A 126,991-nucleotide genomic window follows, 5' to 3' on the forward strand; every position below is an offset into this window, starting at 1 on the left:
ATATAATTTCATATCCAAGATATTAGCATATTATCAATTAATTAGTCGAAGGTACTACAATTTTAAACTGATCAAGTAGCAAATTATGTGATTGTTATGAAGTGATAAATCAGTTAATTTTCTAATTTTAATACCTCCACAGATTTCTATTAGATGTATCTTGTACAAATATATATTAAAATATATTCTTATACTGCCAACCAAGAGATGTATAATATTTAGAAAGTTTTAAAACATACTGCAATAATCTGCAAAGCTAATTACTGGGGTAAGCTGTAGTTACAAATCATGTTGCCTGCTCTACTCAATGTTGGCCAAAAACATTTTTGAAAATATCAAGCCATTTATTCGTTTAGATTGGTTTTTGGAAACTGAAACCCATGAATAACATAATTTATAGCTTGGGTTACTTATTATTCTATTTAAGCAGAAACTCAAGCTCTGGAGAAACAAGTTTGTGGTTGAGATTTTCTTGTTTAAGCGGATAAACTTACAAGGAGCTAGACTACCCGAGGTGTAACTCACCGATTTTCTTTAAATTCAGGGATTAAGTAGACCTTCACGTAACTTAAGAAACCCCAAAGGGAAAAAATGCGATAATATATAAATATTCTATGTAAATTAACATAGGAAAATTGAAGATTCCTAAATTATTCAATTTTTTTTAAACAAAGGTGGTTAATTGTGGGTATAAATATCAAATTTGATATTTACCCAAAATTAACCAAATTGGTTTAAAAAAAAATTGAATAATTTCGATTTTCCTATGTTAATTTACATAGAGAAATATAATATTTTAGTTGTCAAAAACGTTTTCGGTTGCCATGGTAAAACTAAAGCCCATCGCATTTTTTCCCTTTGGGGTTTTTTAAGTTACGTGAAGGTCTACTTAATCCCTGAATTTAAACAAAATCGGTGAGTTACACCTCGGGTAGTCTCCTTGTTAGTGTCTTAAATTACTTTGATTGCTCTGTTTAACCAACTAATTATTCTTGAGTTTAGGTGTAATGGAACCATTTTAATAAAATACAAATTATTTTTTTTGGAGAACAAATTAGGGTTTCTAAAATCCATTTTCTAGTAAGTTAATTTACCGAGTTAGCAACTTCCATGTTTCATGCAGTCAGTGGCGGACTGGGTCTAATATTTTGGGCTGTCAGAAGACAAACGGCTCCAGCTTTAACAACTATGAGGCTATCATGTTTGAGGGGCCCACTTCATGAACGATCCGTGGGGCCCACCTGCCATCGGGCAGGTTCACTCTACGGCCCGTCCGCCACTGCATGCAGTGTGGATATTTCTTAGCAACTAGCCAATACACTTTTAAAGAAATTGATGTGAAATACTTCAATGGTTCAAGAGTATAGTCCATTCAGTTAGGAAGGGATAATCTTAGTTTCTAAGAAAAATGCAAAGCAATATTGCTGAACCACATAGCGCGATTTAACTTCTTGGAGCTTAAATGAATGTCAAACAGAAAAGAGTGTGATATCATTGTGTCACACGCTATTTATTAAACAACCTACCTATTGAATTATGCCATTTTCATGCCTTTATTTGTCTATGAATCTGAAAATTTGTGTCATAATTTAAGCAGCGCCTGTTTCTTTGGGTTCATTTGTATCACAGTGAAAACGGAAACCTTATGCATTCCATGTGTATAGTTTAAGTGAGAGTGCCTGTGATGAGTGCCAGAGGCATAACAACCTGGGTTCAGGGGTTACAAATTGAACTCTGCGCCAACCTAGCTGTCTTTCATGTAGGCGTGTCAAAAACCGGTCAATAAAATATCAGTAAATTGATTTTAATTAAAAAAAATTATTAAAGCTATCTATATAGTGGGCCCCATTACAGAGATGTGTAATCCATGAAAATTTTATCCATCAAAAGCTTTGTCATCACAAAGCGAAGGACTTTCTGATAAAGCCTTCATTCCAAGGAAAATTAAATATGTAAGATGTGAATTAAATAAAATGAAAACCAAAGTGAGGGATAAAAATCAGAGATATTCATCTTTTTCACAAAACATTTTATATACAAGGTGGAGATTAAATATTTTGTATAGACTATCTACAGAAATATGAATTTATAACTTGAACCTTTTTGCACATCATTATGCTAAACTCAAATGATATTAAATGTAAAATGGACTACACTCAAATGATATTGAATGTAAAATGGACTACACTCAAATGATATTGAATGTAAAATGGATATGTCAGAGTTGCTATAATTCTAAAAACAGTGAAATATTATCCATAAGCAAATTTAAATTTTCTTATCTAAATTTCCTAGTTATACTCCACGTAACTATACATCCCAAAATAAATTTCATAAAATCATTTTTTTTCTGCAAATAACTATTTGTTGAAATAGAAGAAATAGCATCAAAGTTCTCAAAGCCATATCATAACAATGTAATTAAATGAAATTTAAAAGAAATTATTTGGATGGTGGACCAATGAATTGCGTGTACTTTCTAGTAGCATTGGCGAGATCAACTTTCAGGATGAAAAAGACTAGGGAGCTTTCATCCTACTGATGCAGAATACCATATAGCCTATTTTGAAATAGTACCCTTACCAAAAATTAAGTGGTCTAGGAACTTGGTTTTAAGTTTGTATTTGGGACAAATACCAACTAAAACCATACATAAAAACAACTTATTACCAACTAAAACCATACTGCCAACTTAATATCCACTTATTACCCCTTTAACTAGTTTATTGAAAAATGCTGACAACTTAAAACCAACTTAATACCAACTAAAATGTGTATACCAACTAAATACAAACTAAAAGCCAACTTATTTTTTGGTATGGGTAGCCTGCTTGAACGAACAAATACATAATTTAAAATTGAGTTTTTGCACAATGTTTATACCTGGAGTTGAACTTCTCGTGTTATAGTTACAGTTTTCCTCGGATAACTTTCTCCAAGTTGACATATATAGTCTGCTCCTCAAAATGCATCAATACAAGAATGATGCTCTTTCCTATCAAAAATATGGAAATGCCTGGGACTCTTTTTTTTTTAGAGCTTAGACATATTTTAATGTTGGTTTCAAGTGTGAAAATGTTTGGATCAAAATAAAATGTTAAACAAATAATTTTCATTAATAAAAAGTCATTAATATAGTTTACTACAACATGCTTGTTAATTTGGATTTTTGATGAATTTTATACTAGGTTTAAGGATAGGCTGCTAGTAAAATCTAAAATAACAAGAAAATTGTTTGCACATTTTGCAAAATCAACTTTCCAATGAAGAATATCTGGTATCTTATTACTATTATTAGTAGGGGGTTGGGTTAGGCCCAGCCTAGCACTTCGACCAAAGGTCTGTTGTGCAGCCCCAGACTATTAGGAATGGAAAAGCCCAGTCTCTGAAACGGAGCGCATGATCTGCTTCGCCGTGATATTGGAAAGATCTCTCATTTCCAACCTGTACATACCAAGATGCTCAAACCTTTGAGTCGCATAACAATCGCAGAAACAAAGGACATGGGAGGAAGTTTCTTCTTCTGCAAGGCAAGCCCTGCATATAAGACTCTCATTGATGCTAATTTATCCAGCAGTGACCTAGAAGTAAGCCCCAAACCAACCTAATACTACTCCTAGAGGGAGAGAGCAACTCAGTTGGCCCAAGGATAAACTCCTTAACCTGCATGGTATCCTTCAAAGAGGGATTAGTTATGAAGAACTTTGTTTCAATTGTAGTTCCTAAAAATATATTTTGTACGAATTTGTACTCAAGCTTAATTCAAACTTTATCATTATTATTATCATTAACTTTGCCAATTCGCGCAGCTGTACCTTTTTCTGAAGATTTAATTCAAATTTTAAAACCATCAATCTCTGGTGTAAATTTTTTAAAAAAAACCTTAAATGTGTGCCCTTCCTAATGAAAGTGTCATTTTTTATACAAAATTATAGTTCACGTGAATGATGATAATTGAAGTTATTCATTATTCTGGAAAACCCTTTGGAAAAATAATCCAAATCCATCAGACAAGTCATCAGAGAAGGAATTTGAGGATGAATTATCCTTTTCTCCTTCTATTCCAAAAAGAAGAGAGTGAGGCTGTTTTGAAGCAGACAAAATGACAAGAAAAGCGGAATGTTGTATCAAAATATTTAATAGCCATCCCAAACTTTTTTTATGCTGGTAAATTGTAATAATTCTGTAGTTTACATACTAGTGTCGCCTAATGCGGGGCCCTAGGCGGTTGCCTCGCTCGCCTTGTCGTAGCGCCGGGCCTGAATGGCATCCTAGTCTTTGATATTGCTATCAGGTGAAATTTAAGTTCAAAAGAATGTAATTTAAAATATATTAGTATCCTTAATTATAACGACCATAATCCATGAAATTAAGCATGTCAATTTTTGTTAAAACCACTGCAGAGATCTTTAAATACAAAAACTTGGGATATTTTATGTAAGTCTGTAATTATACCAGTTCAAATGTATGGAGCCACTTTTGATTTTTCAGCCAATATAAAACTAAAAAACTGCTTTATTTACCATTATAAAGGATGTACTTTAAGCTTTATTTAGACTGGATACCTTGGGATAAATTATACTCTGTTGGCATTACTGTAGTTTATATTAGAAGTGTAACACTCCAATCAACCAGATTATTTATTTAAACTTTTTCCAAATTCTTATCTAATTTTGTGTAATAAGAGCATTAAAGAAAATGGTATTAAGTTATGGCATGGATTATTAAAAACTGTCAAAAATTAAACGTCTTTAATAAAGGTGTAATTAACCTGTAAATTGAACATAAATATCACATATTGACTATATATAATACTGTACTCTATTTGATAATTTAAATAGAGACTCTTCTGTAAATCAGTGTATTGCACTGAAAAGGATATATCTTAATAAAGCCATCTTTTTATAATTATAAGGCAGCAGAGTGGTTAGCACTCTTGCCTCGCAGCAATAAGAGCCCTGGTTCAATCCCAGCTTGTGGCACTGGGTGAAATCTGAGAACCCCTCCTTTGGCGGTGAGTTTGTAAGTTCACTCCCAGCCATTAAAGGGGGAATATGACTTAATAATTATTTGAAAAGGGTTATACGCTTAATGTTATTCATTATATGAATAACATAATCTTAAATTCCTCCTTGCATCTTAGAATCTGGGGATATATTCTTATGAGCATTATATAAGCTGAAATAAGCTAATATCACTACGATTTTTATTTCCAAAAAGAGACATTTACAATAAAAATTCCAATTTTATTTACAAAAAAATTAGTGATGATGTTCAAGAAATTCCATGAAATTGTCCATATTGCATTTTTCTAACATTTCTATTGTCAGCTGAAAAAAAAAATCATTAATAGTGGTGTATTTAAAATCAAACCACGATATTTCTTAAGCATGTCTCTCACCCGGCAAGCATTAAATTGTACTATCTTTTAAAAGTTTTACTAGCTCTTTTAAAAATTTAACAATTTATTCTTGAAATGAGTGTTAGCCCAATTCTTTTTACAGATGTTTATATTTTATTACTAAGCGCATCTTGTTATATGGTTTTTACTTTATGGTCTCCTAAAAAATTATATTAATAGTAAGTATTTAAATTGTGCAATTATTAAGCATTTTCTAGCCATCTATCTAAAGAAATTATAGAAATGATCGTTAAACCAATTGTTTTTCTGAATGGGTATATTTTTTCATCAGTCAAACCAAACCAGACTACTTTGTACAATTACATTGGGTCAACCAGGAATAAATTAAAATAACTAAGAATATACACTCGTCACGTTTGAACAATATTCTCCGCCTGCAGAGAAATCATGCGATTGTGTGCGAGAGTTGCATCATCCCCTCTTAGCTATCTCCCCCTGTAGTTGGGAAAAATTAGATAAGACTTTCTGATTTTGATGAGGGAAACAGGGTGTGTACTTCTTGCTATCGATGTAAATACATTCTAGAAATGAGGGTAATTCCTTTGTTTTTCTGAATGGGCATATTTTTTCACCAGTAACAACAAATTATTATATTATAATTTCCTTGAACAGGGTGAGGGTCCCAGCTCCAAGCTTGCTTTACTTTCCTAGAGTTTTAGAGATGGTTGCCAGCACTAAGAAAGCTAATTTCTTGTAGATTAAGGGTGTTCTTATAAGTTATCCCATCTAAATAATGAGTTAATTTGATTTTTAAAGATTACTTTAAAAATAAATTTGACAAGTTTAAGTAGTAATTACCATATTGGCATTTGAACTTAGGAAGTCTAAACAAACACATTCACATGCCTGGTGGATATCTTTAAGGCTCCACTATCACAGTGGTGGCGCCTGGATGTTTTTCATTTGGATCCCCCTATATGAGCTTGTGCCCTTTCTTCCCTTACGAAAAACTAAGAAATTTATGCCATTTATTTAACAATTCATAAAAAATAATATGGTTTAAAACAAAAACAAAAAACCTATTAAAAGGATAAAATTATTTAAAAAGATCTTTTTGCATATATTGGAGCCGTTAAACTTTTAGGTGAAATTTCGTGAACATGTTATGCGTAAAATTAACCCCTGTGAAGAAAAAGTGCTGCATTTTTTTTGAAGGGAGTTAGAGGGCAAAATTTTTTTTGCATTATTAGAACCGAAGCTATAGCCATTTTTTAGTTGAGGTGCAAGGGATATATGGAAAAAACGAAAATAAACAAAAACATTTTTCAGCTCTTTTACTTTACATGGGTTAGTTTTACGCATAACTACACCTGTTGACCAAATTTAAAAAAAATTGTTAACTTAAGTGGTATGAACATGGTTGATTTGACCTGGAATGACTCATTGATCACAATTAAAATACTATCTAGCAATCACTTTGGCGCCCGCTTTCTAGAATTTTACGCAGCTCCTTAAATTTTGAGCTAGTATACTTAGTTTGAATGGAATGCTGCCAACTCAACTATTACTTCTGCCCTGCATCATTCCCTCTTGCCTGGGAAAAGATTTAGACGGGTCGCTTTTTTTACTGATTGTGATGAGGGAAAAGGGTGTTTCATTCTTGCCATCCATCTAGAAATGAGGATTAAAACCAATTTGCGAGTTTCAATTGCACCTCCTATATCTATCTCTGCCTATATATATATATATATAGGCAGAGATAGATATAGAAGGAGGTTGATATCTATATATATCTATATCTATAACTATATATCTATAACTATATATCTATAACTATATATCTATAACTATATATCTATAACTATATATCTATAACTATATATCTATATATATATATCTATATATATATATCTATATATATATATCTATATATATATATCTATATATATATATCTATATATATATATATATATATATATATATATATATATATATATATATAAATATCTCTATACTTATATATATATATATATATATAAATATCTCTATACCTATATATATATCTATATCTCTCTATATATATAATAATAATAATAATAATAATAATAATAATCAGCTAGGCTAATACCCAAGGCACCACTTTAGGCCTAAGTCATCAAGCGACTTTTGAAGCCATTAATTCAGGTGGCCGGGTTACAATGCGTAGGAGGGTGGTGACAAGCCCTGCATGCCACGCGTTCGAGCCAACAGCTCCCTACCCTAACTATTACCATCAACCTCAACAAGTTTATATGGAAGGGGAAACCGAAGATCTCAGGGGAAAACTATATATGTATATCTCTCTCTCTCTATATATCTCCCTCTTTAAATATAAATATATATATATATATATATATATATATATATATATCTCTCTCTCTCTCTCTCTCTCTCTCTCTCTATCTACACATACATAGAGGGGAAAATACCCCCCAGTAGCTTTATTACAGTGGCCTCCCTTAATATTCCCAATACTTTACCTAACAAGTAATTTAATACCTATAACAAATCCACTGATTATAATGGGGGCCCCCTAACAACTTTCATGGGCAGGCCCTGGAGACCTACGTTACACCACTGCTTATTTCCTAGTGTTCCATTTCATCACATCCGTCACATAGGTTACAGTTTTGTTTCAAAGGATGGGAGTTATATACTTAGAGAGTCACGACCTGCTTTTATTGGCCCATAATTAGATAAAATGTTCGTGAACTGGTTCCAACAACTCTCCTTTCCTAGAATTTTAGATCGTTTGCTAATAAAGCTGAAATTTCTTGAAGGTGAGGTGTGTTCTTATAAGCCATATACCATCAAAATAATTAAATAATTTTTTTAATAACCTGAAAATAGATTGGACAAGTTTAAAGTGTTAATTGACATCTTGGTATGAACCTAGGAAGTCCAAAAAAAAACTTAAAACATTCACATGCCACCTTTAAGGTACCACAGTGATTCAAGATTAGATTATAGGCCTACTTTATATAATTACATTGATTTAACCAAGAATGAATTAACATTAACTGGGAATATGCAAACACAACTACAACTTCTGCCCTTGTTATATTCGAAAAGTATTTTCTGCCTGCAGAGAAAACCTACGACTGTGAGCACTATTCGATTGTGCATGATGCGGGAAATGACCGTGTTACCATTATACAAGGTGTGGCAGTTAAATAACCAGACTGGTGCTGCTACTGGCAAACAGCGCGTGCACTGCGGCAGGTTTGAACATGTCTGTGAGTGTTTATGCTTCTCCCACCCTGAGCTCGGTTGTACATCGCTCAGTCTAGCTATAGCAATCGCCCACTCAAGTCCTTGCGCTAATGTCTTGTCGAAAAAATGCAGTGTTCAGATCGAGCAATGAGTTAACCTCAAGTTTCTTGTGAAACTGGGGAAATCTGCTACAGAAGCTCATACCATGTTAAATGAAGTGTATGGAAGTGAATGTTTACCGCGCACACAAATTTTTGAGTGGCTCAAAAGGTTTAAAAAGAGACATGAAATGATCGAAGATGATCCGCGCCCTGGACGACCCTCAACATCAACAACAGACAACAACATGCATCCAGAAAATTTGTAAATTAGTATGTGACAATCGTTGTCTGAGTGTCCGAGCTCTTGCTGAGATTTTAGGAATTAACGAAGAAAGTGTCAGTCAGATTTTGCATGAATCATTCAACATGCACAAAGTTCGCCCAAAAATGGTGTCAAAACTTCACTCCAGAACAAAGGAATCGAAAATTAACATTTGTGCTGACCTTTTAAACAACATTGAGAATGATCCAGAATTGTTAGAGAGTGATTACTCATGTTTTTTTACCTATGATCCTGAAACAAAGCACCGATCAATGCATTGGAAGAGCCCAAACTATCACCACGGCAAAAAAAGCGAAAATGAGCAAATCAAAATTCAAAGCCATTATGATGGTTTTTTTGGCAAGTGTGGAGTTGTCTACGTTCACTTGGTCCCCGAAGGTCAGACTGTCAATCAACATTATTACGTTGGTCGAGGTTCCTTCATGAACTGGATGCTTCAAGACAATGCGCCAGCCCATTCCGTCTTGTCTGTGATGGCCTTCTTTGCAAAATATGGCATCACCATGTTGAACCACCCACAGTACTCACCCGACTTGGCTCCTAGCTGTGACTTTTTATTTCCCAAGGTTAAATCTGAGCTTAAGGGGACAAGATTTGACAGTGTGGAAGCGGTGTAAGCAAAAGCGATGGAGGTCCCCAACAAGCTAACAGAAGCGGATTTCCAGCACTGCTTTGAACAATGGAAAATTCGTATGGAGCTTTGAAGGAATCGCCAAGGAGAGTACATTGAAGGCGATAAACTTTCTTATATAATTGGTGATCAACAAAATGTTTTGTAGCACCAGTCCGGTTATTTAATTTCCAAACCTGGAATTCTCAGTTTAACTGTTTTAGATTTAATTGGAAAATGGAAAAACAGTCCCTTGTTTCTTTGTGGTAGCCTCTCCTACTACTAGAATTACGCTTCAAAGTTTAGTTTTAAAATCTATCAAAATGAAAGAGTTAAAATTTTAGTTCAAGCTCTGTAGAAAAACAAACAAGCTTATTTTAGTTACACTAAATAAAATTTATTTTAAGCAAAGAAAAAAATTAAAACCTCAGAATCGGTTTCCTTGAAGTGCCGTCTGGCACTTTCATAAATGTCTTGCAGCATTTCATGGGACCATTTCCCTGTTTTTCCATCAACATTGTCTGAATATGTTTAAAATAATATTAGGTTACTCTTCAAAAATAATTTTGGATGTGTAAAACAGAGATGGATATTAAAAATATTTTTTTTTAAATTTTGATAATTTATACAATCCACTTTTTTATCTCTCTTAAGCCACATTGTATCATTTTTTAACGCAATAAAGGAAACGCCAGTTAAAGCTCTACTTGCACAATATTTCAAAACAGCAATCTAATTCTTTCTAAATTACCATCAGGTTATAAGAAATTAATAAACGAACTCCTTTTGATAAATATAATTTAAAGTAATTAGTGAAGTTAAAAAATTTATTGACCCGTTGAAAAGCTACTTAGAAAAATTGTCGCCAAACATGATGTACGGCATAATAGCCACAATAATTTGAATTTACAATAACGTGACAATTACTTTCCCTCCGGTTTTTGTATATTATTTTCAAGTGCTTTAATTAGTAGTTGCCAATTATACATTCTGGGTATCAATGAAAAGACTGAATATTTCGCTATAAATTTTTTAAGTAAAAATGGTTTTGCATTTTCTTATTGCAAAGAAACAATTTGATTACATATTGTAATTAAAACCCTATTATCGGACACGTCTTATACCAATTTTCTGATTGTCTGTCAGACATCTATCATGCCTATTAGGATTTAACATAAAAAAAATATGAACAAGGGAAAATAAACGAGGAAGCGATTCATTAAATTAAGTTAAATAAGGGGGAGGGGGGACATTTTCCAAATTCAGAGGGGTGAAACCCCCCAGATAATGACCACCCTCTAGAATATTTGGTCTTTGTTTAACTTTAGGACACTACCACGAGAGATATTGAAATTCACGAAAAACCTTAACTATTCATGTGGTATAGCTCTTTTATGGGGTCACTGAATAACGAAAATACAATGACCTTGAACCAAGTAGCCAAGGTCATAAAAAATTATTACTAGAACGATTAGATTAGTTACAATTAGAGAAGTGTGAACCAGATCATTTCACATCGAAATACCTGTAATCCAAGGTGAATTAATGAGACTCGATGGATGTCTAGGGGCCAAAATATAGGACCAATGCTTTCTAGAGCCCGTAACAAGGTTTGATGCTATCTGGGGCCCGTAAAAAGGTTTGATGCTATCTGGGGCCCGTAAAAAGGTTTGATGCTATCTGGGGCCCGTAAAAAGGTTTGATGCTATCTGGGGCCTGTAAAAAGGTTTGATGCTATCTGGGGCCATAAAAAGGTTTGATGCTATCTGGGGCCCGTAATGAGGTTTGATGCTATCTGGGGCCCGCAAAAAGGTTTGATGCTATCTGGGGCCCGTAATGAGGTTTGATGCTATCTGGGGCCCGTAACGAGGTTTGATGCTATCTGGGGCCCGTAACGAGGTTTAATCAAGGTTCGCTGAAATCTGGGGCCTGCAACGATGCTCAAAGCTTTCTAGGGCCCGTAGCGAGGTTTGATGACATCAGGGGCCCATAAAACGTTCTGATGATACCGGGGCTCGTAACGAGTTCCCATGATATCGGTATGAAGAGCTATTATTAATAGGGCCCGCAGAGAAGCCAGATGATGTACAGGGTCTTAAAGAAGGTCAATTATTAAAAGGGCCCGCAATGAAACCCAGTGATGTCTAGGACCAGTATCGAAGCTCTATTATTAACAGGGCCCGCAACACGCTCGATGAAGTCAGAACCAGATGAAATGTAGAAAATGTCTGGTTTTAAGGGCCCTTTGTCCGGTTGAAAGGCACCGGTGTCCGAAACTTAAGTTAGTGTGTATGGTTCTTAACTCCTAGTGTCCGAACTGAAGGTACATCGTCCGATAAAAGGACCAGTGATATTTGATTCATTATCCAAATGTCTGATAATAGGTACTCGTACTAGCCAATTAATTTTTCAATTTAGCACTAATTTACATTTTTTTTAAAAAACAATTTCGAAAGCATGGTCAATAATTTTCCATATTCCATAGTTCTGATGTTTAAAAAAGGCTCTCTGCTGTTTACCTTAGTTTATATATGAATTTTCTATAAGTTGTCCGATAACAGGGGGACTGACCCTATATTGTAAATATCTTATTGAATGGTTTACAACTTTGAAAATATTGGGTTGTTTCTCAAAAAACAATGTATAATTGTAAATTACAAATTATTATTTAATTATACTTCAATTTTCAGTTAAATTTTTCAAAAAGGAATTGACATCATGTGGGAACTAGCCTGATATAACTATCAAATGGTTTAAACAAATAGAACTGTTGTGGTTTTTGACATGGAACTATTTTTAATAAAAGCATTTTTTACATAGATAATTTTTTTTAAATTTAAGCACTTTACAATTAAACTTGGAGTCTGTATAACACAGTGGTGGGAAAATATTTTAAATGGCAGGCTAAATAATAATATATATAATAAAATCACCTTTTATAAAAAAATATTTTTTTACTAAACTTAATAGTTATAGATTCTAATCATGCCCCTAAATATTTTTTTAAATCAGGATTATCTGGAAAATTAACCATACTGGCCTACACTTCTAAAGCCATGATGATTCACAGTCACACACAACTGAATATTTTACTAGTTTTACTGGCAAAGTTGTTTGTTGTAAGCGCCATTACCCCGATTGGCAGCTCAAGGAGGTTTTGCCAGGTAGTTCTTTTGCAAAAAGCAATTTCTTGGTATTTTTGGGATTAGCCAGTGTACACTGAGAAGTGTGTGACTCGATGATAGTGTCACATTTGACCTTTGATTATCTTAACTTGAATTAATTTTGTTAGTTACTGATAAAAAATAACTCAAAAGACAATCATAACACTATCTGTTGATGGTTACAACTGAAGCAGATAAAAAATTACTTTCTGTATAATTATTTAAAAAGTAGAAGTGATGATACATAATTGTGGACTAACCTTAACCAAGATAACTCTGAAATGTATTATCAGGAATATGACGCAGGTCAACCAAAGCACAGCGCTAATGTTAAAGTTTTTACTCAACGCGGGTCATATACTAGCAGGCGGCCCACTATTTGGGCATCAGTGGTATAGTACTTAATATTTAAAGCCATTTCAAAAAGTTTATGACTTACATCAAATATATTTATCATTAAATTTAAATATTAGATTTCCAAAATAGATTTAAAGTTAGTGATATATATATAAAAAAATATAATATTTTCTGGGGTAAAAATATTTATTTCAAATGGGAGAAGACTTAATTTCTGTTGAAGTACCAAAATTTCAAAAATCTGTTACTGCTATGACATATTTTATTGAAATATTTATACCATCTTAATTTGCTGTCATAAATGTTAAATTCAAGAAGGCAATAAATCCAAGTATTCTTTTTGCTCCAATAATCAACCTTTATAACACTTGAAAAAATACTTACATTCATTATTTACACTTGCAAAAGCAATATCTTTCGGCCACCATTCTGGCTTTTCAATTGCTTTGTAACATTCATGTTTTAAAACTACAATATATATAAAAAAAATTAAAGCTACAATCTAATAACTTTACGCAACTAACTTCATAGCATTGTATACAAAAAAGGAAGCAACTTTATTTAATGACAAACTTGAAATACAGTTAATGTGTTCAATCGTTTTAAGTTTTTTTTTAGATTTTATTTAATTAAAGAGATAATCTGGTTAAAAGAATTAGTGTATGACGTAATCATGCAATACCCAGTCTACATGTCTAGTAGCTTTCATAACCACTTCCTACAGAAGTTGGGTTGGAAATAGCTACCTTACAAACCACTGGATTTGTTGTATGAAATATAGCCAACATCAAATATTGCTTAAGAATTAAAATAATAATACAAAGCAAAATGTAAACGTGCACGTTTAAATTTCAGTTAGACTTACTTTCAAATGGTCGTTCGGCATAAAGTTCATCACATGATGAGTGACAAAAGATGTTAAGTTTTTAAGTATGTAAATGGATTAGTAAGTTATAAAGTGATAAAGGTTATTCATGAAAACAGGGATCCATAATAGTAACTTGAAATTATTATCCTGTCATATACCTATGGTAAGATGTCACGGGTAGCATCAGAAAAATTACCGATTAAATCATGTCCTCCTCCTTCCCACACCAAATGTGGTGGCGACCCCTAGAGGGCAATAAGCTAATAAAAGAGTAGGCACAGCCTGGCTTAAGAGCAGTTACTGTAGGATCATATGTTGGAGAAGGTATTGCTCTAGTATTCATGCTAATAAATTAATATTTGACATTAACTAGTGTGTATACTTAACTGACTTTTTCACATATCCGCACGTTTAAATGGTTAGTTTGAACCTTTAGCCTTCGGAGAAAAGGTTCATTACAATGCTTCAATTAAAAATGATTAATTAATTTTTCGTCTGCGTATTTTATTTCAGTAGTGGGTACGGCAAACTAGTCAGATCAAATATTTTGGGGTAAGACAACTCTTTCACTTAAAGAATTTAATTATAATAATATAATAATAATAATAATACTAATAATAATATCATAATGGGAATTTTAGACCCGAGTTGCATTTAAGCCATTCCAAAAGAAATATCACTAAACCATTTTCCTACTGATTTATCCTCCATAATATGATTTTTAAATTCAGTACAACTATACTCACGCAGTGGTTTCATTATGAATGTAATCACTTCCCGCAGTTGAGCAGTATATAACGTCTCCCCATCAGGTAAGTTTGACAATTTTGTTCCACCTTAAAAAATTATCCGATAGAAGCAGATTCCTTCTTACAACATATACTATTTTATAATAACACCCGTATATAAATTATATCCTAAGTATCATACATTTAAGATTAAAATTTTACTCTAGTTACAATTATGTCATAAAAATGATTGCTACCTAAAATTTGTACATCACCGGATGACGAAGAAATAATGCCATTTAAAAATCCATCGGAAATTTTAGACTTAAAGTTATTATCCAATGTGCATCCATAAACTGAAAAAAATTTATAATTTATCTTAGATTACAATTTTCAGTGAAATTACTACCATCCCTAATAGAAAATTATTTTTGAATTTTTATAATTTGATAAACCCAAGTACCAGCAAAAGTGACATAGTTACCAAAAGTGTGACAATCCCTGTACTTTCATACGTTAAACGTTTAATGAATGCTCGACTCTAGACCAACCACATAAAAGACTTAATTATTGTCGCCTTCAGGATCTTTTTTAGTCTATGGTATTATATCCTAGGTAGATGGTGATAGCGTCTCCACAGAACGACGAAAAATCAAAAATACACTAACTTTGACCATTGCTACTTAGTTCCTCCGTTCCTCACTACGAGGCGTTATTTGTTGGTTTTCACTTCCCTCCCTAAGGCATACTTCCCTTCTCCCCTCCCAACTTGAATTTCGCTAGTAAAATTCATTAAAAAATAGGTTCGATTGGCACACTTCTGGTAATTATGTCACTTTTGGTACCAGGAAATACATTTAATTTTACAAAAATATATAGCTATAAAACCTACAAAAGTTGAAATTTCTGAAAACAATTCTCATTCTTATAGGAAAAATTTGCTAAGCTAGAAATAACCAAAGAAAATATAGGAGAGCAAATGTAGCCTTCAAGGGGCATTAACGCTTTGCCAAACAAACCTCCATTTCCTAATTTATCTAAAGTCGAGGCTTACTTTGAAATAAACAAAACAAAAGAGTTATCTGAGGTTAGCTTTAACCAGTGCCTTAAAATGGTGAAAAAAATCAAAAAATCGTCGAAAAAGATTAAGCGTTTGTTTTAGTAAAATTTAGCTACACCCACTTCTGAAATGTAGATGAATCACCAATCACTTATTCAATTTTAACAATTTTTATAATATTAGAATAGACTGCTATAACTGATCAAAGATATATAAAATCCATTTAATTGTTATGGTGGTCAGGGTTTCTTTCAGGCAACTCTACGGGGGAGCTTCGAGAAAATCTAATCTAACCCAAATTAGAAAAATACTGGACACCCACCAAGATAAAATATTCCGAAAGGAACACTGGTCCTTAAAATTTATAGCCATAGAAAGATCATTTCAAGAGTTTTTTGATAAATTGAAATTTAAGGACATGAATTTTGCAACTCAAGGTAAGCTTGTTGACAAGAATAATGACAAGGCAATATAACAATTTTTTCCCACATTGTTACCAACAAAATTACCCAATAAATTTTCCAAAAGTTTTTAATCAAATTGGTAGCCATGGAGCATGTCAGCGACTTAAAATAGTTCTAGAAAATTGATCTTGCACTATATGTGACATGTCAAATGATAAATCAGATGAAAACCAATGTGTTTCAAGTCATAGGAGGCAAGTTAAGAAACCTCGATCTTCAATGCTTTTAACAATCTCTAATATCAGAAGTAAATGAACCAAAGTTATCGAAATAGCGCTCAGAATCAGAGGGCGTTTTCCTTATGAAAATGATGAGACAATGGAGTAAAAAAGGCTAATTTCCATCCCCGTCCTTTTACGTGATAAATTGCACTTGGAATTGTTGTTATAGCTATTTCTATGTATACAAAATGGTTTCATTTGGCCTAGGAGCGCACAAAATTTCAAATTTGAGGCAAAATTGTAACTTCTAAAGGAAAACGCCTCCAACATGGGGATAGTCTGATAACTTTGGTTCATTTACTTCTTTTAATATCTCATTCTGAATGAGTTACATTAACTCCTCTGGTAATTCTAACTTATGATGGTAATCATTGAAACAATATATTTTTGAATATCAAACAATGAATAAATGAAAATTTGTTTGCAACAGACTATCAACACTTTTATCACATATTTCTTATTCTAACAATACACAATCTATTGTTTGACACAGTTTTTAATGTTTCAATATACAATTAATGAAAAGAAGGATAATTTTCTACCACATCTTGAAAAAAAAGTTGATTCATAAGACTGACCCGTTTCAAAATAAGGTATTATTTATTTGGCATTTAATTGTTTATCTCTATGTTTGACTAATATAACTTTCATGTTGACCATAAATATAAAAAAGAAAACTCACCTTCCATGCACACTTCTTTATCATAGTATACAAAAATGCTTGGTGTCTTGGTATTTTGAAACAGTTCCTTCTGCTATAAAATTAAATTGGTCATTACCAAGAAAAAAAAATATATATTTAAAGATTTAAAAACTAAATTGTTAGGCTGTATGATATGTGCATACATATCAAACTAACAAGCCTACGTAACCCAACAACAGCCAAATCTTAACTATTTACTGTGACTTGAGACATAAAAGTAAAATTTTATTATGTTAATTAAGTAATTGCTAATGTATGCCCCAATTATACAATTATAATATTAGAGAGCCAAGAGGTAAAGTATACCTTTATATAAAACTGAAGGTAAATTGACATAGGTAGCAAAGAACTTACTTTCTTACACATGGTTCTTATCCGTCTTCTTCCTTCAGCTTTTATTTCAGCTGGGGTATGTGCTATAAGCAATTGAACAAACTATTAATACTTTTAAGTTACAACATTATTTCATTTTTAATCATTTCACTATAGATATGTCACTGCACCACAAAGAGGTGCCCCGTATATTGAATTAGTAGCACCTACACAAGTAATTTAATAAAGTCTAGTGGAGAATTAACATCCCCCTTTTTATATGAATATACTTATGTGCTATAGTTAGTCAATTGAGAGCTAGGGACTAACCACTTCTTAAACATTTGTACATCAAATACAGGCCTTTGACAATGCTAAATCTGTAATCAGTTTCGTAATAACTTAAATACAGTCAAAGCTACCGTATTGTACTCCTTGGTTCGTTGTGGAATTTTGCAAATTATGAAATAAACTTACTATCTTTTCTTTTTGTGCTGTAAAATTTCACGATGTTGTCCTATTAATATTTAAATATTGCATTAAAATAAAATTTTTGTAATTTATAGTGGGAATTAAAGCACAAATTTTGCAACCTATATTCAATGAGGATTTATTAAAGCACTTCCTAAACCTAAATTGACCAATTTTGAGGCTTAGCAGCAGTGGCGTAACTAGGAACTCCGGTCCCCCCCCCCCAAAAAAAACGACTCTGGGCCCTTTTAAATAACACTGATTTTAATCATACACGTTTGGGGGCCATTGCTTAGCAGATTAAAATGAAATCATTCAATATCGAAAATATATTCCCATGAATTTCATCTTGGGAATTCACTGACTAGGTCACTACTTAATGTAGCTAAGCCACGTGAAATAAATTAATAAATCTAAATTCCTATCTAATGTCATTCTCCTTCAACAAGGTTCAAATTAAGTTTTTGGTCTAGAACTACTTTAAAAGAGCAGCTAAGGCTACTTGTCTTTTGCTCTTATAGTCTAAGAGCCCAGGATAAAATAAGTTAATAGTACATGGCTGAAACATTGGACATATGGTGGGAAAATGTGTCAGATGGATAAAATGAGGCCATACTGTCATGTCATATATCAAACTGATGATGTCACCGACTGAGAGACACTTTAAGCGAGTTATAAGTACAAAGCTGGAATAGGTCTTGACTGATAGACCTGAACTCTGACAACCAAAGTGGGTCCAAATGGTCAATCTGCCTTTTTTAGTCAGACCCCACCCACTAATTTCCATTTAGCTGTATGTTAAATGGAAATAAGAGGGTTGGGTCTGACATAATCAGAAAAATTCGCCGTTTGGGCCCACTTTGGTTGTCAGATTGATAATGTTTTTAAAGTATACATCCACACCTATCGAACAAGACCATTTCCAGCTTTGTATTTATAACTTACTTAAAGGGCCCTTTAGACAGTGACATCATCAGTCTGATACATGATGTATGCAGTAGCGTTGCTAGGATTACAAGTATGGGGGTTTTCCAATGGATAAATTGTTGCAAATTTCTATATAGGTGATTCATAACTTGCATCTAGGGTTAAAATAAGTCTCTTGACTTTGGAAATGTAAGATTTTCTATTTAGAGAAGAAGCAGATATCTACATAAGCGGCTGCTTTAGGGGGTGCTTCGAAAAAAATTTCAGGTGTTTTTAAGCGGCACCAACAATACCATGGCAATGTCACTCGACGTACGATGATTTAAATCCTATATCATTTCAATGTATTTGTGAAAATGTCCAATAATAGTTTTTGTAGCAATAGTAATTCAGAGAAAAATGAATTGCAGTTACTTCTATGTTGATAAAAAATGACCATGCATGTTTTAATTTGTATTTGGTATAAAGTCAGTGTCTGGAATATAAGTTGTTTATATTCCAGACACTGACATGTAATTGCTGGACACCAGTTTCTAATTAATAATAATAGTAACAATAATATTTATTTCACAAAAAAAACTTTGCAGGCAACCACTGAGGCAATACCTAAACAGGGTGGTTAATTGACAGAGGATTTTTGTATTTCAAGTATACTTTAAAAAACAATTAAACATCATTGTATGTATTTCTTACAAAATGAAAACAGATTTAGGTAATAATACAGAATACAAGGCTACTAGCTTAAGAAAAAGGCCATTTCTACATATATCTTGGGTGCTTTTCGCTCAAAATAAGCTGACTCTCAAAAGCACAAACTACTAGACACACTAGGAAAAATGTCGAAATGTGTTATTTCAAACAACAAAAATCTCAAATACAGTACACTACTAGAGTTCTATAAAAAAAAGGAAATTTTTGCAAGCGAAGGATTTTACGATATTTCATTAAGTACAAACTCACCATGATTGTGAAAATGTTAATATAATTAACTTCCAACCTGTAAAAAAATTATCTTTAGTTACTTTAAAAAATAATAATCCATTTAAAATAGCATTGCAACAAGCTACAGTGAGACGTATTTCTTAACAATAAAGCCAAAATATGTTATAAAAAATTATGACTCCAATTTGCACACTTCAATTCAATTTTACCAGTAAACACAGAAAAAATGGTGAAAAAAGGGGGATTTTTTAAAAATCCTAAAAATTTTTAGATATGACTTTTTTGTCTGGGGGCAATATGCTTACGGGTCCTACAAAAATTTTTAGTGACAAGATCAACGGTGTTTATTTGAATAAAAGGCAAAGGAGCAGACAAACAGACTTTCAAATCTATATATTAGATTATATATTTAGCTATAATTTTCATACGCATCGTTTTTATTAAAAAACTTAATTGAAATATTAATCTTTCCCACAATTATTAATGCAATTTTCTTCGTCAGTTAATGCCCGAAATCTCGTCAACTGTTCGTCAAGTGTGTGAAGGAAAAGGAAAATAGTTTCCCTAAACTCAAACCAAAAACTACACTCACCAGCAAAGTGTAAATAGTCCTTAACGATGTATATAGGAGTGACAGTCAACTGACTACAGGTGTGTTCAGAAATGTCTCGTAGATCACCTCTGACATTCGTTGGTTTTAAAAATAAAAACATTTTTTAAATTAAGTTATCATACGAAACCACTAATTAATGAAGTTATCATATGAAACCACTAATTAAGTAAGTTATCATATGAATTAATAATTTTTCATATGAAACTACTTAATAAATTTTCATATGAAACTACTTAATAAATTTTCATATGAAACTACTACTTAATAAATTTTCATATGAAACTACTACTTAATAAATTTATAATATGAAACCACTAATTAATGAAGTTATCATATGAAACCACTAATTAATGAAGTTATCATATGAAACCACTAATTAATGAAGTTATCATATGAAACCACTAATTAATGAAGTTATCATATGAAACCACTAATTAATGAAGTTATCATATGAAACCACTAATTAATGAAGTTATCATATGAAACCACTAATTAATGAAGTTATCATATGAATTAATAATTTTCCATATGGAACTACTGGGTCATTACATACGATTTCGGCCAATCATGTCACCATGGGTCAATTGATTTTTTTTAAATATTAAACACTTGATAGATTTGCCTAAAAAAAGGTGATATCCAAGGTTTTAGCTGAAAATATTAGGTAGTTTTAGAATCAACACAGTTTAACCGAAACCCCACATTTTTTGGTATATCGTATCTCGATTTAATAATAATAATAATAATAATAATCAGCTAGGCTAATACCCAAGGCACCACCTTAGGCCTAAGTCATCAGGCGACTTTTGAAGCCCTTAATTCAGGTGGCCGGGTTACAATGCGTAGGAGGGTGGTGGCAAGCCCTGCATGCCACGAGATCGAGCCAACAGCTCCCTACACTAACTATTACCGTTAACCTAGACAAGTTTTTACCCTTTCGCTTTAAGTTTAATAACTTTTTATAAATATATTTTATTTTAGCAAAATAACACAATCTTACACATTTCGACAAGGCCAATTCAATGGTGTGGTTTATATAGCCCTAACTGGAATTGATACCAGGTTATTGGATGTCAAAATGTACATTTTTATTTTTGGGGGGGTCTCAATCGAGGGGTTAAAGGGTCATGTGGGCGATTGAAAACAAGAAATATAAATACACTATTAGATAGCTCTAGAAAAGAGCTTTAAAATAAACTATTAAAAAACGGCTATTTTCCTTGTTTTTATTTAATAAATCAATATCTATTTTCTTGAAATTCAACACTTTTGAAATTTTATATTTTTTATATCATACAAAAAATGGTTTAAATCTTTTAGAAATTATTAATACGTATTTAACGATGTGTGATAAATAATGCTCGAATATTTTCTAAATCATTATCTTTAAGAATAAAGGATCTAGCTCTGGAAGTAGTCGCTGTAGGCGTTGATATCAGTCGCAAAATCAAGTTAAGAGGTATATGGCATTTGTCGTCCCGTTTAGGCCATGACAGACTGTTAACTTATGTATATATTTTTCAACCCTTAATTTTGAGTAGTAAATTGCTAAAATATTAATATGAAAATAATTGTGTGTTAAATAGAGGCATTGAACTTTTTACTGTCGCCTGTAATGTTTGTTGTAACTGAAAACTAAACCTAATCTATAAATATGTAGAAAAAACCTGGTCGAGGCTGCCCCCTAAGAAAGTTAAATTGAACCTACCACACATTATAGATGATATAAAATGAATCTTTTGCAAGTGTTGATACTTTTGGGAGCTTGGAATTACAAAAGGTAAAAATAAAATTCGGAAGCATTTATTGTACCATGTGTTTCTTAATGTATTTTCTAAGCTAACCAAAATGGTGGATTACAAAACTTTAATACTTAACAGTATAAAATTCTAGGTATTTATAGATTAGGTTTAGTTTTCAGTTACAACAAACATTACAGGCGACACTAAAAAGTTCAATGCCTCTATTTAACACACAATTATTTTCAATTTAATATTTTAGCAATTTACTACTCAAAATTAAGGGTTAAAAAATATATACATAAGTTAAGTCTGTCATGGCCTAAACGGGACGACAAATGCCATATACCTCTTAACTTGATTTTGCGATTGATATCAACGCCTACAGCGACTGCTTCCAGAGCTAGATCCTTTATTCTTAAAGATAATGATTTAGAAAATATTCGAGCATTATTTATCACACATCGTTAAATACGTATTAATAATTTCTAAAAGATTTAAACCATTTTTGGATGATATCAAAAATATAAAATTTCAAAAGTGTTGAATTTCAAGAAAATAGTTATTGATTTATTAAATAAAAACAAGGAAAAAACCCTTTTTTTTAAGAGCTTATTTTAAAGCACTTTTCTACAGCTATCTAATAGTGTATTTATATTTATTGTTTTTTAATCGCCCACATGACCCTTTAACCCCTCTCGATTGAGACCCCCCAAAAATAAAAATGTACATTTTGACATCCAATAACATGGTATCAATTCCAGTTAGGACTATATAAACCACACCATTGAATTGGCCTTGTCGAAATGTGTAAGATTGTGTTATTTTGTTAAAATAAAATATATTTATAAAAAGTTATTAAACTTAAAGCGAAAGGGTACTGAAATCGAGATACGATATACCAAAAAATGTGGGGTTTTGGTTAAACTGTGTTTATTCTAAAACTTCTTAATATTTTCAGCTAAAACCTTGGATATCACCGTTTTTTAGGCAATCTATCAGTGTTTAAAATTTAAAAAAAATCGATTGACCCATGGTGACATGATTGGTCGAAATCGTATGGAATGACCCTACTAATAAATAAATTTTTCATGTGAAACTACTAAATAATAAATTTTTAATATGAAACTAATAATTAAGAAATTTTTAATATGAAACTGCTAATGAATAAATTTATCACATGAAACTGCTAATGAATAAATTTATCACATGAAACTGCTAATGAATAAATTTATCACATGAAACTGCTAATGAATAAATTTATCACATGAAACTGCTAATGAATAAATTTATCACATGAAACTGCTAATTAAGTTATCACGTGAAACTGCTAATTAAGTTATCACGTGAAACTGCTAATTAAGTTATCACGTGAAACTGCTAATTAAGTTATCACGTGAAACTGCTAATTAAGTTATCACGTGAAACTGCTAATTAAGTTATCACGTGAAACTGCTAATTAAGTTATCACGTGAAACTGCTAATTAAGTTATCACGTGAAACTGCTAATTAAGTTATCACGTGAAACTGCTAATTAAGTTATCACGTGAAACTGCTAATTAAGTTATCACGTGAAACTGCTAATTAAGTTATCACGTGAAACTGCTAATTAAGTTATCACGTGAAACTGCTAATTAAGTTATCACGTGAAACTGCTAATTAAGTTATCACGTGAAACTGCTAATTAAGTTATCACGTGAAACTGCTAATTAAGTTATCGCGTGAAACTGCTAATTAAGTTATCGCGTGAAACTGCTAATTAAGTTATCGCGTGAAACTGCTAATTAAGTTATCGCGTGAAATTGCTAATTAAGTTATCGCGTGAAACTGCTAATTAAGTTATCGCGTGAAACTGCTAATTAAGTTATCGCGTGAAACTGCTAATTAAGTTATCGCGTGAAACTGCTAATTAAGTTATCGCGTGAAACTGCTAATTAAGTTATCGCGTGAAACTGCTAATTAAGTTATCGCGTGAAACTGCTAATTAAGTTATCGCGTGAAACTGCTAATTAAGTTATCGCGTGAAACTGCTAATTAAGTTATCGCGTGAAACTACCAATTAAGTTATCGCGTGAAACTACCAATTAAGTTATCGCGTGAAACTACCAATTAAGTTATCGCGTGAAACTACCAATTAAGTTATCGCGTGAAACTACCAATTAAGTTATCGCGTGAAACTACCAATTAAATTATCGCGTGAAACTACCAATTAAATTATCGCGTGAAACTACCAATTAAGTTATCGCGTGAAACTACCAATTCAGTTATCGCGTGAAACTACCAATTAAGTTATCGCGTGAAACTACCAATTAAGTTATCGCATTAAACTACCAATTAAGTTATCGCATTAAACTACCAATTAAGTTATCGCATTAAACTACCAATTAAGTTATCGCATTAAACTACCAATTAAGTTATCGCATTAAACTACCAATTAAGTTATCGCATTAAACTACCAATTAGGTTATCGCATTAAACTACCAATTAAGTTATCGCATTAAACTACCAATTAAGTTATCGCATTAAACTACCAATTAAGTTATCGCATTAAACTACCAATTAAGTTATCGCATTAAACTACCAATTAAGTTATCGCATTAAACTACCAATTAAGTTATCGCATTAAACTACCAATTAAGTTATCGCATGAAACTACCAATTAAGTTATCGCATGAAACTACCAATTAAGTTATCGCATGAAACTACCAATTAAGTTATCGCATTAAACTACCAATTAAGTTATAGCATTAAACTACCAATTAAGTTATCGCATTAAACTACCAATTAAGTTATCGCATTAAACTACCAATTAAGTTATAGCATTAAACTACCAATTAAGTTATCGCATTAAACTACTAATTAAGTTATCGCATTAAACTACTAATTAAGTTATCGCATTAAACTACTAATTAAGTAATCGCATTAAACTACTAATTAAGTAATCGCATAAGACTACTAATTAAGTTATCGAATTAGACTACTAATTAAGTTATCGCATTAGACTACTAATTAAGTTATCGTTCGGTCAAGAAGGTTTAGATTTAGCTCAGGCCATTGGCCGTCGTTGAAAGGACGTCACCGGTGAGCCGCATTCGGTTCAGTTCCTTCTCCAACGAATCGCGATCGCGATTCAGCTGGGCAACGCGGCATCAATTTTAAACACCTTTCCTCCAGGGCTTCCCTAAAGGATTACCTCTATTCTTTGTACATATTTACGAAATAAAGTATAAAATAGTTATCACATTAATGTGATAACTTAATTCGTAGTTTAAACTACTAATTGACCGATTTCAAAATTATGTTTTTACACGTGACAGAACCTTTACATTGTAAGGTATAGCAGGTTTTTTACCTGCTTTTATACCCTAACATGGCGGTGTATTTCCACGCGCAAAATTAATTTTAAGATCCCTTAATTAAGTTATAATATTAAACCATGGTGAAACACTTTTCCTTCATGTTCCTCTCTGGAGAATGCGCTGCATAAACTACCGTAATTTGTTAACCTAGATGTATCTATTTCTGTTAATGAAATATGCTTGATTAATAACCATGTTTTAAAAATAGGGTTTGCAGATAGAATCAAAAACCGTTTCTAATTTTTACAGACTACTTACTTATCTAGTTCTAGTACCAATTTATATCTTTTAAGCCTTGGTTCACGAACGATTGCTAATTTACTATCGACAACCCGGCCGAGTTCGAGATTAAAATATAATTAATACAAATCATTTTAATTCAAAGTTAATTTTTTAATTAATTATTTAGTATAAATTTATAATTAAGTTTATAATCAAAGATAATAATTAAAACATAACTAAAATATAAAATAACTTACTTGCGTAAACGGTAGAAGCTCGTGTAGAAGTAAAAGCAGACGCTTGAAAGCTTCCCTAAAAACTCATTTAAAAAGAATACATATATACTAAGTTTGACTTACCCATCCTTGCTTTAGCTACTAACTATACTTTTTCATAATCCTGATTATCGAAAGTTTTCTTCGGCTGACATTCCTCCTAATGGATGAGACCGATCCTCGTTATATTTGTAAACATTTAAGTTTACAAGAACAAATCTTGTTTAAAAAAGACGTTTTACCCAAACATAAATCTAGATTTTAATTTGAGGCATTAAGTAGTAAAGTACAATGATTAGAATATTTATCAGGCGTGATGATTGTTTTAACAATATTATTTATAGCAAAGATTAGGTATTTACATTTGAAATTTACGCTAACACTAAACAACTTAAGCCAGCGTCGTAGCCAGGATTGGATTTCGGAGGGGGATGTGCCCCCCTCCCGTATGTATGGCAACATTGTCTCGAGTAGCGGCTCTGCTACACGAATTCCTACATTTACACGGGATTAATTCTCCATCTAATATATTGACCATATCAAAAGGCATATTTTCCATTTTATCGACTCGCCAACCAATATCAAAACGTGGGACAGATCTGATAATATTTCTAGAAAACCCGTCACGCGACTGCTATGGGTTTTACTCAAAAATACCACGTTACCGATATGACCCTTTCGAAGTTTGGAACAAAGACTATATAAGCTATCGCTTTATATAGTCTTTGGTTTGGAATGAACTCAAGTGGAAACATTTGGAATTTCCCAATCCCAGGAAATTCCCTTTTTACAGGCCCTCCGTAGTGAAAGGTTGGGACCCCTCACTACTTCGTGTCTTTTTTATTTCATTACCCTTAAAAGGGGGAAACGAAATTATTATTTCCCTCTGAAATGGGTGTTGGTGATAGGATCATGGATTAATTAATGAGTTAATTAATCCATGATAGGATTACCTCGATGTGTTCGTAAAGGCGCGAGCTTGGTGGAGGATGCGCTTGAGGCTGTGTAATATTGTTTTTGGTTTTTATCCGTGGAAGTACGATTATAGCTCACTTCATTTGAAACAGGTTGTTTGTTTTTATAGTTTTAGTAGATTGATTAAATAAGTCATTTACGTTGTAATATTGTTTTTGGATTTGTCTTAATTTTTTATTCGTATTTCTATAACATTTTGATTTTTAATTTGTATTTTTATGAAATTAAATTTATATTTCTGATGAGCTTTCTTAGGATATTGAGCTTTACTAGGGAATATTTTTGAATTTGTTTTTCAATGAAATATTTTATTTTTGATAATTGTTGTTTTGAGGTATATTTTCTTATTTTTTTTATGAATTTTTTATTTCTTGATTGGAGTACTATTTTATTGTGTTGTCAGCCACTTACCAGGACCAGTTTCGGTGCCATGCTGCGAGTGTCTATAAAAGTTATATTTATTGAACGCCTTTCTTCCAGGGGCTTCCCCTTTCGCTTTGTAAACAAGTGTAAAGTGTTATTTTTCAATAAAATTAATTATTATTTTACCAAAGTAAGCCTTATTTACTCCATTGAAAGCGCAATTCTATTTTTTATATTTTTATAAAATAAAATCAATACGGAGGATTTCACCTATGCAGGGCTTGCCACCACCCTCCTACGCATTGTAACCCGGCCACCTGAATTAATGGCTTCAAAAGTCGCTTGATGACTTAGGCCTAAGGTGGTGCCTTGTGCATTAGCCTAGCTGATTATTATTATTACTTACGAAATTATCAGCACCGCAATGGACGCTTCAATAAAAGATACTCGGTTTTTACTCCCCTCTCCAAATTCATCTGGGAAGGAGCTATTTCCGGTCGGTCGGTTAAACGGTTATAATGGCTAGCCAAAAAGTCATTTTTAAGCCAATTATAGACGCGTTTTTGCCCTCATGAGAATTTTACGTCAGATAAGAAATGCGTCGACTAATGTTAATTTTCGATAATTTATTTTAAGGTAAAATATATAATGTTACTAAAACTAAATATAAGAAGATAATATTATTATTATCATCCTCTTATGGTATAAATAATTAAAATTATACGGAATATTTTTATATTACCGGGCAATTTTAAGGCTTCTCATGGAGGCAGAGTTAATTAATTTCGTATAAAATTATCTTTCGGAAAAAGATGAAAACTAATTCCTTTAGAATTAAACGTATTGCTTTTGCAGTACGGTATGCAACAAGTGTTTCCTTTTAACCAGGTAACTTTTTTGGCATGTTAAGGCTTAGCAAAAAACCGATGTTATGTTCGAGAAAAGGGGTACGTTCAGTAACTTGTAACAAATTCAACGGTTTAAGATTTAGAAACCGGTTTTTTACTGTACGATTTTTTAAACTTCCGGTATGACGTTACGCTGCTCAACCGATTGAAACCATTTCAATCGTCTGGGCGAGCCGGTTTATTTGCAGCGTGACGTCACAACGTTAAGGAAAGTAATGGCGTTTAACCGATTGCGTGAGTACAGAAAAGCGTTCAGTAGCTCTTGACGTAACGCTGCAAACGATATACAACGGTTCAGAACCGCTGCAGGGGGGCGATTCTGTAAAAATTCAAATGGGAATTCGATCTCGATACTCTATACCATGTCGAGATCGACTTCGACAATTTGCATTGATTTATGCTTATTAGAAATCTTTACCGAATACCATTCGACGACATCTCGAAGTTCGAAATGTAGTTTTTTATCGAAAATTGGATTTCGAATATTTACAGAATAGGCCCCCAGGTCCGATTACTCTTACTGAACGCAGCCAAGTTTCCAGCTTTCTAATATTTCAACAAGCACTATATAAATAGTAACTTATGAGTCCTGGCTGTCGGAAATATTACTTCTTGGCAATAGGCGATATAATAAAGTAACGTGGCCTTCTTGTTTTGATGGGAAAGGCCACCTTCCACTATGCTTCCATTAGCTTTCCTACCAAAGAGCCTATGAATTCATCCGTAGGCTTTAACTGTACTATTTCGTTATCCCATTTTAACAAGTTGAGCAAGCATATCTGACTTTATAATATCGCTTATTTCTGGGAAGATGTTTTATTTAAGCTCCTATTTTTTTCTCCGTTTCTGGTGCGCATGGTGTGATGGCCTACAGCTAAATACACTAACCAAGGAAGATTAAAGAAACCTTTCACATCCAGTTATTATCCCCCCACCCCATACCTCATTCCTGTGATGGAACCTTTAGCAGTTTATTTCTGCAAATACAGCATAAATTCATATTGTTCTCAACCAAACAAAAACAAAATAATGTAAAGTTCATTTGACTGCCACAGATAGCGCCACGTCATTCGTAACTCAATACCAGATTCGGTGCAATAGGTTAGTTTTAAATTAAAATAGATGGCGCTAGGGATTCCTTAAGTTTCAGTCCATCTCAACAAAATACAGGTAACTCGTGAGTCTTGGAGACTGGAACCAAATGACCCGTTGGCTTCCGACTGTGTTGAGCAAGAAGAACTAAATAATACTATGACTAGTCCATAAGTTCTTATGATGCATAACCTTTGAAATCTCCAATGTTTACGTTTTCGAATTCAACTGCTGGGTTACTGTGTCCGGCTGGTTGTAGCCAAGGCCTATTTGCTTACCGTTTTTCCGTTAATAACAAAAAAGGGGGCATTTAGCCAGTAATAAGTCCAGTTGCTTGTCTGAATTTCAAGTGGATTGATGCAGCATAGTTCTCCACTATGTTTTCAACTCCTACAAAAAAAAATAACGTAGTACAAAAGTATGTAAAGTAGTTTCATTTTGATACTTTTCACCATGAATTTTAATATATTGTTACTATTATTAATCTTAGTGTAACTACTCCCAAACGTCCTTTGCGGAGGAATAGTATATCTCCATATAGTCCAAATTGTAATTCAGAATCAAGTCGGTCCCCACAGAGATCTCCAAGGGCTAAAAGAGCTAGTCTTTTCTCCTCAAAATCCAAAACCACTGAAACGTCGATAAAAACAAAAACGTTTTATAAGCCAAATAAGAAGTATATTAATCCAGTAGACAGAATGGCTTTGGGAAAGCCTAAGATAAAGATACCAACAGTGAGCCAACTGAAAAAGAGTCAAGCAAAAAAGAAAAACCAAACTAAACCGAAAATTAAAGGTAAAACAAAGAACATTAAGAAAAAAGTTTCTAGCAAAAAAGGAACAACGAAGGGTAAAAAAACAAAAATTGCAAAAGTTGTTACAAAAAAATCAAGTATTAAAACATTTCTTAATATAAAACCAAATGTTAACAAGAAGAAAAATTTAACTGTTTTAAAGTCTGTTAAAAGAATATCAAGCTCACCCAGTAAAAATCCTAGGGATATTGAAAAATCATCGAAAAAATCTCAGAGTCCTCAAAAAGGAAAATCATCAGCGAAGAAGAGCTTACTGTCTCCCATTAAAAAAGTGCTGTCACCTAAAAAGGTCATATCATCACCCAAGAAAGCCTTATCAACACCTAGGAAAGCAAGGAAGACATTGTCACCCAAGAAGACTTTATCGTCACCCAAGAAGGCATTATCATCACCTAGGAAGACATTGTCACCCAAGAAGGCTTTATCATCACCTAGGAAGACATTGTCCCCCAAGAAGGCTTTAACATCACCTAGGAAGAAATTGTCACCCAAGAAGGCTTTATCACCACCTAGGAAGGCATTGTCACCCAAGAAGGCTTTATCATCACCTAAGAAGACATTGTCAACCAAGACCATATCGTTGCCTAGGAAGACATTGTCACTGAAGAAGACCGTATCGTCGCCTAGGAAGACATTGTCACCGAAGAAGACCATATTGTCGCCTACGAAGACATTATCACCCAAGAGGACCTTATCATCACCTAGGAAGTCATTGTCACCTAAGAAGAACTTATTGTCATCTAGGAAGACCTTGTCACTCAAGATGACCCTATCATCACCTAAGAAGACTTTGTCACCCAAGAAGAACTTATCTTCACCTAGGAAGACATTGTCACCCAAGAAGAACAAACCCAGTACCCCGAGAAAGGGGATGGATAGCCCTTCAAAAAAGCATACAAATATGCTAACCCCAAGGAAGAATAATACATCTCCACTGAAAATTGCAACAAACTGCGTTGTTTCCCCTCGTCGTACTAGCAGAGTGATAGTTCCGCCTTCATGCGCTGGTTGTAGTGGATGCAATATAGAAATTGCAAGGAAAAAAGCACCTAGCACGCCTACTAAATCAGTAGGAACTACATCACCTAAAAAATCAGTTGTATCAACTCCAGAGAAAACCCCATCGAAGAAGACTGTTACGCGGAAATTTTTCAAAAACCGTCCTCAGATAAAAAATAAGATGGAGTCTAAGAAATGGGTTGCGAACCTTTCAAAAAAATTGACAAAAGCCAAATCAAAAGTGCGAAAAACTGTGACTAAATCAAAAACAGGAACTTCAAGTCGTAAAAGGAAAGCCACGGTTCTAGGAACTCCAACAACAAGTAACGTGCCTCTGAAAAAAGTGAAAATTTTAATGGAAACTGACAATATCAGGCAAGATGAAAAAGATGTTGAACTAGTGGATGTTTCTGAAAGTTTGGACGAGAATATACTCCCAACAACTGAAGTGCCTTTGAAGGAAAGTAACAGTCCTCGACCTGAGAAGAAAGAAAGAAAAACAGGTGCAATTGAAAAGTCCAGAATGCTATTCCCTAAAAAGTATTACAATTTAACCTTTGCTTTCAGCCACTCCAACAAACACTGTCATTAAGTTAATCGCGATGGACATTGATATACCAGAGCCTTTACCAGAAATGGATGAAAATCCAACAAATGAACAGTTGTTGTCAAAAGAGAACAGCATTCCGGAGACTGTATCAGACAAAGTTGAGGAATCTCCCAATTCAGTGAAATTATTCCCAATATTCAATAAAAATCTGAAGACACCTAAAGTAGCCAAAAAGTAAATATAAAAATAATACTCATTATAGTATGTAAAATGTCTTAACGTTTGCAGAAACGATGGATCTAATAGCCTGGTTAGTCCTACTAAGCAACGTTTAAAAATGCTGAAAAAATTCAGCTCTAAAGACAACGCTGGAAATCAAACAATAATTGACGCTGGTCAAAACGAGATCGGAGGAAAAATGTGTCCCACTTGTAACATGATATTTACTATTGGGGTGCTCGCTGATGAGGAACTTCATGCCCGCTACCACAACAAGTTCCAACAGTGCTTGAGATTCATTGTAAAAAAGCTACCAAACCTAATAATAAATTGTACTCTGATATTTAAATACTAAATTTTCCATAACAGGGCTGGAAAACAGAAAAGGTTGTTGGCGAATTTAGCGATGGCAGAATTATTATGGTTTCACCTGAAGATTCAAATTATAAGCTCAGAAAAATAGAAGAAATAAGCTCCTTTGTTGATGAGTAATAATAACGCTATATCGTACAACACCAAATTAAATTTTACTAAAATATTTCACTTTAGGTGTTTAGGATATCCTAGCTGCGCAATACCAGATGAAACCTCCGTTTATCTTTTGTATATTTGTAAACAAAAAGTTGTGGGTTGCCTTATTGCTCAAAGTATAAAACTGGTTTGTTCTCCCAATTATAATATCCAAACAAACGGGGAAAACTGTAATAGTATAGAAAAGTGATAAATACTTCTTGTATTTAACTAGGCTTACCGTGTTCTTCCGCCAAAGGAAGATCAGCCCGAAATGAGTTATGAGAATATGCTTTGTAGTACGGATGCAGTTCCGGCTCTTTGCGGTATCAGTCGTATTTGGACGGCTCCAAAGTTTCGAAGGAAAAGAATTGCAACGCGCATGCTGGATAGTTTGAGGTATGCATATTTAATGTACCCATAACAATTTACCATAACGATACCTTTTTTCATTTCTACAGATGCAATTTACCATAACGATACATTTTTTCATTTCCACAGATGCATTTTACCATTACGCTACCTTTTTTCATTTCCAGATGTATTTTACCACAACGATGCCTTTTTTCATTTCAAGATGTATTTTACCATAACGATACCTTTTTTCATTTCCACAGATGCATTTTACCACAACGCTACCTTTTTTCATTTCCACAGATGCAATTGACCACAACGATACTTTTTTTCATTTCCACAGATGCAATTTACCATAACGATACTTTTTTTCATTTCCACAGATGCAATTTTGTCTACGGACACTACTTGGCAATAAACGATATAGCGTTTTCTGATCCCTCTCCAGCTGGTAGATCATTCGCTGCAAACTACATGAAATGCAACACTTTTCTCGTTTATAAATGATGGTTGTACTTTTTAATGACGGGAAATTGTTTACCTAATGTTTGCAATGTTTTTAAAGTTTTATAACGTTGCACTTGTTTCTTTTTAACATTAAACTACTTTTTCCTTACGAGTGTAAAATAATGCTTTGAGAAAAATAAAGTATTTTATCACATGATTATGTATTTGTTTTTTATTAAATAGAAATTATGTGATAATGATTAAATTTGGTTGGAATTCTTAACGCTTAAAGGTCCACAGAACTTCGGGTAGCTCCTCCCCTTCTGCAATTGTTTAAATTTTGGGGGTGGGGCTACAGAATCACGCGTTTTGGAAAACGGAAATGTTTAGCCCCAGCCCCAAAATTCAAACAATTCAGTGGTCCTTTAAAGGGAGTAGAAACTAAATCGTAAAACCGTTTACTAACACATACCATGATTTGTTTTTAACTACTAACAAGCGCCAATTATCCCCCAGCTTCTGTTATAAATGGTGGCAGAAATTAAATATACCATAATTATTGAAGTTTCATACTCACCCGGACTTGGAACCTAACTTAAGTAGTATATTATCTACCTTGGTGGTAGTAAATTTCGCCTTGGGCAAATTTAGACACTAAAGCGTGGAACACATAAGTAAAAATGTCACGAAAACGTAAACCTAAATTTTTTAACTTTTTCCGCCGTAAAATATCTTACGCGTTTTTATCGCGATGCGCTCTTCTTTTCAAATCGTTAGTGACACCTATTTTTGGCCGCCATTTTTTAAATTTGACATTTCGATGTGTGTCAAAACACGAAACAAAAACGGATACGTAACATAATTTTATTTTAAGTTTCGGAGACATTTCTATGTATGTGTTCCACCAGAAATACATGTATTTCTGGTTCCACGCATAAGAGGCTGTGTGCCGTACTCTGACCGAGTCAACGCCTTTATTGACCAGCTCTCCAAGGGCTCCTCAGAAGTCCTTATGGTAGGTGATTTCAACTACAAATCTATCGACTGGAACTCGCTTCACTCCCCCAACGCAGTCGCCTCCACATTTCTCCACACAATTCTCTCGTGTAACCTCACGCAACACGTCTTCAGTGCCACCCGTTCTACGGTCAAGTGCCAAAGTGTCCTGGACCTAGTTCTTTCCTCCCACGCAGGTTTGGTCGGAGCCGTGACGCACCGCCCGGGCCTTGGGGATCACGACTTCCTGCAATTTTCCATCCCGAGTCTCCCCTCGCCTCCGCGACCTTCTCCTCGTACATGTGTTGCAGACATAGACGCTATAACTGTTGACATAAGTTCGCTGACCCTATCGGCTCACTCCAGTATGGCCGACATGTGGGACGCGTTTCGGACCAGACTATCTTCGGCTGTCTCTCGCCACACGCCAACCCGAACCATCTCATCTCGTTTCGGCGTCCCTTGGGTCACCCCTGCTATAAAATGGCTGATCCGAAAAACACAGCGCCGCTATCGGCGCAATAAACTTTACCCAAACGCGGCTAATGCCGCTGAGTTCCGGTGCCATCGAGCTGCCGTTAAATTTGCCCTCCGCTCCGGCCGCACGAGCTACCTCGAATCCGCTTTAGCCAATTTCGAGGACAACAAGCGCTCGTTTTACCGAGCGATCAGCAGCAAGTCCAAACAATCTCAAGTTCCCGACCTCAGTCTGGGGACGCGCGTATTCTCCTCCCCTGGGGACAAGGCTCAGCTGTTAGCGGATACTTTCCGTCGTGCGTACACAGACCCTGTCCTCTGTGATGTCCCTCTACTCCCACTGGTCTGCCCTCCTATGGCTGACATTGTCGTCAACTCCCAAGGAATACATACTCTTCTAAAGCACATCAACCCACATAAAACACATGGGCCAGACGGTATTCACCCGGCTATCCTCAAGCGATGCACTTCTGTATTGGCTGTACCTGTCGCGGTGCTTATTGAGTGCTCCCTGACTACGGCTACTCTTCCGCACGACTGGAATGTGACGCCAGTCCCAAAAGGTGGCCGGCCTGACGACCCGGAGGAATATCGCCAAATCTCGCTGCTGGCGCAGCTCCTAAAGGTGACCGAGCACGTAGTTGCCTCCAATGTCACGGCGCACCTCGAGAGGCACCATGCTATCACTCCCGCGCAGCACGGTTTCCGTTGCGGCTATAGCACGGAAACTCAACTCCTCGCAAGTGTCGACGCATGGTCCGCTGGCTTGGACTCCGCTCCCCAAGTAGACGTAATATTTCTCGACTTCAGGAAAGCTTTCGATACCGTTCCTCACCAGCTCCTCCTCGCCAAACTCCGCAGCTACGGAGTTCGCGGAGCAACTCTGTCGTGGGTTGCTGCCTATTTGGAGGATCGTGAATTTCGCGTGGTCTTGCCTGGAGCTGAATCCGATTGGTATCCTGTTACCTCTGGTGTCCCGCAGGGTTCGGTCCTCGGCCCGCTGCTGTTTACGGTCTACGTCAACGACATCGGGCACGGAGTTGTCTCACGGCTCTCAATCTATGCCGACGACGTCGCGCTATCCCGGGTCATCCTCTCCCCAAATGACCACATCACTCTCCAGGCGGACCTAACTCAAATCACTAGTTGGGGCTCCCGGTGAAAACTCCAGCTAAACGCCAAAAATTACAAGGTTCTTAGCCTGCACCGGCCAGGCATTACGCCAACTTGTCACGCCTACCAGGTCGACGGTGTTAGCCTCGACCACGTCTCAAACTTCAAATACCTGGGCGTCACTATCTCTTCCACGCTCTCCTGGGACGCTCATGTCTCGAACATCGTCACCCAGGCCCATCGCGCGCTCGGCTTCCTTCGACGCCACCTCTATGGGTGCTCTTTCCCCACCAAGTTCTCTGCCGTCAAATCCTATGTACTGCCAATACTAGAATACTGCTCCTCAGTGTGGTCTCCGTCCACGGCCGCCGGTTCGCACAAACTGGAGATGGTCCAAAGAAAGGCCATTCGGTTCGCGACCTCTGTGGGCTACTCCTGGGACGTTAGTATAACCCGGGTTCTCCAGAATGTCCGCTGGCCAACTCTAACGTCGCGTCGGATGGTCAAGCGTCTTACGGCAATAAACTCGGTGATCCATAAGTCGGGTGGGGCGTACTCCGAGCTCAGCGCTTCGGTCTCCCTTTTACGAGGACGTCAGTCCGGAGAAACTCATTTGTGCCATCTTCAGTAAAGGACTGGAACTCGCTACCAGATCACTTAAAGTGTATCCCGCTTCGGCCAAAATTCTCCAAAGAACTAAAACTGTATTTAGGCTTAGATTACTAAACCTATTGCTGTTACTATTATCCTGTAGTTTCTTTCTGTAAATACTCTACTTCTGGCGTGATGGGCTTTGCCTTTTGCCAGCTCAATAAACTTTAGAACTTTAGAACTAAACCTTGATTACATAACTCAGTAACTCAGTTCAGTTATTTTTTTTTCTAATTGTAATATTTATTGGCATTACTGTCACCAAAGGGCAACACCGGCGTTTGATATTTGCTACCACTTGCTAAATTCGGCCCGGTGTGGCCCTTTAAGGAGAATAATTCTTTTTATAAAGTTACGTGGCCTTATTGTTTTAATGTGGCTCTTACGTCACAGTTTCTTACTTTTACAAGTCTTCGAGCGCGCGCTACAGTCGCCAGAGGAATATAGCCCTCTATTGAACTTTAAAACTATATTTAGAAAATTGTCAAATTATAGGAAGACAATCGAAATATAGGAAAAAAATTAAAAATATAGTAAGTGTGGTCACCGTGATTTTATGATGTTATGTAGGAAAAAAAGCATGTTCAATTCCAAAGGCATCTCAAATTATTTATTGCATTTGTATTCTGTGCTAGAAATAAACCCAATGGAATGTACAAATGATTCTATCTACTTGTGTATGACTAGGTTTCTTTCACCTTATCAACTATTTACAAAAACTTCTAAGGCACTTGGCATTACATATAGGATTTTTTCATAAAAACTAAATTTCATAGGAGGGTTAGCAAATTGTTAAAAAACATTGTTTTCTTTGCTTTGAGCCACTTTTTTGAACGTTACTTTATACAATATTATTGAACTTTTATACTGAATGAATGGGGTTTTGTGTTTAGAAATGATAATGTATTAAAAATTCAATTAAATTTAAGCAAACACGCAAGACTAACCATTTTTCGCAAGAAATTTGGTGTAACGAGAGATACAAAACCTAAAAGAAGACAGTTCCACTTGACATTTTTTTTTAAGTAACCAGATAGCGTGGTAAATAATGAAGGCTTTAAAAACACATTTTTGATAGACCTTGGTGAAATTATAAATGATAAACCTATTGCTTCCTAAAAGATACTACCGTCTCAATCGCACATTAAAAAATTTTGAATTTTTTTTCTCATTTTATTATCAGAGTAACTCCATTATAAACAACTACTAGTAGAGAGCAAAAGTTGACAATCGTTATCAATTAGGACATAAGGATTTAATTTCATATAAAAACGAATGTTTCTTTATCTACAATTACGAAGTTACGAGAGCCTTCCTTAAACTGATATCATAGTTGATATTTACGGTCTTCGAAATTTACCCGTAGATTTGAAAAATTTGTACCGAATAAACAGCCAATAAAACAAGTGGTTCAAAGCAAATAGATCATTACCAAAAATTTCAGACAAAAATTGATTTTTAAAAATTGAATAATTTCGATACACAAAAAAAAGGTCAAAGCAAATAAAATCATAAATTCAAATATAAGGGAGAAAAAACCCATGATTATAAATTGCGTAAATTATTCGCGCTACAACGAAAGAAGATTTACGAATCCATTGAGCAAAAATAAATGATATGTAGCATTCTCTAATCGAGGCGGCGTTATAGCCCACCTTTTTTTCTCGTTTTGTTAAACAAACAAAAACACGCGACATAGGTTTGAAAAAAAAAAAGTCTTAAAAACTACAAAAGTATTTCTCATTTAAACCATTTCACAATTCCATTTCCCATAATTTCGATAATTATATCGAGAGTAAATTCATTTTTCGAGACGATACAATAAAAACTATTTGACACAAACGCGCGCGCGGCGAGGGGGTGGGGAGATAATCCACTAAATTATTTTAAACAAGTATAAAATTGCCACTGCCATCCCCCCTAACGGTTTTCAGAATAATAATTATATTTAAATATCACTTGAGGACCAGTCTCACAATTTTTTTTTAAAAGGAGGGTTAGAAATGTTATTACATAATATTTTTTTGTTAATCTTTCTATATCCATTTTTGTTATTTCTAAACCCAATTAATTTTTTTAGCTTTTTTCGGTATTATTTAGGACAAATTTGGTTTTTGCAAAAAAAATGGGTGTAAAATCACATTGGATATAGTATCTAGGTTAAATAATCCATAAAGGTTAGTTTTCTATAGCGCTTTACGCAACTCTGTTACCCGAAAGACCTTGGTTCCGAAATAAAAACCGTTTCAAACTCCATAAATTAAAACCCAACTACCGATATCCTAAGGTCATTTCTGTTTTGCTACAAGCTACATTTCCGACGTTACAGCTATCATTATTTTATCAACGATTTGTTTCCTTAAAATTTGTCATAAACTTTTATTATAATACAACTGGACATTTCTTTGACATTTCATTTTTACGTCTAGCTACGCGGCGTTTTTGGCAACAACAATTGTCAATTTAACTTCTTTAGGCTTAATTTTTTTTTAAAGTATAAAATGGTGTGTAGAGATACAACCTAACACGTAAAAATTTACTCGTTACCAAAAAAAAATAGCTAAAATATTTCAATTCAGAGCTTCTGCCGCTATCAAGTTTTCAAGTATTCGATAAAACTTGTAGCTTTTGCCGTAATTAGCCTTAGCTAACACTACCGTCATTTAAAAAAGTCTTTCCGCCAAAAAAAATAATAATATTTTGAATATTGTTCGAACTAAATCGAATATATAATTTGAGGCGACAATGAATTTTGGCTGACATAATGGATGACTTTTCTTTTTTACAATAAAATATAACGCGATTAGCTTTAAGATTTGTTGATAATGTGTGGTACGACATTCAATAAAAAGGACGGAAAATTAACCAATCAAACGTTTAGTTTGATTTTCTTGAATCTATTTTCTCCCTATATTTTTTTTGACTCCAATGAATTCTGATTTGTTTTTGTACTGATTTGGATTACCTCCGGGCAGGGGGGGGGGGATTTTATGTTTTTAAACTGTCAATAAAGTTCTTTAGAGAAAACAAACAAAAATAAATGAAAGTTGATGAATTTGTTTTCTTTGAAATAAAATGCGAAGAGCTGTACCGAAGTTGCAATTTATATTATTTCGTTTTTCGGCGTTTGTTGTCGTGATAAAAGGCATCGATATTAAAACTAAAAGAATGGGGAGCTCGATGCTCTTGTTAATGGAAGTTGAGAGGGTGTGTGTGTTATTAGTTAAGGTCACTATTTTATGATAATTCGTTAAAAAAAATTAAAACGAAAATGAAGGTATGGAACGAGAATCCTGTCTCTAATACGCTGTTTTGGGAAGTCCACGAAGGGAATAGGGTAAGAATTCGACGAGGTGAACTGATCAAAATTGGGTGTCGATTATCCAAGGCACTTGGGGGGATGATGACGATTGGGTTGAATGACGTCATAAAGCCGCCGTTTCTTGCGAGGCGACGGTGGCCAAAATGTAGAGGTAACTGAAGTCCTCCTTGGGGGTCGTGTCCATCTCTTCGCCGGAAGGAGGCGTGGGGGGAGGGGTCTGGGTGGACGACACCAACTCGTTGTTTACCTCGACGCTCACCACTTTCTCCAAGAGTTCTTGTTCGTGATTTCGAGCCCATCGGCGGGTCAGTTTCATGGGTGAGCTGTCGGTGGAGCCGCGACCGGAAGTGGCCGAGCTGGCGTCGGAATCGTCGTCGTCGTCTTCGTCCTCGCTGTCCGCGTCACTTTCGTCCGTCGTCGGGAGCAGGTGGTTCCTTTGGCCCAACGGCGTCGGCCTGCTGGTGGTAGAACTGCGATAGACCTGAAAGCGCGACCAATTCAAAGAAACGATTAGCGACAGTTACGAGTCATAAACGCCGTTCATTTCGACGACTCATTGTCGTTTATTTGAAACTTACTTGCGTCCTGTGCAGGGATCCCTTCCGAGTGATGGTGTATTGCAACGGATCGTGTCCCTCTTTGCGGATGATGTCGGGTAGAATCCTGCGTCTAGCGTTGATGAACCAGTTGCAGACTTGTAGGACGCTCAAGTTGGCTTCTTGCGAGAGCAGAACTTTCTCTTGGTCGGACGGATAGGCGTTGTATCGGTGCTCGTACAACCACATGCGCAGGATCCTGACGCTCTCTTTGGGCAAGTTGCCTCTTCGTTTCCTGGAGTTGGAGCCGTGCTCCCGGTGGTGGGACCTGTGTCCTCCGCCGCCCTCTCCCCTCAAAGGGTCCCGGCTGGACAGTCCGTCGCTGCGAGGAGAGCCGCTGTCGTCGCCGCAATCGTCGGGACGGGAGTAGGGCAGCGAGTCGTCGCAGAGATGCATCCGAAGGCGCCCTGCACGCAAAAAAAAGTCCGTTACAACCGTGTCATTCGATAACGTTATGGTTTGACGTTTTCCCAGACACAAAACCCCGACGAGTTAAATGCGCTCAAAACTTATAACCGTAAACGAAGAGAGAACTTTTGTTTTTAATAGGAGAGCGGGTCGACCAATTTGATCCAATATATCACGGAACGTGCTTTTAGGTGTCGAGAGCTTTGGTCACGCTCGGAAGAGCCCTTCCTAAGTCCTCCACGCTCGGTTAACTTCGTTTATGATAGCTTAATAAGTCCTTTTCTAGGCCTTCGTCGCCAACCCCTTTTTTCTCTAAGTGATCTTGGACTACAATTACTTCGAACGTACATTGTTTCCCCTTTACCGACTGACATTTCAACATTGCAGTACGAGTTGTTCACGCGCAATGAGTGTATACTTTCGATTATTACCCCTTTCCTCGTAGGAAAAAACTATTGTTCCGCTTCCCTAAAGTATTTTCACCCAATTTCAAAACCTAATTTTCAACCAGAAACCAAATTGGTCATTAACAGAAGGCAAAAAAATCTCATACAGGAGTCCCCCTCACCGAGTGCAGCTTGGTTCCTTCAAAAGCACGATATATTAAATATAGTAATATAAGCGGGGGTCTTTAAAGTGGGGGGTAGCTACCCCCGTAATAAAAAAAAAATATTTTATCTAGCAGCTGATACTATTACGTACTGACACGGGAGGAAGAGCTAGGGACAGGTGGAAGTTATCCGCGACTGACGCCACGCGGGGGACCGTCCCCTTCCGGTCGCGTTGTACTTACGCCCGCCGGAGACGCGACCCGCGTTGACAAATTCCTCGTTCAAAGTGAACGCGTGACAGCGAAGACGCAATAGCAATTCAGAAAGATTGTTCCTTTTGGGGAATATGTTCAGGTTTTATTGGTGGTAGATAAGTGCCAATTGACTGCCGTCATAGAAAGTTACTACTGGATCTATACGGAATGTGCATCCCTAGTTCCAATAGGATCAGCGATGATAATAAATTATCAGCTAGGCTAATACCCAAGGCACCACCAAAGGCCTAAGTCATCTAGCTACTTTTAAAGCCATTAATTCAGGTGGCCGGGTTACAATGGGTACAGCCGATATATCGGCTGATATTAACAAATTTATTTGTCATAACAGGAGTGTATATGATAAAATAATTGTAAAAGACGGTTCAGTACACTGTCATACCATTTTATTCAAAATTTTCACGAAAAAACGTTTGCAAGAGCATATCCGAATGTTTCTTTTCATTTAATTGATACATATTTTCTAACACAAATCAAATAACGTTTTTTTATTTATTTACGCTCATAACCCCCTGTCTATGATCTAGCTTATGAAGTCTGGCGTACGTGGCGCGGCCAATCAAATAAAATATTATCATTAGTTAATCGAGAATTTTATTATTATTATTATTTTTTTTTAAAACATTTCTCTAATATCGGTATCGACCAATATCGGCTTCGTTTAAGCAGATATTGGCCGATACCGGTATTAGAAAAATAGGCATCCCTAGTTAGAGGCGCCGCCAATCAAATAAAATATTATCATTAGTTAGTTAATCGGGAATTTTATTATTTTTAAATTTTTTTAAAAAAATATTTTTCCGATATCGGTATCGACCAATATCGGCTTCGTTTAAGCAGATATTGGCCGATGCCGGTATTAGAAAATTAGAAAAATAGGCATCCCTAGTTGGAACCAAGGACCGTGTTTGGCTGCGACTACGATAACGAGTAAAATCCGGCGGATGATGCGAGCCCCACCGAGAAAAAGGGTTGCTGCCTATACATATTTACTTTTCAACTTCCTCGGCACTTACTCTTTCTAACCAGGAAAAGGAACTCCACTTAACACTAGTTTACAAGCGATCAAAAGAATGGCGAGGAAAAAGGGGGGACTTTCTTGCCGCCGTCCGTTTCGAAGCGGGGGTGGACATTTCTTTCTTACAAGCCCAACCAAAAGGAGGATGTACGTCGCGGTTGTATTCTCGACAGATCAATAATCATCTACAAATAGGTCAAAAGTTCAACACGTTTTCCCGCGATTAAAGGCAACCCAGTGTTGCCACCAAATTTTTAGATTTAAATTCCCTGACTATTTTAAGACCACAATTTTAATTATTAATTTTACTTTATCAGAAGTTAATAAATTTTAATGGACTTATATTTCAGTAAAAAGGTTATATTAAAATAAGGAATTTATTTTGGGTAGGAAACCCGGTGTTGCCACAAAAATTTGATTTAAATTCCCTGACCATTTGAAGAAATTTTCCCGGACTTTTAAAACCCAAATTTTTTTCTTCTTTTATCAGAAGTTAATAAATTTAAATGGACTTATATTTCAGTAAAAAGGTTATATTATTAAAATAAGGAATTTATTTTGGGTAATAAACCTAATGTTGCCACAAAATTTAATTTAAATTCCCTGACCATTTTAAGAAATTTTCCCTGACTTTTAACACCCAATTTTTATTTACTTTATCAGAAGTTATTAAATTTAAATGTACCTATATTGCAGTAAAAAGATCATTGCAATGTTGAAAAAGTTAGCTAAATTTTCAAGGAAATAAATGTAATCATAAAATTTGTCATAGATCTAGAGTAAAATTTACCTTCAAAAAGTGTCAAAATAAAATAAAATTCCCCGACTTTTTACAAATTCTTAAAATTCCCTGACTTTTTAGGCAACCCTGCAACCTTTCAACACTCTCGTGGAAATATATTTCAAATTTCAATTGAAAACTATTTGACAAGAGACACGTGAAATACGGAAACTTAATCAAGCTAGAGTTGCTTGGATAATTTGGCCACTAATCGGTAAATAATTCGGTTTAAATCAGTTTTATTTTATCTCAAACGTATGTACTTAACGTCAACCTCCAAAATAAATTGCCAACTAGTTGTAATTCTTACGGTTGAGACGTACGAAGGTTCTTTGAATAAATTAAATTTTTCACGAGCGTCTCCATATTTCCAGACATTAAATGATAAAGAACGACTATCGTCAGCGATTATCCCTTCGCAACTTTATTGAATCGAAGTAGTTACATGGGAACTAATAAACATTCGAAAGATTAATAGGCCACATAATCCGACTCAGCGTTCTAATAAGTACCCAAAGAAAAAAGGGGACCTTTGACCTTTAGCAAAACCTACGTAATTCTTAAGTTCGACGGGTCTTACGTTATTACAGGGTTGCCACAAAATTTTCAGATTCAAATTCCCTGACTATTCCCTGTTTTCCCTGACCATTTTTAAGAGATTTTCCCTGACTTATTAAGGTCAAAATTTTTCTTAAATATTTTACTTTTATCAGAAGTTAATAAATTTAGATGAACTTATATTTCAGTAAAAATGTTATTGCAATGTTGAAAAAATTAGCCAAACATTCAAGGAAATAAATGATAATAGTGGAATTTGCCATAGATCTAGAGTTAAATTACATTCAAAAAGTGCCAAGGTAAAATTGAATTCCCTGACTTTTCCCTGAATGTTTACCAATTCTTAAATTTCCCTGACTTTTCCCTGATTTCCCTGACGTGTGGCAGCCCTGTATTAGTTGGAAAGTCACTTCTCAATTATATATTATTCACCCTAGTCACTAGCACACTCAGCAACAATCGGCCAAAATTTAGAACAAACAAGAAACGTTTTTTTTTTCGCTTCCAACGTGTATAAAAAAGTCAGGGGGAGAATTACTATTTTTAAAAGATGCCTAAAAACACAAAAGGTTCCTCGCTTTAGCACTCAAGGACTTGTCTCGAAAACTGCCTTCCAACAAAACAAAACCTAGCCGCTAACGAAAGGACAAGTAAAATGCTTATACAGATTAGTCGAGAGAAAATTTCCGAAATATCAAATTCTAGACCAGACCTCGGCGAGTATCGATGCCCGATCACGAACTAAAAAGTTTTTGAACGAAATTAATTTACTCCACGGGCGAAATACGAAATGAAAATGGTTAGCACGCGACGCCTGATTGGAAAATGTCAATTAACGTCGTGGTATTAATTTCGGAGCCAAGACCTCTCTCCATCGCAGCCCTCTATGACCTTTAACGTACCAAAATAAATATCTGGCAGACAACATTCCAAAACAATTATATCTACGCGTACGGCGCCTGAAGTTTGGATTTATGCCAGTCGGCGAGCGACACAAATTGTACAGTTAAGGAGAGAGTAGAATGAGGACCCATTCTTTGTAGTTAAAAAACGTCGTCAGCTGTTATAGACACCCCACGTTTTAAAGTCTTCAAATATATCGTAAGAAATATCGATAATAGAAGCTACACAGTCTGCAACATTTCGCACGTTACAATGTTGAAAACACCGGTCAAGATAAATATCAATAATTCGATCCGAATACGGTAAAGAAAACTTTGACAAACGTCAGTGTTTGTTATCAACCTGTCAAAATCTCATTGAAAAAAAAGTTATTCTAAATAAATCGATACGTTTGAAAAAAGGGGGATACGCCAAACATTAGGATTTAATTAAATTCTAAATATTAGGTTTTAAAATTGACTATATCTAAACCCGTGTTCGCTATTGGCAAGACCAAGGGCTAAAGGACAATTGTTAAACCTTGTCAAAACTATCGAAGGCTCCAAAACAAGCCCAGGCAGCATTCGCTAAAAAAGGATTGCTTTACGAGTCGGTTTATTTTTAGCAAAACAGAAGGGGAGCTTTTACAAAAACACGTTCGAAAATAAAACGGTATAATTCGACAACAAAAGTGTTTTCTTACGGCCGACCGTTATACGCGACACGCTGCTAATTAAACGCAACTCGAGGATAACGCAACGAGTGTCCTACCTCTCATGGGTGCTGCGTTGATGGGAGTAACGTCAGAAATCCAAGCAGGGAGCCTTTTACGTAACCAACTGTTTCGAGCGCGGAATTCGGGACGAACTGGAGGAGAAGAGGCTAGGCGCGGAAGAGCGTGCGGTTAGCGTGCTGCACGCGGGTTTCGGGGGCCGAGAGAGAGAATGATAGAGCTTTCCTTCGTCAAGGGTTTCTGGGTCATCCCCTCGCGAGCAACTTTGACAGCAATCTAAAAATCCATAGCCGGAGAGAGCCGGTGTTTGGGTCTCCTCCAAAATATCCCCCTTTCTCGCTGCGGAGCTCGTAGTGAATCTTTGTAATACATTATGCACACCCCATTTTTTCTCAGACCGTTCGATAAAAGAAAGGCCCGATCGACGTTTGACATTAAACTTTTCCCCCCACTATTACAGCGTAGCTACTCCTCGTCTTACAAATGTCAAAAGTTAAACTAACTTACGCGATAGAAAACGCGCTATCAAGTAACCTCCCGGGGTTACCACACTTTTTACAATTTCCATGACTTTCTCAGGTTTCCCCCAAAATATCCCAAGACTTTTTAAAAAGACAAAAATCGGTCATTTTTAACCTGCCTAAATTTATAGTAAACGTTTTTCCATTTGAAAACCCAAGTTAATTTACTTTTTTTTATTAATTCTTAAAATTTCCCCGACTTTTATATTCAATTCTCATTTTCCCGACTTTTCTAGGTAATGTGGCAACCCTGTTACAGTATTTCTACACTGAAAAATTTAAAATTTAAGTCTTAATTAAAAACCCGTTAATTGTTTAAATAGCTTCAACTGTATACAATAAGAAGTTAGCTACACAAGTTATTACATCCGCGATAACAGAAAATACAGGTTATTGCGCCAAACTTGTTACCGTGATAAGCGGCAATACACGTTTGACGGTTTAGCTGTCAGTTTCGGGTTGTCCCAATAAGCACGTGAACACCCTATACATATTACGATAATCCGTTATCTTTATCGAGAAAAGTCAAAGGCGCCATAGTCATTATCACCCGTCCAAAATGATGCTTGGATCTCATCATTACAAGCTTACACACACTCCCTCGTTAACCCAATTAAAAGGGATTGTACGCGGAGGATAGATTCTTGGGAAATTGAATCGATCAAGAGTGGAAAGGAGCCATAAAAACCAATTTTCCATTATCAATCTCCGGGCGCTGAAAACCTCTCTTGGTGTTGCCAGAAAACCAACCGCGCGTCAAGAAGTAACAATAACAAAAAGCGTTTATCCTAATTTTTCTCCTGTCTTTCTAAAATATCATTACAGTTACCATAACGACGGAAAAGGGTAAAAAATGGCGCTAAAAGAAGAGGAGAGGTCGGCGACCCTGCAGAGAACGGAAGAGAGATAGCGCTCACTTGTGGTACGTTGGACTAATGGGCGGCAAACAAGTGTGATGTAGCAAATACACCTGGTACAAGCGGGGTGGGAAGACACCTATTTACTCCAAACACCAGAGGAACCGTTTACATCCGCTCATCGCCCCAACGTCATTAGAGATATTTTAGGCGGGTTTTCACTAGGCCAGAAAAACCGCGACGGCGAGCGATGACGCCAAAAAATTAGGCCCAAGGTTTGGTTTCCACTAGCGCGCGTCTTAATGCATTTTCCTTTAAGCGCGTCAAAACATTCGTACGTCCGAAAGTTGAGTGCTAACGGACACTTTTTGGCGTCGATGCAAAAGAAGAGCGTATTAGGCCTAACGGACACTTTTGGCGTCAACGCTCGTTGTGGCGTTTTTACCCTAATAAAAATTTAGCCTGAAGCCCGTTGAAGGGTAGCGTGTTTATGCTACCTAATCTTTCAAATAAAGTGAATGTTTTTCGAAAAATCGTATTAAATGAAAAATTTATGTTGGATAACTGCCTCCAAGTTTAAAAAAGCTATGGGGAAACTGTCGCTAGTTACCTTAAAAACTAGTCGTAGAGCAGCTAAATTATCATAATAAAATAATTTGTGGTTGTCACATTTCTTTCAGATTCAAATTCCATGACTTTCCCCGGAATTGTTTTCAGTCAAAAGTTGTAAATTTTTAACCTTTATTAATTTTAATAAACGTTTTAACTGGTAACCAAAATAAAATTACCCGATTTTTCGACATTTTTAATAGTTCTTAAAATTACCCGATTTTTCGACATTTTTAATAGTTCTTAAAATTACCCGATTTTTCGACATTTTTAATAGTTCTTAAAATTACCCGATTTTTCGACATTTTTAACAGTTCTTAAAATTACCCGATTTTTCGACATTTTTAATAGTTCTTAAAATTACCCGATTTTTCGACATTTTTAATAGTTCTTAAAATTACCCGATTTTTCGACATTTTACCCGATTTTCTAAGTACGGTGGCAACCCTGCTAAATTATGGGCTATAAATGCGACTGCTCGGTTAATCCACGTAATTTTAATTAAGTTCCGATCTACAGGAGAGCGAGTCATCAACAATTTATCGGGAAAGAGAATTCGCGAATCGCAACGTTAAAAGTAACGGTATTGTAGGTGTAGCCTAGATATGGCGCGTATTTATATTCCCCCTGGTCTATTATCACCCAAGAGCGTACATTACCAGCAGTCGCGGACAGGTGTCGCTATCAGTTATGGGTAAAATAAAATAGCGAAAACAAAAACATGACAATACGAGAGGCCGGGATGCGCGGTGCATACTTATCATTACTAATTGCGCGTGAAAGAAACTGATACTATTGTTTTTTGGCGAAACGTACTCGATAATAAGGGAGAAAAATGGAATCCAGGAATAATCGTGAATCGATTGAAACGCCTCCCTCCTCCTTGGGTCTCTAAAATCATAAAGAAATTGCCGAAAGAATACTATACAAAATAGAATTATACATTCATTCAAGTAGATGTTTTAACAGTGGCCAGCGCGAGGGGTGGGAAATTCAGAAAAATCCCGTACGGTCAGCGAAAGATCCACAGAAAAATCCGGAAAAGATTTTGTATTTGTTAACAAATCCATAGAATAAATCTACAAATCCACAAATTCCAGGAGAAAATTCCACAAATCCACCGAAAAATCGAAAATCCACGAAAAATTCCTCAAATAATTTTGGATTTTTCACAAATCCACAAAATCTACGGGAAAATAAAAAAATCCCCAAAATCCAAGAGAAAAATCCACAAATCCACCGAAAAATCGAAAATCCACGAAAAATTCCTCAAATAATTTGATTTTTCACAAATCCACAAAATCTACGGGAAAATCCAAAAAATCCCCAAAATCCAAGAGAAAAATCCACAAATCCAGCAAAAAATACCAATTAGAGGATTTTTTAAAAATACAGTTGTATTTTCCAAAATCCACAAATCCAGAAGAAAATCCACAAAATCCAAGAGCTAAATCCGCAAATCCACAAAATCCAAGAGAAAAATCCGCAAATCCACAAAATCCAAGAGAAAAATCCGCAAATCCACAAAATCAAAGAGAAAAATCGACAAATCCAGCAAAAAAAAAAAAAAACAAATACCATTGGATTTTTCAAAAATCCACAAATCCAGTGAAAAATCCAAGAAAATCCACTGGATTTGCAAATCCCGTACGTTTGTTAATGAATGTCCGACCCCTCGAGCCAGCGCTCGGAGAAATTTATCCCTTTTAGCACAGAAACCTTAAGGAAAAATATATAAAATAAGTAACGGGTATATTGCGCCATCTAACGAACGAAGTTTGCGCAATGTTTCAACTGGCTTCGCGTGGCTTGCGAGGTTTTTCTAACCCATCCAGGTGTTTAAATCAAACTATACGAGGATTTTATATCACGAAAGTAAAAACGACCTTTTTTTAACAGATTGAGATAATAATAACTTTATTCTAAATCGGGTGTACACGTTTAAGTCTGGTTAAATTATAGTTATTGTATAGGTGTCACACGTCGAGGATCAACCTCAGAGTACGACAACCCGTTCCAATTTTTCAACCTTGCGTCTTGGTATCGTTATTCCAAAAACTTCCCACCCACCAGCAAATATTACCGCGCAAAACATAATAACAGAATAGTTATGCAAAAGAACCTCGACAAAATTATTCTTTAAACACTGTCAATAACCTTTTGAGGTTACCGATTTTCTTATATTCTTTCTTCTAAGAACCGCCCGTTTTTTAAAAACTTATTAAAATTTGTAGAATAATTTGCGGATTTCATAATTAATTACTATATAGGAAACTCAAACCTCAGCGTACGCCCTGCAGTTACACCGAAAATTCTTTGACACATTTTCCCCCAACAACCAATTCGTGATCCAATATTGACCCACTAAAAAAATTACACAACCTTTAAGTAGAAGAAAAAAACTACCCGTAAATGACACTTTACCTTTAGGCACTATCCGCTTCGTTACCTAACCTGGCATTTAAGATAAAGGGGGCGAGGATTGTGTATTTCTCGTTACATAACCACCTCTACGTTATCGCGGCTGCAACGAGGAAAAAGTCGGTAGGTTTACATTAGACGCGTTTGACATTACGTTAAGCCTTGTCGCAATGACAACCGAATGAATATAGGACGCAATAATTCCCCGACTTTATAATTAACGATCCAGGAATTAATATTAAGATCGAAACAGTTTAAACGCTATTAAAGGGCGATAGAAAAGAATTAGAGTAACGACTTTTACGAAAAAGTGCCACAAAAAAAACTAGTTTATCGACTTTCAAAGTACAAAATTTTAAAATTATACCAAACAAAATAGCCAATTTCGCTTTCGAAATTCTTTAAAAAAAATTGTTTAAATTGAAATTTTTCAAAAATCTTTCTATAATCACCTTTAGTATTTATTAGCCGAAATTTCGTTATATTTTTGGGGGCATGTGGGAAGACTATTCTGGAAAATTATAATATTTAATCTCCAGTAAACACGGAACCAATTCCATCCTATTCGCGTTTTACTTTGAAACAATGGAAGAATACATTTTATATTAAGAATGATTTCGAATGGAGGTTTTTATTCGGTGGAGGAAATACGAACGGAGTTTTAGCAGTATTGTTTGAAATGGGTTGGTCTAAAAAGTCTAAGGTCATCGTAATGGTTGAGTTGGAAGTGCATTAATGATCCAAAGGGACAGACCCTCTCAGCGTATTGTCAAAGACAGATTGCGTAGTCCCCATTTGGAAGAACGGGGAGATAAAACCCTTTAAAAATACATTATTTTAGAATCGTCAGGGTTTCCCGCATCGAGTTAAGATAAAGGGTCGTATAGCATTTAACAGGAAGAAATTCGGACAATTTACAATGAGGAATTTATAAAAACAATTTCCTTTCCTCGTTGGCTGTCATGTTCATTTTTACTTTCCCGGCGCCGCTAAATAATAAAACTTTCTTGGCAAAGTCTCTCTTCAACCTTCGAAAAGGTTTTAATGAATCGTTGAGTTTCCTGAAACTTCTCGGCTACTGTCAAACTGCCAAACAGAATCTAGCTGGCTTTCTCCATTGTAATCAACGAACACTTGTTGCATTCAGATTTATTAAATTAAATATTGGTCTGGGAATATTACTTAAATAACGATTATTTTTAAATCAGGGTTGCCACAATATTTTCAGAAGATTTCCCTGTTTTTCTTGGAAATCTTTAAGACCAAAATTAAACAACTTTTACTATACCAATATACTTCAACTTGTGTTTGGTATCAAGGTGTCTCTTTAGGTTATCTTTTAAGTTAAAATTATTTTTATAACAACGTTCAAAAACGACCAGAAACTTAATAATAATCGTGGAATTTATCACCCAACTATATGACAAATTACCTTCTTAAAATTTTAATTACAAATTCCCTGACTTTTTACCAAGTCTTAAAATTCCCCTGACCTGTGGCAACCCTGTCCAAAGATTCTTTTATTACTGTTGTTTAATTATTATTATTGATTTCAACCTGTAATTCTTAACAGTGGTTAATTATGAAAATGACGTATTAAGTTAGTCTTAGTATATTTAAAAATCATCTTCATAAATAATATTTTTGTTAAAAAAGAGGGTCAGATGGAAGAAATATCGTCGTACTGACATAAAAACGTGACAACTTGAATTTGAAATCTAATCGAAAAGCCGTTTTAACTGATTGCCAAACATTATTGACAGTTAAAAAACTAGGAAAAATACGAAGTTGGCCAAAATTGATAAACGGTTTTTAAAACCATTTTAAAATGTTCATTTCTATACCACCCCCATTAAATATAATGGAAAAAATCCCTTTATCAAGTGGTCCATTATGGTAACTATCACACAGGTCACGTCCACACAAAGCGTAGCCTACAGTATAGACACTTCATAAAAAAATATTAACAGTATTTTCCAATTTTTCCCCCCACAATTTACTGTCATTCTGGTATTGCCCACCAGAGGCCCGCCGAAGGAGTAAACTTTAGTAAAGCACCGAATTTGTAATCTATCAAGATCTATCAAAATAAAATGAAGCATATTCAGAAGCCCACTCCCCCCCCCCGTGACTTCGCAAAAGCAGCGTCGGACAGCGAGTGCGAAAACCGCGTGTCATTTAACCGTGTCCTAGAATGATAAAAGCGGAAAACGATAGACCATGTTTGAACAGGCGCGGCGGACCCAACCGAAGGCAGCGAGATGGTCAAGTCTACGGGTCCCGAATAATCACGCCTCATACAAACAATAATTCAAGCAAAAGACGGAAAAGGTGAAACGGCGCTTTCAACCTTCGCCGCCGGAAAATGTTCTAAAAATAAATTACCAGAGGGATGAAATTAAAAGAGACACTTTTCTAGAGCGAGCTCCTAATATCGGTCACCGACGCTTGCCAGCGACTATTTTCCGACAGCCGTACAAATAATAAGGGCCGAATACCCGCCTTTGATAGACTCCAATGTGTCAATTAAAGTTGACAGAAGAATTATTTAACTTGACAGCGTTACCATAGGCGGGTTAAATTATAAGTATACGACGTAAATATCCCTTCTATCCGCCTATAATACCACTTCCAAGTATGCAACTTTCCTCGTCTCATTATTTGAGACGAAATAGCTTCGGCTTAACCCAGATACCCCAAAAAAAAAGACCCAAATGTGAACGCGGCCAAATTATTTCCCGCGAGGATTAATTCCCGTTGTTAGAAAGGGTCACTCGATAGGGTCATCAATCAAAAGACACTGTCCGATACCGATAATGGCCGGCTTTGTGCCAAGCTGTCAGGTGAAGTTAGGCCTAACTATATGAAAATCCCTTTGGAATATCCAGTTTCGTATAAACAGTGTTTTTCGCGAGGACACGGCGCTGTCATTTTATATAAGCCAAACTTTGAATGTTGACATCTGCTAGATATACAAGACGTACAGGTATCACGCAGGTACACTCTCCCGAATGAAAGTTAACGGCGCGTGGCGCAACCTATTTTGGTTAACAGGTGTGAACTGAAACCCAATCCCCCTCCATCCGCCTATTAAATAGAAATATATCAAAATTTTAAATTAGTTTTTTTATAAGTTTTAAGTGGGTGAACAACAATTTTTTATTGGCAAGTTTGTAAAAAAATGAAGTTGTTAGACTACGTCAGTGGTTTATTCTGAGCCAATTACTATTAGGTTAAAACTGCTAAAAAACCCACTAAAATTAGATTTGGTTTACAATCAAGTAAATTAACAGGGTTCGTACAAAATTTCCGGAATTAAATTCCCTAACATTTCCAGGTTTTCCTTCAACAAATTGCCAAATTTTCCTGGGCCATTTTTGTAGAATAAATGATTTGCCTGATTTTTTGGGGGTCATTTTAAAATTCCCTTACTTTATGTGACCATTTTCAAATTCCTTGACTTTTGCCCGACATTTTGTAAACATTTTCAAATTCCCCGACTTTTGCCCGACATTTTGTAAACATTTTCAAATTCCCCGACTTTTGCCCGACATTTTGTAAACATTTTCAAATTCCCCGACTTTTCCCTGACATTTTGGAAACATTTTCAAATTCCTTGACTTTTACCCGACATTTTGGAAACATTTTCAAATTCCCTAGCTTTTCCCCGACATTTTGGAAACATTTTCAAATTCCCTAGCTTTTCCCCGACATTTTGGAAACATTTTCAAATTCCCTAGCTTTTCCCCGACATTTTGGAAACATTTACAAATTCCCTAGCTTTTCCCCGACATTTTGGAAACATTTTCAAATTCCCTAGCTTTTCCCCGACATTTTGGAAACATTTTCAAATTCCCTAGCTTTTCCCCGACATTTTGGAAACATTTTCAAATTCCCTAGCTTTTCCCCGACATTTTGGAAACATTTTCAAATTCCCTAGCTTTTCCCCGACATTTTGGAAACATTTTCAAATTCCCTAGCTTTTCCCCGACATTTTGGAAACATTTTCAAATTCCCTAGCTTTGGAAAAGGTCGTGATAAATTTTGTAAAAATAGTTCGAAACGTAAATCTATAAATATCCATTACAGATTTCAAGGGTTTTAAATTGCAAACGAAACGACACCTTATATTCCCACCATTAAACCGAGAAAATTAAACGCGGAAAAAAAATAATACAAAACCTAAAAGCAAACACGTGTATTCTATTTCATCACCGCGCAATAAAAAATATAAAAACAGCGAGTCTGTGAAAATGGCGCGCAGAAGCAGCCGAGGCTTCCCAAATGTCAAAGACGACAGTAGGTGGCTGGCTACGAAGCTGGCTCGCAGGGGCGGGAGAGAACTGTCAGAGCGGGGAGAGGACGAGAATGCCGCGGAAAGCGCTGGCACTTCGCCAAAATGTATTTCGGCACGCAGCCACCGAACGGCGCTCCAGTAGCTCCGACCACCAGCGCCTAATCGTCATCCGTCTCTTCTCCCGCATCCCCGATTTCCGGGTGGAATGAGATGATGAAGACTCACGTGCTAAGAACGTAGGGTCCTCTACAGCGATATTCCCAATTTGAGAGGACGCGGAGATATTTCGAGAGGAGCGCGAGATGAAAACCATCCGTACCTTCTTTTGTTCTCAAAGTTTTTTTACTTCTTTTATTTTTTAAAGTCGGTTTAAAAATAGAGTTTCAAACGGCGGGACGTTAAAAAAAAGTCCAAACGTTTTACCGAGGGTGGATTGACAAAAAGCGGAGGGAAAACTCAACTTATTTATGGTAACGAAATAATGTCTTCCGCTTATACAGGGTTGCCACACATTTTGCAGATTCAAATTCCCTGAGATTTTTTCCTGACGCATTTTACCTATATTACTACAAAACGTTTTTCCCTTTGGAATCCAAATTAAATTTCCTGGCATGTTTACTAGGTTTACAGACTTTTCCCTAACGATTTTAATTTCTCCAACTTTTCCCTGAATATTTTAAAAATTTCCGAATTTTTCGCTATCGATTTTTAAAATTCCCAACTTTTTTCCAAGAAGATTTCTCAACCTTTTTTCCCTTACGATTTTAAAAATTCTTAACTTTTTTTTCTGGCGATTTAAAAATTCTCAACTTTTTTCCCTGACGATTTTAAAAATTCTAAACTTTTTTCCCTGACGATTTTAAAAATTCTAAACTTCTTTCCCTGACGATTTTAAAAGTTCTAAACTTTTTTCCCTGACGATTTTAAAAATTCTAAACTTTTTTCCCTGACGATTTTAAAAATTCTCAATTTTTTTCCCCGACGATTTTAAAAATTCTAAATTTTTTCCCCCGACTTTTCCAGGTATTGCGGCAACCCTGTTATAAATAAAAACTACGTCGTCCGTTTTATTTGTGACTAAAAAACATTAATGTAAATAGCAAATCGACGAAATAAACCATTCACAATCGTATCGAGGCGTTATCTTCTAATAGGGGCCCTTCCCATCGTTACGGAGATATTCCCGAGATTAATATAAAATGTCAATGACATTTTGACAGGAACCTCTGGGTTGTCAAGTCGACGGGAATGAGGGCAGTAGCAGACGTTTTACCCTCAAAATCCGCCAAACCCCGCCAGCGTCATCATCTCCCTGTTCCATCCTCCCCATCTTTATTTCTGTTCTCAGGGCGCATAGTCGACATTCTAGTTCCCCATCCGTTTCTTTTCTCGGAATTTCCAAAAGCGGGAGACGCTTTATCGTATTAAAAAGAAATGCGCATCAAATAATTATCACGCGAGCAGGGTGAGCTAATATTGGAGAGCCAATTGACGCACTTTCGGCTTTTTTGAAAAAAGCGACACTTATTAGTGGGATAAAATTTTATTAAATAGATTTAAATTCTTGCGTGTTTTACGTTATACCCAAAGTTTATAATATTATATATTGTTTTTATGTATATTTTAAATCGTTCGTTTTTTAATTGTACCTTATTTACAAAACCAGGTTAACTCTAAAAATTCGGTTTGCCTAAAAATTAATATAAATTAAGGGGGTTCGCATTTCGCTACCTTATTTCTAAAACCAGGTTAACTCTAAAAATTCGGTTTGCCTAAAAATTAATATAAATTAAGGTATTCGTATTTTGCTACCTTAATTCCAAAACCAGGCAACTCTAAAAATTCGACATAGGCGATTTAAATCAAGCAACCCTGCAAATATGTTATTCCCAAATTTTTAAAAACAATTTCCCAGTAAAATATATAGCAGCAACGCTAAATACTTCATGTGAAAACGTTCAAAATCGATAATATCGAGAAAAATAGGATTTTATAGAATTTGTGTAATTATTATATTTTACATCAATAAAGAAAATATCGCCTGGAAGTTGGCTTCACCCTCAAGGGTTTAAAATTTTCCTTACGAATTTATAGCTCACCAATTTTTCAAAATTTAATTGTCTCTACCTATTTTAAAATTGATTCTGTTACATGTTAAAGTGATGAAAATTCATTATTTAATTTATGCAAAAATAATAGTCGGCAATTATCAAGAAGCAATAGTTCAAAGAGATTTTGTAGAAATTGCTCGCGTTCAAACAACCTTTTGAAAACCCAACGAAAACAGCCACGCTTTCGCGGGTACAATTAGCCGAGAATCGAATCAAGTATTTGGCAATAGAATTTCGCGTGAGACCGAAAAAGAGGTAAGTAAGAAAAGAGGTTGGCTTGGAAATTTCTAGGCTTAAGCCAGTGCGCGCGCGAACAACTGTCAAAAGAACCAAGGTCGCGAGCTGAAATTTCTCGAACAAGTCGTCGCGCTTACACGCCAATGTAAAAGTCCACCCCTTATATATTCAATATCAATATTCAGGGTTGCCACAAAAGAGATTTTAAAATTCCCTTATTTTTAGACCCACATTCAAATTCCCCGATTTTTAGACCCACATTCAAATTCCCCGATTTTTAGACCCACATTCAAATTCCCCGATTTTTAGACCCACATTCAAATTCCCCGATTTTTAGACCCACATTCAAATTCCCCGATTTTTAGACCCACATTCAAATTCCCCGATTTTTAGACCCACATTCAAATTCCCCGATTTTTAGACCCACATTCAAATTCCCCGATTTTTAGACCCACATTCAAATTCCCCGATTTTTAGACCCACATTCAAATTCCCCGATTTTTAGACCCACATTCAAATTCCCCGATTTTTAGACCCACATTCAAATTCCCCGATTTTTAGACCCACATTCAAATTCCCTGACTTTTCTAGGAATTCCACGTTTCCCAGGTACCGCGGCAACCCTGTCCCCGACTTCTTAGGTCCATTTTCAAATCCCTGACGTGTGGCCAGCCTGATATTAATACGAAAGACGTGTCGGGACAAACGTGCCGATCTCATTAACCCTAATTAATAAGTAAGAAGCGTCAGGAGGGGAATTGGAAATTTCATAATTGTTGCGAAATTTTCTAAGAACGGACTTGAGCGAAAAAACAACCGTAAGGAGAATTTAATAGACGACGGGAAACCGGTTTGAAAGAAGCGTTTTGTATCAATCTCTGAGCGGATTTCACTTTTTTCCCGTTTCCCCGTCTGTGGCGACTTCAAAAAGGGGATAATCTTAAAAAGCTCTCGAGATATCTACCTGTTAATACAAGCAATGGGGAGGGGGAACAGATCCATTAAGTATTTTGTACCGGGCCAAATATTTGGCCCAAAATTGAGGAAAGGAAAATTGTGCAATAAAGACATTGACGTAGCAAAAATAACCAGGTTTTTACAAGTTAGACACCGTTGGGTAATTTTATTCCGACGAGTTCGTTAAACGTATTTAAATCGGTAAAAGTGCCCAAATCGATTATATTTCTATATTATTCCTATATAAAATATTAATACTTTTTTTCGAATGCGTTTAATAAAAATATGCAGGGTTGCCACAAAATTTTGAGATTCAAATTCCCCGACTATTCCCTGACCATTTTAAGAGATTTTCCCTGACATTTTAAGGCCAAATTTTTATTTTGTATTTGACTTTTATCAGAAGTTAATAAATTTTAATGAACTTATATTTCAGTAAAAAGGTTATTGCAATGTTGAAAAAATTAGCCAAACTTTCAAGGAAATAAATGATAATCTTAGAATTTGTCATAGTTCTAGAGTAGAAATACCTTAAAAAAAGTGCCAAGATAAAATTTATTTCCTGACTTTTCCCTGACTTTTTACAAATTCTAAAAATTCCCTGACATTTCCCTGACTTTTTACAAATTCTAAAAATTCCCTGACGTTTTACAAATTCCAAAAATTCCCTGACATTTCCCAGACTTTTTACAAATTCTAAAAATTCCCTGACATTTCCCTGACTTTTTAGGTCCATTCTTAAATTCCCTGACTTCTTAGGTCCATTCTTAAATTCCCTGACATTTCCCTGACTTTTTAGGTCCATTCTTAAATTTCCTGACATTTCCCTGACTTTTTAGGTCCATTCTTAAATTCCCTGACATTTCCCTGACTTTTTAGGTCCATTCTTAAATTCCCTGACTTTCCCTGACCTTTTAGGTCCATTCTTAAATTCCCTGACATTTCCCTGACTTTTTAGGTCCATTCTTAAATTCCCTGACATTTCCCTGACTTTTTAGGTCCATTCTTAAATTCCCTGATTTCTGTTTTCCCTGATGTGTGGCAACCCTGATATGTAAATTTATGTAAAAACCGTTTGAAGAATAAACGTGGTTCGCATTTGAAACTAGGAAAATTTTACCAGAAGTAATAACGAATCTCTAAGCGAAAGTCGTCCATTCTACGACATAAACCATACTTATCTTTGCCAAAAAAAACTGGCAATGACACTAAGCAAAAAGTATTTATAGAGGCGGAACGACAGGTAGAAAGGGCACGACTTGTCTTAAGACTGAAAAGGGGTTGTTGAAACCACGTATAATTCTTTTGGTGACATCCCTGAAAAATGAGTGTGATGTCTCGAGGGGCGATTGCGAGGATAAACTGGAGACAAAACTAATTGTAGTTATACGCCGAATCACTTGGTAGTATCTACAAAGGCGAGTTTTAGCCAATCCCTCAACTCTGTCGGCGCCACGTGGTAAGGTCACGGCGAAATCGCTATGATTTTGAATCTGGGGCATATCTGGGAGCGAAGCAAAAGCAGCAACTCGCTGACTCCGATAATTTCAAAGAGAAAGTTGCATCTGTCACTAGAGGCTGAGTGCGGGGAAAAAATTTCCCTATCGAATTTCTGTAGATAAGAATTCTACCACACCGCACCAGAAATAAAATGCTAGAGCGTTTAACATGTTATAAATCTCACTTACGAAACAGTAAAGGCGGATAAAATATTTCGTTAGAATTTTCCTCGTAAGAAACGACAAACTTTCCTTCAAACACAAATTTGAAAGTCAACGAAATTAGAGAGTTAAAAAAATTTGTTTAGCGGCCAAAAATTATCGACAAATTATGAAGTAATAAATGACAACGATTATTTGTAAATTCACGGTTATAATGGCCGATTCAATCGACTGTTTAGTGTTTTTAACAGAAAAAGCGCGCGTTATTCAAGGATTGAACTGTCAAACTTGTCAGCCTGTTGGAAAACACGCGAAGCCAACAGGTTGTTGAGAGTGAGAGAGAGGAGTGGATAAGCACTGTCTAGGAGGGGAGGCAAGGACGGTGGCCCGGGGCGGTTGGAATTCCCAACTTCCATATATAAGCGCGCGCGAACGTGGTCACACCTTTGGAATCTTTGCATAAATGGACGTAAAAAAATAAATAATTGTACTCGTGACGAACAGGCAGTGCAGCACTGCAGCCAGCGTTGCCAGTCGTACGATAATTATCGTATACGTCGATAATTACGAGATTATTTTTGGGACGTAGTACGCCATTGAAAATATCGTACTATCAGAAGTAAATGAACCAAAGTTATCGAAATAGCGCTCACAATCGGAGGGCGTTTACCTTATGAAAATGATGAGAAAATAGAGTCAAATAAAACCTAATTTTCATCCCAGTCTTTTGACGCGATAAATTGCACTTGGGAATAGTGGGTATAGCTATTTCTGTATAAAAAAATGGTTTCACAAAAACAAAAACGTTTTTCTTTCGGCCTAGGAGCGAGCAAAATTTCAAACTCCAGGTCAAAATGTAACTTCATAAGAAAAACGCCTCGATCATAGGGAGTATAGCAGACTGATAACTTCGGTTCATTTACTTTTGGTACTATACAGTACGCATTTTTTCGATAATTCAGCTCGCGCGTATGATGATGTTTTTAATTGGATGAAAAACAGTTAAAATTGCGATTTTTAAACATAAGTTTCAAACGGTTGAACGTCTTATTAAAAAAATTATTTCACAATTTTAACAATTTAAATATACCGCCAGTTTTCAAGCAAACGATAATTTTTCCTGGGATCGATAATTTTTTGGCTGTGGTACGATAGTTTGAGTTTCAGAAACTAACAACGCTAACAGCAGCTACGCGCGTTGCTTTCCCTTCCTTAAAAGGTAAGATTAACACACAGACTTTACCAAAACTCGGTCTTTAACTTCAGCGTCAACTCCAAACCCAACGGCGTCCCAAAGAAGAAAAAACTAGGAAAACCGTCGAAGTTGGGAAAAGGATTTAGATGGGAAACCCGTTTGGAAATTATTTCTTTCGAACTTCTCGAAACTCACCTTTTCGTTCCGACAAAACACGCAGCCTTGTACAAGGTCGACTGGCCATTCTCGCAGCAGTCATTTTTAAAAATCCACCTCTCTTTCCACTTCCCCGGAGCGCTTTTTCGCCAAGTGCCTCGAGTATGAATATAGAGAAAACATAAGCCCCTACTTATCGACTATTTCATTTTTTCCACCATTATAATTTAAAAGAATATTTCGACATTTTAAAAAAATGAGCTTGAGACTTTTCGCGGGAGAGGAATTTTCAAGAATGTATTTATACTTAAGTAGAAAGACTTGGTCATGGTCGACCCCCCCCCCCCCCCCCCCGATGTGCTTCTGGCGTCAGTTGTAGGGAACCAACAGGGTTATAAAAAACCCGGTTTTTTTTTGGTTTAAACCAGGTTTTTTTAAACCCTACTTTATTTTACTTTTTATCTATTTTTCATTTTTGTTTAACCGATCATACATATTACCAATCAATTAAAAATTAATATGAGTATCATCATAAGTGGTATTACCACTTATGGTATTATTACAAGTCTCACCATAACGAAATTTTAGTTTCATTTTGTATAAAATGCAGGGTAACCAAGAAAATGTCTCGAAAATATTATAGAAAAAATAGGAAATTTTCAAGCGAATTAAAGGAAAATATAGGAAAAACCATATGCAAAAATAAGGATTCTTATCAAAAACAGTAGATAAAATTAAGTGAAATATCGGATGAAGAAGGGTATAAGACGACGGAATGTTTTCGGGTTTTATATTACACGAGAAAATCGAAGGAAATTATAGGAAGGTATTGAAAATAAAGGAAAATAATAATAATAATAATAATAATAATAATAATAATAATAATAATCAGCTAGGCTAATACCCAAGGCACCACCTTAGGCCTAAGTCATCGAGCAACTTTTAAAGCCATTAATTCAGGTGGCCGGGTTACAATGCGTACGAGGGTGGTGGCAAGCCCTGCAAGCCACGCGAGCCAACAGCTCCCTACACTAACTATTACCGTTAACCTAAACAAGCTTTTATGTAAAGGGGAAACCGAAGAGCTCGGGGGAAAACCCCTTAAACCAGTGGGATGAGAACTTGCAAACTCTACGCAGAAGGAGTTGTTCCGAGTTTCCACCCAGTGCCACAAGTTGGGATCGAACCCGGCTCCTCTTGCTGCGAGGCGAAAGAGCTTAACCACTCCGCCACCCCACCTTATAACTATTTTAGAAATATTATCATTTCGGTACACAAAACATTTTAATTAAAAAAACCAATTTATTATACAAGCTAGACATATAGTTATTAACCAACCCCCTCCCTCGAAGATGATATTCAAGAATTTGTCATAGTCATATTCGTTGGGGGGGTTTCGAGGAAAGGACAGTATAATAATAATAAAAATGACAATTGACGTCATAGCCCAAATTGAAGAATGCGAGAGGGCGGGTGTATCCATCCCGTTCTTCCAAATTCAATTGATGAATACGATACTGACCCTAATATTTAAAAACTGAGCTTCAGGGACACGTTTATTTTTGTAGCACCAGGATACCAAGTACTTTATCCAAAACATTTTCAAAGTCTCTTTCGAAATATAAAGATTTAGTTCAAATCGATGGATTAAAATCGAATTCTACTAAATAAGAGCGCAAAAACCTGTATTTTGGGATAGTTTATAAATTAAAACCCGGGTCCGTTTCAAAATTCGTGACGTCAAACGAAAGGAAAAAAAAGGGATTTTGAAATGGAAAGTATAATGAAAAATTCAAACATCAATTCAGGAAAAGGGAAGTAAATTTAAAGCGTTATTGCCGATACAACTGGTTATTATTATTATTATTATTATAAATTTTGGTCTGTTATGTGGTTTGTCCCGGGAGGGGGGGGGGGTTAAGGAAACTTTGAAAATATTTCGTAATATCGCTTGTAAAGATTTTTTTTTAGGCCAAGACTTAGAATGAAAACTTGTTTGTGGCGGCCGGCTAAAAGGGTGATTATTTATTGGGAGAAATATGTAGGGAACACTACGATAAATATTACAACATTCACGCCAAGCTCAAGGTTAGCCTATTATTTTTATAACAATAACCAAGGAAGTAGTTTTCCTACTAAAAAAGACTACTACGATGCTTCGAGATTCCTAACTACAGTGCTGATACTCAGAGTTAGCCTAAATTTTAGTGTAAATAGTGACTAGCCACTTTGAAAATAGTGACCGAAGAGTGACTTAAAAGTGATCAAAAAGTCACTAAAAATAAACAGTTTATTAAAGTAAAAATCACAGCATTTGTAATAGTAACTTTCTATTTCTTAAAAGTAGTGTTTTCTTATATTTTCTTAAACATATTAGTAATTAAATTATTATAATAAGATAATCGACCTTGAACGGAAAATATCCTATTTAAAAATAGAGTTATATATTTGAGTTAGATTTTTGCTAGATTATTAGTAACGTTCCCTATGAAATTTCACTCTGAAAAATATTTTTGTAGAGACAACCTATCAAATTAAAAGCGACTTTTAGCGACCAAATTTGAAAAAAGCGACTTTTAGCGACCAAATTTGAAAAAAGCGACTTTCAGCGACCAAATTTGAAAAAAGCGACTTTCAGTGACCAAATTTGAAAAAAGTGACTTTCAGTGACCAAATTTGAAAAAAGTGACTTTCAGTGACCAAATTTGAAAAAAGTGACTTTCAGTGACCAAATTTGAAAAAAGTGACTTTCAGTGACCAAATTTGAAAAAAGTGACTTTCAGTGACCAAATTTGAAAAAAGTGACTTTCAGTGACCAAATTTGAAAAAAGTGACTTTCAGTGACCAAATTTGAAAAAAGTGACTTTCAGTGACCAAATTTGAAAAAAGTGACTTTCAGTGACCAAATTTGAAAAAAGTGACTTTCAGTGACGAAATTTGAAAAAAGTGACTTTCAGTGACGAAATTTGAAAAAAGTGACTTTCAGTGACGAAATTTGAAAAAAGTGACTTTCAGTGACCAAATTTGAAAGTGACTTTCAGTGACCAAATTTGAAAGTGACTTTCAGTGACCAAATTTGAAAGTGACTTTCAGTGACCAAATTTGAAAGTGACTTTCAGTGACCAAATTTGAAAGTGACTTTCAGTGACCAAATTTGAAAGTGACTTTCAGTGACCAAATTTGAAAGTGACTTTTAGTGACCAAATTTGAAAGTGACTTTTAGTGACCAAATTTGAAAGTGACTTTTAGTGACCAAATTTGAAAGTGACTTTCAGCGACCAAATTTCAAAAAGTGACTTTTAGTGACCAAATTTGAAAAAAGTAAGTATCAGCCCTGTAACTAAGAAGCGCCGTTTAAAACCGCGTTCTGGGAGATTATTACGCTACGCGGTTAGTCCTTGGTTGGTCTATCTGACAGCGAACAGCTGAATTATCTATCACCTAACTGTAGTGTAGGAGTACTACCGCTAAAGGAAGAGGGGGGACGGAAGAGAAAGGGGGGAGGAACAAAAAGGGGCGGGCCCCCACGGGAAACGACAACCTTCAGTTCCCGCCAAAACGCACGCGGGATGAGATTTTGACGGATTCAATCAACTGGTAAATTAATCCGTAATATTTACGGTAATAAACAACTCCCCCCCTAAACGTAAATATAAATTATACCATTTAATTGGTGGTTACTAATGAGTTTTTTTATCTTTAAATTTCTTTACAACCGCGAGGCGATAATAGAAAAAAACCAAGTTGATTAAGATAACCATCTAACGTTTCACTTCCCGATATTAATTATTTAATACGACTACTAAGACTGCCGACGTGATTTCATTCGCTATTTAACGTCTAAAAAAAAGATTAAAGGGGGTAAGTTTAAAATAACTTGGCAGTGGAGCATGTATTAAAAATATAGCTGAAAATGACATTTTCTGTAACCCTTTTAGAGTTGCGACTAAGGCATTTACGCTATTTCTAGGGTAACCCAAGCGTAACGGGAATAATTTTTATTAACCGCCAGGCAGCGGGAACGACACACATAAAAAAACAGTATAAAATGGAAATAATAAAAAGTAAGCGAGGAAGTAAAATAGAAAACACCAAAGTTAAAAAAATCTACATTAAAATCTCATTGGAATATATACCGAGCTCTTTCGCCCTCGAGTTATCTTTTCCGTGCATTACGTATTCGTAGTCGCATTTTTAAAGCCATTCTAGCCCAAGCTTGATAGTCCCTCCCATCGTAAATAAAAATAACCAAATGTCAAATTTAAATTCACAAATTGTTGCCCAAAACGAAAAAAATAATGAAACTTCATTACAGAACAGAGGTAGCTAATACACTTTTTAGACCAGGTTTATAAAGATGGATTGAGACTTTGAATAGTAATGAAAAAGTTCGTTATTTTGATAGCGAAATATGCAAGGTTCTGATTAAATCATTTAAATCGTCTATTATTATTTAATATATATGAAAATGTTATCTAGCAATATCAATTCAGAGACAAGTAAATTAAATTTAATTTAATGAAGATTAATTTAAATATTAGTGTACATTACCGCTGCCCTCATTATTAATGAATTTGTCAAAAAAAGTTCAATAAAATTCACCAACCTTGGAAATATGTACGATAAACAAAACTATTTTACTAAGCCTTGCTAAAATCCTAAAAAATCTAATTATTTTTTTAAAGAAGCCGGATATTTTACGAAGTTAAGTTATATTATTATATTACGAAGAAAAATATGTTAAATATATTTCTGGAATTTCACTGGGTCCGGTTAGTTAGGATTAGTTTTAGGCCAAGATAAGACACTTGTTGCTCGGAATATACGAAATTTTAAATTGAAAAAATTTGAAGCCCACAGTAGAAAAATAAAAATTACAATATGTTTGCGCAATCGATTCTAAGAAATTATAGTCATTCAATTTTTTTTACGTACCAGTACCAGGTATTTTTAAAATTGCAAGATATTGTAAAACTAACTGGTTTGTATTAAATAAGCTCTCATCCACACAAAACTTCAAATATCTTACAAACAAGATGTTGCGTACGATTAACGTTCCATTTATAATCGACAGACTAGAATTGTAAATATATAAGACGGTTTTAAGAATTTTGTCAATTCGTTTGACCTACTAAAGGGTTAGAAATTAATTCGGGTTGTTCCTAGTAAAACATTCTTTATAAAATAATTTCGGGCTTCAACCCGGTAATTTTCCCTACTAATAAACATTTCTATCAGCTAATTAAAATAGTTTTAGCCAAGGCATAACGTTTTGGAATAATGGAAAGAATCCTACTTCGGGAGAATGATTTTTTTAACAGGGTTCGTACAAAATTTCCGGAATTAAATTCCTTGACATTTCCAGGTTTTCCCTGACCATTTTTGTAGAATAAAATCTCGAAAAAATATTTTATTTCAAAAATTTATTTGACTGATTTTTTTGGGACCATTTTAAAATTCCCTTACTATTTGGGACCCTTTTCAAATTCCCTGACTTTTTGGAAATATTTTCAAATTCCCTGACTTTTTGGGACCCTTTTAAAATTCCCTTACTTTTTGGAAATATTTTCAAATTCCCTGACTTTTTGGGACCCTTTTAAAATTCCCTTACTTTTGGGACCCTTTTAAAATTCCCTTACTTTTGGGACCCTTTTAAAATTCCCCGACTTTTTGGGACCCTTTTCTAATTCCCCGACTTTTTGGGACCCTTTTCTAATTCCCCGACTTTTCCAGGTTGTGTACGAACCCTGTTTAAGCTCCTTCCCCTCCAGAAACCAAATAAATCCGGTTCCCGATTGGTTCCCTAAAACCGACGTATTCAGTCGCGATTGAAGCAATGCCGAGGGGGGAAAACTAGACCACGATGGCCCCGAATCGTCTTCAACAGTCAATAAATACATTCCTGATAGTGGTAATAATATCAGCAACAAAAAAAACTAGAGACGGAATCAATTTTCGAGAGAGGAGAGATATTGGTAAGTATAATATTACGAAATCGTCGAATTAGGATTTGTGTCACAAAGTGGGATGCAAGCGTCGGTACAAGGTTCGAGAGACGCGGAGGATATAAAATAAAAAGAGACAACGACATCAATTTTTTCCTGCCAACCACGTCGCGCAACGGACGGCCTCGTACAGTATACGACAGACAGATAAAACTGATAAGCTTCCCCCTCCCATTCGGACGCGAATCAAAAGCAAAGGCTTAATAAACTATTAGCCTTATCATTCAGGAGGGAAAGATGGCGCGAGACTAGCCTTCGAATACAAAAAGTCCATCCAACAAACCATATTCTACATAACACAGCCATCCCTTTAAAGTCGCCGAGATACCATCCGAAAATAATCGATTGGTGAAAAGATAGGCTCACTCGAAGGTCGTCCTTATTGGCTTAGGGTCTCCCCCTACTCTCTTAGATTACGTTAAAGAAAGTGTTAGAAAGGCTAACTCTTTGATATCCAATATGTCGAAACTCGAGAGGAAATCACTACTCTCGAGTCAATATTATTATTTATAAATAATGATATTGAATTGTACTTTCAAACCACAGTAAACACTTCACGACGGGAAAATTTCATTAGAAATTGACTCGCGAATTATTGCAATTTATTTGTTGATTCCCAATATCAAATCGACCTATAATCAACACACGTACTCTGATCAGCGGCGCTAAAATAAACAATTTCCACTCTTGAATAGTTTATCAAATTTCACAAATATTTAAAAGTGCTTCGGGCTCATTTGTTTTAAATTCCCTGACGTGTGGGAACCCTGAGTTAGTATAAATTAAGTTTTAACCACGTTACGCAATTCTTAAGTTTATACACTCCAAATAGCGGTTAATAATTTTCCCCCTTTGTCTAAAAACATACTTAAAAAGCATTACCTTTTTTTCCGGGGAATGGAAAAAAAACAATGGAACACTCTTGCATTTATTAAACACAGTGCGCGTGGATGCGCATCGTAAATTCAACCGAAGGATCGCCCCCCCCCCCCCCCCCCCCGGATAATCTCAGAAATATTCTGGGCCAACTACTACCGCGCTAACAAAAAATACGAATACAATCGGGAACCCCGTTAGTTTAAATTTCCCCGCACTAAACTACGTTTGTTTAAGGAAAGATAAAATTTAAACACGGCACTTTTAATAAACTGTCATTAAAAGTGGTTTTTTTTGGATCGAAAACAACAAAAATTAACGCTGTTTTTTTCTTCAAGAATGTCTCGGAGTGTATTATCAAATATGTCCGCCTTGTCTACCTTTAATACTCGGGAATATTTAAAGAGGTACTTTTCAAGGCCGTGCATCCTCCCTCTACCCTTTTCAACACCGCTCTCCGGGCGAAGTCGATAGTGCAGATAATGGAGGGGAGAGGCGTAAAGTCTGCGCCCACGCCCTAAGCTTCTTTAAATTCCTACCCCTTTTTCCCCCAATTCTCTCATTCACAAACATTATCGATGATAGAACGAAAACTGTTCAGTAAGCTTACAAGATTCTTAGGATCCACCTCGATACAAACTTACAAAGGCTAAATAGTAGCGGAATCAATATGGTATACGAATGACAGTGACATATGAAAATTTGACATCTTTACCATTACAAGTATTTTTTTTGGGGTCCGTTTCACGTGGAGCTCTACAGACACGTGACGATTCTAAAAATGTCCTCAAATATATTTTTTTAAGTTTATGACTGAGTGAAAAAAAATATTCGGTGATGTCAAAAAAAACGATAGGTAACATAAGTTTATCTCCGGAGATAAAATGTTTTATATATGGCCTCAATATTACTCCCTTCATACATCAATTCCCCAAAAGCCCTTTTTCCCAGTGTGATAACGAATGCATTCGAGTGCCTACCTTCTTAGCAGGGGTGCCTTTTAATACCCCCCCCCCCCCTAAGTACATCTCTTAGTTGTATATTTATACTACTGTCCCTACTGGTAGACTGTATATTTAGGTTTTCCTTAGTTCTGTCATTGTATGTTTAGTGCTCTTACATTGTTAGTTTGTTATGGATCTCGGATCACCCCCGGGTTACTTTTGAAATATTTACCAAATAAACCGAACTATCGAGTAAAATTCCGGCCTAAAAGTTAAACAAAATGTTACGGAGGGCATTTTTATCGAATCGGCTCAAAACGTGTTTTAAAATGAATTTTATTATTGCTTCGGGGAAACCAATGGTCCTAAATATTATATAAAAATGTAGCCTTGAGGTTGACGGAAAAACCGGAGTTTTCGGCGTGTTGAAACAAATTCCATTACAAAACAGTCGATAATTATAATTGCAGCGACCCGAACGCCGAAGTTTTGATTACATTAAAAGGGGGGGAAGGGGGTTGACCTCATTGGTAACGCGTTGCGACAGTAGGCTAAAGGGTTTGACAACACCAAGTGACAGTAGACTGCTAAATGAGGAAAACGTGCTACACTTGTCTCCGAGCATCGATAGCCGAAAAATTACAACCATATTGGAACGATTTAAATCGCTGTTTAAGTTAAACAGTTATTCTAAACTACCTGTTATGACCCGTCATTTGACACAAAAGATGCAAACACTGAAACACGTGCGTAAGCCTAGGCCTAACGGAGCTTGTACCACTACGGAGGACAGTAAAAATCGACATATTGGACGTAAACGGCATGCCACGTGGGGTACCCACTTTTAAAGTACGAAAACACAACAGCTTACCTCGTTGTTTGGTCTTCATCTTTCTCGCCCGGATATTTACCGCTATTTCAGACTTATAATAGGCTAAAATAATTTTACTTTCAACCAAATAGTTACGTGAAAATAATTTTATCTCTGAAAATTCACCCCGAATCTGTTAACTTTCCTCATGCAAAACCGCGTCGCTACCGCGGAAACGCCAGATTGAAATGTTTTTCCTCCACTGAATGACGGTTGGAAAAGGCTAAAAGCACGTTGACTTGTCAAAGCGTTGGCGAACGAGGAAGCTAGCGAATGTAGAGGGAAAAATACTGCGCGTCAGAACTTTTCCCGCGTTTCCACTATGAGAGCTCGAGAGTGTGTGTAGGATGAAAGATACTCAGCGGCAGGATGAAATACCAAATTTCGAAATTGTACTTTTTATCTTGTCCGCATCTTTATCGCCATCTATACGCAAACACTCGAGATGCTACATTGCTCATTTCACACGTGACAGGATGGGACGCTTTTGATATTTTGAAGAAACGTTAAGCGGATCGTAATTCTAGAGGCAGCTCAAATATTAAACCATTTATTTAAAAAATTAATTACCTCCATCGATTTCTTTAAAATCTCCTGGAGTAAATAATAAATATTCTTTTGGTTCAGTCGTTGATGAAACTACTTTATCATTCATCCAAGGCTCTGCCACACGTTTCATCATTAGAGTTTTTATATCCTGGCAAAATAATTAAAATCGATAATCAAACAGCCAAACTTATCAAATTAATAGACCAACTCATAAATTAAATTGGAACATTTGAGAGCATGTGCCTCGCCGCTTTAACAGCAGCTGCTAACTGACGTTTCGTAGTGTCCCCTCCCACCGCCCCCAAAGTAAAATTCAAAATAAATAGCTCTTTTTCGCCATCTCACGTGAAGTTTTGAAATTAAATTGATAAATTTGCATCCGTGACGGGCCGTCTCTCATCTGTGACAGTCTTATTTGCCCAGTTCGGATAGTCTTTCTTTGTACAATAAGCAATTAACTTAAATATTTAAAGGAAATATGGATTCTGCAATGGCTCAGAAGACATGGGAAATGTCAAATGAAGTAGATACAGTGCAAAGCGTTGATGATTTATATAAGTATAATCGTCGACAACAACAAGATATTTTGACGGCAAAGCCTTGGGAAAAAGAGTACTTGACCAAAATTGTCAGATGTTAATGATCAGTAATTTTAATCCAAACCCTAATTTTCTAGTCCTCATTACTTCAAAGATATAAAAATCGCCGCCTTAGCATTGTTGAAGATGGTGATGCATGCTCGTTCCGGTGGCACTCTTGAAGTTATGGGTTTATTGCTCGGAAAGGTGGATGCTAACACAATGATTGTCATGGATTCTTTTGCCTTACCTGTTGAAGGGACCGAAACACGTGTTAATGCTCAAGCTGAGGCCTATGAATATATGGCAGCTTATACTGAAACTGCAAAATTGGTACTTTTGAGAAAATGAAATTATTGTGGCTGTTAATATAAATTGATTAATTCTAGGTTGGAAGATTAGAAAATGTAATAGGCTGGTATCATAGTCACCCTGGATATGGTTGTTGGCTATCAGGCATCGATGTCAGCACACAGATGTTAAATCAACAGTTCCAAGAACCATTTGTCGCTATTGTGGTATTACTATCATAGCATTAGCGGAATTGACTAACAGATATTCTTAAAGTATTTTTCTTTACTAATTAGATTGATCCAGTGAGAACCATTTCTGCCGGCAAAGTTAACTTAGGCGCCTTCCGAACCTACCCAAAAGGGTACAAGCCCCCGGATGAAGGCCCGTCCGAGTACCAAACAATACCTCTAAATAAAATTGAAGATTTTGGAGTTCATTGCAAGCAGTACTATTCCTTAGAAGTTTCTTATTTTAAGTCTTCATTGGACAGACGCCTCTTAGACTGTTTATGGAATAAATATTGGATCAACACGCTCAGTTCTTCAAGTCTCTTGACTGTAATTCTCAATTGATACTACATGGTGTACATTGTATACGATACACTTTGCATGTCTATGATTCCCATATAACCAGTTGTGGTTGACTGCCAAGATTTTCACTTGAGCCTTGGCACATTAAACCTTGCCTCGCTGTTTTTTACCATTTAAATAAGTTAATTTATATGTAACTAGACTAGTTAAGATCATTATAAATTTTCAAGAACTTCAGTGTGAGAATGAACCCCAGGCTGCTTAAGTTTGTTAACCGTTTTCTATTTTTATCTGAGGCATTCGCAAAGCCAGTGAATTTGAAAAAAAGTTATTGTCATATCAAAGTTAACATAGACCTCGTACCCTAGATTCAAAAACAGTTTATAATAAAGTTATTACCCACTTCCAGCACATGACCTCCGAAAAATAGGCCTCCATCAGTCCCTGTAACGGGCTATCTATAGTTCGTTATCATGGTAACTATGAAGCAAAGTTTTTCAGAGTTCTGGTAGGAAGTGGATTAACACTGTTGGCGATGTGCAGGGCAGTGATTTCAAATCTAGGGAGCAAGGTCTGTTAGATGTAGTTTGAACACTTATTTGATTCCTCGTAATATTAATGGAGCCTTAGACATTGCAAATTTCAACACCATAATTTATCGTTGCGACTTGATAATAACTTTGCTAATATCATTGCAGAATGCAGACTATACGACAGCCCAGGTTTTTGATTTATCAGACAAACTGGAGCAGTCTGAATCTCAACTGGGCAGAGGTGGATTTATGTTAGGTATTGACCCCCACGAGAAGAGAACTGAAGACAAGTTGGCCAAAGCCACTAAAGATTGTTGCAAAACGACTATCGAAGTTCTCCATGGCCTCATGTCACAAGTGGTGAAAGACAAACTGTTCAATCAAGTCAAGAAACCACAAAATTGATCCTTAGCAAAGAAGAAAAAATAACACTTGAAAATATTTGTAAATGACTTGTTTCTTTTTCCCTCAAATAAAATTTAAAGAAATTTAATTCCCATATTGTTTTTTATTACATACATTTCATGAATGGGGCGTTTAAATTACATTTCAAAGGGCACAAAAAGGTTTTTTCTTTGTTCAAGGTCATAAAATTCAAAGACTCATTTCTTATAGAACAACTATATAGGGAAATAGACATTTATTACCCCAAATGCAAAAAAAAACAATAAATTAATAACCATTGAGAAACTTGTTCAAAAAGGAATTGGGGGTGTGATGGTAAATAAAAACCAAGGTTCACCTCTCTAGTCTAATAAGAAAAACTAATATTGTGCCTAAAACAGTTCATTAGATGACTAGTAGGGGTACTTTTTGAGAAAAATATCAACTTTTCACTAAGCAAGCTGCTTTGTTTCATGATTTTTTTTGTTAGTATGGTTATTATTGAAGAATCAAACTTAAAGGTTTGTCGTTTAAGCAGGTACTTGAACAGTGGGAGCGTATGGTGGGGGTGGAGGTGGCATTTTCGCAATCAATTCATAATCTGGTTGCAACAGAGCCTGTTTGGAGAAAAGCGATGATAATACAGTTAATACTGAATATGATATCAAATTATGGCAAAGGCAAAATATCAACACACCATCGCATGTCCAAATTTTTTTTTTTTTGATATTTTAGATAATACTGAACATTTCTGTGTCAAAATTATTTTGCAGAAATGAAAATTCGCGGCATATTAATTTTTGAAAATTAACATTTTTTAGCGTTACCTTTCACCAAAATTGTTGTAGGTGAAGTAGGATACGCTATGGACTTAGAAAATAAATAAGCAATAAAAGTCCAATTTCTTTTGCGGAAATGGTTAAAATAGCTTAAATTAAATGTTAGTAAAACTTTTTAAATTTTGTTAAACTGCCCACATGCCCTCTGCAAATTTTGGTAAAGCACCTATTTTCGAACACAAGACGAGTGAAAAAAATTATCGCGGCACCATCCCATTCTTGCTAATCACAATGGGCCACCTAGCATCACGACCTAGAGGACATATTACCATAAAAAAATAGAAATAAATACTTTGTCCACGCCCAATATTGCACAAAACAGAAAAGTAACGCTAGAAAACGTTAATTTTCAAAAATTAATATCTCCACGAATTTACATTTCCGCAAAATAATTTTGACACAGAAATGTTCAGTATTGTCTAAAGTATTCAAAAAGATAAAATAAAATAAATTGGACCTGCGTTGGCGCGTTGTTATTCACCCAAAATTATTCAAAAAAGGTACCTCGCCATCAACATCAATGTACGTTTCAACCAATCTTGCCATTTGTTGGAATTTGAGGTATTTGTAGCATGACCAAACAATTCCCATCATGTAAGCCTGACCGGAAAATATATAAAGAGTTTTAGCTATAATCAATAAGCGCTTCACATTTTCAATTCTTATTACCTTAACAACCTAGAAATTGGGCAGATAAAGAAAAATAGTAAATGAAATTGTTACAAATTAAAATTATTAGTTATAAAAATTTAAAATGATTTGAACCATGTAAATTATGAAGCAGGTCATAATGAGGGCACAGAGCCATTGTGGGTCCAGAGCCAACAATTCCTTTTGCAATGGAATGTCTTTGTAATGTTCGATCCAACGCCTGACATTTGGCATGTATGAAAAGTAACCAACAGCGGTCAAAGCCGATACAACAAAGTCAAAGATTTGTACGCAAAAGAATGGCATCAAACAATTGGCACGTCCCTGAGAAAAAAATAAATCAATTTAAGAATGACGTTTCCTATTGGTTTTGAAATAGATACCTACTTTTATGGTTCCATAAAGCAATAAGGCAGTGATACCACCCATACAAATTGTGATCATTATTCCCACCGGAATATCTTCTACTTAATATAAAATAACACATAACTTGTTTGTAAACAACTATTTTAAAATAAACTTTTAAAGTATAATTACGTGTGCAGGCTTCTTTCACTAGAGAATAGCTAGAAGAGGCGCCACCGCTTAAGTCAGGTATCGAAGGTGTGCCCAGAGAATCATTATCCGATGGATTAGCAGTCGGAGATGGGCTATTGAATCCAGTCCAATTTGAAAATCTATCTTTCACTTCTGGATGAACCATCATGCTTACGAAAAGCACTAAAACCATACTGTTTAAAATCTATTCAAAAACATTCTTATGAGTAACGCAGACAACCCTTTGAAAAAGTAAAAGGTAATAGTCAAGGGCAGTGGCGTCGCTAGGGTGTTTTAGGCGGCGCTTGAGCCACCTGTAAAATTTCTGAAGCGCCACCTAAAATTTCCGAAAAGCGCCTCCTAAAATTCAGAATTTTTGTAATTCACTTGGCTAAAAGTTTCTTCGATCTTAAAAATGGGAATTAACAATTTCATTTTTCCTAGCCGGCCTCAATATTTTAACTTTACAAACTTTTTGGGAGAGCCCCTCTCCCTATATCACTCAATGGCGCTTTAGCCTAAGGCACGGTACAGGGCTGAATAGTACTTATGGCTTAAGCGCCACCAGTTTGGAATATCTGGTGACGCCACTGGTCAAGGGCAAACCCTTTGGAAAGTTGCGAAATATAATTACCAAATGCCAGATTCCAATGATCATGGCTCCAGTTCGGACATGAAAACACAAGCAACATCTAAAATCATTATTACTCGCTAAGAGCATCTGTTGAGATTGTTGTGTTGGCTGATGTTGAGGAAGCATTTTGTCGACTCTCATAATACCTTCAAGAGCCCTTTCTAAGCCTCGGTTCCTTCTTCTAACAAAAATATAGCTGGCGATTACCGCCGCTCAAACTACTTCTAATATCAGAGCTCTTTAACTTCCGATTGGTGGACGTCCTCTATAAATTAAAATCTAGAAACAAGAGCTATTCAAAGATAAACGAAGATGAAATTAACTACAAAAATATCCGTGGCCAAATTTCGGATCAAAACAACTTAATAATTCATACCCCTCTTTCCTTTCGAGTCATACGTTGTTAGTGACGGTATGACATCATCTATAATTATTAAAAGCATTCTCCAATCAGAAGAAGCTCTCGCTCGCGAAAAAAAAAGCGAAATATTTAAACACATTAAAACAGGATTCGTTAAATAATCTTGTTTATGATCTAAAATTCTTGCATAAAAATAACATAAAATGAAAAACATAATATGGCCATAAAAAGTTGCCTATTTTCTCATTAATGGTAATGAGGTTTACCTTGGCGTAAACTTGTAAAAGGAAAGAGTTAGTAGATTTAAATAATACCAATAATCACAGAAAAACACGAGAGTCCTCTTTAGGAGGTAGATAAATGAAAAGCGAAACACACTGTTGTTATAGCAACACAAACTTAATATTGATCTGTTTTTCCGGTACACAGCCTCATAATATTTCCCCACTAACCCTTTTGTTTCAGTAGAAAGAGCTAAGTCTAATAGCGGGATACATATCATAACTCCTTCGGCGTGGGAAAGTACTCAATCAATTATATAATCGTGATTGATTACAGTTTCATCATCTTACGTAAAAATTAGGTTGCTGGAAAATGTACTTGAAAAAGGGACAACTATTATAAAAGAATAGTGAAGAAACTCCATGCTACTTGTAAGAATAAGGACTTATATTTCGATAAAGACATACTATTAATTACTAATATTTCTACCGTAAGTCCCAACAACGGACCAGAACTACTCACCATGACTTAGGACATCAATTGGCCGGAGGGTTTGGTGCTACTTTGGGAGATTACGAGGAAAAAAGGAAGAGATTAGCGGATGAAAGGCGAAACGATTATCAAAGATTCTTGGAGAAAGTAAATATCATTTAATGCAATAAATAATACAATAAATTAAAATGCAAAATGGCGTACAAAACTGTCTATGGTGGGCTTAGAAACGCAAAGAAAAACACTTCAAACCTCGGTACTATGTTGTCTAAAATTCGCTTTCCAAAAACTATTTAATTAACTATTGCTTAATTAAAGTGTTGTTGGGTAAATCACCATTCAGTGTTTAAAACTCTTGGTACTTTGCGTTAAAAATATAATTTTTGAATTAGTAAGTTACAAACCTTTTCTTGAAAAATTATCTTCCTACACAAACACGTATAATACGTTGTACGTTTTGTAAAATGGTGGTTTAAAACCCATGTCATTTTGTTCAAAATTAAGCACTACGAAGTCATATTGACTTCTGGTTGTTGCTGAGAGTTTGTTGGTGTTGTCAGAGAAGTTAGTATTTAGGGGATAAGTTAATATTTAGGCTTCTTCTCTAAGACCTTCCTGAAAATTAAAAAGATATAAACAAATTATAACATCTTTAAAGATGAGGGGTTATACTTCGTGTAATTCATGAGTAAAAATTAATTCAATTATTTAATTTTCACGTCTTGTGCAGAAAAATGAAGAGGAGCTCAAACTTCGAGAAAAGCGCGTTCGACAACGAGAAGAAGCTCATCAGAAACAGGAAATGGATTACCGGGAAATGCTACGAAGGAAGAAGCAAGAAGAAATGAGATACAGGTAAGTCATTTCCCTTCGGAACTCTCCGACGCGCGTGACATGCAATACGTTTAAATTTCTGTTCCCTTTTCAATGTTCCAACAGAGATGTGAATGACTTTGGAGCCTTAGATTGCGTTTCTTCCACTGAACCCCCCGCTCAAAGTAGCACTCAGTACGCAATTTGCAATACGATAATCGCGGGGAAATCCTATATGTCGACTTTCTTTCAATTAATATTTACTTTCACAGACCTAACGAAACTAATTTGGGTAACGGCAGCAGTATGTCTCAAAGAGGAGACGGAAATCATTATTTGACGCCATCTCCCGCTCAGTTTCAAAGTAATTTTTTTTGATAGATCTGAATTTCTTTAGCAAGCACTACCTTTATCGGGAAAAATATGCATGTATCATCAGGAATCCATAACGCTACTTGGAATGAGTATCTCCCCATATCCCCTGTGGTATTTTGTGGCGGAACATTGTGGGAGGGGCTAAAAACGTGTATACAGCCTTAAAAGACGTCAAATTCAGTGACAAGCAAAGGCTTATAAGCTCCGCCTACTATGTTCCGCCACAACGGCGGGGAATCGAAGCCGTTATTCATTCCAAGTAGCGTTATGGATTCCTGGTATCATAAATAGTGGCCACGTGAAGAAACAATAGATTTTAATCCTATTTTTTAAATATGGCCGTTACTGGTGATACGATCGCGCATTTTTTAGTCAGGAGAGGGATGGGGAAAATTGTGTTTTACGTTTTAGTAATTAATTAATTAATTATTAATTAAAGATAATATAGACCTTTGTACGCTAGATTCGAAATAACAGCCTCGCACGTTGTCAATAGCGTTTACCCACTCCCTACGGGAACTCCGAAAAAATTGCTCCATGTAACCATCTATAGAGTGTTGTCGTCTCATACGATTTTGAAAACCTGCAACGTCACAGCTGTAGTGTTAATAGTGGCCGCCATGACAGTTACCGTTTTTTATCAATAGGCAAATTACAATGGTGACGTCGCAGGATTTCAGACGACAACACTCTCCACGGCCAACTTTGATAACGCACTGTTGCGCGAATAGCGCGTCATCAAAGTTGGCCGTGATAGGACAATTGAGTTGTTTCAGTTCGTAGCTTTGGCTATGGCTGCCATTTTGTGCGGGATTTTTTCTCTATCTGAAAAAGCATAGGTGACGTCGTGTCACGTGATACTGAAATCACTGTATACAGCGACCGACGGAGGCCGAGTTTTCGGAGGTTACGTGCCGGAAGTGGATAAACGCTTCGTTACAAAACCGTCAATCAGAAAGCTCTCAGAATTCGAATCTAGAGTACCGTGATCTATATTATCTTTGGTTAAAGTTAGATCCATGAAAATCATTGAAATTTTAAAGTATAACAATTCCAGGCAGGGAACGTCGCCGATCACGAGTTCTAAGCGCTAGTCCTAACATGATGACTTCGAATTACGCTCCTCAGAATGGGTAAAAGGCTTAATAATCATAACGCGTTGTGTATGAGACCAATTAATTTAATTTTATACTTACAAATACAACTGCAGAGTGAATCAGGGTGAATCATATTCTCCAAGCTTCACGGAGAAAGAAGTTAAAAAGAGACCTCAGTAAATATACCAAATCTAGTACGTAAGTAATTAGCTAATCCTCGGTAATTGCAATTCTATGTAATAGGGCACTACCCGAAGCTAGACCTCCCTTTATGGACGAAAGCAAAAGCAATCACAAGTAATATAAAAAATCTTATCTACCTTCTAAGTTATTAAACCCGTAAAAAATTAGTAATTAAAAGTAATTATCTCTAATAGGTTTTACCAACCAACCGCAGTAACAGTTCCCGTGCCGTCCGATACGGATAAAGCACGTAATTATAATTACATTCTGTATATTTTTTGGCCTACCTAAGATTGACCGGCGTTGACGCAAAAATCGTATTAGGCCTATGCTTAGTTTCCACTAGCGCGCTCCCCAATGCATTTTTCTTTACTCGCGTCAAAACGTTTGTACTTTGAGTGACGCACCGTTACGCGCGCTAGTGGAAACGAAAGCTTAGGCCTAACGAAGATTTTTGCGTCTACGCTCAACGGTCACGGTTTAGCCTTATTGAAAACCAGGCTTTCAAACTTATAATTTGACGTTGGCAAAGCGAGCGTAACTAACGACTATTTTGTGTTAATTTTTTGTTGCAAAAAGCGACTAGCCAAGACTACGGATGGCTGGGTCCGAAAGACGACTGCGTAACGCGCTCGCTTCAAGGCAACTGTAATAATAATCCCAAAGCGGGCCAACAGTACCGGGACGACTTACAAAAACAAGTAAGAGGTCCACACCCTCGGATGACGCGACCCGCCACCCCTTTTTGGAGCCATTAGGAAGATTTATCTGACACATTAACGCTCTTCGGATAATTGAAAAGAAAGTAAACGCGTCTCTCCCGTAAAACAGATTGAAGAGAAAAAGCGGAGGCTGGAGGAAGCCAAGCGGAAGGAACGGGAGGAAGAGGAGAAACTGGCCAAAAGAATCGAGGAGCAGAGGCTCAAGATGCAGCGGGAGTACGAAGAGGAGATGGCCGCCAAGAAGGAGAAGGAGAAAGAGGTACAGCCATTGAATTTGGAATAGTACCGATAGTATTACAGTTTCAAGCTGCCTTCCGAGAAACCAATTTTTCAAAATTGAGAACACTATCATCATTTGTTGGTGGCGCCATCCGCTGTTAGCGGCGAGAACTATGAAAATGATTTTTTCCAATATTCCACCTTGAAAGGGATAGATGGCGCCACCCTATAATGATAGAGTTGACGGCTGAGTGCTCATACTCGAAATTTCAGAATTTGTTTCGCGAAACTACCACTCCCGAACGCTCCTATGTATTTCTACAGGTACTATTCCTAATTCAAAGGGTACAGCCCCCCTTTTAAGGGTCGCTGGTTTGAAACAACGAACGGGAGATTTATGTCTGGTACTTGGCGGCTTTACGAGTTATTTTGAGATCAGCGTAGGAGGGATAAGCCTTTCCTAAAGTCAGGTGTCCATTTTGCTCGTGAAGTCTTACTCTAGTTTACGTCATGAGGTAGCACGGGTAATTTTAGTGAAGTCTTAAATCTGAGCAAGTGTTTTACACACCCAGATTTAGATACGCCAAATTATTAATTTATCAACTTACGATGTTATGATTTGACCTGTTGGTATTATACCCTTTTCAGACTAGGCCTATTTTAGTGGAGTCTGAAATTTGATGTACGTTTGTACTCGAAGTGTTTTACACACACAGATTTGCATACGCCAAATTATTAATTTATTAACTTATGATTTTTCCTGTTGGTGCTATACCCTTTTCAGATGAGGCTTATAAAACCGGGCTTACAGGGAATATGAACCTCCCAGTGGCGTAACGAATTGACGTGGGGCCCCGGGTTGAACGCTAAAAAGGGGCCCCCACCCTACGTGTGATTCCCCAATTTCCCACCCGGGCCACCCCTTCTTGTTCGCGATCGCTATGGGGCCCCCTAAAGGTCGGGAGCCCAGGGAAACTTGTCTGGCAAACCCCGTGTACGGTACGCCACTGGAACCTTCATATTTATGATGGATCAAGGAATTTCACAATTTTTCCACCAGATTTAACAGAATAGGTTAGATTGGCGCTAGTTACGTTAAAAACAAATCTTAGCTTACTTTAGCAGACGATTTTTCAATTTAGTTCATACTCCCTTTAAGACTCCCGTTTCAGTAAAACTAAATTTTAATAATAATAATAATAATAATAATAATAATAATAATAATAATAATAATAATAATAATAATAAAAATTTAAATCGAAAAGGATTTCCTACTGTATTAATGCTAATTTCCTGACCTTTATTCGATACTGATATTATGGACTTGCTCTTGTAGTATATTTCGCCTTGGTAATATTTAGACACTAGAGGGTTCTGTGCTAAGTACTAAACCTAGATTGCGCAATAGCTCTGAAAATCAGTTCGGTGATAACTTTTCCTAATTGACATACTTATTGTTATTAAGTGACTTAAGCCGGGTTTTCATGGTAGCTTGTAGCGTGTAAACGAAAAGATTGAGTAATTTTTATTTGGTGTGAAGTCTTATTTTGTTTTTAAATTTTGGAGCTGAAGCCGCCACCCACTCGCTTTCCGCGTTCACAGTGACCTCTACATTTTACCGTGTTTGCATAAATACGGGGGTGGTGGCCCTTAAAAAAAATTGTACACCGAATTTCCGTTATTTCCAGAAATATCCAAAATATTTCCGTTTACGTCTCTAGATTTGCAATATTTATTTCGATTTCTCGATTTCTATAAATTTTTCAAATATTTCTGTTTATTTCTTGATTTATATAAATTTTTAAAATATTTCCGTTTATTTCTAGATTTCCAGAAATATCAGAATTTTTTCCGTTCATTTTTAGATTTCCAGAAATATCAGAAATTTTTCCGTTCATTTCTAGATTTCCAGAAATATCAGAAATTTTTCCGTTTATTTCTAGATTTCCAGAAATGTCAGAAATTTTTCCGTTTAGTTCCAGATTTTCAGAAATATCGGAAATATTTACGTTTATATCTCTAAATTTCCAGAAATATCGGAAATATTTCCGTTTATCTCTCTAGATTTCCAGAAATATCGGAAATATTTCCGTTTATCTGTCTAAATTTCCAATATTTCTTTAGATTTCCAAAATTTCTTTAGATTTCCAAAATTTCTTTAGATTTCCAATATTTCTTTCAATTTCCAATATCTCTTTCAATTTCCAATATCTCTTTCAATTTCCAATATCTCTTTCAATTTCCAATATTTCTTTCAATTTCCAATATTTCTTTAGATTTCTCGATTTCCAGAAATATCGAAAATATTTCCATTTATTTCTCTAGATTTCCAATATTTCTTTGAATTTCTCGAGATTTCTAATATTTATTTGGATTTCTCGAGATTTCTAATATTTCTTTCAATTTCCAATATTTCTTTAATTTCTCGATTTCCAGAAATATCGAAAATATTTCCATTTATTTCTCTAGATTTCCAATATTTCTATGAATTTCTCGAGATTTCTAATATTTATTTGGATTTCTCGAGATTTCTAATATTTCTTTCAATTTCCAATATTTCTTTAATTTCTCGATTTCCAGAAATATCGAAAATATTTCCATTTATTTCTCTAGATTTCCAATATTTCTTTGAATTTCTCGAGATTTCTAATATTTATTTGGATTTCTCGAGATTTCTAATATTTCTTTCAATTTCCAATATTTCTTTAATTTCTCGATTTCCAGAAATATCGAAAATATTTCCATTTATTTCTCTAGATTTCCAATATTTCTTTGAATTCCTCTAGATTTCTAATATTTATTTGGATTCCTCTAACGATCTTGACTTTACGACATAAACAGGCGCAAAGAAAACACGAATTGTTAATGCAAAAACAAGAAGAAATGAAACGAGAAGAGGAACAAAGGAAACGAGAGGCCAGACAAAGGCGGAACGACCAGCGGGTCGCCGAAGTGGTAAAGGGCCTTTGACCTGGTTTTAAACTACGGGTAATCGAAAACCTCTGATTATTTGCAGAAACACGAGCCGGGTCGCGCAATTCGATCGCCGCCCATTTCCACTCTGCGACAAGGAGGCAACGGGGTCAATAATAGGTCAGAGTCGCCGCCGATACCCACGCTGAGGAAAACGGAAACTTCCCGAATGCAATCTCCCCCGATACCCACGCTAAGGTCGAAAACCGATAACGTCGTCACAACGAAAAACTCTCATCCAACCACTCAAGACACTCCACGAAGTGAGTTGATATTAGCCAATAAAGATGGCCCGTAGGTGGAATATTATTGTTATCAGAAGTTTATAAGAGAGGAGTATCCAATTTCCTATGTTCAGATTGGCCAGTTTTTTCAGATTCAACTTTTCCAGGTTTTCCTCGGCTTATTTTGTTCCAAAGTTTTTTACCCATATTTTAGTAAACCAAAATTAAATTCCCTGACATTTCCCGCAAATTTTTTTACCTATATTTTAGTAAAGGTTTCCTATATGCAACCAAAATTAAATTCCCTGATTTTTAGACTAATTTTTAAAAATCTCTTGACTTTTAGACCCATATTCAAATTCCCTGATTTTTTTAGACTAATTTTTAAAAATCTCTGACTTTTAGACCCATATTCAAATTCCCTGATTTTTAGACTAATTTTTAAAAATCTCTGACTTTTAGACCCATATTCAAATTCCCTGATTTTTAGACTAATTTTTAAAAATCTCTGACTTTTAGACCCATATTCAAATTCCCTGATTTTTTTAGACTAATTTTTAAAAATCTCTTGACTTTTAGACCCATATTCAAATTCCCTGATTTTTTTAGACTAATTTTTAAAAATCTCTGACTTTTAGACCCATATTCAAATTCCCTGATTTTTAGACTAATTTTTAAAAATCTCTGACTTTTAGACCCATATTCAAATTCCCTGATTTTTTTAGACTAATTTTTAAAAATCTCTGACTTTTAGACCCATATTCAAATTCCCTGATTTTTACAGAAATTCCAGGTTTTCCAAGTACTATGGAAATTCTGTATATTGATAATATCATTAACTTGAAAAGTGTAGGTTGCAAAGGGTCACATTTCAAGCGAATAACATGGTGATTTTACCTAAATTTGTTTAGAGAAAATTTAAAATATGACGTACTTTGCCCTGCAATAGCTTTGTAAAACTATTACGTCAATAACACAAATCAGTTTTTACATCTGAAAACCAAAACCACGTAACTCTTTAGTGGGCATCTTCCGCGTTGAGTTTGCAAGTGCTCTCCCCATTGGGGTTAAAGGGGGTTTCACTCGAGGTATTCAGTTTCTCCTTTCCATAAAAACTTAGAAGGTTTATTATTATTATTATTATTATTTGTCGCTGGTTTCAAAATTCACCCCTGGAATTAAAATATTTCTTCACAGACAAAAACCACGTAATTGAAGTTACGTGGTTTTGATTTGCAAGCGACGATAAGTAAAATGTCGTTACTAAGCGTAATTTTAAATTTTGCATCGTTAGAAGGGTGTATTTTGGGCTTAAAACATGTACCTTCGCATACTACATGTTGATTTTACAGAGCACGTTTTGGAAGAAAAAATTGCGGTACAAAATATGGCATGTAGTACAAGACATTATACAGCAAAGGGCGGTATATAAGAAAAATGCTATAAATATAGGAAATGTGGGATTTTATAGGATCGTTTCAGAATCATAGGAAAATATAGGATTTTATAGGATCGTTTCCGAATCATAGGAAAATATAGGATTTATAGGATCGTTTCAGAATCATAGGAAAATATAGGATTTTATAGGATGGTTTCCGAATCATAGGAAAATATAGGATGGTTTCCGAATCATAGGAAAATATAGGATGGTTTCCGAATCATAGGAAAATATAGGATTTATAAGATCGTTTAAAAATTATAAAATATATGATTTACAGGATCGTTTCAGAATTATAGGAAAATATAGGATTTATACTATCCTTTCCGAATTATAGGAAATATAGGCTTTATAGGAACGTTTCAGAACTATGGGAAAATATAGGATTTATAGGATCGTTTCCGAATTAAAAGAAAATATAGGATTTATACGGTCGTTTCCGAATTAAAAGAAAATATAGGATTTATACGATCCTTTCCGAATTATAGGAAAATATAGGATTTATAGGAACGTTTCAGAACCATGGGAAATATATAGGATTTATAGGATAGTTTCAGAATTATAGGAAAATATGGGATTTATAAGATCGTTTCAAAATTATAAAATATGATTTATAGGATCGTTTCAGAATTATAGGAAAATATAGGATTTATAGGATCCTTTCAGAATTATAGGAAATATAGGATTTATAGGATAGTTTCAGAATTATAGGAAATTATAGGATTTATAGGTTCGTTTCAGAATTATAGGAAATTATAGGATTTATAGGTTCGTTTCAGAATTATAGGGAGTTATAGGATTTATAGGATCGTTTCAGAATTATAGGGAACTGTAGGATTTATATGATCATTTCAGAAATATAGGGAACTATAGGATTTATATGATCATTTCAGAATTATAGGGAACTATAGGATTTATATGATCATTTCAGAATTATAGGGAACTATAGGATTTATATGATCATTTCAGAATTATAGGGAACTATAGGATTTATATGATCATTTCAGAATTATAGGGAACTATAGGATTTATATGATCATTTCAGAATTATAGGGAACTATAGGATTTATATGATCATTTCAGAATTATAGGGAACTATAGGATTTATATGATCATTTCAGAATTATAGGGAACTATAGGATTTATATGATCATTTCAGAATTATAGGGAACTGTAGGATTTATATGATCATTTCAGAAATATAGGGAACTATAGGATTTATATGATCATTTCAGAATTATAGGGAACTGTAGGATTTATATGATCATTTCAGAATTATAGGGAACTGTAGGATTTATATGATCATTTCCGAAATATAGGGAACTATAGGATTTATATGATCATTTCAGAATTATAGGGAACTATAGGATTTATATGATCATTTCAGAATTATATAGAACTATAGGATTTATATGATCATTTCAGAATTATAGGGAACTATAGGATTTATATGATCATTTCAGAATTATAGGGAACTATAGGATTTATATGATCATTTCAGAATTATAGGGAACTATAGGATTTATATGATCATTTCAGAATTATAGGGAACTATAGGATTTATATGATCATTTCAGAATTATAGGGAACTATAGGATTTATATGATCATTTCAGAATTATAGGGAACTATAGGATTTATATGATCATTTCAGAATTATAGGGAACTATAGGATTTATATGATCATTTCAGAATTATAGGGAACTATAGGATTTATATGATCATTTCAGAATTATAGGGAACTGTAGGATTTATATGATCATTTCAGAAATATAGGGAACTGTAGGATTTATATGATCATTTCAGAATTATAGGGAACTGTAGGATTTATATGATCATTTCAGAATTATAGGGAACTGTAGGATTTATATGATCATTTCCGAAATATAGGGAACTATAGGATTTATATGATCATTTCAGAATTATAGGGAACTATAGGATTTATATGATCATTTCAGAATTATATAGAACTATAGGATTTATATGATCATTTCAGAATTATAGGGAACTATAGGATTTATATGATCATTTCAGAATAATAGGGAACTATAGGATTTATATGATCATTTCAGAATTATAGGGAACTGTAGGATTTATATGATCATTTCAGAAATATAGGGAACTATAGGATTTATATGATCATTTCAGAATTATAGGGAACTATAGGATTTATATGATCATTTCAGAATTATAGGGAACTATAGGATTTATATGATCATTTCAGAATTATAGGGAACTATAGGATTTATATGATCATTTCAGAATTATAGGGAACTATAGGATTTATATGATCATTTCAGAATTATAGGGAACTATAGGATTTATATGATCATTTCAGAATTATAGGGAACTATAGGATTTATATGATCATTTCAGAATTATAGGGAACTATAGGATTTATATGATCATTTCAGAATTATAGGGAACTGTAGGATTTATATGATCATTTCAGAAATATAGGGAACTATAGGATTTATATGATCATTTCAGAATTATAGGGAACTATAGGATTTATATGATCATTTCAGAATTATAGGGAACTATAGGATTTATATGATCATTTCAGAATTATAGGGAACTATAGGATTTATATGATCATTTCAGAATTATAGGGAACTATAGGATTTATATGATCATTTCAGAATTATAGGGAACTATAGGATTTATATGATCATTTCAGAATTATAGGGAACTATAGGATTTATATGATCATTTCAGAATTATAGGGAACTATAGGATTTATATGATCATTTCAGAATTATAGGGAACTATAGGATTTATATGATCATTTCAGAATTATAGGGAACTATAGGATTTATATGATCATTTCAGAATTATAGGGAACTATAGGATTTATATGATCATTTCAGAATTATAGGGAACTATAGGATTTATATGATCATTTCAGAATTATAGGGAACTGTAGGATTTATATGATCATTTCAGAAATATAGGGAACTATAGGATTTATATGATCATTTCAGAATTATAGGGAACTATAGGATTTATATGATCATTTCAGAATTATAGGGAACTGTAGGATTTATATGATCATTTCAGAAATATAGGGAACTATAGGATTTATGATCATTTCAGAATTATAGGGAACTATAGGATTTATATGATCATTTCAGAATTATAGGGAACTATAGGATTTATATGATCATTTCAGAATTATAGGGAACTATAGGATTTATATGATCATTTCAGAATTTAGAAATATAAGACTTGAAGGATCGTTGAGAACCCTACATGTCCTGACTTTCTAACCGTATGACATCCGGAAATATGTTTCAATATAAGTAAATAAACCTACGCAGCCCATTTTTACCATTTAACTACGAAAAATGGTGATGGATACTTCTCTCGTAAGAGTAGATCATGTACTTCTGCATCCACGTAACCCGGCAAATTGACCTACTTTATTCTAGCCTTTGAAAAAAAACCGAGCCTAGAGACTCCTCCGCCGGAAATTGTCGACCAAATTACTCAATTTCGTCAACTTCTGTTGGACGAGGAGAAGCGGGAATTAGAGGGGAAAAAACTCTTGCAACAGGTTGAAAAAAATAACGGAATTAACGATAAGCCTCGGTCTTTCTCGTCTTACATAATTGTTCGCTTTTTCTTTGTGGCTAAGACGACTTATCGAGTCACGAGCAATCACTTGGTGGAAGTTCCTCACTCCTTTCCTCTACAGAATGACGCGAAAACCGAAACCAAACCGGAAGTGGTTTTTGAAACGACCAAAATTGCCTCTAGGATCGTGCAAAAACCTACTGTGGCCAAAGAATCGGAAATGACGTTGCGGGAAGCGGCGAAACCGGAAACGGTCACCCGGGATACGAGTTGCCAAGTTTCCAGCCCGAAAAAACCCAAGTAAGTTTAATTAAATTTTTCGTTTTAATATACGACCAATTTTGCTTTATTCTTCAGGAATATAATTTGTTTTTGTTTTCATATGAAATAACAATAACTGGTCTATTATAACTATTTCATGCATTTTAACAGTTAAAAATGAAATTGACAAATTTCCCTCTGTCTCCGAATAATAGAGGGGTTAAGCCCGCGCCAGAAAACGCGTAGGGTTGAACGTGTAGCATTGTAGACGTAGCTTTATCACGTAGAGACTGATTACCCTACACGTTTTTCGAGCGAGAGTGGGCTTAACCCGTCTACTAAGTGTATTAGCGAGTCAATAACGACCCCAGTTGATCCATAAATGACGTTACGCACTTCTAAATAGTTAAAGAAATCGCTAATGTCAACCACAATGTTCATCAAACTATCAGAATTTTTTTTTACTTAAAAAAATTGGTCTTCTAGATTTTGTTTTAAGACTGTAGGTATATATTATTTTTCGGTTTATTATTACAATTACGAAAATAACGATAATCATTCGGTTACTTAAAATTTGAAGGATATTATGACGCTCCGTTTTATTTTTAACTATTTATAAAACTGGTTAATGGAAGGATATTTGTTTTAAAATACGAACAAATCTGGAAATTTAATGGGGTAAACTGGTGGTAAGGGGGTAGAGTTATGGGCGTGGTTGTCTTCGACCCTTCCCGGGGTCATGGGTGACGAGGGTCTGCTACTGGTGTCCGGGGTGCTCGGAGCTGGCAGCTTGCCGAATATTTCATTCAGCTTATTCTGCAAGTCAACCGTCTAAGCGGAAAAGAAATGGAGAACCATCAATAAAAAGAAAACAACAATTTATTTCTCTAATCGCGCGACAGATGGAGCCACAAAGCGGGTCGTGGTACTTTGCCAAAAATAGTTAGATAAAAGTGATTTATTTATTTTTTTAGATATTAAAGGGGCGGATTGTATTTTGTTTTATATTTAATTTAGACAAGAACAGTGGCGCAGTGGGTCAAGTCGCAAATGTCGCAAAACGGAAGCGATCGAGCGGAAGTACCAGCCGATACGCGACCCGCGAGACGATTGACAAGGTAGGAGATATGGGGACGTACTTCTTCCGTTTTGGAGACGAGCTCGTCGAAGGGCGTGGTTCGGAACCTCTCCACCACCCTCAGTCGCTTCTCGGCCTGCTGCTCCCGTCTGGTATTCAACGGCTCCAGAACCAACTTCTTCAGGGATTCTATCGTGATCTCTTCTTCCGGTTGTTTCTGAAAGAAATATATACAAAACCATTTCGCAAAGGCCTACGCAAAAAAGGACTCTTAAAGCAAGTGTCGGCTGGACGTGAAGCAGCTCTTTTTTCAACAGATGTCGCTAGCATCGATATAAAAACAAGATAGTTAAGCTACATTTTGACCCAAAAGGCGGGTACTTATATGTACCCCTCGCCTCGCGTTGATTGCCTCGTTTGTAAATTGATCAATAACATAAATTACAGTAATTTTAAACAATATATTTTATATGGGATATATAATTTAGGTTAAAGTCCACTAAAGAGAGCATAAGAGGTCTAAATATAATAGTCTACAATGACTTACTGACGACGGTATCATTTGGCTATTTTAAACTTTAGCTTCCTTTGCCATAAGTAGATGGCACCACGCTCTCCAGTAAAGTCTTTTTTTTTTCGAAAAATCAGATAGATTCATGGCCATCTCTAATAACAGGAGCCTTTTCATAATACAGGTGGCAATGATAGAGCCGACAGTTGCTTTAAAAGATAAACGATTGGGTTACCCTCGTCATCCCGGGGGAAGAGTTGACACTGTCCACTTCGACGTTAATGGCGTTCAAGTCGCTGATGCTTCTCGTCACAGTTATTTCGCCTGTTTACGATAAAACAGCTCGAGGTTATTTCAAAGCGTATATTTTTTCTATTCGTCTTTTACAGGGCCACTAACGAGCACCTCAACGAATTGGTACGAAACATGGCTAGAGAAGAGACACCCGATTTCCACTTTTACTACCACTAAACTAGCATTTTTTATGAATTTCTAATTATTTGTACTCTTTCAAACTTATAATAAAATAAAATTTTTGTTAACTAAAGGTTTTTAAATAGCCTATATGCAAAAATAGCACAGTCTACCCGCGTAGACAAGAATTTACATCGTGTTGAATCTCTGGGATATTTTTAGCAGTCTAGAAAAAGAAACTACTGGATCCGTATCTATTAGCAAGCTTGGTTCTTTTAGAGTAGAGGCGCTTGTAGCGCTACAGTGTCCGTTATTGGAAATATTCCCACCCAAATAACCGAACAACGTTTGGAATATATATCTTTACACGCGTGCTTTGTATTAGGGTGGAACATTTTCGCGATTATCTCGGTAGTAGCGCTGTAAGCTATGCAAATTCGGGTTCATTATTTCATTTTTCCAAGGCTTATTGGAGTTACAAGAAAAGGTTTGGTACTTACCAGAGCTGATATTTCTGGGAACGAAGGGGTGCATGAGTTTGGAAGTGTCGTGGCCGGTGCTTTGTAACGCCTCCGAGATGGCGCCACGATCGAACAGCAGTTCGACGGGAATGGGTTCCTCTATCACCAAATTAGCCGGCTCTCCTCCCCCGTCAGTATCGTCTTCCTCGGAGGATGGTAACAAATAGGGGGCTTTCTCCTCTCTCGCTTTCGTCACCTATAGAGGGAAAAATACTAGAAATGCTACCATCCGCTAGTAATAGGGTATAAATTGCTAATCGTACCATTTCAATATGGGAGCACAACGCCGGTATTGCCGTTAGCTGCCCAACCAAATAGAGTAAACTGGCCACAAGTCCCATAATGTACGCTTTATGTTGGGCGCTGAAATTAACTCCCGTTGTGACCGGAATTTCCTACGTTGATTATAAAGAGTCTTTACCCTTCGTTATTCTTAAACGGAACTGCAAGGTGACTTACTTGTATGGCGAAGGTTAGGCGTAAGAGTTCGGTGATGACATCCTCGCTGCCCAATTCCAAGCAGATGAGGGCCAGACTGGTGTAGAGCGCTTTGAAATGTTCCCTTCGATTGGACGTGATTTGCACGTTCTCGTAAATGTGGTACAAAATCTCCGGGCCGTTCTTCTTCATGAACATGACGTCTTGCCGACTGCATTTCTCTAAAGTCAGTTGAGGCATTTTACCCACCCTGTTGGTTTGGTCGGGTTTCGTTATTGACATTCTTTGGTATAGAGTTATTCGTCCGTAACTTACGTCGGTGTCTGAAGCTTGTACAAGTTGTCGTGCCGGTCCAAGAGAGTGTGAAAAATAAGTTGAACGAGCAGTCTGACCTCTGGATCGGGAGCCAAGGACATTTTCAGCAGGGGATGTATGAATGACGAAGGGAAGGCTTGCCCCATCTGAACCGTTCGGTACTTGGTGCCGACCTTAAGCAAACTCTTCAACAAAGTTCTCTGCAGTAACGTGTCAGTTCTCTGTTGGTCTTCCCGGGGAGGAGGGACTTTGTTCAGAATGAACATCATGATTTCGATTTTCTGGTAATCGGGGAGGTTGTTCGCGAATTCGCCTGCGAATTAACGGAATAGGCGCTTAAATAAAACATCTTCCCAGAAATTGCCAAGAAGTAATATTTCCGACAGCCAGGACTCATAAGTTATTATTTATATAGTGCTTGTTGAAATATTAGAAAGCTGGAAACTTTCTCGAACGTAACATCGGTTTTTTGCTAAGCCTTAACATGCCAAAAAAGTTACCTGGTTAAAAGGAAACACTTGTTGCATACCGTACTGCAAAAGTAATGTTTAGTTCTAAAGGAATCAGTTTTCATCTGTTTCCAAAATATAATTTTATATGAAAAGAATTAACTCTGCCTCCATGAGAAGCTTTAAAATTGCCCGGTATTATAAAAATATTACATATAATTTTAATTATTTATACCATAAGAGGATGATGATAATAATAATATTATCTTCTTATACTTAGTTTTAGTAACATTATATAATTTACCTTAAAATATATTATCGAAAATTAACATTAGTACGTTCCTTATACACGTGAGCCGACGCGTTTCTTATCTGACGCAAAATTCTCATAAGGGCAAAAACGCGTCTCCAATTGGCTTAAATATGACTTTTTGGCTAGCCATTCTAACCGTTTAACCGACCGACCGGAAATAGCTCCTTCCCAGAAGAATTTGGACAGGGGAGTAGAAACCGAGTATCTTTTATTGAAGCGTCCATTAACGCGTCGAAGTCGATTCAATTGAAAGCAAGCGTTTTTAAAGAATAAAGACTTACCTAGAGCGATGATGGCGGCTTCTTGGAAATGTTGCTCGTCCTTGAGGACAGCCTCGTTGGTCGCTTTCGTTTCGATCGATCGTCTCAAGTGATTTAACAAAGAGTTGAAGATGTCCAGTACGGACGGTCCTGTTAAAAATAGCCGTCATTAGGGTCACTCCCTCTTCCATACTGATAGCGTTTTCCATTTGACTGCTCTCGAGCACTCTAGATCGCTCTGATCAACATTTAATGTTCCATTTTCGTGCTCGGATTTGCTCCGATCAAAACCAATCTGCCGATTTCGTTAGATCAACGGATCGAGATCGAAGCAAATTTTTGCGTGCTCCTTTTAAATTTTTTGGCAAAATGGCAGACCAAGACGCGAAAATTCAAATTACTAGCAGACGAAAAACAACAAAGCGCGGGAATATGCTAATGGGATGTTCCATTTGCGGTTTTACTCTAGTCGACTGATGCGAGATCTATGACGTCAGAGACAGATTCGGAGCGAATCTCCAACAGTCAAATGGAAAACACTATGAGTGACTAACGCGTTTCCATGACGTATCACCGTATCGTACTCCGGTACAGTACGTTACCTAGGAGCAACAAACACAACACCCCACACAAGGAGAACGCAACCCGTCCAAAGTCGTGGATTTTCTTGCGTACATTTTTCATTGGTTAGACGCTTCAGCGCCTGCTGCCGTCGGAAGGGGAAAATTCGGAAATTGTCTTCCCCCCGCCCGTAAATCGTTCAGCGTAAAGGCTCGTGACGCTCGTCCAATGAAATTCGTACACAACCCTTCGTTAGCGTGTTTAAAGGCTAGCTGCGTTCTCCTTGTGTTTGTTGCTCCTAGACGTTACAAAGTCGCGCAGGCCTCATAGATAATAAAAAAAACTCACCAATGCTCTCGCTGGCGGCGATGGCGACAATATGAGACAGGGCGCCGACCATACCAGTCAAGACTTTGGCACCTCCCGTTTTGGACATGTCGTCCATGTGGTTCATCAATGCTTGAATAACGGAAAACGAATACTGGGCTTGAATGGAGTACATGATAATTTTGAAGGTGTGCACGGAGAAGTCGTTAGGAACCCATAGCTGATGACTATCCAAATGTCTCAGAACTGGACCAAGCACCGATAGGATGTGCCCGAAGGTAGCCCTTCCCATAAGCTGACGCAGACACATTTCGGCCAAAGTCCAGGGATAGCTTTCCTCTTGGGGTATGTCCGTCGTTTCGTGCGGCTGACCACTGGAAACAGATAGAGCGCGTTCGGCTCAATATCAACAACGGTTAATAGAGAAAATGCAATCCAACGTACATGTGATCTTCCATGTTGAAGAGCAGTGAAGGAACGATTTTCTCCATGTGCATTTCGTCCCAAATATTCGCTTGCAAATCGTCGCTGACCGTCTTTCGAACCACGCCTTGAAGACCCTTCAAACCCGCCAACCGTAACCTAAAGACAACGTGAGATTATATCCTTGGACTAATAAATAATGGACCCTAATCCCAATTAAATTGCACCGCCCAACAGCGCTCCTACAGAGAATCATGAAAAATTTCCACCCAAATTCAAATGTTTCAGATAATGAGCTAACGATATTAGGAAACAAACTGGAAGAAATTTAAAAACTTAGAAATAGCTCGTACCAATAGGTCTTCGAGCAAACAAAGACATAAAAGTCGCGAGTCAGATTTCCCGCATGGTACTGATGACTCCCAAACAGGACGAAACCGGTCTACCGTTGGAACTTCTGGCTATTTAATTTAATTTAATTTAGTTTTCCACTCGAAGATCTATTTGGTCCGAGTTTCGCGTCTTTATGTTTGCTCGAAGATCTATTGGTACTAAGTATTTGTAATATTTAAAATTTCTTAAAATTTGTTTATCGTTTAGCTTTTTTATCCCTTTTCATTATGGACTAATCTACTTATTCGCGTATTTTAAAGATAGTAGGCCTAACGTAGTTAACTTATATCGTGCACGTGTTTAATATTTGAGTGGAAATATTTCCAATATCGGACAGTAGATTATTTGTCAAAGATGGTGGTGATTATACTTAAGGGTTTAAAAAAAGGGACAAAGTGGTACTAACTGGGTCCTGATGTTAATGTCGTGGTGGTTACTGTGGCACAGCGCTGAGAATTTCGAGACGAAGAAGTCGTATCGTCTGTGGTAAGAGGGGGTGTCTTCCTCTATGTTGGCAAACTTGACAAACTAAAGACGGGACAAATGATCATTTAGGGTTCCCAATGGGATCACACCGACACGCGACAAGGTCACGTACAGAGAGAGTAGCCATGAGTTGTAATTCGGCATCTTGGCACTCTAAGAGTCTCTGAACCATTTTTAAGAAGCTCTCCACGAAGAGATTGAGACATTGGGCGTGACAGGCTTGCAACAGTTGGTCCATCGCTTCCATGGCTATCACTACGTAACTAGTCCCGCAAAAAGGAAAATACGTACAAATCTTCACGAGGAATATGTTTGTCAAGGTCCTTACCCGTTTTTGTGCCGGTGTATGTCTCTGGAGACTCTCTGTGCCAGGTATTCACCGATACGGTCCAGTTTCTCGGGGGAGGAGAGCACGTAAAACATGAGTTTCTCCATGTTGCTGCGGACCAAACCATCCTAAAAAGCCCCACCAAAAATTAGCGGGTGGAATTGATTTCCAGGGCTCCAAGCGATATATTTTTTTTTAAATATTATAGGAATTATAGGAAATTTCATAGAAAATATAGGAATTTATAGGAACAATTTTGAGAAAATAGGAATTTATAGGAACAATTTTGAGAAAATAGGAATGTATAGGAACAATTTTGAGAAAATAGGAATGTATAGGAACAATTTTGAGAAAATAGGAATTTATAGGAACAATTTTGAGAAAATAGGAATTTATAAGAACAATTTTGAGAAAATAGGAATGTATAGGAACAATTTTGAGAAAATAGGAATGTATAGGAACAATTTTGAGAAAATAGGAACAATTTTGAGAAAATAGGAACAATTTTGAGAAAATAGGAATTTATAGGAACAATTTTGAGAAAATAGGAAATTATAGGAACAATTTTGAGAAAATAGGAATTTATAGGAACAATTTTGAGTAAATAGGAATTTATAGGAACAATTTTGAGTAAATTGGAATTTATAGGAACAATTTTGAGTAAATTGGAATTTATAGGAACAATTTTGAGAAAATAGGAATTTATAGGAACAATTTTGAGAAAATAGGAATTTATAGGAACAATTTTGAGAAAATAGGAATTTATAGAAACAATTTTGAGAAAATAGGAAATTATAGGAGCATATTGAAATTATAGGAATTTATAGGAATTATAGGAACTCTGGGAGCCCTTGATTTCGTACGGGTACTTTGAGGTTAAATTACTTGCGGATTTGGCGGGAAGATATTGTCCACCAAACGTTTGTAACGAGGCCGGAGCGCCGAGCAACAACCGCAGCAACCTGAAATGATGGATTACTCGTTAGCTGACTAGGGCAACCAATGAAAAGGGTATGCACGAGTAAAGTTTGTATACAGGGTGTTTCAAAAGGTTGTGCAAAAATTTGAGTTGTAGGGGGTGAGTTGAGAAGTATGCCTGTTGTTTTTTCCCATTTTCCTTCGATGAGTTAAAAGAGCGCCAGAGAGCTTCAAAGTGTGGCCTACTAGCCCCTGGAAGGAGGCTGCAACAAGCGCAAAACCAAGCAGCAGGGACTTTAAATACTGTTTAAGTTTACTTTTTTACGCTGGTTACCTCGATTTGTTTACAAAGTCCTTTTATAAATATCGCGTTTCCCTGCTGCTTGGTTTTGCGCTTGTTGCAGCCTACTTCCAGGGGCTAGTAGGCCACACTTTGAAGCTCTCTGGCGCTCTTTTCACTCATCGTAGGAAAATGGGGGAAAAACAGGCATACTTTTCAACTCACCCCCTACAACTCCTTAAACGTTTTGCGTCAACTTTTGAAACACCCTGTATAGACTGAAATATAGGACGTCAACAAATTTATACGCGTCAAAGTCCTAATATTTGACGGTGAAGCCTTTGAATTAAGGAAGCCATTTTATTCCTTCGGAGAAAGACGTCACTAACAGTAATTAGTTTTGCCAATATTTAACTGATTTAAGGTATAATATACTCTTTCTACTTCTAATATATATTTCTACAAGTTTGTATTATATAGATTGAAAATATTAAAAATGTGATAGATTGAAAATATTAAAAATGTTATAGATTGAAAATATGAAAAATGTTATAGATTGAAAATATGAAAAATGTTATAGATTGAAAATATGAAAAATGTTATAGATTGAAAATATTAAAAATGTTATAGATTGAAAATATGAAAAATGTTATAGATTGAAAATATGAAAAATGTTATAGATTGAAAATATGAAAAATGTTATAGATTGAAAATATGAAAAATGTTATAGATTGAAAATATTAAAAATGTTATAGATTGAAAATATTAAAAATGTTATAGATTGAAAATATTAAAAATGTTATAGATTGAAAATATTAAAAATGTTATAGATTGAAAATATTAAAAATGCTAGATCGATACCCCAAGTTTAAAATATTAACTATTCCCAACGAAATTAAAATGCATATACAACAATCGTAATAGGACTTACTATAATAAACTAGTTCCATTTCGATTCCGTAATAAAACGATTCTAAAAAGTATCAAGTTGGGCCTGTATGTAGACAACACAGCGCTCTCCGTGACACCAATTCAAATAACGGTTAAACAACTCCTCCCTTCGCGAAGCCTCCGACTTTGAATAGAGCTAAGCCCCCTTTCCCGAACAAAAATCACCGAATTAATGCGAGGGGAAGGTTCGAAAAATGAAAGTCCGGAGATCGGTAATGACGAAAACTGCTCCTTTCGCGAAACCAGGTCTCCCCCTTTAAGGCGATCTTGACGGCTCGAGTCGCGGGAGCATCGCACCCAAACGAACTTAAAGGCGTTGAGAGACAGATCGATCACCGGCTCAAAAAAAGAGATTCAGTGACGTAGCCTAATGGTAAAGTGTATAGCGGCTTTCCCTTCACCTTAAATGTCCCCAAAAATAGCCCAACGAAGGGGCTAACTCGGAACCATTAGTTTCTTTGCTCGGAACTTATCCGCGCGAGCTCCGGAAGTCAAACTTCGATCCCATATCCTACCGGAATGGCCCGAAAACTATTAAAGACGCGTTAATTTCGGGTAGTTTTTGGAGACACGGAAAACGATTATTCGCGCTAAACGCTCCAATCGCGTGCGTTATGTCCGCACTCCTTTTTAAGTATTTATTTAGCGAGTGACCGCGAAGGGAGTTCTACAACCTTTCGATCCGCCATCCACTGAAAGAGTCGTTGACCGGTTTTGTTTTGATACGACGCGAGTCCTAATGGAGTTTTCTCATGGAAAATTTACATAGTGATACATGATATCCTCAAGGCTTTAGTTTTAAATGTTGCCAAAATCCATTAACGTAACATTTACGGGTTTTTCGGGGACACTGACAGTTCACACGTCATAGACTACACTTTCATCTAGCCTTAGGTTCAGCCCTCACTCTTTTAAATTATAATTACAATAAAAATTACCTTCCCACGGCGGTAATTAAGATAATTAATATTATGATCCAGTCGTAAACATAACGACGTTAACTTAGCTCGTGGTAAGTTTAATTCTGTCGTAACTCGTAAGGACATTTTCTGTCAAACGATAGTTATTAAATTTTTCTAAGAAACTAAAAATGAGAAAAGTTCGCCAAGTTTCCGGTTCGGTTCCCCCTTTATGTTAAATCGATGTTAAAAGGGGGGGGCGAAGATAGGACACAAATTGACGGTCGTCCCTTTGATATTCAAATTTTCATAGTAGAGAATGATATCTATTCCAAGACTCGGTCGAGTTGAAAGACACGAATTAGACGCTCGACTGATTTTCAATTAAAACGGAAACTTTATTTTTACTGACGACAGTCGTCTAGTACGATCTATCTCTCTCTCTTTTATATTGTTTCGACAAATTGTTCTTCCGATCGCCTCCGGCACCTTATAACGGCGGCACTCGAAAAGATCCTAAGCCTAGGTCATCATTAAAAGACGGGACAAATTCCCCTTCGATAGGGTTAAAAGGGACGTTCCCAACCGAGCTCCTAATCACTACTGGAGAGCTTACTTCGAGGGGATGACGAGTTTTGCGACCGACGCAATTCTTAACCTTATAACGGGAAGGAAGCCTGGTTAAAGGCCGAATGTCCTATACGTTCAGAAGAAGCGACGGACGTCATGGTCCATACGTTAAGAAGAGGCGATGGACGTCATGGTCCATACGTTAAGAAGAAGCGATGGACGTCATAGTGCTTACGTTAAGAAGAAGCGACGGACGTCATGGTGCATACGTTAAGAAGAAGCGATGGACGTCATGGTGCATACGTTAAGAAGAAGCGATGGACGTCATGGTCCATACGTTAAGAAGAAGCGATGAACGTCATGGTCCATACGTTAAGAAGAAGCGATGAACGTCATGGTCCATACGTTAAGAAGAAGCGATGAACGTCATGGTCCATACGTTAAGAAGAAGCGATGGACGTTATGGTCCATACGTTAAGAAGAAGCGACGGACGTCATAGTCCATACGTTAAGAAGAAGCGACGGACGTTATGGTGCATACGTTAAGAAGAAGCGACGGACGTCATGGTGCATACGTTAAGAAGAAGCGATGAACGTCATGGTCCATACGTTAAGAAGAAGCGATGAACGTCATGGTCCATACGTTAAGAAGAAGCGATGAACGTCATGGTCCATACGTTAAGAAGCGACGGACGTCCTGGCCTTCGATAACGCGAGTTTATACGTTAAGAAACGTGCTTCAAACCGCAGTATAAATTTAAGCCACGCAATCCTCGAATATCACAACGAATTAAGCGATTTGAGGGTAACTGCTTTGGATAAAAGGCGGAGGAATACAGTGACCTAATTATTCTCGTAAGACGAGCGTACCTAGGCTGTGTCTTCTACTTAATTAAGTACGCTCAACGAATAAAAGCTTTGCGACGCGACCCCAACAACAATGGCGTCCTCTTTAGGGAAAATTATTTGTTAAATGGGACAAAAATGAAGCGCAAACAATCGAGAACAAAATATAAAAGGGAAAAAGTAATAAATTAAATCTTTTTTCTTTGTTTCATTTCTCCCCGGTTCTTATTAACGGAGACCTCCAACGTGGAAAAGACATCAAATTGAAATATTTTTTTATGGCAAAGTACTCGAGGTTCTAGGATCTCAATGGAAAGGCTCTTCAGAACGAAAAAGCGTCCATTTGGAGGGAAAATGGAATCGAGTTAATAACAGGCTCATCTGACATTTCGCTACAAAAGGAGAAAAGGGTAAAGTTCGCGCTCTTAGCCACCCACGAGCAGTGATGGGCACCGCTCCTCTCCTCTCATTGTGAGCGCTTTTGTTATTATGAGCGAAATTGAGCGGCAAAATGTTTTTTTTTAAAAGAGCACGAAACGAAAATGAGAGGAGCGCCAATTTCAGCGCTCAAAAAAGAGCGGAAAGAGAGAAGCGCTTATTTTACCGCTCAAAAAAGAGCGAAAAGAGAGGAGCGCTTATTTTACCACTCAAAAAATAGCGGAAAGAGAGGAGCGCTTATTTTACCGCTCAAAAAAGAGCGAAAAGAGAGGAGCGCCAATTTCAGCGCTCAAAAAAGAGTGAAAAGAGAGGAGCGCTTATTTTACCGCTCAAAAAAGAGCGGAAAGAGAGGAGCGCTTATTTTACCGCTCAAAAAAGAGCGGAAAGAGAGGAGCGCTTATTTTACCGCTCAAAAAAGAGCGAAAAGAGAGGAGCGCCAATTTCAGCGCTCAAAAAAGAGCGAAAAGAGAGGAGCGCCAATTTCAGCGCTCAAAAAAGAGCGAAAAGAGAGGAGCGCCAATTTTACCGCTCAAAAAAGAGCGAAAAGAGAGGATCGCTTATTTTACCGCTCAAAAAAGAGCGAAAAGAGAGGATCGCTTATTTTACCGCTCAAAAAAGAGCGAAAAGAGAGGAGCGCTTATTTTACCGCTCAAAAAAGAGCGAAAAGAGAGGAGCGCTTATTTTACCGCTCAAAAAAGAGCGAAAAGAGAGGAGCGCTTATTTTACCGCTCAAAAAAGAGCGAAAAGAGAGGATCGCTTATTTTACCGTTCAAAAAAGAGCGGAAAGAGAGGAGCGCTTATTTTACCGCTCAAAAAAGAGCGAAAAGAGAGGAGCGCCAATTTCAGCGCTCAAAAAAGAGCGAAAAGAGAGGAGCGCTTATTTTACCGCTCAAAAAAGAGCGAAAAGAGAGGAGCGCTTATTTTACAGCTCAAAAAAGAGCGAAAAGAGAGGAGCGCTTATTTTACCGTTCAAAAAAGAGCGGAAAGAGAGGAGCGCTTATTTTACCGCTCAAAAAAGAGCGAAAAGAGAGGAGCGCCAATTTCAGCGCTCAAAAAAGAGCGAAAAGAGAGGAGCGCCAATTTCAGCGCTCAAAAAAGAGCGAAAAGAGAGGAGCGCTTATTTTACCGCTCAAAAAAGAGCGAAAAGAGAGGAGCGCTTATTTTACCGCTCAAAAAAGAGCGAAAAGAGAGGAGCGCTTATTTTACCGTTCAAAAAAGAGCGAAAAGAGAGGATCGCTTATTTTACCGCTCAAAAAAGAGCGAAAAGAGAGGATCGCTTATTTTACCGTTCAAAAAAGAGCGAAAAGAGAGGATCGCTTATTTTACCGCTCAAAAAAGAGCGAAAAGAGAGGATCGCTTATTTTACCGTTCAAAAAAGAGCGAAAAGAGAGGAGCGCTTATTTTACCGTTCAAAAAAGAGCGAAAAGAGAGGATCGCTTATTTTACCGCTCAAAAAAGAGCGAAAAGAGAGGATCGCTTATTTTACCGTTCAAAAAAGAGCGAAAAGAGAGGATCGCTTATTTTACCGTTCAAAAAAGAGCGAAAAGAGAGGAGCGCTTATTTTACCGTTCAAAAAAGAGCGAAAAGAGAGGATCGCTTATTTTACCGTTCAAAAAAGAGCGAAAAGAGAGGAGCGCTTATTTTACCGTTCAAAAAAGAGCGAAAAGAGAGGATCGCTTATTTTACCGCTCAAAAAAGAGCGAAAAGAGAGGATCGCTTATTTTACCGTTCAAAAAAGAGCGAAAAGAGAGGATCGCTTATTTTACCGCTCAAAAAAGAGCGAAAAGAGAGGATCGCTTATTTTACCGTTCAAAAAAGAGCGAAAAGAGAGGATCGCTTATTTTACCGCTCAAAAAAGAGCGAAAAGAGAGGATCGCTTATTTTACCGTTCAAAAAAGAGCGAAAAGAGAGGATCGCTTATTTTACCGTTCAAAAAAGAGCGAAAAGAGAGGAGCGCTTATTTTACCGTTCAAAAAAGAGCGAAAAGAGAGGATCGCTTATTTTACCGTTCAAAAAAGAGCGAAAAGAGAGGATCGCTTATTTTACCGCTCAAAAAAGAGCGAAAAGAGAGGATCGCTTATTTTACCGCTCAAAAAAGAGCGAAAAGAGAGGATCGCTTATTTTACCGTTCAAAAAAGAGCGAAAAGAGAGGAGCGCTTATTTTACCGTTCAAAAAAGAGCGAAAAGAGAGGATCGCTTATTTTACCGCTCAAAAAAGAGCGAAAAGAGAGGATCGCTTATTTTACCGCTCAAAAAAGAGCGAAAAGAGAGGAGCGCCAATTTCAGCGCTCAAAAAAGAGCGAAAAGAGAGGAGCGCTTATTTTACCGCTCAAAAAAGAGCGAAAAGAGAGGAGCGCTTATTTTACAGCTCAAAAAAGAGCGAAAAGAGAGGAGCGCTTATTTTACCGTTCAAAAAAGAGTGAAAAGAGAGGAGCGCTTATTTTACCGCTCAAAAAAGAGCGGAAAGAGAGGAGCGCTTATTTTACCGCTCAAAAAAGAGCGGAAAGAGAGGAGCGCTTATTTTACCGCTCAAAAAAGAGCGAAAAGAGAGGAGCGCCAATTTCAGCGCTCAAAAAAGAGCGAAAAGAGAGGAGCGCCAATTTCAGCGCTCAAAAAAGAGCGAAAAGAGAGGAGCGCTTATTTTACCGCTCAAAAAAGAGCGAAAAGAGAGGAGCGCCAATTTCAGCGCTCAAAAAAGAGCGAAAAGAGAGGAGCGCTTATTTTACCGCTCAAAAAAGAGCGAAAAGAGAGGATCGCTTATTTTACCGCTCAAAAAAGAGCGAAAAGAGAGGATCGCTTATTTTACCGTTCAAAAAAGAGCGAAAAGAGAGGAGCGCCAATTTCAGCGCTCAAAAAAGAGCGAAAAGAGAGGAGCGCTTATTTTACCGCTCAAAAAAGAGCGAAAAGAGAGGATCGCTTATTTTACCGTTCAAAAAAGAGCGAAAAGAGAGGAGCGCCAATTTCAGCGCTCAAAAAAGAGCGAAAAGAGAGGAGCGCTTATTTTACCGCTCAAAAAAGAGCGAAAAGAGAGGATCGCTTATTTTACCGTTCAAAAAAGAGCGGAAAGAGAGGAGCGCTTATTTTACCGCTCAAAAAAGAGCGAAAAGAGAGGAGCGCCAATTTCAGCGCTCAAAAAAGAGCGAAAAGAGAGGATCGCTTATTTTACCGCTCAAAAAAGAGCGAAAAGAGAGGATCGCTTATTTTACCGCTCAAAAAAGAGCGAAAAGAGAGGATCGCTTATTTTACCGCTCAAAAAAGAGCGAAAAGAGAGGATCGCTTATTTTACCGCTCAAAAAAGAGCGAAAAGAGAGGATCGCTTATTTTACCGCTCAAAAAAGAGCGAAAAGAGAGGATCGCTTATTTTACCGCTCAAAAAAGAGCGAAAAGAGAGGATCGCTTATTTTACCGCTCAAAAAAGAGCGAAAAGAGAGGAGCGCTTATTTTACCGCTCAAAAAAGAGCGAAAAGAGAGGAGCGCTTATTTTACCGCTCAAAAAAGAGCGAAAAGAGAGGAGCGCTTATTTTACCGCTCAAAAAAGAGCGAAAAGAGAGGATCGCTTATTTTACCGTTCAAAAAAGAGCGGAAAGAGAGGAGCGCTTATTTTACCGCTCAAAAAAGAGCGAAAAGAGAGGAGCGCCAATTTCAGCGCTCAAAAAAGAGCGAAAAGAGAGGAGCGCTTATTTTACCGCTCAAAAAAGAGCGAAAAGAGAGGAGCGCTTATTTTACAGCTCAAAAAAGAGCGAAAAGAGAGGAGCGCTTATTTTACCGTTCAAAAAAGAGCGGAAAGAGAGGAGCGCTTATTTTACCGCTCAAAAAAGAGCGAAAAGAGAGGAGCGCCAATTTCAGCGCTCAAAAAAGAGCGAAAAGAGAGGAGCGCCAATTTCAGCGCTCAAAAAAGAGCGAAAAGAGAGGAGCGCTTATTTTACCGCTCAAAAAAGAGCGAAAAGAGAGGAGCGCTTATTTTACCGCTCAAAAAAGAGCGAAAAGAGAGGAGCGCTTATTTTACCGTTCAAAAAAGAGCGAAAAGAGAGGATCGCTTATTTTACCGCTCAAAAAAGAGCGAAAAGAGAGGATCGCTTATTTTACCGTTCAAAAAAGAGCGAAAAGAGAGGATCGCTTATTTTACCGCTCAAAAAAGAGCGAAAAGAGAGGATCGCTTATTTTACCGTTCAAAAAAGAGCGAAAAGAGAGGAGCGCTTATTTTACCGTTCAAAAAAGAGCGAAAAGAGAGGATCGCTTATTTTACCGCTCAAAAAAGAGCGAAAAGAGAGGATCGCTTATTTTACCGTTCAAAAAAGAGCGAAAAGAGAGGATCGCTTATTTTACCGTTCAAAAAAGAGCGAAAAGAGAGGAGCGCTTATTTTACCGTTCAAAAAAGAGCGAAAAGAGAGGATCGCTTATTTTACCGTTCAAAAAAGAGCGAAAAGAGAGGAGCGCTTATTTTACCGTTCAAAAAAGAGCGAAAAGAGAGGATCGCTTATTTTACCGCTCAAAAAAGAGCGAAAAGAGAGGATCGCTTATTTTACCGTTCAAAAAAGAGCGAAAAGAGAGGATCGCTTATTTTACCGCTCAAAAAAGAGCGAAAAGAGAGGATCGCTTATTTTACCGTTCAAAAAAGAGCGAAAAGAGAGGATCGCTTATTTTACCGCTCAAAAAAGAGCGAAAAGAGAGGATCGCTTATTTTACCGTTCAAAAAAGAGCGAAAAGAGAGGATCGCTTATTTTACCGTTCAAAAAAGAGCGAAAAGAGAGGAGCGCTTATTTTACCGTTCAAAAAAGAGCGAAAAGAGAGGATCGCTTATTTTACCGTTCAAAAAAGAGCGAAAAGAGAGGATCGCTTATTTTACCGCTCAAAAAAGAGCGAAAAGAGAGGATCGCTTATTTTACCGCTCAAAAAAGAGCGAAAAGAGAGGATCGCTTATTTTACCGTTCAAAAAAGAGCGAAAAGAGAGGAGCGCTTATTTTACCGTTCAAAAAAGAGCGAAAAGAGAGGATCGCTTATTTTACCGTTCAAAAAAGAGCGAAAAGAGAGGAGCGCCAATTTCAGCGCTCAAAAAAGAGCGAAAAGAGAGGAGCGCTTATTTTACCGCTCAAAAAAGAGCGAAAAGAGAGGATCGCTTATTTTACCGTTCAAAAAAGAGCGAAAAGAGAGGAGCGCCAATTTCAGCGCTCAAAAAAGAGCGAAAAGAGAGGAGCGCTTATTTTACCGCTCAAAAAAGAGCGAAAAGAGAGGATCGCTTATTTTACCGTTCAAAAAAGAGCGGAAAGAGAGGAGCGCTTATTTTACCGCTCAAAAAAGAGCGAAAAGAGAGGAGCGCCAATTTCAGCGCTCAAAAAAGAGCGAAAAGAGAGGATCGCTTATTTTACCGCTCAAAAAAGAGCGAAAAGAGAGGATCGCTTATTTTACCGCTCAAAAAAGAGCGAAAAGAGAGGATCGCTTATTTTACCGCTCAAAAAAGAGCGAAAAGAGAGGATCGCTTATTTTACCGCTCAAAAAAGAGCGAAAAGAGAGGATCGCTTATTTTACCGCTCAAAAAAGAGCGAAAAGAGAGGATCGCTTATTTTACCGCTCAAAAAAGAGCGAAAAGAGAGGATCGCTTATTTTACCGCTCAAAAAAGAGCGAAAAGAGAGGAGCGCTTATTTTACCGCTCAAAAAAGAGCGAAAAGAGAGGAGCGCTTATTTTACCGCTCAAAAAAGAGCGAAAAGAGAGGAGCGCTTATTTTACCGCTCAAAAAAGAGCGAAAAGAGAGGATCGCTTATTTTACCGTTCAAAAAAGAGCGGAAAGAGAGGAGCGCTTATTTTACCGCTCAAAAAAGAGCGAAAAGAGAGGAGCGCCAATTTCAGCGCTCAAAAAAGAGCGAAAAGAGAGGAGCGCTTATTTTACCGCTCAAAAAAGAGCGAAAAGAGAGGAGCGCTTATTTTACAGCTCAAAAAAGAGCGAAAAGAGAGGAGCGCTTATTTTACCGTTCAAAAAAGAGCGGAAAGAGAGGAGCGCTTATTTTACCGCTCAAAAAAGAGCGAAAAGAGAGGAGCGCCAATTTCAGCGCTCAAAAAAGAGCGAAAAGAGAGGAGCGCCAATTTCAGCGCTCAAAAAAGAGCGAAAAGAGAGGAGCGCTTATTTTACCGCTCAAAAAAGAGCGAAAAGAGAGGAGCGCTTATTTTACCGCTCAAAAAAGAGCGAAAAGAGAGGAGCGCTTATTTTACCGTTCAAAAAAGAGCGAAAAGAGAGGATCGCTTATTTTACCGCTCAAAAAAGAGCGAAAAGAGAGGATCGCTTATTTTACCGTTCAAAAAAGAGCGAAAAGAGAGGATCGCTTATTTTACCGCTCAAAAAAGAGCGAAAAGAGAGGATCGCTTATTTTACCGTTCAAAAAAGAGCGAAAAGAGAGGAGCGCTTATTTTACCGTTCAAAAAAGAGCGAAAAGAGAGGATCGCTTATTTTACCGCTCAAAAAAGAGCGAAAAGAGAGGATCGCTTATTTTACCGTTCAAAAAAGAGCGAAAAGAGAGGATCGCTTATTTTACCGTTCAAAAAAGAGCGAAAAGAGAGGAGCGCTTATTTTACCGTTCAAAAAAGAGCGAAAAGAGAGGATCGCTTATTTTACCGTTCAAAAAAGAGCGAAAAGAGAGGAGCGCTTATTTTACCGTTCAAAAAAGAGCGAAAAGAGAGGATCGCTTATTTTACCGCTCAAAAAAGAGCGAAAAGAGAGGATCGCTTATTTTACCGTTCAAAAAAGAGCGAAAAGAGAGGATCGCTTATTTTACCGCTCAAAAAAGAGCGAAAAGAGAGGATCGCTTATTTTACCGTTCAAAAAAGAGCGAAAAGAGAGGATCGCTTATTTTACCGCTCAAAAAAGAGCGAAAAGAGAGGATCGCTTATTTTACCGTTCAAAAAAGAGCGAAAAGAGAGGATCGCTTATTTTACCGTTCAAAAAAGAGCGAAAAGAGAGGAGCGCTTATTTTACCGTTCAAAAAAGAGCGAAAAGAGAGGATCGCTTATTTTACCGTTCAAAAAAGAGCGAAAAGAGAGGATCGCTTATTTTACCGCTCAAAAAAGAGCGAAAAGAGAGGATCGCTTATTTTACCGCTCAAAAAAGAGCGAAAAGAGAGGATCGCTTATTTTACCGTTCAAAAAAGAGCGAAAAGAGAGGAGCGCTTATTTTACCGTTCAAAAAAGAGCGAAAAGAGAGGATCGCTTATTTTACCGTTCAAAAAAGAGCGAAAAGAGAGGATCGCTTATTTTACCGTTCAAAAAAGAGCGAAAAGAGAGGATCGCTTATTTTACCGCTCAAAAAAGAGCGAAAAGAGAGGATCGCTTATTTTACCGCTCAAAAAAGAGCGAAAAGAGAGGATCGCTTATTTTACCGCTCAAAAAAGAGCGAAAAGAGAGGATCGCTTATTTTACCGTTCAAAAGAAAGCGAAAAGAGAGGATCGCTTATTTTACCGCTCAAAAAAGAGCGAAAAGAGAGGATCGCTTATTTTACCGCTCAAAAAAGAGCGAAAAGAGAGGATCGCTTATTTTACCGTTCAAAAAAGAGCGAAAAGAGAGGAGCGCTTATTTTACCGTTCAAAAAAGAGCGAAAAGAGAGGATCGCTTATTTTACCGTTCAAAAAAGAGCGAAAAGAGAGGAGCGCTTATTTTACCGTTCAAAAAAGAGCGAAAAGAGAGGATCGCTTATTTTACCGTTCAAAAAAGAGCGAAAAGAGAGGATCGCTTATTTTACCGTTCAAAAAAGAGCGAAAAGAGAGGATCGCTTATTTTACCGCTCAAAAAAGAGCGAAAAGAGAGGATCGCTTATTTTACCGCTCAAAAAAGAGCGAAAAGAGAGGATCGCTTATTTTACCGCTCAAAAAAGAGCGAAAAGAGAGGATCGCTTATTTTACCGTTCAAAAGAAAGCGAAAAGAGAGGATCGCTTATTTTACCGCTCAAAAAAGAGCGAAAAGAGAGGATCGCTTATTTTACCGCTCAAAAAAGAGCGAAAAGAGAGGATCGCTTATTTTACCGTTCAAAAAAGAGCGAAAAGAGAGGAGCGCTTATTTTACCGTTCAAAAAAGAGCGAAAAGAGAGGATCGCTTATTTTACCGTTCAAAAAAGAGCGAAAAGAGAGGATCGCTTATTTTACCGCTCAAAAAAGAGCGAAAAGAGAGGATCGCTTATTTTACCGCTCAAAAAAGAGCGAAAAGAGAGGATCGCTTATTTTACCGCTCAAAAAAGAGCGAAAAGAGAGGATCGCTTATTTTACCGTTCAAAAGAAAGCGAAAAGAGAGGATCGCTTATTTTACCGCTCAAAAAAGAGCGAAAAGAGAGGATCGCTTATTTTACCGCTCAAAAAAGAGCGAAAAGAGAGGATCGCTTATTTTACCGTTCAAAAAAGAGCGAAAAGAGAGGAGCGCTTATTTTACCGTTCAAAAAAGAGCGAAAAGAGAGGATCGCTTATTTTACCGCTCAAAAAAGAGCGAAAAGAGAGGATCGCTTATTTTACCGTTCAAAAAAGAGCGAAAAGAGAGGATCGCTTATTTTACCGCTCAAAAAAGAGCGAAAAGAGAGGATCGCTTATTTTACCGTTCAAAAAAGAGCGAAAAGAGAGGATCGCTTATTTTACCGCTCAAAAAAGAGCGAAAAGAGAGGATCGCTTATTTTACCGCTCAAAAAAGAGCGAAAAGAGAGGATCGCTTATTTTACCGCTCAAAAAAGAGCGAAAAGAGAGGATCGCTTATTTTACCGTTCAAAAAAGAGCGAAAAGAGAGGATCGCTTATTTTACCGCTCAAAAAAGAGCGAAAAGAGAGGATCGCTTATTTTACCGTTCAAAAAAGAGCGAAAAGAGAGGATCGCTTATTTTACCGCTCAAAAAAGAGCGAAAAGAGAGGATCGCTTATTTTACCGTTCAAAAAAGAGCGAAAAGAGAGGATCGCTTATTTTACCGCTCAAAAAAGAGCGAAAAGAGAGGATCGCTTATTTTACCGCTCAAAAAAGAGCGAAAAGAGAGGATCGCTTATTTTACCGCTCAAAAAAGAGCGAAAAGAGAGGATCGCTTATTTTACCGTTCAAAAAAGAGCGAAAAGAGAGGATCGCTTATTTTACCGCTCAAAAAAGAGCGAAAAGAGAGGAGCGCTTATTTTACCGCTCAAAAAAGAGCGAAAAGAGAGGATCGCTTATTTTACCGTTCAAAAAAGAGCGAAAAGAGAGGAGCGCTTATTTTACCGTTCAAAAAAGAGCGAAAAGAGAGGATCGCTTATTTTACCGCTCAAAAAAGAGCGAAAAGAGAGGATCGCTTATTTTACCGTTCAAAAAAGAGCGAAAAGAGAGGATCGCTTATTTTACCGCTCAAAAAAGAGCGAAAAGAGAGGATCGCTTATTTTACCGTTCAAAAAAGAGCGAAAAGAGAGGATCGCTTATTTTACCGCTCAAAAAAGAGCGAAAAGAGAGGATCGCTTATTTTACCGTTCAAAAAAGAGCGAAAAGAGAGGATCGCTTATTTTACCGCTCAAAAAAGAGCGAAAAGAGAGGATCGCTTATTTTACCGCTCAAAAAAGAGCGAAAAGAGAGGATCGCTTATTTTACCGCTCAAAAAAGAGCGAAAAGAGAGGATCGCTTATTTTACCGCTCAAAAATGCGTGAGCGTGAGCGGTAACTGAGCTGAGCGGCCCTTTGACGAAAATGCCCAACACTGCCCACGCGTGCCTATATAACACTCAACGAGTAAATAAAGAATATAAAAGGATTTCCGAGCGTCCATTTGAAAAAGCGGCGCATGAAAGAGCGAGTGCTGCTACCTACTTGGAGTGTAGATGATCAGAATATCCAACATAGATATAAAGGAGAAAATTTATGGAGAACTTTGGAGCGTACGGGCCCCGACAATGGAATAATCGAGACTGCTAAATTGCATCCTTTGAGAAAAGGGATGACTCCCCGCGGTGCTCCAGACATTCCGGCACCCCGAAAGTGGACCCCCTCTCCATACCCCCCAACAACGACCCCCCAACCGCGATCTATGACATCATTGTTTGCTGAATCACGTCATGTCTAATATACGCGTTCATACCGCTAATGAGAGAAGGCCTGAATTAAGCCTAATAGCCCGTATCGCGAGGAGCAGTATTACGCCTATAGTTCAGCTTTTCGTGCCAATTTAGGCGGGAACTACGGAGAATTTACGTATAACAGATGGCGTGACCAGCCTAGGGGTATGATTAAAGGTCACGATGTACTCGTAAGGCGCGTGTGTAAGGCTAGTTATTTAATTATTAATATTTTTCATTCGGGTAAGGGGGTTTGTTTCCCTCCCCCGAAGACCCGGTGCGTCACACGCGACTCCTACTGCACGCTTAACCGAACCATTTGCAAAGATTAGTAGCAGTGGCGTAGCTGATAGTCCGCAGGGCCCGCGGTGCGGGGGGCCTCGAGCTTCCATAGGGGCCTCGAGCTTCGGGGGGACCCCGCTAACCATAAAAAAATAAAAAGGGGGGCCCTCATAGAGATTTTTGCGGGGGGGGGCCTCTGAGTTCTCAGCTACGCCACTGATTAGTAGGCCTATCATGTTTTTCCTTTTCGAAAGACCAAAATCGTTCTACAGAAATAACCTTGAAAATGGGACCATCTGGGCAGCATCTCTTGACCCCCCCTGACAGTTTACTTCTCCCTGGACACTGCTTTACCAGGGTTGCCACAATAATTTCATATTCAAATTCCCTGACTATTCCCCGTTTTTCCTGACCATTTTAAGATGTTCTTTCTATGATCGCGTCACTCTGTGAAAAACTATCAGCAAAATATTTCAAAAAGACTCATTTTTATGGAACTATATTATAAACTTACTATAGAACCAAAAGCTTATAATACAGACAATAAAACATGCTCCTTTACAGTCTCAAGGCACTTTCAATGGGAGCCAAATAACATAATCGTTCTTTTTATAAACTAACGTGGCCTTCTTGTTGAAATGTGCTCTTACGTCACAGTCTCTTACTTTGACAAGCCTACGAGCGCGCGCTACAGTCGCCAGAGGAATATAGCTTTTTCTAGAGCGCGTGCAAATCGCTCGTGCGAGGAATACACTAATAAAGCTGGGTCTTGTGACGTAAGAGCAACATTTTACAAGTTGGGCAAGACCACTTTTTATTTTATAAAATCAACTATTGTATATCACATGACATTCAAAATTTCCCGCGTACATTACTTATGTAAGTTGCCACAATATTTTCAGATTCAAATTCCCTGACTATTGCCTGTTTTTCCTGACCATTTTAAGAGATTTTCCCTGACTTTTTAAAACCAAAATTAGACAATTTTTAGGTTCATATTTTACTTTTATCAGACGTTTATAAATTGAAATCAATCTGAATCTACATTTTGAAACGTTAAAAAAATTAGCAAAACTTTATAGGAACTAAATAATAATCATAGAATTTGTCATAGATCTAGATTAAAATTAACTTCCAAAAGTGTCAAGATAAAATTAAATTCCCTGACTTTTTACAAATTCTTAAAATTCCCCGACTTTTTAGGCCCTTTTTAAATAGGCGAAACTATAAAGTCCAGGGGGGCGGAAAAGATGGTAGTCACGTGACTTGGTGGAGAACGGCAACGCCATCTATCCTAAGAATTACGAACTATTATTCATTTTATTTGGCTAATGGCGGTTTCAATTTTGATCGTTTCATCTAAATTATCTAATTATTATGAATATTTAAAACATCTTTTAATAGAAAGGTGCAGTATCTGGAAATAATATTTTTTTTACCGTCGCACGGCCAACTATGAACGCATTACCGAATCGAAGTTGGCTGTGATATGGTAGTCACGTGATTTTGTTTTCCCATTTTAACAAGTTGGTTAAGACCAAATTTACTTTATAGTTTCGCCTAATTCCTGATTTCCCTGACGTGTGGCAACCCTGTTTACTGCAGTGGCGTAGCTAGCACGGGTGACACCCGGGGCGGATATCATAGTGTGCTACTTACTAGTCTCTAGTTTGTGTAAGTTTTATTTTTTCCACGATCGGGTGTCACCCCAAAATTCCGCCCTAACGGGTGTAGGGTTCGTACGAAAATTTCTGATCTAAAATCCCTGACTTTTCCAGGTTATCCCTGACCAATTTTTGCCAATATTCCTGACCTTTTTGGTTATATTTTTGGACATTTATTTTTATTTGAGGTCAAAAATTCTTTGTTAATGTGTTGTTTGGTTGACTAACTAAAATCCCTGACTTATCCCTGACTTTCTACAAAATTATTTAAATCCCTGACTTTCTACAAAATTATTTAAATCCCTGATTTTCTACAAAATTATTTAAATCCCTGACTTATCCCTGACTTTCTACAAAATTATTTAAATCCCTGACTTATCCCTGACTTTCTACAAAATTATTTAAATCCCTGACTTATCCCTGACTTTCTACAAAATTATTTAAATCCCTGACTTATCCCTGACTTTCTACAAAATTATTTAAATCCCTGACTTTCTACAAAATTATTTAAATCCCTGACTTTCTACGAAATTATTTAAATCCCTGACTTTCTACGAAATTATTTAAATCCCTGACTTATCCCTGACTTTCTACAAAATTATTTAAATCCCTGACTTATCCCTGACTTTCTACAAAATTATTTAAATCCCTGACTTATCCCTGACTTTCTACAAAATTATTTAAATCCCTGACTTTCTACGAAATTATTTAAATCCCTGACTTTCTACAAAATTATTTAAATCCCTGACTTTCTACAAAATTATTTAAATCCCTGACTTTCTACAAAATTATTTAAATCCCTGACTTTCTACAAAATTATTTAAATCCCTGACTTATCCCTGACTTTCTACAAAATTATTTAAATCCCTGACTTTCTACAAAATTATTTAAATCCCTGACTTTCTACAAAATTATTTAAATCCCTGACTTATCCCTGACTTTCTACAAAATTATTTAAATCCCTGACTTAACCCTGACTTTCTACAAAATTATTTAAATCCCTGACTTTCTACAAAATTATTTAAATCCCTGACTTTCTACAAAATTATTTAAATCCCTGACTTTTTACGAAATTATTTAAATCCCTGACTTATCCCTGACATTTTTCCTCCATTTTACAAATCCTTTCAAGATATCCAGGTTCTGTACGAACGCTGGGGTGGCACCCGCCGCCTCCTAGCTACGCCACTGCTTTATGGAATGTGAAGACTTACTGGTAACAAAATGGAAATATTGTTAGTCCAACTTTACTTAAAAATGTATTAGTTTTAAACTGCTCGCGGATCCAGAAATGGATTCCTCCCTGTTTTAAAAGGGATTTGTAAATTACATGGAGCTAATAAATATTCATTCATTCATGCAACATTTCGGCATAAACGGTGCTAATATAAGCTGCGTTCGATATAAGTTATTGTTTAAAATTATCAAGACCAGATGGAGAAAGGATCTTCGTGGTGGGGGGGGGGAGAAAGGGGGAATCAAATATTTATTGGTCAAGAAAAAGCGTCAACCGTTTCCATGGAGAAAATCGTCTTAAACCCGCAACTGGGATATTTTAAGCACGACAGCGAACCGAAATAGAAAACCCGCCGGCTCGTTCAAAGACAGAAGAATTTTTTCTTATTTCGATAAATCTTTCCTTCGGATACGCGACAATGTAGCTTCGTAACGTGTACGGATAGTTTTACCAAAAATGTATTATGGTTAACAGAGAATATGTTGGCAATACCCTGTTCTTGATCCCCCGAAGAAAAACCACGCCCCTCCACCTTTCCTATTGTAGTCTTTACCCCTTTCTCACGGTAAAGGAGAAACAAACAATCGAGTACGATTGCCGTGTAGGGGGAAAATATCTTTCGGGAATCATGAAAAACAGAGGCTTCATATTATCCGTTAACCTAAATCCATTCTTGGTCTTAGCCGGCTTTGAGAATACCCGTTAAGGAATTGCAACTAGCGACAAACGGATTATGGACCTCCCCCGTATTCAAGGATATAGAAGTTACTAGGCAACCGTAAATAACGCGTGATACGAAATCCTAGAAGCCTTTGGAAAGTTTTGCCAGCTAAGAGGAAAAGATAAAATATTAGGGGTATTAACAATTTAACCCTTCAAGTTTATCGAGATATACGAATTTTTATGGAAAAAAAAGGAATATGAAAAATATGATATAATATAATATAAACAAATATAGAGATTATGGACTTTTACAAGTATGAAATCTACAAATATAAATTACGAAATCTACAAATATTAAGTACGAAATCTACAAATATTAAGCACGAAATCTACAAATATTAAGCACGAAATCTACAAATATTAAGCACGAAATCTACAAATATTAAGCACGAAATCTACAAATATTAAGCACGAAATCTACAAATATGAAGCACGAAATCTACAAATATTAAGTACGAAATCTACAAATATGAAGCACGAAATCTACAAATATGAAGCACGAAATCTACAAATATGAAGCACGAAATCTACAAATATTAAGTACGAAATCTACAAATATGAAGCACGAAATCTACAAATATGAAGCACGAAATCTACAAATATTAAGTACGAAATCTACAAATATTAAGCACGAAATCTACAAATATTAAGTACGAAATCTACAAATATGAAGCACGAAATCTACAAATATGAAGCACGAAATCTACAAATATGAAGCACGAAATCTACAAATATTAAGTACGAAATCTACAAATATGAAGCACGAAATCTACAAATATGAAGCACGAAATCTACAAATATTAAGTACGAAATCTACAAATATTAAGCACGAAATCTACAAATATTAAGTACGAAATCTACAAATATTAAGTACGAAATCTACAAATATTAAGTACGAAATCTACAAATATTAAGCACGAAATCTACAAATATTAAGCACGAAATCTACAAATATTAAGTACGAAATCTACAAATATTAAGTACGAAATCTACAAATATTAAGCACGAAATCTACAAATATGAAGTACGAAATCTACAAATATGAAGCACGAAATCTACAAATATTAAGTACGAAATCTACAAATATTAAGTACGAAATCTACAAATATTAAGCACGAAATCTACAAATATTAAGTACGAAATCTACAAATATTAAGTACGAAATCTACAAATATTAAGTACGAAATCTTCAAATATAAAGTATGAAATCGTCAAATATAAAGTATGAAATCGTCAAATATAAAGTACGAAATCGTCAAATATAAAGCACGAAATCTACAAATATGAAGCACGAAATCTACAAATATGAAGCACGAAATCTACAAATATGAAGCACGAAATCTACAAATATGAAGCACGAAATCTACAAATATGAAGCACGAAATCTACAAATATGAAGCACGAAATCTACAAATATGAAGCACGAAATCTACAAATATTAAGTACGAAATCTACAAATATTAAGTACGAAATCTACAAATATGAAGCACGAAATCTACAAATATGAAGCACGAAATCTACAAATATGAAGCACGAAATCTACAAATATGAAGCACGAAATCTACAAATATTAAGTACGAAATCTACAAATATTAAGCACGAAATCTACAAATATTAAGCACGAAATCTACAAATATTAAGTACGAAATCTACAAATATTAAGTACGAAATCTACAAATATTAAGTACGAAATCGTCAAATATAAAGTATGAAATCGTCAAATATAAAGTATGAAATCGTCAAATATAAAGTATGAAATTATTCGGGCATTCGTATCCTGGTAAAGACAAAATGTAAATATGAAAAAGAGGAAAAACTCCATTAATATCTGGGTTAAAGAGCGAAAGATTTAAAATTTACGTCTTAGGAAATGTTCTTTTCAAGAGGCGGTTTTATAAAATGAGTTGATTAAAATATATTTTTTAAACTTTTTTTGACTGACGCGTTTAGGAATAAGTAGAAAATCGAGGATAAAAAATGGGGTTTAGTTAATATAATCGTTGTTTATCGGGGCGAAATCAATTGTCAGTTGACAAAAGGGCTGGTTCAACGACCCTATCAATTTTCGAAAGTGGAACAGTGCCCTTTTTATAAACACACGACTATATTAAATTATCCCAATTCTAACTATATACATCCGCCTGCAGCTTTCGGTAAACTCTCGCGTAAGAGTAAATGCCTATTCACACGAGTCAAAATTTTAGCCTAACGTTGTTGGTTGAGTTTTTGGGTAGAGTTGCATTTTACATGGTTGCCACAGTTTTTTTCAGATTCAAATTTCCTGACTTTTCCAGATTTTCCCTGACTTATTTTGTATGCCAAAATTTTACAATTGTTAACCAATATTTTAGTAACGATTTCGTTTTGGCAAATATTTCCCAGGTTTTTCCCTAACTATTTCCGTGGATTTTCAACGACATAATTTATGCCAAATTTTGCCATTTTTAGAAATAAATAAATTCCTTGACATTTCCCTGACTTTTATAGTAATTTTAAAAATTCCCTGACTTTCATAGTTATTTTTATAATTCCCTGACTTTTATAGTAATTTTTATAATTCCCTGACATTTCCCTGACTTTTATAGTAATTTTTAAAATTCCCTGACATTTCGCTGACTTTATAATATTTTTTAAGTTCACTGACATTTCATTCGCTTTTATAGTAATTTTTAAAATTAACTGACATTTCCCTGACTTTTATAGTAATTTTTAAAATTCCCTGACATTTCCCTGACTTTTATAGTAATTTTTAAAATTCCCTGACATTTCGCTGACTTTTATACCCATTTTCAAATTCCCTGACTTTTATAACCCATTTTCAAATTCCTTGACTTTTATACCCATTTTCAAATTCCCCGACTTTTATACCCATTTTCAAATTCCCCGACTTTTATACCCATTTTCAAATTCCCCGACTTTTATACCCATTTTCAAATTCCTTGACTTTTGTACCCATTTTCAAATTCCCCGACTTTTATACCTATTTTCAAATTCCTTGACTTTTATACCCATTTTCAAATTCCTTGACTTTTATACCCATTTTCAAATTCCTTGACTTTTATATCCATTTTCAAATTCCCTGATTTTTATACCCATTTACAAATGACTTGACTTTTCCCGGAAATCTAGGTTTTTCAGTTACAAGAAATTTTGTCGAAATTTCTCACGTAAGCCGGCGAAGAAAGCTACTCTTAATTCTTTAAAAAATATCCCTATTACTTCAAAATATGTCAATTTATATTAATAAAGGTGGTCAATTTTAATATCATTATTTAGTTTTGGGTAATAAAAATATTGCGTACGGAAATTATTAGATTTAAATATTGTAGCTAAGCCTTGGCCATCAAAACGTGCCCAATAAAAGCGTTTGTGTGGCCAACACGTTGTTGAAAGTTTTTCACGGAACAACTCAATTTTTCGAACAATGTTTTACAAAATAGTCGGTTCGTGTGAAAACGGTCAAGAGCGAAATAAAATACGAGAATAAATTAATACAGCACCGCCAAGGAAGAAACGCCATTATTTGGCGAATCAATATTTCTCTTCTCACCCAAAAAATGGTTTCGCGGAAAATTCGCATTTCCATTTGTATAATGTCTTTCGGCGAGGGAATTCGGTTGGTAATTCTGTTGAACGGGGAAAAGAGGTACAGTTTCAGTCTCGCAAAGGCGGCCTAAAAATGCCCTTTTTTATAGTGAAATGCAAATATTGGGTAAGTAACGAGAGGAAGGTTTTTACAGCTGAGCAAGCGAGTTCGCTCAGTCTCTGTCTATTTGTTCTGGAATCGCCATTTAAGCGAGAAACGGGCAAAAGATAAGGTGACTGGAGCTAGATTAGGAGAAGGAACTGCGTAATTCGGCAAACTTGAAGGACAACGAATCATTGTTCCAGATTAAAATGTTTCTTAGAGTACATCGATAAGAAATCGCCGTTTACTTAGCAGATATCAAATCGAGTGTTTTTATTCCTTAACATCAATATTAATTCCTTAACATCAATATTAATTCCTTAAAGGCCTAGGTTTTCTTCTGCCTGTCCCCCTTTAAATTAGGCCAACATGTTCAGCGGTTGGCCTACCACCAGGGTATTTGTGCTCCACTAAGTTAATTTAAAGGGGGACACGCAGAAAAAAACCTAGGCCTTTAACATCAATATTAATTCCCTACCATTAATATTAATTCCCTACCATTAATATTAATTCCCTACCATTAATATTAATTCCCTACCATTAATATTAATTCCCTACCATTAATATTAATTCCCTACCATTAATATTAATTCGTTAATATTAATATTAATTCGTTAATATTAATATTAATTCGTTAATATTAATATTAATTCGTTAATATTAATATTAATTCGTTAATATTAATATTAATTCGTTAATATTAATATTAATTCGTTAATATTAATATTAATTCGTTAATATTAATATTAATTCGTTAATATTAATATTAATTCGTTAATATTAATATTAATTCGTTAATATTAATATTAATTCGTTAATATTAATATTAATTCGTTAATATTAATATTAATTCGTTAATATTAATATTAATTCGTTAATATTAATATTAATTCGTTAATATTAATATTAATTCGTTAATATTAATATTAATTCGTTAATATTAATATTAATTCGTTAATATTAATATTAATTCGTTAATATTAATATTAATTCTATAATAATATATAAGATTTTATAGCGTTAAAATAAATTTGAGCAATGACCAGAAACCACTTACAATAGACGGGTTAAGCCCAGGCGTTTGGGGAAACAAACGTGAAGGGAAAACAGTCTGCGCACACCTATGATACAGCTACCCTCCTGCACGTTTCCCCTACGCGTTATTCTAGCATGGGCTTAATCGACAATCTTAACTCGAAGGGTTAGACAAATATTTTATATGGGTTTTAAATATCAAGGTGATTTCGAATATCCAAAACCCAATTTGAGATTTTAAACCATGATTTTCGATTTCCGTTATATTTGGATTTTATTTCAGAACTGATTTTCGACCACATTTCCAGTTTTTCGCGAATTTATTTTCAGACAGATTTCAAACTTTTCGCGAATTTATTTTCAACAAGATTTTAGACTTTTATCGAATTTATTTTCGGCGGGATTTCAGGATTTTCGGAATTAATTTTAAATTAGATTTAAGGGCTTTCCAAGAACTGTTTTTAAGCCAAATTTCAAACTTTCAGCGAATTCATTTTCGTCCAGATTTCAGGCTTTTCGCGAATTTATTTTCGTCCAGATTTCAAGGCTTTTAAACAATAATTTCGTCCGAATTTCAAGCTTTTAATTAATTTAATTGAAGCCAGATTTCAGGGTTTTCAAGAACTAATTTTCAGTTAGACTTCAGTCATTTCATTAACTGATTTTAGGCTAGATTTCGGCCAGATTTAAAACTTTTCAAGAATTTATTTTCGGCCAGATTTCAAAACTTTTCAAGAATTTATTTTCGGCCAGATTTCAAAACTTTTCAAGAATTTATTTTCAGCTAAATTTCAATCTTTTAATGAATCTATTTTAAGCCAGATTTTGGGGTTCCCAAGAACTAATTTTCGGTAAGATTTCTAGCATTTCATTAACTGATTTTAGTCATTATTTGTCTAAATTTCTAGGTTTTCAAGAAATTATTTTCGTCTAAATTTCTAGATTTTCAAGAAATTATTTTCGTCTAAATTTCGGGATTTTCAAGAAATTATTTTCGTCTAAATTTCGGGATTTTCAAGAAATTATTTTCGTCTAAATTTCGGGATTTCCAAGAAATTATTTTCGTCTAAATTTCGGGATTTCCAAGAAATTATTTTCGTCTAAATTTCGGGATTTTCAAGAAATTATTTCCGACTAAATTTCGGGATTTTCAAGAAATTATTTCCGACTAAATTTCGGGATTTTCAAGAAATTATTTCCGGCTAAATTTCGTAATTTCCAAGAAATTATTTTCGTCTAAATTCCGGGATTTTCAGGAAATTATTTTCGTCTAAATCTCGGGATTTTCAAGAAATTATTTTCGTCTAAATTTCGGGATTTCCAAGAAATTATTTTCGTCTAAATTTCGGGATTTCCAAGAAATTATTTTCGTCTAAATTTCGGGATTTCCAAGAAATTATTTTCGGCTAAATTTCGGGATTTCCAAGAAATTATTTTCGGCTAAATTTCGGGATTTCCAAGAAATTATTTTCGTCTAAATTCCGGGATTTTCAGGAAATTATTTTCGTCTAAATCTCGGGATTTTCAAGAAATTATTTTCGTCTAAATTTCGGGATTTTCAAGAAATTATTTTCGTCTAAATTTCGGGATTTTCAAGAAATTATTTTCGGCTAAATTTCGGGATTTTCAAGAAATTATTTTCGGCTAAATTTCGGGATTTCCAAGAAATTATTTTCGGCTAAATTTCGGGATTTCCAAGAAATTATTTTCGGCTAAATTTCGGGATTTCCAAGAAATTATTTTCGTCTAAATTTCGGGATTTCCAAGAAATTATTTTCGTCTAAATTTCGGGATTTCCAAGAAATTATTTTCGGCTAAATTTCGGGATTTCCAAGAAATTATTTTCGTCTAAATTTCGGGATTTCCAAGAAATTATTTTCGGCTAAATTTCGGGATTTCCAAGAAATTATTTTCGGCTAAATTTCGGGATTTCCAAGAAATTATTTTCGGCTAAATTCCGGGATTTTCAAGAAATTATTTTCGTCTAAATTTCGGGATTTTCAAGAAATTATTTTCGGCTAAATTTCGGGATTTCCAAGAAATTATTTTCGGCTAAATTTCGGGATTTCCAAGAAATTATTTTCGGCTAAATTTCGGGATTTCCAAGAAATTATTTTCGGCTAAATTTCGGGATTTCCAAGAAATTATTTTCGGCTAAATTTCGGGATTTCCAAGAAATTATTTTCGGCTAAATTTCGGGATTTCCAAGAAATTATTTTCGTCTAAATTTCGGGATTTCCAAGAAATTATTTTTGGCTAAATTTCGGGATTTCCAAGAAATTATTTTCGGCTAAATTTCGGGATTTCCAAGAAATTATTTTCGGCTAAATTTCGGGATTTCCAAGAAATTATTTTCGGCTAAATTTCGGGATTTCCAAGAAATTATTTTCGGCTAAATTTCGGGATTTCCAAGAAATTTTTTTCGTCTAAATTTCGGGATTTCCAAGAAATTATTTTCGGCTAAATTTCGGGATTTCCAAGAAATTATTTTCGGCTAAATTCCGGGATTTTCAAGAAATTATTTTCGTCTAAATTTCGGGATTTTCAAGAAATTATTAGAATCGGTCAAAATCCCATGTTATTTTCAATAGGAAAATTTCCATTTTAAGTTGTCAAAAACATTTTTCGTTGCCATGGCAAAACCGTTGCCCATTGAATAAAATCCCTTTAGGATTTTTCAATTTACACGAAGGTCTACCAATCCCCCGATTTGGAACAAAATCGGTGTGTAACACCTCGGGTAGTCTCCTTGTAAGAGCTATTATTAAACAGGTAAAGATATATGTATATTCCAGGAAGGACTTACAATCGGGAGGATCGCATCGGTTCCAGAGGGTGGCGAGCCAACTGGACTCGACGACGCAGCAGCGGAGGGTGCTCCCATTGAGACTACTCATGTTGAGCTTGTCTCCCGCTGCCCTCCCCTCGCCAGAGTTTATGACACTTAGAGACAGGGAAGGGAGAGACAGATTCGCGACGGGGCTGGCTGCGAAACGGCGCCTGTCCCGCTCACAGCATCAGGCGCTTGCCCAATTTCCAAGCGGCCAACAGGGAGCTCAAGCCCACCGGTGGTCGGATGACGGCTTCGCTGCCGACGCTGCCCAATTGCTGGCTCAAACTCTTTTCGTCTTGACCCTTCATGACTACACTTTCTATAGGCCGGAGATAAAAAGGTCGCGCTTCCGTCTAAGAGAATAAATTAATCGCCGACCGAGTGTGTCTGCCTCGCGACTGATCTCGGTGGAGCGACCCGACGGACTGAACGCGGAAGCTGAATCGCTTCTGAAAGAAACGACGGGCTATCTTGTTTTCACGCCGTTCAAGAAAAGTGAGAGAGAAGGGCTCTTCCCCGCAATGCAGTGGATACGAGCGCTGGAGGAACTGTTCAGGCGTCCAGTACTACGGCTTCTCGCGCACCGGCGTTCGCCCCGGGAAGAGCCTGTAGAAAAAAGCGCGCTCGTCAGCTGCGCCCCACTTCGGAATTAAACGCCAGAACCGATACCCCCCCCCTCCCGAGACGAATACGCGTATATACATAAAGCGGAGGCGTGGAAAACCCGGACCAAAATATTATTAAAGTTGGGAAGCAGAGCGCACGCGCGAATGCGTCATTCTCGACTACATTTCCCCCCTCTCTATCCACCCCCCACGCGCGCGCGCGATCGATGAGGCGATGGATGGCTTACATTGTAGCCCCCCCCCCTTTATTCATTCCCCCAGTTCCATTAAATATTTTTATGAATAGGGGGGGATGACAAGATGGTAGTCAAGTGATTTGGTGAGAACTGCAGCGCCATCTAACCTAAGAAATACGAACTATTATTCATTTTATTTTGCTAATGGTGGTTTAAATTTTGATCGATTCATCTAAATTATCTTATTATTATTATTTAAAACATTTTGTAACTGTCGGCGGTATCTGGAAGGAATATTTTTTTATTTTCCGTCGCATGGCCAACTATGAACACGAATTACCGAATCGAAGTTAGCTGTAAAATGGTAGTCACGTGATTTTGTTTTCCATTTTAACAAGTTGGTTAAGACGAAATTTACTTTATAGTTTCGACTACCGGGTATCACAAATTCAAAAACTTAGTGGGTCTTGATAGTCTTATGATACAGCTAATGGCAAACCGATTTCCCTGATATTTCCCGGTTTTCCCAGATGCAAGATAACAACAATTAAAACTAAGATTTACAGAGTACCTCATTTCATGATTGTCAATTAAGCTAAATTCAGGGCCCCCACTCAAATCTTAAATTTTTTTATAGGAAAAATACGATTATATTTCTATAAATATAGGAATTTATAGAACTATTTTTAGAAAATTATATGATTTTATAGGACTATCTATGCTATTTAATTTACTAACTTTATGCATTTAAAAACAAAATCTATATTTAGATAAATAAATCTTCGATTTTCACTTAAAAAATAGAAACTATTTAACCATTTTTATCACAAAAATATACTAGCAGCTAACCGTGTTAACAATAACAAAAGTGTAGACTAGAGTGGCGGGATTTGAAATGGGCGAAATATCAAAATTATAGGACTTTTGGAGGATTTTGCTAAAAATATAGGATGTTATAGGAGATTTTTGAAAATATAGGATTTTATAGGAATTTTAGTACCTCTGGGGGCCCTGTAAATTGCTTCCATATTACAATATATAAAATAAGTAATAAAGTCCAATATTATTATTATTTGTACAAAAAGGTAGATACATTTTTTTTATATTAGAAAACTAACTGATGTAAATTTGTACTCATTACGGAAAGCTCTCAATCCCCATAAAATTCCCTGATTTTTACAAAACAAATGGGAATTTCCCTGACTTTTCCAGATCCGTATGAAGCCGGTCGTTACCAACTGCGTTATATCGTATTACGGTAAAATGCCACTGCAAATTTAATAATTAATTCCCTATTTCACGACTAAGAAATTACGTATTATCAGACATTTATAATAATTATCTTAGGTAATAGGTATTCATATCTATATTAATAATGGCATTCGCTTGAAACGTGTTACTTCGCAGGTTCACCCTGATTGTTCAAAATAAGTTTTGGAAGGAAAAGTAGTGCGCGGAGAAATACATCATATACTAACTTAATAAAACCTATTACATACAGAAAAACTAGAAGTAAATATTCCTAAAATTTACTATTTTTACATATTTCATTGTTAAGCGGTGATTTGGTTTGGCGGGAAATTTGCGCCCATTGAAAAGTATCATTAGCCTGCGAAGGTAAAGGTAAAATGCGGAAAATATTCCGCAAATCGGAAAAAAAAAAAATTGAAACCTAAATTACTTTTTAAGGGTTTTAAATGTTTTTAACTTTTAATCGATATAAAATGTCTAATAACAGTAACAAAACATTAATAGTGTTACATTGTTAATCAGTTAAAACTAGTCTAGAGTTAGTTTTACTTTTAGATTCGAAAAAATGAGGCGAAAATGCCGCTTTATTTAAATTTGCAAACAATATATTAGACTAATCATGGAATGAAAACTTTATTATTTTTTCGGAAAAATACGGAAAACTTTCCGGAAAAAAGGCCTCGGTCATTTTCCGACTTACAACTCTAGTTTCATTATTGTGGATTCCATGGATACTTCACTAGTTAGACATATATTATATAATATACTCCTGGTATTATTAAATGCAACATAAGTGTTATTTATAGCATTGCGTATTTTAACCTTGGTAATTATGGTACAGGCATTATACTAAAGGGTATGTTCCCATTTAACCCAATTTTACCTTCTCCCAAAGTTATCAGTTCTCCCAAAAACATGGTGTCCCATTTGTCCCAATTCCAATTCTCCGAACCGGAGTTCATTTAACCCAAAAATATGTATTACCATTTTTCCCAACGATCAAGTTTCCCAAAAAAATTGATTCCCATTTCTCCCAACGATCAATATTCCCAAAAATATGGATTCCCCTTTCTCCCAATCATTATTTTCCAAATATATGGTAATTGCGCGGTTTTAGATCTCATCGGTACGAGTCGATATGTCGAAAAAAATACAGCGTAACATTTTGACGGCATTATATTTTTTGACTATAAAATAGGAAGGGGCCCATATGTAAATTGACTTGGCGTTAGGTTAGGTTAGGTTAGGTTTACCATATTCATATGGGCAAAATTTGATGTACTTGCATATTAAAATAAAACTTAGATTCATGTTTATACCAAGTGTAATTTTGGGACAAATGGGATTTGGGATAACTATTTTGGGACAAATGGGATTGGGACGAATAGGATTGGGGGAAATCGGATTGGGAGAAATGGGATTGGGCGAAATTGGAATTGGGAGAACTATTTTGGGCGAAATGGGGGTGAACCTACTAAAGGTATTATATTTCAAATTGAGTACTACCAGAAAAAAAAGACATGTATTTTAGCAGGCTTGAGGCAATTTTCAATGATAGGGACTTTCCAGCCAAAACAGCATCACTTAAATATGCAAAATGTAAAAAACAAATATTTTAAGTCGGGATATAGACTAATAGCGACCGAAACGAGTCTAGGTGGCGAAACGGCGCTAGCTTCTCCGAGGTAGCGCCTATGATCTAGCGTCTGCTACAGACAAATTAAGAAGTCATAAGAACGTATATTCTTAAATAAACTTATCAAAACATAAACGATGCAAAAATTCTATTAAAATGCAAGTATCATTATTTATCAAGTAAAATTTAAGAATAAAGTAGAGGAAAAACTAATAGCGTCTGCTTTAGCCGCTACCTATTTATTTAGGTTTAGATGGCAAACCAACATATAGGATCCTTGATTTAACAACGATATTTCTATACATCTCAGAGAAGGATGAAAAATTAGAATTTTATCCTAAGTTCTAGACTGTCGCGCCACGAGTGAGCAATACAAGAAGCTTAACCTTCCTTTCTACGGTTATGCTCCCTTTAATGAGCCTTTTTAGGTTACACATAGAACCAAGGACAGAAGTTCCTGAACTACTGAATTTTTGTTTGCTTAGCAGACGATAATCCAGTGGTTTATGAGCTTCTCGCGTTGGCCGCTATGTGGCTCTATATAACCTAAATAGACCAATTGTCACAAAAGAGAAGTGTACAAATATTTTTCGCCGATTGTCATTTTCCACAGGTTTATTGAAAATAAGATACTTTGGCGGTCAAATCCGGATTTTAGGGTACTTTAACTAGTTGTAGGTATTCTGGTCCTCGTGTGAGCCATGTTACAGTGATTTTCAAAAAACTATTACACACACTATTATGATTGATAAATAAATATTCTTACCCTTACAAAACTGACTTGAATCCAACTGGAATTGAGACACATCCAGATAAAATACTTTTTTTTAAATCGGAATTAAGTTGAATTTTATACTTAGTAATTGGATCAAAAATTATACATTTTTTATTCCAATTTTGATCAAAAACGAATTTGTATCTGGCCAATTTTGGAATAAAATTTGATTCGCCATTTTCGTAAGGGTAGGCAGATATTTTTTATATTTTACATAGGCGTTTTGGTGGGGAAATTAGCAGCTATTTAACATCTGTTCTGCTTTTACGTCTTAATTTGACGGATACTTATCTCGTGAGAGATATTTAATATACTTCTGTTTTAACGTCATAGATTTATTTTATATACTTCTTACTTTTTAAATGGATACTTCCTGGTAAGATGAATTTTATATACTTCTGCTTTTACTTTTAAATGGATACTTCCCTCGTAAGGTGAATTTTATATACTTCTGCTTTTACTTTTTAAATGCATACTTCTCTCGTAAGATATATTTTATATACTTCTGCTTTTACTTTTTAAATGCATACTTCTCTCGTAAGATGAATTTTATGTACTTCTGCTTTTACTTTTAAATGCATACTTCTCTCGTAAGATGAATTTTATGTACTTCTGCTTTTACTTTTAAATGGATACTTCTCTCGTAAGATGAATTTTATGTACTTCTGCTTTTACTTTTAAATGGATACTTCTCTCGTAAGATGAATTTTATGTACTTCTGCTTTTACTTTTAAATGGATACTTCTCTCGTAAGATGAATTTTATATACTTCTGCTTTTTCGTTTTAAATGGATACTTCCCTCGTAAGGTGAATTTTATATACTTCTGCTTTTTCGTTTTAAATGGATACTTCCCTCGTAAGGTGAATTTTATATACTTCTGCTTTTACTTTTAAATGGATACTTCTCTCGTAAGATGAATTTTATGTACTTCTGCTTTTACTTTTTAAATGCATACTTCTCTCGTAAGATATATTTTATATACTTCTGCTTTTACTTTTTAAATGCATACTTCTCTCGTAAGATGAATTTTATGTACTTCTGCTTTTACTTTTAAATGCATACTTCTCTCGTAAGATGAATTTTATGTACTTCTGCTTTTACTTTTAAATGGATACTTCTCTCGTAAGATGAATTTTATATACTTCTGCTTTTACTTTTAAATGGATACTTCCCTCGTAAGGTGAATTTTATATACTTCTGCTTTTACTTTTAAATGGATACTTCTCTCGTAAGATGAATTTTATATACTTCTGCTTTTACTTTTAAATGGATACTTCCCTCGTAAGGTGAATTTTATATACTTCTGCTTTTACTTTTAAATGGATACTTCTCTCGTAAGATGAATTTTATGTACTTCTGCTTTTACTTTTAAATGGATACTTCTCTCGTAAGATGAATTTTATGTACTTCTGCTTTTACTTTTAAATGGATACTTCTCTCGTAAGATGAATTTTATGTACTTCTGCTTTTACTTTTAAATGCATACTTCT

General features: G+C 35.9%; 7 protein-coding genes across 19 annotated transcripts; 3 read left to right on the forward strand and 4 right to left on the reverse strand.

Moving 5' to 3' along the window:
• Positions 1–7,335: 7,335 nt before the first annotated feature.
• Positions 7,336–26,045, reverse strand: LOC149935121 (uncharacterized). Of its 5 annotated transcripts, none has more exons than XM_090153925.1 (11): positions 26,016–26,045; positions 20,418–20,506; positions 19,844–19,880; positions 17,963–18,002; positions 17,528–17,589; positions 17,153–17,225; positions 14,983–15,081; positions 14,744–14,833; positions 13,514–13,573; positions 10,035–10,129; positions 7,336–8,293 (listed from the first exon to the last, which is right to left on the reverse strand). In XM_090153925.1, the coding sequence occupies exons 3-11, from the start codon at positions 19,844–19,846 to the stop codon at positions 8,234–8,236; spliced, it is 582 nt and encodes a 193-aa protein (XP_090010051.1). In that variant the 5' UTR covers positions 19,847–19,880; positions 20,418–20,506; positions 26,016–26,045; the 3' UTR covers positions 7,336–8,233. The 5 variants fall into 5 exon arrangements, with proteins under 5 accessions (XP_090010051.1, XP_090010052.1, XP_090010055.1 ...); XM_090153926.1 differs by lacking the exon at positions 26,016–26,045 and adding an exon at positions 20,992–21,036; XM_090153929.1 differs by lacking the exon at positions 26,016–26,045 and having other exon boundaries at positions 7,336–8,241; positions 20,418–20,609.
• Positions 26,046–29,427: 3,382 nt separating this feature from the next.
• On the forward strand, positions 29,428–33,481 carry LOC149935122 (uncharacterized). Of its 4 annotated transcripts, none has more exons than XM_090152862.1 (9): positions 29,428–29,789; positions 29,862–30,886; positions 30,983–31,687; positions 31,752–31,968; positions 32,023–32,254; positions 32,323–32,441; positions 32,503–32,611; positions 32,699–32,862; positions 33,201–33,481. In XM_090152862.1, the coding sequence occupies exons 1-9, from the start codon at positions 29,749–29,751 to the stop codon at positions 33,322–33,324; spliced, it is 2,736 nt and encodes a 911-aa protein (XP_090008988.1). In that variant the 5' UTR covers positions 29,428–29,748; the 3' UTR covers positions 33,325–33,481. The 4 variants fall into 4 exon arrangements, with proteins under 4 accessions (XP_090008988.1, XP_090008987.1, XP_090008986.1 ...); XM_090152861.1 differs by having other exon boundaries at positions 29,862–30,616; positions 30,695–31,687; XM_090152864.1 differs by having other exon boundaries at positions 29,429–29,789; positions 29,862–30,616; positions 30,905–31,687.
• A 3,618-nt stretch (positions 33,482–37,099) lies between these two features.
• LOC149935123 (homeobox protein TGIF2-like) lies at positions 37,100–70,079 on the reverse strand. Of its 4 annotated transcripts, XM_090154331.1 has the most exons (4): positions 69,914–70,046; positions 69,344–69,609; positions 40,402–40,826; positions 37,100–40,304 (listed from the first exon to the last, which is right to left on the reverse strand). In XM_090154331.1, exons 2-4 carry the CDS (start codon positions 69,360–69,362, stop codon positions 39,927–39,929), a joined length of 822 nt encoding a protein of 273 aa, XP_090010457.1. In that variant the 5' UTR covers positions 69,363–69,609; positions 69,914–70,046; the 3' UTR covers positions 37,100–39,926. The 4 variants fall into 4 exon arrangements, with proteins under 4 accessions (XP_090010457.1, XP_090010456.1, XP_090010459.1 ...); XM_090154330.1 differs by lacking the exon at positions 69,344–69,609 and having other exon boundaries at positions 69,914–70,079; XM_090154333.1 differs by lacking the exon at positions 69,914–70,046 and having other exon boundaries at positions 69,344–69,740.
• Positions 70,080–70,254: 175 nt separating this feature from the next.
• On the forward strand, positions 70,255–72,326 carry CSN5 (COP9 signalosome subunit 5). The gene is made up of 5 exons (XM_090154329.1): positions 70,255–70,504; positions 70,569–70,803; positions 70,860–70,988; positions 71,058–71,321; positions 71,993–72,326. The coding sequence occupies exons 1-5, from the start codon at positions 70,371–70,373 to the stop codon at positions 72,230–72,232; spliced, it is 1,002 nt and encodes a 333-aa protein (XP_090010455.1). The 5' UTR covers positions 70,255–70,370; the 3' UTR covers positions 72,233–72,326.
• Positions 72,301–75,296, reverse strand: LOC149935125 (lysosomal-associated transmembrane protein 4A). Of its 2 annotated transcripts, XM_090154335.1 has the most exons (7): positions 75,249–75,296; positions 74,873–75,164; positions 74,239–74,443; positions 74,089–74,168; positions 73,720–74,025; positions 73,555–73,650; positions 72,301–72,828 (listed from the first exon to the last, which is right to left on the reverse strand). In XM_090154335.1, the coding sequence occupies exons 2-5, from the start codon at positions 75,011–75,013 to the stop codon at positions 73,786–73,788; spliced, it is 666 nt and encodes a 221-aa protein (XP_090010461.1). In that variant the 5' UTR covers positions 75,014–75,164; positions 75,249–75,296; the 3' UTR covers positions 72,301–72,828; positions 73,555–73,650; positions 73,720–73,785. The 2 variants fall into 2 exon arrangements, with proteins under 2 accessions (XP_090010461.1, XP_090010462.1); XM_090154336.1 differs by lacking the exon at positions 75,249–75,296 and having other exon boundaries at positions 74,089–74,165; positions 74,873–75,242.
• A 453-nt stretch (positions 75,297–75,749) lies between these two features.
• Positions 75,750–89,957, forward strand: LOC149935126 (uncharacterized). Of its 2 annotated transcripts, XM_090152775.1 has the most exons (17): positions 75,750–75,886; positions 75,951–76,094; positions 76,678–76,802; positions 76,887–76,955; positions 77,033–77,124; positions 78,193–78,268; positions 78,346–78,408; positions 78,476–78,529; positions 78,610–78,665; positions 78,995–79,116; positions 79,247–79,396; positions 82,198–82,311; positions 82,373–82,592; positions 87,422–87,546; positions 87,628–87,866; positions 88,845–88,945; positions 89,806–89,895. In XM_090152775.1, the coding sequence occupies exons 1-16, from the start codon at positions 75,878–75,880 to the stop codon at positions 88,939–88,941; spliced, it is 1,755 nt and encodes a 584-aa protein (XP_090008901.1). In that variant the 5' UTR covers positions 75,750–75,877; the 3' UTR covers positions 88,942–88,945; positions 89,806–89,895. The 2 variants fall into 2 exon arrangements, with proteins under 2 accessions (XP_090008901.1, XP_090008902.1); XM_090152776.1 differs by lacking the exon at positions 88,845–88,945 and having other exon boundaries at positions 89,806–89,957.
• stmA (Protein EFR3 homolog stmA) lies at positions 87,882–121,626 on the reverse strand. The gene is made up of 15 exons (XM_090152774.1): positions 121,009–121,626; positions 95,530–95,606; positions 94,645–94,772; positions 94,429–94,579; positions 94,237–94,358; positions 93,459–93,596; positions 93,036–93,388; positions 92,148–92,276; positions 91,105–91,417; positions 90,811–91,039; positions 90,615–90,746; positions 90,331–90,547; positions 89,652–89,740; positions 88,967–89,122; positions 87,882–88,658 (listed from the first exon to the last, which is right to left on the reverse strand). Exons 1-15 carry the CDS (start codon positions 121,097–121,099, stop codon positions 88,473–88,475), a joined length of 2,511 nt encoding a protein of 836 aa, XP_090008900.1. The 5' UTR covers positions 121,100–121,626; the 3' UTR covers positions 87,882–88,472.
• Between the last annotated feature and the right edge of the window lie 5,365 nt (positions 121,627–126,991).

The sequence above is a fragment of the Leiobunum rupestre genome, chromosome 7 (assembly GCF_980474605.1).
Source record: "Leiobunum rupestre chromosome 7, qqLeiRupe1.1.hap1, whole genome shotgun sequence".
NCBI classification, from domain to species: domain Eukaryota; kingdom Metazoa; phylum Arthropoda; class Arachnida; order Opiliones; family Sclerosomatidae; genus Leiobunum; species Leiobunum rupestre.

Coding starts and splice junctions, on each gene's coding strand:
- LOC149935121 (XM_090153925.1), bottom strand. Junction 17,590..17,962: donor CAGCACAAAAAGAAAAGATA/GTAAGTTTATTT, acceptor AATTGCTTATAG/CACATACCCCAGCTGAAATA. Junction 14,834..14,982: donor CGGTGATGTACAAATTTTAG/GTAGCAATCATT, acceptor TAATTTTTTAAG/GTGGAACAAAATTGTCAAAC.
- LOC149935122 (XM_090152860.1), top strand. CDS start 29,749: ATGTTTTCAACTCCTACAAAAAAAAATAACGTAGTACAAAA. Junction 32,255..32,322: donor AACAGTGCTTGAGATTCATT/GTAAAAAAGCTA, acceptor TTTCCATAACAG/GGCTGGAAAACAGAAAAGGT. Junction 32,612..32,698: donor TTGCTCAAAGTATAAAACTG/GTTTGTTCTCCC, acceptor GTATTTAACTAG/GCTTACCGTGTTCTTCCGCC.
- LOC149935123 (XM_090154330.1), bottom strand. CDS start 70,025: ATGATGAAACGTGTGGCAGAGCCTTGGATGAATGATAAAGTAGTTTCA. Junction 40,827..69,913: donor TTTTAAAGAAATCGATGGAG/GTAATTAATTTT, acceptor TTTTGCGTGCAG/GGCGCCTTCGGATGCATCTC. Junction 40,305..40,401: donor GATCCCTGCACAGGACGCAA/GTAAGTTTCAAA, acceptor TCGCGCTTTCAG/GTCTATCGCAGTTCTACCAC.
- CSN5 (XM_090154329.1), top strand. CDS start 70,371: ATGGATTCTGCAATGGCTCAGAAGACATGGGAAATGTCAAATGAAGTA. Junction 70,505..70,568: donor GCAAAGCCTTGGGAAAAAGA/GTACTTGACCAA, acceptor CTAATTTTCTAG/TCCTCATTACTTCAAAGATA. Junction 71,322..71,992: donor GTTCTTCAAGTCTCTTGACT/GTAATTCTCAAT, acceptor ATATCATTGCAG/AATGCAGACTATACGACAGC.
- LOC149935125 (XM_090154335.1), bottom strand. CDS start 75,013: ATGAGAGTCGACAAAATGCTTCCTCAACATCAGCCAACACAACAATCT. Junction 74,444..74,872: donor TCATTGGAATCTGGCATTTG/GTAATTATATTT, acceptor GTTTTTGAATAG/ATTTTAAACAGTATGGTTTT. Junction 74,169..74,238: donor AGTGAAAGAAGCCTGCACAC/GTAATTATACTT, acceptor TTTTATATTAAG/TAGAAGATATTCCGGTGGGA.
- LOC149935126 (XM_090152775.1), top strand. Junction 76,095..76,677: donor ATCAAAGATTCTTGGAGAAA/GTAAATATCATT, acceptor CGTCTTGTGCAG/AAAAATGAAGAGGAGCTCAA. Junction 87,867..88,844: donor TCCAGCCCGAAAAAACCCAA/GTAAGTTTAATT, acceptor TATTTAATTTAG/ACAAGAACAGTGGCGCAGTG.
- stmA (XM_090152774.1), bottom strand. CDS start 121,099: ATGAGTAGTCTCAATGGGAGCACCCTCCGCTGCTGCGTCGTCGAGTCC. Junction 95,607..121,008: donor CCGATGCGATCCTCCCGATT/GTAAGTCCTTCC, acceptor CCATCATTTCAG/GTTGCTGCGGTTGTTGCTCG. Junction 93,597..94,236: donor GACATTAACATCAGGACCCA/GTTAGTACCACT, acceptor CGTTGTCTTTAG/GTTACGGTTGGCGGGTTTGA.